Source organism: Chiroxiphia lanceolata, chromosome 2 (genome assembly GCF_009829145.1).
Source record: "Chiroxiphia lanceolata isolate bChiLan1 chromosome 2, bChiLan1.pri, whole genome shotgun sequence".
In the NCBI taxonomy this organism is placed as follows: Eukaryota; Metazoa; Chordata; class Aves; order Passeriformes; family Pipridae; genus Chiroxiphia; species Chiroxiphia lanceolata.
Genome location: NC_045638.1, coordinates 72,367,106 through 72,511,284, shown reverse-complemented (window position 1 = coordinate 72,511,284; position 144,179 = coordinate 72,367,106). Strand labels below are relative to the sequence as shown.

Genomic DNA, 144,179 nt, shown 5'->3' with positions numbered 1-144,179 from the left:
GACTCTCAGATTCTGGGTTTCATTCCCACAAGGTTGAGCATCATGTCCCCAGCAGTGGGCATTTTTGCCTGCTGGTTTTGCATGTAGCCATGGAGTCACATGACCCAGTCCACCCCTCTTCTGGGCAATGTTGTCATCTGGAGACACTGTTCTTGAGGCAGACTGTGAATAAACATGATCACTATAAGGAAATAAGAAGGAGCTGGTGTCTTTAAGGAAAAGGTTAAGAAAGAAATTTGCATAACTGATATGGTTAGTCTGCCTTTTTTTATTATGAATGGATTTTTTTTTAATTATGTTTGCTGATGTTTTTGCCTTATTAACAATGTTACTTAACTCAGAGCTCAAGTTATTATTAGCGATTTTATATTTTGCAGTTGGTAGCTTTCTTGACATTTTTATTTCAAAATTCTTTGAGATAATCTGAGATGCAGGGAAAGGCATCTGGCATTCCCTTATAGCCCTTGAGGAAGGCTCTGGATTGCTCATTTATGTTTTAATTGCTATTTTATAGCTGTATATTTCTAGGTGACTTCTTATGGACCTATTCCCATATCATGAAGTCATTCTTACAGACAATCCAGACACAGTGATCTGGCACAACCCAGGTCTGCTCAAATGTTTATAACTGTGATTAAGAGATGAAGAAATAGCACAGGCATTTATACATATGCAAAGCCTTAATAGTTAAGCAGGCTTTTCCAGGAGCAGGGACACTAAGAAAGGCTGATTTCTCTGGAGAAAGCTCTTTCACAGTCCCCTTAGATCTCCTCTCAAATCCCACATCATGCTGTCCACGTTTCAGCCCTTCTCTACATCCTGCCCACATGGCAGCAGCAGGTGCTGGAGATAATGGGTAGCAACTTCTCTGCAGATTGCCCAGCTGGTGGGGATGTTGCCTCGGCTGGTGGCCATTGCCTCTTAGAGGCATCGTGCTGAATTCTCTCTCTGCATATACCTACATGTCTTTCCAGTTCCTAGTCACTGACCATCATTGAGTCTGTGAGATTCAGACCTTTGAGATTTCTGCATCACCATCAAGTTTGACTTGAATAGTCTGAAGGTATTGAATAGCTGCATGGATGTAATAACCATTATCATTAAAGTCCATTGTCTGACCTCTGGGTTACCTCATCAGCCAAGGGAAAGAAATAGGCACTTCTAGATTCCCACCCCATTTCGGCAAACTTACTTGCCAAAAGTACCAGAACCACTTGATCCAATAACTGTCTTTCAGATATCAGTTCAGTGGAGTGACTCCTAGAGGAAATGCATGAATTCCATCAAGCTCTTCCTCCATGTACCTGATTGCGTGTCTGGGAACAAAAGGAATTTGTCTGCATGAAGAAATGTCTTACAGAATTAGTGCTTGGATTGTAAAAAGGGTTGGTTGATGAAATAAAGATCTGACATACCAGTTTGTTACTAATTATTTCTCCAGGTATCATTTTGAATCAACATCAAAAGTTTTTGGATGGTATTTGATGCATTTTAGATCCATCTATTCCCAATGCTCCAGGAATTGCTTCTGTAGATTGAGCCTCCATTTTTTCCTACAATGACAGAATTTTTCCCTCTGAGGTGTGGCCTCTGCCTTCCAAATTATCTTTCTGACAGGGAAAAAATATCAGAAGAAATGCTGACGTTCTGTCTTCAATGTCCAGAACATTGAAAATGGGCCAAACACTCTCCACTCACTTTCTTTCATTTCTCAGTTCCTTTAATTTTTACCCCTACTCTTTTAATGACCTATTTTGGTTCCACTGGCTCCAAAGAATCAGTGAGAAACGAAGCTGCTTGGCAGCCCCAATGCAACACAGCAAAAACTGTGAAATTGTTTCAGGACTAAAATAGCAACAGCTGTTTCAGATCAGGAGCTTTATTAGCTAAGGAAGAGGAGGGGTTATTTCGTGTCTTCACAGCAGCTCCAGAAAGTTTGATTTTCCAGTCTAAGACTGTTCACAGCTGATAGAACAACTAAACCCCATCTCTGCAGCAGCTTTATCCATCAATGAAAAGTCCAGACTGTGACCCCATAGAAACACTTTTTAGCCTCATAGAAATACTGTCAGGGAAAATATATACCTGAGAGATGTGTTTGGCATCGATGAACTGAACTTGATTGTGTTGATATATGAAGGCTAAGCATTTGTCCAGAAGGGGGATATTAGCTTTATTTGCTGGCTAGATATAAAATCACAAAGACATGCTATTTTGTATGCATGAGCAATTGTGATTGGTGGGGATGCTGTAAAAAATTATTACCTTTTAAATGTCAAAGTGGAAGGTTAAATGGTTGCTTTTTTAAAAATAACAAAGCAAAAGATTGGTTTATGATACAATGTATTTTTTGTAAAATTATAGCATATGCTAGAAAAAATTAAAGCTTAATATACAAATATAGAAATATACAACAGGCAGGGAATAGGACTTAAAAGGTATGATGGGAGTCTAAAAACCTCTTCCCTGAGTGATGTTCCTGTGTGTTCTGCCAGCTGCCTCCTGACAGGTACCTTCAAGCTGAGAGGTCTTCCCTGGACTGAGTACTGAGAAGGGTCCATCTCTTGGTCCTTGTGTAGCTGCCCCTGCAGGAGAATCAACATGAGAGGAGATACAGGTGTCTGCACGTGCATGGTGGCACCATCCCTTTGTCTCCAGGGGCTTCCAAGGCACTTGGGACTGTCAGACATGTGACAGGCTTACAGAGACCTGTGCTCTCAGTGAGTGGTGGCTGCAGGGCTGGTGGGCCTCCACATGTCAGCTGAGCCCCTGGAGATACCCTGAACTATCATGGAAGCTCAGAGAACGGGTCAGTTGGAAATACTTGTCTACACACTGGAGTTTTTGGCTGACTCCCTGTGCTGGGCCTGGCTGGGAACCAAATAATTTCCTCCATAGCAGCCCATACAGTGCTGAGTTTTGGTTTTGGCAGTAGAACAGTGCTGATAACACACCAGTGTTTTGCCTGTTGATGAGCAGCGCTTGCACAGCATTGCATTTTTCTCTTTTTTCTACTCTGCCTCACCAGCAAGTAGACTGGTGGTTGGCAAGAAGCTGGGAGAGGGCACAGCCAGAACAACAGAGCCAGGCTGGCCAAAGGGTTATTGCCTTACAATCATACATGCTGCTGTAACAGCTCAAGGAAAGGAAGAGGAATTGGGGACATTGGTGATTATGTATCTCCCCAAGTAACCTTTACGTGTGCTGAGGCCTGCTTTCCAGGAGGTGTCAAAACATCAGCTGCTGAAGGGATAAAGTGAACAAATTCCTCTTTTTGCTTTACTTGTCTGTGCAGTTTTTACTTCACCTTCTGAACTGCCTTTATCTTGTTCTGCGAGTCTTCTTACCTTCCTTGTACCTTCTCCCCATCATGCAGCAGAGGGGAGGCTGAGCAGATGTGCTTGGCTGCTGGCGAGGGTCAGCTCACCACAGCCCCACTCCCTGACTTTTGGGACAATTTCAGTGAGACTGATCAGGAACCGAGTTTCAAAAAAGTCATTTGTGTTCATGGGCTCCTGCTGAATCCCTGCTTAACAATGTCGTGTCAGAGGCCAAATTTGGGCAATAGGTAATTTCTGCTTTATTTCACCTGAACTAGCAACTTTTTTTTGGCAGTTCTCCTCAGGGGGGACACAGAAGACACTAAAGTTGAACTGGCGCATGGTTTTTTTGTTCTTTTTTTCTTCTTTGCGTTATAATTATGTTTTTAGAATAAAAGATATGTCATTGGTCACCAGAGCTCTTATCCTCTTCTAAGCTGGTCATTCCCAGCTGTTGTAGTACTGCAAGACACAGGGCACTGATGAAGGCAGGTGGACCCCTGAGGTCCACATGTTGCAGCATGGTCTGGTGACAAGATTTCCATACACCACACCCCAATACACCATTTCCCAGTCTTGCTACCAGCCATGCATGAACCTGTTTGGTACAAGCACTATCTGGATGTTGTGTTTGTGTCTAATGTTCACAGTTCAAGAAAGGTGCTGAATAAGCTGTGTATTCAAATAAAATGCCACAAGAATTAAGTGATCACATCAAGAAAACCAAAGCAATTAATACTTAATTCTCTGTGGAATAAGATAGAACACAAAAGAAGATAGTCTGACATCCAAACAGGTATCTAAAATCTGTCCTCAAAGTGGCTATTTCTTGCCTTTGGTTATAAAAGGTGTTAGACGAGTCCCTCAGAGACAGATGCCATATTGCGATCCCCTAAATTTGCGTGAGTTGTCTGACCACTGATATGAAGACTGTCACTCTAAGGGGCCCAGGCAGGTTATGAGCATCTGCAAGACTTTCTTCATAATCTGTGTTTACTTTATGTTTGGTCACATTTTACGGAGCATCTGGGTGTTCTCCTAAGCTCAGCGATCTGGCAAAGCTTGTTCTGGTCATTTTAACACATTCAATAATTACAAACTTTGTTGTCAGAGAAAATATGTAAACTTAGACATAAGAAAAAGAGGTCATCTAAAGCCACAGGAAAGAGACAATGAAAAGTGGAAGCCAAAATGAAAAAAAGTGGAAAATGAAAAAAAAAAAGTTTAAAATCAAATGGGAAGAAAAAAAGATGGCTTGAAAGTTTAATGAATTATGGTTAGAAAGTAAAGATGAAATGACAAATGAAACAAAGAGCAGTATTGGCACTTGAGAGAGAGAGAGAAGAAAGATGCTGGGGATAAAGAAGCTCAGTAAATTAACCAATAAATGCTGCTGACAAACCCTTTCAGCAGGCTCAGAGAATCTGTCTCCATTAAAGTTTCATGGTGAAGGCTCAGAGGGATTTTCAATATTTAAAAAGTGTTTTTGAAGGTAGCTAAGAGGAGATGCACTGGTAACTCTTGAAAGGCTAACTCATTAAATTTTATTATGTCTTCAAACAACATGGGACAGCATCTAACTCTAGGTTACTTTAAGAGAGCATTCATATCTTGCTGTGCTCCCTCCTCTCATTAGTGTCCCTATCTGAGGTGTTTTACATTCTCTGCTTCTCTCTCTGGTGATCACTGGGGAAGATGAGACAGATGCAGGAGGGTTGAAGGTAGAAGCTGGGAATTGTAGGGCTGCTGAAACACTGCTGGTCCACCACCCCACACTGCTAAGGTAAGACCCTCTAAGCCCTTCAAAGAGGCAAAAGTGGAAGGACAAGGTCAAGGCAAAGGATTTCACCATGTGGCCCCTGACACAAAGAAGGAACATCAGTTTAATTTGTGCAGACAGGAATGATGGATGCCATCCTGATGACTGGGAGGTGGCGGCTTCTACTGCCCTGGCAAGAGACATGAAGTCCTGGGGTAGGGGCTGTTTGTCCTTCTTTGAACTCCTGTCTAATGAAGGGGAGTGAAAGCCCAAAGGGAAAATAACTCATCAAAGCCCTTACAGTCAGGCTCATCCCACTTTGTCCACGTGCTTAGGTGTGGGTCTGAAAAAGAAGTGAATGCCCTGAAGCCAAGAAGAGGAGCAGCAGCATGGCACAGGGGCAGGTCTTTGCATGGAGGAGCATCTCTACTCCTGAAACAAAGCGTGGATCCTCGCCCCTAGTTTAGTAGCAACTGTCAATCTCTCTCTTTCTTACTGTACTCTAAGTACCAGACCAGCAAAACAACTGCTTGAAAGTTAAAAAATAAGATGGTTTAGTCTCATGGCACACTCTGCCTTCTAATCCTCAGTGCTCAGGGGCTCCTGAGATGCTGCCCGGCCTCTCCGCACTCATCCCCGTGGTACGTTTGAGGACACTGCACGCTCCCAGGGATTATAACACTATAAAGCCGAGCGAGTTTGGTGCCGGCTCGTTGCCCGGTCGGGAGCGATGCCCGGCCCGATGCCCGGCGCTCCCAGCGGGTGGCAGCACCGGCCCGCGGCCGAGCGGAGCTGCCGGCAGCGCTGACTGCTGGCTCTGCTGGTCCCTTCCCTGCCATGGGTTTCATTTGAAAACGCTTGCACTTCTTCTGTGCTACCCTGAATAGCAATGACTTTAAACCACTTTATAGAAATAACGTTATATGTGTCACGGTCCTTGTTTGGGCAGCACATACCTCTCCTGCTGCCTCACATCAGAGCCTGCGGCATTGCAAAGCATTTGGTACAAGGAGCAGGCCCCAGAAATTTTGATGTCGACTCGCAATTGCATGAGTTATCCCCTTTTCACAATAGAAGCATTGGGTTCAAGATTAAGACAGCTATGTTCAGACACCCACCTGCACACTGGGCACACCTACCGTCACCAGAGATCTTGTCAATGCAACCCACTGAGCTCAGCTAGAGATTTGGAGGACTAGCCTGATAGCCTTGGGGTTGGCAGCACTGCTCCCCTGACCACAGCACTGCCTGCAGTGGGAACTTAGAGGCAAATTTAGGGAATTTCATTGAAAATTGAACTGTAGCTACTTTTGGAAAGAGTTATCTGAATCACTCACATCCAGGCAGGGCAGGGATGTAACACAAGACAGTCCCACTGGATTGGCATCAAGCAAAAGGTGGGGGCTACACAGCCAGTTTCTCAATAAATTTAGGAAATGAATGGTTATTTGGATTCAGGCCCAAACTCCATCTGCCTCCTGCCTCTGGCAGATATTGTTAGTGGCAGATGCGGTGGGAAGACTAAGGACAGACAAGTGTCTGTAATACCTCCCTCATGCAGCATATCGTATTTTCAGCTCAGAGGCTTTACCTTGGCTTGTCTGTTTGGTACCCTCTTAGCAGATCCTCTTCCAAGTGTCTGTAATGAAGGAGACACAGGTTGGGCCATAAGATGGGAAGGAAGATGTAGCACTGGAGGCTTTCCCAGCATGACTTATCTGGCCTCAATATGAAAAAAATCCAAGCTGTCTCCTTCCGCTACACAAGGGAAATAAGGTGGTAGCTCAGATGTAGAGGTCTCCGTTTGGCACATGTGTAAAAGCAGGTGGGATGAAACTCATCCTCGCCGAGTTGTGGACTCAATAAAGGCACTTCTGCTGGTGAGCAGCCACTCTGTTTTGTGATGGATGGTTCTCTGTAACTGCTGCTCATTAATGATTTTTATATTACATATTTTTCAGTGAGAAAGTATGGAAGAGGTTAATTTGTTTAACGGATCACAGGGAGCCATGAATGCCAAGAAAATAATAAAAGTAGTAAGTGATTGTTCTTAGAAAATATGATCCAATGCTTGCCTGAAAAATTAAGTATCATAATGATTGAAATTCAAAAAAATACAGACAAAACTTGAACTGAGATAGCAAAATGCACTGAATGTGTTTCAAACTTTTTTCATCATAAGCTGCCTGCTGAATCACAGTGACCAAAACTGAAACCTGTTCTCTTTTGCATGACTCTTCTGATGTGCAGTTCTTTCCTTCTGATATATGTGAAAGAAATGTTGGGTATTTTGGATCCCTTCCCCTAACAAAGAAACAAGCAGCGGCATCCTTCCAAATCAAGTGGCGCATAGTAAGGTTCTGCTAAGGAAGGCTTTGTCTGTCTCCCAGTCAACTGTCCTCCTCCAGGTTTCCTATTCCTTGTCTGGATGCCAGGTATACAGAGACAGAACAAAATGACCCAAGAAACTGGTCATTATGAGGGAAGGACTGACTGCAGTTCTCTCCTCCAGCTCCTCTGCTCCTCCATGCTGAGCTCACTCTGTGTTGTCCCCATAAGGCAGTGGCATGTGGCTCATGGATGACACAAGCAAAGGGGCATCTGAGCTCTCTCCTGCTACAGAGCTCAGCACAGACATGACAAAACCTTGGGCAAAGTCTGAGAGCTTCAGTTCCCAAATGACTAATGCTGTTTCAAAGTAGAAGCCAGGAAAGGATAACATAAGATTATTTGTTGTCTGCCCCAACAGTAGGGCAGGGTCATCTTTTCTCTCTGATAAACTGAATGGTTTAGACTCACATTGTAACCTTTGGTTTGAATTTAGAGATAAGTATTGTCATATCAGCCTTGTGCCAAGGCTCAGAAGCAACTTGTGGCAGCAGTGAATCAGTGTTTCACAGGGCTGGATGGGCCAGATGAGGCTGCAGGATCCAAGCAGCATGGTCAGACAGATGCTCACCTGCATTCCATGTTTGGAGATACCTTAGAGCAGGGGACAGTATAAACTCTAATGAAGCTGCACTGCCAGTGGCAGGAATAGAGCTAATTCCAGGTACTCTAGAGTTTATAGCTTAAAGGGTGGATTTAATTATCACTTTACTGGCTTTAAGTGAGCTGTAAGACTAATCTAAATTTAACATGCATTACAGGGTCGGCAGTCCCTTTACAAGCTTCCTAAACAGGCAGTGTCAAATTAGGGCTATACCAATAGATAAAGGGAGAAAAATAAAGCCATTGATGGCCACAGATTTCCCAGCTGATATCTTTACACTTTGCTATAAAAGCCTATCACCCTTCATTTAAAGAAAGTGAAAACTGTTGACATCTCTTTCAAATGCTAGTCATTAGGAAGCAATGTGAACTGAATATAATTAGAATCAAATAAAGTGCACCTTTTATTTAGGAGTAACAGCACTCATTATCTTTTACTATTTCCGATTCCAGATAATGTGTGTCATTAGTTTGGGATCAGATGTTGGAGCCCCTCCAGCTGCTGCAAGGCTGCAACTCCGAGCATCGAGCATTGCTGGTGCCATTGGGACCCAGAGCTGCCTCTGGGAGCTTGGTTTATAGCAGGTTTTGAAAAATACAGTGCTTTGCTTTGACAAAAATGCTCCACCTGGAGACAGGGCTGCCAGGCTTCACACCTTGGTGCAGCAGAGCTGCCCAGATGTGGCAGCAGAACTTTGTGTGCCATAAAGGGGTGGACTTTGGCAAAACTCTGCCCTTGGACTTCTAAGCACCTGCACCCACTGACCTGGCTAAGAGGATTTTCCAGGTCATGGTGCCCATGAGACAAGCTGTGCTCTGCTGGAGGGTTTTTCTAGGCTTTGGGAGACAGCTCTGAGCAGTGAGAGCCCATAGCCAGCTTGGAAAAGTCCTTCTCTGGTCCTGCTAATCTGCCACACATAACATCCCTTCCCTCCCTACCAGGGCTTGTCTGCATGATCAAAATCCCTGCCAAGCAGCAGAAAGCAGGGATGACTCCTGCACAGTCATCCTTGTGTTTTGCTCACACAGGTTTCTCTTTCCTGGTTATTTCTTTGCTGGACACACCCCCTTCTATTGTCACACATCTAGTCCAAGCCAGGTGGCCACTTGAGTAGTCAATGGAGAGAGACAGGTACCTGGTCTCTTATGAACTGTCCTCAAGATGTGCCTATCTATCTCCCTTGCTTGTTCAGAGAGCTCAGATGACCAGCTTAAGGTTAAGCACCTACATTTTGCAAGACTGAAGTTAGCCTTCTAGTGAGATGGAGAGGAGAACACTACCCAGCAGGCATTAAATACACAGATCCTAGAAAAAAAATAGTGTTTAGCCTTCTTTATAGAATCATAGCATCACAGAATCATAGAATATGCTGAGTTGAAAGGCACCCATCAGGATCATCAAGTCCAACCCCTACCCTGCTCAGGACAGCCCCAAGAATCACAACATGTGCTTGAGAGTGTTGTCCAAACACTTCTGGAACTCAGGTAGGCTTGGTGCTGTGACCACTTCCCTGGGGAGTCTCCTCCAGTGCTTAACCACCCTCTGGGTGAAAAACCTTTTCTTGATACCTAAACTAAACCTCCACTGATTCAGCTTCATACGATTTCCCTGAGTCCTGTCACTGGTCACCAGAGAGAAGAGATTGGTACCTGCCCCTCCACTTTGCCTTGTGAGGATGTTGAAAACCTCAATGAGGTCTCCCTTCAGTCTCCTCCAGGCAGAACAAACCAAATTACCTCAACTGCTCCTCATAAGGCTTCCCCTCCAGACCCTTCACCATCCTTGTGGCCCTCTGTCCTGATTTTAGCCACGACACCTTCCTTTGGATGGTCTGTAATAGCTTAATGTCTTTTTTATATTGCAGTGCCCAAAGCTGCACACAGTACTCAAGGTAACGCTGCACCAGTGCTTTATACGTAGTCTTGTATAAGGATATAGCTAAGCCTAGCACACAGCATACCCAAACTAAACTATGTTTTTATTCCCACCATGCCTTTATCCAGACCATTTCTACCCATTGTACTCTCCTCATCACTTCCTCCCCTTTGCAGAGCTTAGGAACCCCCTCTGAACCACCCTGACTGTTTATCTACAGGGTCGGCATGGAAAAGAGAGATGCTGGTGCTGCCCTGGATCTTTGCAGAGGGACAGCTTTAGCTACCCAAGGATTTGAAAGAATTGAGGTGGTTTTTTCCCTCCCAGTTACCTGAGCTGAAAATGTAAGCACAGCCCAGGCTGCAGAAAAAGCCCTTGGGTGAACTCCATGCTCCATGTCTATTTGCATTACTGAGAACTGCTTCTTATCTTCTGGACTTTGAAACAAAAGAGTTTAAAGAAATACTGGAGTGAAATTATAGCTGCTGATGATTAAAACACTATATTTGGCCTTAACTGTAACTTAAATGTCAGATTATAAAATCTGAAATATTTTTTACATAAACTTTCCCCCATAAACAGTGAACTAAAATAGCCAATTTGTTCCATTGACTTCAGCCAAGTGCGGCACAATTCTGGTTATATGTTAGTCCTAGAGGACAGCCTCAAACCTTGAATTAACCAGAAAAATACAGACAGTCAGAGAAAACAGCCTGCTGAATCCCCTTGTTAGAAGTCACTTGGCTTCAATCATCATTCAGATTGTTGGGGGGTTGCTTTTTGCGTTTTTTCCAGGAGGACCTCACAAAATTTCAGTCATGTGAAACCCAGCACCTGAAGTGAAGTGTCCAAGTGGAAATCCAGCTTTGAAGGGATTTAATCCTGGGTCACAGATAAATATCTTAGGTAAAACAACACAGATAAAGTTCTGCTGAGCCAGGACTTGGGGAAGACAGACAAGACAGCGTGGTTATCTGAACTTCACTTATATAAAGTCTCCTGTTGTTTGAAGTGGGATTATGTTGTCCACCTCATACTGAGAGAGGGTATTCTGTGTGCCCTGATAGGCTTAAGGTGCATGATCCAGCATCCACAGTTACATCTTGGGAAGGCAAGTATCCTTTCCCTGGAGAGAAAAGTAATTTAGAATTTAAGAGACCATATGATTCAGGCTGTACAGTTCATATGCAGTTATAAAGAGGAGGTGCACACAAAGAAAGATATAATAATTTTGTGGAGATGATGAGGTACAGTGGTGAGGCAGTGTGACATCTCCCAGGCAGTTATGAGGATTACATGCCTTCAGAGCTTTCCCAAAGCCTCTGGTGACTGGTGTGATACACCAGGACAGGTATTTTGGTCACTTCTATGATGACTTTTTATCAGTCATCTCTTAAAATCCTGCTGGTTCTTCACTGCATCATAGGAATTTGTAGCATCCCATACCTCTCCATCTCAGCTGTCTGTAGCTGTGCCCAGCAGAACATCTTCCCCTTGATGAGTCTGAACCTGGGACATGCATTGGCTCCATCTAGAGAAGCACGCACATACAACCACAGTGAGTCCTCAGGCCCAGAGGGCAAGTAGTATAGTGGGATTGAGTCCCTACAGATAAAACCCCTGCCCCCACAACACTGCTGTCACATCTGTGCTTCCCAGCAGGAACTGCCCCAGGACAGTGCTCCCCTGTGAGCCTTGCCTGGGCTCCTGCCTGTTTAGGCAGGAGTAGGTTGGCAGTCACCCAGCATGGACAGAAAAGACACTGTGAGAAGCAGAGGTGTGTTAGGGCTCACACACGTGAAGAAGTTCATGCAGAGGAATCAGGGCGTGAGTTATGGCCCCAGCAGCCACTGCAGCAAGGAAGGATGTGCAAAGCCTTCTGCAGGCTGAATGGCTCCTATTACTACATTGGAATCTCTCACACAGTGTTGTTAGGCTACAGGTTTCCCATACAGACTGTTCACCTCCTCACCATGCCCAGCTCAATCCCAGTCCTCACTTGGAAACCAGAAGTGGAAAAAAGGCAACCATCCCTGTTTAATAAATTCAGGAAAAATAAAACCTGATGACTTGGGGATGGTCCTGTGCAGGGCCAGGAGTTGGACTTGATGATCCTTGTGGGTCCCTTCCAACTCGGCATATTCTGTAATTCTGTGATTCTGTGCCTTAAGCTGGAGTTCCCAGTGTTTCCAAAACAGCAGTGTACCTCCACTTATAGGCTTGATGGTCTTTTGTGTTGTAATAAAGAGTTGCATAAAAAAACCCCAAACCAAACCAAAACTCTGAAGAACGCTGAAGAATTATTCCTAATCCCTTTTCACGTCACAAAAAAACCCAACCCAAACCAAACCCAAAAAACCGAATAAAACCTTTTCACACAAACAGCAATGAAAGAAACAATATGGTGTATTTACAATTAATTTTCAACTTATGAAATCACCTCATGAATGAAATTTATGTCTAAGTTGTATGAGAGTCAAGAAGGGAGAAAAGATTATGCTAATGAAGAGAGAGAAAATTTTTATAAGTGTTTGCTGCTTGCCTTTCATTCTCTGAACAGCAGCAGGAGATTAATGATATTGTCACAACAGCATTAATGATGCTGTAAAATCATAAGGACAAAGAGAGCCAGGATTTGATAAAAGTGAGATTTACAGCTGCATCAGTCAGTTTAATGATCTTTTATTAGGCTTAAACTAAGCAGTAAGACTAATCTCCATTTAACATGTTTTACAGGGTCTGCAGGCGTTTTACAATCCTCTTCCATTCAGAAGTGTCAAATTATGGCAATATTGATAAAAGAGTGGTGTGAATGGTTGTCTAGTCAATCCCCAAAACAGTTAATATCTTTCTTTACTGCGTTGTAAAAGCCAATTACTCTCAAGTTTTGGAGTGAAATTTGTGAACAGTAATCTGAGTTGATAATGTTTAGAAAACAAATTCAAAGAAGATAAAGATCTGTGTCCACCTGCCTGAGCTTGCTATAAAAGGCGGTGCTGGTGCCTCTGTGCTGGCTCTGCTGCCTGCCTTCCTGCCCTACTGGCCCCCCAGCAGGGCTGCTTCCCCTGCAGCCTCTCCCTGGGAATGAGCTTTTACACTGCACAGAGGAGAAGCAGACCCAAGCAATGTCAGGGCTCAGCAGCTGTCTTAGCACAGGGTGCTCTGCAGTTTAGGATGTTGGAGTCTCATGGTCCATGGGGAGCAGCCGTTCTCCACAATGTTGCTTTCCAGCTGATCTCTGGGGCTGGTAGTGGACCCATCAGCTCTGCTCCGCTGGTGACTCTGTTAGTGGGGCCATGGCAACTGCACTGCCAAACCCCATGCAGACCCTTACCTTCCCCCATGGGGATTAAGTAAATATTTTGAAGCCAAATGATTACTGCATTTAAAATTTTATGATTAACATCATTTAAAGATGAGTTGTGAGCAATATGGAATGTTTCAAACAAGGTGTTTTGCTTCTTTTTAATTTTTTTCAGCCCCTTTCTTGGCTACCAGCAGCTGTTTCTCCACATTCTGTTTCTTGATGTTGTACTACTGGACCCATGGTATAACACAGTATTTGTTCTTATTAAGTCCAGCAAAACCATGATAGACTATATATGGAAATTTTCCATATTTTTAAAAGCCAAGTCCCTTCAGGTCCCTAGGTTTGATTTTGGGCTCTCCATAACTTTGTGGCATTAATTACGCTTTCACAAATAGAGGAGTAAAGCCCAACCATCTCCACTTGATTGGCTGTTTCATGGCCACTGAGCCCTGCCTTTCTACATTAGTATCTTTCTTTGAGCTCTACAGAAGCAAGCTTCTGACATCAGCATCAGAAGAAAAATGTTTAAACTTGCACTTTTTTTAGTCTTTGATTTTCAGTAAGACTAAAGAAAATGTAACTCCCAAACCAGATGGCAGCTCCCAGCAAACTGCACATTTCAAGCCTGGGAGAGTCCCTTGTTTAGCCAACTGTTGCTTGACACTTAGCAGAATAAGAAGATCTAAATCTTTCCTAACGAGTTTATATTGGTTTTCCCTGCTCTCCAAGCAGAGGAACACCAGTGTCTCTCAGGACAGGTGAGTCTGGCACTGAAGAATCCAACTTAGTGCAGGCTCTGGCTCTGCTTCACCTCTCTTTATTTTGTACTATTGCTGGATTGAAGTGCTGTGGGTAAATCTATTCTTTGATTTGTCTTTTCTGCTGGTCAAAGTGTCTCTGAAGGCAATTTCTGGGATACTTTAGTCTCACTAAGCCATATTATTGGGCATTTTTTGACTGAGGAGTCAGGCTTCCTGGGAAACAAACTTCATGGCACAGGCATGCCCGATGTCATTGAAAGACAGTTGTTCTGCTCATACATTGGTTCAAAAAAATCAACAAACACAGAATGCCGAGTCCAGTGTTTCTACAATATCTTATTTTTAGCTGTCTCAAAAAGTTTTTTGACTAATAATTGAATAATCCCCTGACAAGAAACTAAAAATATTTCTCTTTCCGGGCTTGGAAAAGAGACATACATTTTTTTTTACTATGAGTCAGAAAGTTTACAGCAAAAATTAGTAACAGAAGTCAACTCTTATGACTTGCAATTTATGTTTGAAACACACTGCAGCCCTGCCTCATCACCCGCTTTCTTTAGCTTGCTAACACATCTAATACCCTAAGTCATGTCAGATATAATGTACTTCTGACAGCACTGAGTGGCCCTCTCACCTTGCAGCCTTTAAGTCCTGGGATCAGAGTACCCAGTGGAGGAGACAGTGCCCCCAGTGCAGGAGGTCTTAGTGGACATGCCTAGGAGAGACGTCATCTTCTATAGGACAAACACTCCCTCAAACTCTGGCTTAGACCAACCCCAGGAGCTTCCTGTATGTTGGACTGTTAGAAAGATGTGCTAAAATCAGATGATTTCTGTGTGACAGGCTTGGTTGTCCTCTGTCATGAATCCCGTGTTCCCAGTTATCTCCCCTGGGCTCAGCTGGTGGGACAACACTGATCAGCAGATCCCAGCCTGGAGGATTGCAGATGGAAGCAAGACAGAGCTCAGCAACAGCTCTGCAACACAGGGAGGCCTTGTGCACCAGAGCTTTGAAAAAATTGGGAAGTTGGCAGTGCATGGTGGTTCCCATCAACATAAGCCTGTCAAGATCAATGATCCCCTCACTGTTCCTCTATCCAGGGACCCTTGGAAGAAGAGTTTTCGGTTGAAGCAGTGGCTCGCTCACCTTATGGTGAAACAAGGGTCTCAGACTTCACTGCTCATTTCAAGGAATTTCCACTAAGCCTAGGGAAAGAGGTGTGGAAATTGGTAGGAATTTTGTCCAAACAAGGTCTTCAGGATTGAGCCTCTGTCAATAAGTCCTGCAACGTGTTTATTCATGCAGGAAGCAGGGAAAAAGTCAGTTCAGGATTCTTATCCATCTGATCTTATCAGGGTGGTAAATCTGGTCTTTGATCTTTTGTCAATAACACACAAAGCTGGAGGCAGCCACCACCCTACTCAGCCATGCAGTCATCAGGGTCTCATAAAACATTTATGAAACCTGTCATAAACAGGCCTGATAAGGAACAGGACATTGGGTTTCAGGAGTCAGCAGCTTCTTGGGGAAGACCCTCCCTCTAACTCCAAAGCTCCTTTGTTTAAATAGCAAACATAAGCCACTGATTGCACCCTGCCATAAAAACTGGGAGCAGGGAATTTTCACCAGCCCTGCTGCCTGCCTAATTTGTGTGGTGGGTACTGGCCTTCACCATTTGCCTTTTCCACTTGCCAGTCCTAGGGTAGGAGGGAAAAGAGGGGAGGAGGAGAGGAACTGGATAAAATTAAAACTGAGGAAGGGAGAAATAGAATAAAATTTTAACTGAAATAATGAAACCCTTCTCCTGTTCCCACCTTCCCCCATTACTGCAACTATGACTCATGTCACGGTCTCTGCCTCTTCCTTACTTTCTTTATAAGAAGATCAAATTTAACTGCCTTATATCTTTTCTATGCATATGTTTTCTTTCACATTTTTTTCCAAAAACCTAAATCGCTAATAGAAAATGAGGTCTCCCCGGTGTCCGCCCTGGGACATCGAAGCCCGAAGAATAGGATCATCCTCCAGTGCTGCACAGGGATTTCTGCTCACTTCAGCAGCACAGAGCACCTCTCAGCAGCACAATGTCCACATTAGCACCATGATCTTCCTGAGCTAGAATTTAAGTACTGTGCTGCACACAAGACCATTTGATCACTCACTGGGATATTTCTTGTTCTTTGGAACAATTTTAGCCTGGGAGATGCAGTTGGAAGAGGAAACTGCTGCTAGGATCAGGTGTGTATGTGTCACAGTCTTGTTATTTACACAGACGATTCAAACCCTTGATTTTCTGAAAGCACAGGAAGGACAATGTCAAAATATAAAATATAGCGTATGTTTGCAGCTCAAAGCTCTGCTTCTGGTTGGCACCAAGATCAAATCCTTCTCCCTTTGGTGACATGAGGCTGCAATTCTCATGCATATTCTGCTATCTTTGATTCTGGTTGGTTTTGTTAGTAAAGACACAAAATAACACATGAAATATTACTTGGAACTTAGAATCACAAAATAATGTCTAGTAAATCACCTGGCTTTTGTTTTCCTTTTATTTGCTTTTGTTTTCTGTGACAACACATTCACAAAGTTGAGATGCAGACCATTGGTTTTTTTTCTAATGTCTGACTTAATAAAAAAGCTTAGTTATTTCTTAGAAGTATTTTAAATCATGGAAACTATACTATACCCTAACAAGATATATTTACAGCTACAAATTTATTTTATCATCTCCATGAGATAAGCAGCTGTTATGTTTAATTGGTATTATTGTATCATTTACTAATCAAACTACTTAAAAGTTTAGTGGTGCAATCACATCTGTCAATTTAGTCTTATTTCAGGCCACTGAAGTCACTAATAATAAAAATTGTTCAGTACTGACAAGAACTTCGTGTCAGAACAATTCCAAACAGAGATAGATACAAAAATACCTTAATTAGGTTTGTGTTATCAGCTGCTTATAGTAATAAAGCACTAATTCAACACTTGTGTATAACCACAAAACAACTGTAATAAATTTCAGATTCGGTAATAAAATACTACTATATTCCTTGATTAAGTGATGAAGTAACAGTTACTTTTTAGAAATATTTCAAAAATTCAAGATGCTTCTAATCTTGAGTCTTTCTTTGCATGCAGCCTCTTGGCTAAATGTTCCAGGGATACCAAGAGGCTGTCTGTATTTTCCCATCAGCAAAGGTGACTGAGTGAAGCAATTAATTGCGTTGTCTAGCCTGTGCCTCAGGACATTTAGGCAACCCAGTTCTCTTTCTTGCTTCATTGCAAGCAAACACAGGACAAAAGAATCTCTGTTTGCCCCAGTCAGATGCAATTAATCATTTGATTAATCAACTACCATCACTTTGTAGTGCATCTTAATTGTGTGAACTTGGTCTGCCCCTGTATCAGGTTATGTTATTCTACAGAAATAAAAAGGTGTTTTAAATGTTGGCATATCATCCAACACCACTTAGAGGAATACAGGCAATGCACTTACTCTGTCGTATGGTAGTTTACAGAAGATGTGACAACCATGCATTTTGTGCACACTGATGCAAAGTCAGTGTCCAACATCCTGTGTGGGTGGCCTTTTAGTGAGCCTCAGTGCTCTGAAGGTGACTGTAGTTCATGAAATTGCAGTTCCAGGGCTTGCTCTTAGATTTGAAAGAAAGATTTGAATCAACTAAAGTAACAAGGAAGATAGGATCCTCCTGCTCCCAACTACACAACTCCAACCAGGACCTCCGTGGGAGATCTAATTAGGATGTGGGACCACAATATCATATTGAAATATCTGCCCTAAAAATTCTGTGCTGTCTTAGTGATAAGATGTGCCCAAGGTGTTTGAAAAACTTAATTTAGATAGGTACAAACCCTTGACTGGACGTGCCTGCAGCATGTCTTCTGACCACGAGACAAAGGGTGGTACTGACAGTGTGGTGCAGGGTCTGCAGAAGAACTTGCCAGAGCACTGCACCCTGCACCAGGCACGGGAGGCATCCTGTATGAGCCTGCACAGCCATGGCATGAGTGCCTTCTGCACCATGACTGAGCACTTCTGGAAAATGAAAGTGCTGTGTGATTAAGGATTTATATGGGTCCTATAAATCAGAGGACTGGTGATTCTGCTGTCTGTTCTTCATTTCTCTGTTCTTTTCGGCTCTTCTCTCCCCTCCCTGTTCTAAGAAAACTGCTACCAAGGTTAACCCTTATGCTTTCCTCTGTTTCTTTTATGCTTTTCCAGACTTTTCTACTTCTATACTTCTCATTCATGCTCTTCTGCTCCTTTTTGCAATCCTTCATTATCCTGGCAGGTCTTTCTCTGCTATAATTTCTCTTGCTTTCTGCTTCTACGTGCTTCATGCTCTTACTTGCTTCTATCCTATCTTTCTACACTGTGGGCTGCATTAGGCTGCTTGCTGAAAGTGCCTTGAGGGAGGAAGGAGGTAACATCTGGCAACCCTGGAGAATAGTCTGGATTGTTTGTCACCTTCTTGCCCTTAGGCATCGTGGTGGTCACAGTAACTAAGCTGGGTACATGCAGTAGAAATGCGTGCACCTCTGCATGTTGCGTACTGGGATATGGACCTACAGTGCTCGCTTCCTGGGGGCAGAGAAAAGCATGCACATCTTTCTACACTCTACCCTCTGCTAATAAAAGTTACCAGTTGCATCGCCTCCTTACAGATCTGTATCAAGAGAAGAGCAAACCTGCTTTCCCCACACCCTCAGAAGTTCAGCACAGTGTAAATTATCTTCTAGCCTTCAGGAAGACCCCACAAAGACAAACACAGAGATGTGCATAGCTGTCAGCGCCTTTGGTGCACACCAATGCCCTCTCTCCGCTCGTCAGGAAGCTTGTTCTTCAAGATCTAAAGACAGCTCCAGGGACAGCTGGGGCAAGGTTTTGTATCCTTTACATCCCCACTGGACACATGCTGCCTTTTCTTAGGCACCAGAGAAGCTACAGAGCAGAGAGCTGCTGGAAGTGAGCTTTGTTCTTGCATTCATAAAACAACTCTTAGCTCCCCTAAGCTCTTCTTTCCTGGGCACACAGTACCTTTATATCTTATTGACTGCACAAAAACAACCCTTTACTGAACATATATATTTTATACCTTTAAGAATACTGCCTGTGATGTAGTTGGTAAAATGGAGCAGGACTACAAGTGAATTATATTCTTTTTCCCTAATGAGTAAAATTTGCTCGCTGCAAAATCCTGAGTATGGCTGAGGAAGATTACAGATAAATGCAACTAAAGTAATTCAGTCCCCAAAATTCAAAAGGTTTACAGGAATATGCACCCAGACTGCTGGCTGTTACTGATGAAAAGGCTTTTGTCAATAGTGTGTGGCTTTGTCCCATTAGTTCCAAGTTTCCTGCACAGAACTGTAATTTCTGCAAAGTGCAGGGATTTGTACTGGTGATACAGCAGGGGAAGCTCAAAATTGTACTAGTCTTTCAAACATGCAAAAAACCCAATAGAGCCCTTTCCTGGTCTCATGAAAAAGTCACACCTTTCCACATTTTGAAGAAGGATTACTGTAGATAGCACTCTGATTGCAGCACACTTTTCTGCAGAGTCTCAGCCTCCTGGAGCCAGACAAACTCCTTTGATCAGCTCTGGCCTCACCAAAATGTGACCCTCAGCAGCCAGGATCAGGTGCTATGCAACCCCCTGTGCTCTCTGGAAGCTCCTAAAGGCTTTGATCAGCTCAGGTAAAAAGCAAGGCTGCCTGCTCCAGCTGACAGGCCTGGCTGGTGCTGATGCTGGGATTGCCCTCTGTTACACTATGCTCGTGCTTGCCCATAATTCTGTGCTTTATGTAGATGGCACGTAAGGCAGTGGGCCATAAAATCTGGATGTATGGAGATGTGCCAAATCCAGCTGAAGCTTTACCAGGGTAATGATGGGAAATAAACATCCTTCTATTTCCTAATGCCTTTTTGGTAAATGCAAAAGAATAAATCTCTCAGCCTGAACAGCTTTATTACTAATCAGAATAGAGGAAACAAGTTCTTCAGAAGAGCAGACAGACTCTTGTGCTGGAAATAGATATCCATGTTCACTCCTTTCCACTCAGTGGAGGTGTCTCCTCTGTAACATGGCTGGTCCCCTTTCTTAGAATTGGTGCAGAGGATTTTATTAAGTTTCTGGTACTGAGAAAAAGGAACCATTTTCTTCACTTATGCCCTCTTGGGAACAAAGAGAAACTTCCCTGAGTGACTGCATGATCATGCACGTAGACTCACAAACCCATAGGGTGGTTTGGTTTGGAAGGGATCTTTAAAGATTATCTATTCTATTTTCAGAGCAAGGCTTCTGGGTTTGAACTCCTAATTCCACTTCTTTTTGGATTTTTTACTGTGTTACTTTTGTGGGAGTTGAAGCAGATGCCTACCCTGAGAGTCACCGACCAGAAATGACGCACAGGAGTCAACAAGATACTGGCCAATCAAAATGATTGACAAAATGGTTCTGATTCCTCTTTGGTTTAAATTATTTACAATTTAGGAGAGAAGGAATAGAACAACACCTAAATTCTTGAATTAATTCAAGCTTGAATGAACTTCTTGCTGAAGAAATAAATACTTCAGGAAAAGCTTACAGAGACCTGGGGGAAAAAAAAAGAGAGAAAGAAACAAAAGAGGAAAACAAAAACAAGAAGAAAAAAGTGGACTTAAACAAAGACCTCCACAAGAAGTCTTTTCTGTATGCATGAATCTTGTAAGGTTTGAGACTGAGATTTCATGTGTTTGGCACAGTTCATTGAAGATTGGGGCTCTCCTTGCACCATTCCTTTTTACCCAACTGCTCTTCAGTCCCAAATCCATGTTCTTGCAAATACCACATTCACATGACCTCATTATTATCCAAGGGAAATACACCTGGTTTCTTCCTCCTCACCGTGTGTCCTTTGGGCTGCCCACTCCCCCTTGGGTGATGGAAGCAGGAGTTGCTCCCTTTTCCCAAGAAGTCAAGTAGTACAAGTGGGCCGTCTTGCAATGCTCCGTATCGCTGAGCTCTGAACCACGGCCAGCTGGCTGCCTGTCAGCACACAATCCAAACACCGGCCAAGGCTGTGCTGGCTGCAATAAACCCTTCAGGGCTGCAAAACAGGTCAGAGATCTCAAAGAGTACAACTCTGCTTTGATAATGATTAACAGGATGGTGGCAAAAGTCCCTGAGGCTTTGGCTGACCGTGTGTGTGTGTGTGCAGACACCCATGTGCATGTGTCAATGGGAAAGTTTATCTGTCCTAAGCCCAGAAAAGCCTTTGCAGGGGCAAAGCTTCTCTCCCAGTGGGCTGTTTGCTGAACCCATACTATGGCCCAGTATTCCTGATTTTCTCTGCACTGGCATAGAATTCCCTACTGGTGCATTTTAAACCAAAAGCAGAAATAAGCATAAGGAATAAGTTTAGCGTTTCTCTAACTTCTGTAATGAACAAATATGCAAGACCAGATTCTAATCTCCGGTTCATGAGTGTAAATCTGAAATTGGAGACAACTGGAGTTTTTGTTTGGACCCCATGAGAGTAGAATCTGCAATACTAATCTGAATGGACAGAATATAATCTTGAGTGTTGTGTTCTGTGCCAGTGAATGTCCTTCAAGCCAGTGGTGTCGGTTAAATTGTTACTTTCCAAAGTAAAATAACTTTATGATTACCCGTGCAATTTTTTCCCTTGTTCCTAATTTCTACTGGTTATTTTTTAGAATCATAAATTATATGTTGGGATTTTTTCACATGTTTTATGAAGATGGACAATTGTCGTTACAAAGAATAATACTCATCATGAGATCTGAATCATCAGAAGTACCTATTGTCACTCTCTCTAGGCTTCATTATATTAAAAAAATTGTTCCAAAAGGTGAAACACTGGGGCTGGGTGATGGGACCATGGTAGAGATGGAATCCCCTTCTACCCTTCCTGGTTTCCCTTTGGCCGAAGGGAGCAAGGGGACCCAGCAAGGACACTGCTGTTATTCATGATGAGCTCTCTTCTGAGTGGTTAGGACCACTTTGACTGCTTTTTGCAGTTGAGATTTCCCAAGTATGGTCATAACAGACAGTCTGCAAGCTACACCAGACTCCTACTGCCAGCCCTGGGCTCCTCACTGCTGAGGCACCTAAAGCAGCCAGCAAAGTGGCAGCAAGCCTTGCAGAGGGGCAGGTAGCTCTGCGAGGAATGCCAAATCAGGTCCCTTGTAATCAAGGGCTGTTTCCTTCCTTTGTTAGTATCGACAGGCAATCTGATTTTTACAGGACTTTCCCCTCTCCCAATCCAGTGTTAATAGAAAAGCAAGTGGATAAACTGTAAATGGAGACCACAAAACTCCTGGGTAAAAGCAGATAACACTTCTTGACCTTCCCACTCATAAAGCTGCATTACTTCCTCCTCTACAATGAAGATTAGTTGTTATATAGTATTTACATTACTTTATAAGGCTACATCCTCAAAGCCTTTATTCAGCTACATAAGGCTCTGCCAGAGCCCAGGTGTGGATTTGCAGAGGCAGTGGGAGTTGTGGCTTCCAGTTAACACAGCCAGCTCTGGTTCATGCTCTCGCTCATGTGCTCCCTGGAAATAAATGCCCAGCTCTTGAACAATGATTGGTGGGCTGGGAGAATTCAGACCTGTGAAAGGCCACTTCATTTAGCTTAGGCAAGGTGCATGGGGTGAAGAGAACTGCAGCTGAACCCAGTTTCACCATCAGAATATTTTTATGTGCATTGTTGAAGTTCTTTTGTATGCACATGAAAGAGGAAGACCAGAGCTAAAGGAACAATCACTGGCATTAGGACTCCAACTCTCCAGGTGCTTACACCAGCTGACAAAAAACAACGCTTCTGAAAACAAGGGCTGATGGTGATGTAACATGGGAAGGAAAAACAAGTTTTCCAAATGAATGCAATGCAGCCCTTCCCTTTGTTCCATGCTCATCAGTTGCAGAAATATAAGGAAATTTCTTTATTCTGGAGAATTAAATTAAACACTGTAATAGTTTCCCCCTCTAAATAACCATTCTACTAGAGACCTGCTTTTTTTTTTTTTTAAACTCTACCTACTAGTTTATCTCTGAGGAGATAAACAGTTTAATTTGATTTATGATGTTACTTAGATTAATTAGCTGGTGATTACATGGCACACTAAATTTGTAGAGTACTATAAATGCTCATACCTTTTGTAGAAGTCATTGCATGCAGCTCAGAGCACTTTTGGGGTATTTGTTATGAAAGGTTACAATGTTCTGGACTCCATTCTTTCCTTTGCTGAGGCTCAAACAGATGTTTCACTGACCTCTTCGCATTATCCAAGAATAACACAGGAAAAAATGTAACAGTGCCTTAGAGAGACTGTGTCCCGTGTTCACCCATCTGACTTCTCTCCTCCAGGCTTCCAGGAAGGTCTGAGAAGAACCTGCAGGTCCTATTGAATTGTTTCTTTCAGTTACTTGCCAATTTCTGCTTCATTATTAAAATAGTCTTGATGATGACACCTGGCAGCTATGCGTTCAAATAAAAATGGCTCCAGGACCTTTCTGAAAGCCAGGTTTTAAACCCTGCAGTATCTGGTGCTAGGGAGCTATGAGTAACAGCTTCTTCCTTCCTTCCATAGCAGTGCTTGTGTTTTCCTTTGCTGCCTGTTTTTCAGCCTCTTCATTTGCTTCTTAGCAACACATTTTCAAGACAACAGTGCCTACACTTTTGTCTCTAAGCCTCAATATTCATTACATAAAGACACAACCACACAGTTTTTGGTTCAGCTGATCTTGCTATTGCAGTAAAGGAAGCAGCCAAGGAGGAAGTAACAGCACACCAAGGTGCCAGAAGGGAGAGAGGCATGTGGCCAAGGACCAGAAAGAGTGTCCCTAGCTTGTCTGATGACTACCAGCCACCTACAGTGGTGACCTTTTCCTCTGCCTTCCTTAAAGTCAGTCCACTGAGGCTCTGGGGAAGGGCTTGCCCTGCAAGACGAGGATCCTGCACTGCAAGAAGAGAAGCAATCCCACCTGGAGTACAGCTAGGCTCTGCCCAGAGCAAACATCTGCAGTAAGTCAGAAAAATCACTCCCAAAGAAAGCCCTTCTCCTCTTCAAATGCTCAGATGACCTAGAACTGTATTTTACAGTCTTTTTCCTTCTTATGTGCACTGGCTAGCTGCACAGCAGGCAATACAGACCTCTTCTGGCAAGATAGAGACTTGAAATGGATTGAAATGTGTTCAGACAGGGACTGTACTCACCATTCTTGAGGCCTGTGCTACCCACAGAGCTGGGCAGGCAACATTAGGGAAAGTGTTAGAGGAAGGTGCTGTGATGGCTTGGTCTGTAGTTCATTAATGCTGGTGTCACAGCACGTGGAGTCTGCAAAAGCACCCTGAGCAGCAGATGCCACTTCTAGCTCTAGGAGGGGAGAGAAGGGCTATGATTTGTGTCAATTTTTACAGTTATATGTTTCAATGATGACCATTAAAGAGGAAAGTCACTCCTCCAAAGACCATGCTAAGAATCTGCGAGAACTCCATGTTAGGATTCGGGCTGCCACATCGTATGAACAGTGAGACCAGACTATACTTCACACACCTGGAGACTTTTCCTTTTATAACCCAGACCCTGCTGTGAATTTAAGACAAGCACTAACCTGTACCTGCCAGCACAGGCTCTTTGCATTTCATTACACACACCTGGATACTGCAGTGGCTTAGTTCTTTCACTCAAGTAGATCTCCATTGCTTGGTTCAAGGGAGACCCCAAAGTGTGGTTTGTCAGTCTAAGGATATGCCCAACCCCTGCCATGTTTAAAACATCTCCCTCCAGGGATTTAGCAGGCATTCTGCTGTTTTCAGTATAGAGAATCTGGCATTCGTTATCAGCTATTTGAGGCTGTGGCAGGATGCCATGTCTCTGTAGGGATGAGAATTTCCTCACTCTCTGGTCACTTCCACACTCTGGTGTCCACTATATCCTGTCTGCTCCGAATCCCCTCTCCCATCTACAGGCCCATGCTATGTGCACCTCAGTGCCATGGGGCACATACGCCTCCAAAGATTTCCCTTGGGCTTAATCATTGGCATACCTTGGCTTACTTAGCATTTACACAGCGTTATTGACAGGTGACAGGGCATATTACTTTATGGCTCAAAAGATATGGAGAAAGCTGACAGAGGTGATCAAAGGTACAGCAAGTACCTTCTGTGTGTGGATAAAAACTAGTAGAGATAACTCCTTAGCCCCCCAAAAAGACAGGAGGTTATGCCAGCAGGTTATAAATTACAAACAACATGAAGAAGAAGGAACCATCCATCTAATACAGGAGCTAAGGTAACTCACACAAAATCAGCAGGCTCCAATTTCAAGAAAAACAAAATGAGATTTATTTTTATACGGTGCAAAATTTATGCAGTTGCACAATATTTAAATCTGTGATGCTCCCTGTGAGAGGACTTTATGGTAAGGTAAATGTGCATGGGTTCACATGTTTGGACATCCTCAAGGAGGTGAAAACCACTGAGATGTCTTAGGCCCCCTAGCCATGGATTACACGGATGTGGTAGAACAGATTTCTTGGAAACTTCTCAATATACTTGCTTTGTCCTTCTATTTTCCCTTGAGCCACTTCTGTTCATGTTCTCCATTGGAAATGGGTATCAATACAATTTCACCTAGACTAAATAGCCTCCTTCTCTCTTCAGCCATCTGCTGGGGAGAGGGTGCTGGGCTGGCTTGGTGCAGCTGCTCCTATGATCTCACCATCATCCTTGTGCCATCCTGGTTTAGTGACTAGCAGTGCTTTTCCAAGTACTTTGAGAACTGCTCAAGAACCGAATCAGGTAATTCCTGTCATACTCCAACTGCTGGATTTACACACAACTAATTGCAAATAATCACACAGTTTAACATGGAACTGAGTTGCTCTCTTGGAGCTGCTCTCCTGCCAAGGGTCTGGCAGTGCTTCTTGAACTGATGATGCTGAGGATCAGAAGGAGGAATGCAACCCCCTCAACCTTCCCTTCCACCTCCTCACTTCAGGAAAAGGAAGGGTGAGTTTCTGACTTTGCCATTTCATCTTTGCCACTCCATCACCTGTTTTTCTCATCCATGTTGCTTTTCAAAACAGCTAGGCAACAGTGACAGACATGGTAGAGGTGGTAGCCAGAGGTAGGCAGGTTTTAGGAGCAAATGATCAGTGATTGGTATTGGGAAAGATGAAACTGCTCTAACTCTTCCCAATTGACTCATCACCACAGAGCTGAGTGCTGTTTTCTTTCTTTCCCATTTCCCCTGAAAGCTAACATCTCATTACAGCACCAGCAACAGTCAGCAACCCTTTAGTATTTTACCCTCATAGCAACCCCTGAGCACAGAGTTTTCAGTCATTAAGGCCACTTGAGTCTGGCCTCTGGTCCTGGCTTTACAGTCCCACTGTTTAATACAAGTGGTCCAATGTAATCGCTGTGGTGCTGTGGTGCCCAAGCAATACCAGCACAACTCTCACTGCAGCTGCACAGCAAATGATTGCAAAGCCGTATAGCAAAAGCAAGGATGAATGCTCTGAATAAAAAGAGGAGTTGTGTGACAGCAGCTACGGCACAGCTGGGAGCATGGAGGCTTACTATATATCATGGAGAATTGGGCAGGAGGATGAGAAAAGGTATGAGAAGGCGGTGAGATGTGCTGTGTGCTGGGTGACCAAGAGGGATGAGGCTGGAGCACAGATTGCCATGGTAGTGCAGTTTAGGGAGGCCTTGGCTGCAGTCAGTCCCCTGACATGACAAGGTGCCTCAGCATGAATGCTGAATCCTTTGGTTCAACTGTGGTGGGCAAGGATGTGCTGAGCCAGACAGAGCCCAGACCTTCTCTCTGAAGGAGTGTAACAACCCATTAGCCATTGGTGGTGGTATGGGACACAGCCTGGGCTGTAAAACAGCTCTTACTCATTCACTTGGGCATTAAGTGGACACCTCAGCAGCAGAAATACACAGCTATGGAGCTGAGTTTTCTTCCCTTAGGATTTGGTTATGATTTGCAACACTGGCCACCCAGCAGCCCACATGCACTGGCCAACAAAGCCATCAGCATCACTGCCTTGTTGCAGGATGATGCTGCTTTCTGTTCCTCTGGATCAATAAGCTGCTTTTCACCCCAGCTGAGCTGTGCTCAGTCCTGTGTCTCCAGAAGCCTGCTTGCCTACAGACCTGCCTTGAGACTGACTTCAGCATCAATGGCAATAAAGCCTGACTCCAGCTCTGCTTTCATCTGGATGGTTCACAAGAGCTCTCGCTTGTGTGGGTTCCTTGGTGTCTGGCAAACCACAAGGTCAGCTACAGATGTTTGCTCAGAAAAGTTACTGAAAAGGGTCCTTGTCTCCATCTGGCTATATGCACTTTCATGACATTTACATGTCAGTTTAGAAACATTACAGACACAATTTTCTTTGAAAGCTCTGTCCTGCTGCCAGGTCAGACTGAACTCGAACAACATTTTACAGTCTATGTGGAGGGGACATTGCCAGCTCAACTGGCAACGTTGAGCTGTGTGCTCAAACCAAACAAGGCAACAAGCAGTTACCAACAATTAACTTCCCATCTTGGAAGACATGTGGAGAGAAGCCCAATATGGGTCTACCCTGATTAGATATCATTCCATGGGGTCATTAATAGGACAAGGGGTAACAGTTTTAAATTAAAAGAGGGTACATTATAAGAGGCTAGATATAAGCAAGAAATTCTTTATTGTGAGGGTGGTGAGGCACTGGAACAAGCTGCCTAAATAGCTGAGTGCACATCCCCTTCATTCCCCGAGGTATTAGTTTTGGAAGGATGGCCAGGTGCAAAGGACAGGGTTGGAGATGTCACATACTCCAACGGCTCCTGTGGAAAAGGCCCTGGCCTCACTAACTCCTACCCAGCCTGGTGCACAGTGAGGCTTTTCTGCAGAGCAAGTTGCTTTTGAAAATAAGACACTTTTTCCCAAAGTACTGATAACTACAGGGAAATTGTAGAATACCTACGTAGATCATAATAGGTCAGTTTGAAAATTTTCACCTTTGAAAACCAAGCAAGACAAGATTCTGTCAGCAGGCAGACAAGCCATTCTGTCCAGGCAGACAAATTACATTAATTAATCTCCTTCAGCATATTATATTTGATCTTTGATTGATAAAAAGCAGAAATCTTCACACTTTTTTTTCTCAGAAAGGGACATTTTATTTATCAACATATACAAAAAAATCCAACCCCACTTCTTTCAACTTGACTTCGACTTCAGGAAATCATGATCATGCTGGGAACTTCTCTGATAATTCTATCAGTGCCTGGAAACCAAATACCCTGGGGCCTTAAAAATGCCATCATCAGAGGGGCCAAACAGACATTCATGAACCAGAGAGCCGGCAGGATGCATTGGGTAGAAAAGTCTTTAAAAGAGATTCTCTTTAATAAAAGACAATTATAACAATATGTGACCATAGCAACAGTGAAGCTGGATGCAGAATGGAAGAGGTAAATATTCTCTTTAGCAGATGGATGTCTCTCCTGTCTTCCATTGAAATTATGTGCTGAAAGGCTAACATCAAAGACTTGTTCAGCAAATTGTTATCTCCAAACGCTCTGCATACACACAACTCCCCTGAGCCTTGGAAAACCCTTTTTTTTTTTCATTTTACAATGCAAATGCTGGTTCATGGGACGCACTTGAATTAGTTTTTAGAGACCAAGCCTGGAAAATCTACAGAACAGCAAGGTTCCCTCCCACTGAATCCCCTTTGGCAGTGATGCGGATCTCCCCGTCATCCCCGAGGAGATCCCTGCTGTTCACTCCTTCAAGTAGTTTGGCCCCTCTAAGATGTTGTTAAAGAGTAAGGTTATGAAAAGAGGGACAGAGAATTTTTTGAGAAATAAATAACATAGCTGCCTGTTTTTCTTTGTGCTGCATTTGTTCCTCTTGGAGTGACAGAGGGCACAAGAGTTTCTCTTCCTTGTGAGATCCAGAGCCACCAGCCAAGAGTCTGGGTCCACCATGGCCACACAAGCAGAGAAAAACTGTCCCACTGGCAAAATGAGGTCCTGATGGTCTTTTATTTCAGTATTTACTCTTCCCTTTCGATTCCCTGTGTGGAGTATTTCCAGGTGACCCTGTGTGAGTCAATAAATAATATATCATCCCTTGATGAAAAAAAAACTGGCTATGTCAAAGGCGCCTTTCAGTCTGAGGCTGGCTGTAGTTTATCTCTTACCTTCAACTGGCAGTTTAGAAACATTACGACAATCAGATAACCAGAAATGAATAAGCACTTCGATGGTTCAATATCTCACTCCATAAGTGACAATAAAAAGCTCATAACTTTTCCAATGGCATATTTGTATGTGCAGCAGGCAGGGCAGGCACAGTTTCAGGGTCTGCTGACGCCAGAGAGGTGGTATGCACTGCCCACCTGCGGGTCACACGTCTTCTGCTTAAAGAAGAAACCACAAACACAGTTCTCCACAACATGTTCAGGACTTACCTGTAGAGCTTCAGACCATGCCTCTATACAGCATAAGGTTATTTTTCCAGGGAGCTCATTAGGCTGCAGACGAAAAGCACTCCCTTTGTCTTAACATTTTGCAGGAAGAAAAAATGAACATGTTGTACAGATGTGGCAGGACAAGGTTAGAATCCACAATTTGTGAGCCCTTCCTGTTGTCCCAAGCTTGTCCCTCTATCTGATGAGCCTGAATTCCAATGGGACATACAGCAGAAGTTTTATAAAACCTCCAGGAAAATGCATGTCTGTTTCTAATGGAAAAGGGAGGTGGTGAGGTGCAATAGGCTGCATCCCTGATATAAACAAGGGAACAGATCTGCAACAGCTCTGCAGTGGTGATTTTAATTTGCCTCTGAGTGCAAATGTGATGCATACAGACAGCAAGACTGGAAGCAGAGGAAGCGGTCATCTCACTGCTCTCCAAGATGCCTTCCCCAGAATTGCACAGGATGTGACTTCAGCCAATTTTTCTGGTGGCAGAACTTCGTTGATGCCAGAGGAGCCTTTTGGCTGCATTATTGCTCACTCCATGCTAATCCTCCACTGAGCCACCTGTATGGAAGGAAACACTGTGCCTGTTCTGAAAGCAGAGACATTGTTTTCCAAGATTTTTTTCGAGGTTTTCAGCCCTTTTTAGTCTTGAGGGGTGGGAGAGGCTGGTAACTGCTTGAGAGGCAAAAGACCGCAGATCCAGGGAGGAATGAGCAAGCAGCAATGCAGGGCTTAATTGCCCACTGGGGGTTAAACCAGGACACCCCACAAAGCGTGCCAGGATGGGGGTCGTTCAGCAGTGTTTGCCGGAGCGGGGAGGGCGCGGCGGGCGGTGTCGGCAGCGCCGGGCGCCTCTCGGCTCCATCAGATGGCGCTGCGGCACCGCCGGGAGCCGCTCTCCTGGGACGGCGAGAGGGGGACACTGCGCACCCCCCGAACTGCGGCTCCTGCATCGCCTATATCCACAGCTAATGCGAACCCTCAGCTTTTGCCGAAAGGGAGAAGGGTGAAGGAGACAGAAGGAAAAAAAAAAAAAAAGGAATTAGGAAAATGTGACCAAAAGGAGAGGTCAGAAAGTGTTTCCCAAAGGTACGGGCTGTTGCCAAGGCTAGGTGGGCACGGGGAAGCTGAAGGAAGGGCAAGAGCTGGAATTTTTGAAGAGGGGTTTCCTAGGGATTGGGGAGGGAGGGAAGGAAGTGAGTGGCTACTGTTAGTAGATCTGCCCTCTGCCAAAACTGTGATGCTTCTTTGGCAGAATGAAGTGCCAGGGTGTGGTGGTCTATAAGGATTGTGATACTCTTCTGTCACCCTGGGCGGAGGTCCCCATGCACCCATCTAGGCTGCACTGGCACAAAATTAGACCAACACAACTGCAAGTGGGAGTGCTTGAGAACATCCATTTTTCATTCTCAGGAACTGGGAGTCTTTTCTTTGAAATGGTAAAATCTTGTTGGAGAGAAGGACCACAGATGTCTTCCTACCAGTGCTGAATTATTCTTAGTGAACATTCTTATAGCTTTATTTAGTTATATGGTATATGGCAAATAAAACAAATTCACTGTCTTATCCATCTTCCAGAAAACTCTGTGGATATACAGCTTAAACCCTCACAAACATTTCTTGTCCTCTTTGAGATGATTTGGGCTAAAGTTTAAGCAAAACAAGAACAAAAAATAGTAGGCTCATAGGTCGCAGTCAGTTTGGACTTTTAATATTGGCAGTAGACTGCTACTGTTTAAGTTCAGTCTTGTGCAATAACTCTAGCTAACATACAGTAATATCTCTAAAAACATTCAGTGTTACAAATACAACCAATAGAAGAACAAGCAATAAAGGAAATCAGTCATACTCTGACTGGCAGGTTGGTGCTTCTTTGAGGACTCACCTATTAGCATAGAGATTGCCCTTTACATAGCATGTGATGTACCCCAGACTTTGAAAAGCCTGAGAATAAGTGGACTTAAAATTGATAAATTGAAGCTAGCAATCAGAATTCGAAAAGTGATGTGAGAAGTGAGAGCATGGGACAGAGTCCTCCTGGACAAACAGTCTCAAGCTGATGACTTGAATGACTTATAGAAAGGATGAAGAGCTTGCCAGCTGTGACAGGAGGGGATGTTCTGTAAGACTTTGCTCCTGGAGCCTCTTGGGTTAACCAATTAAAGCATAGGGTTACTCAAGTGAGGAATAAAATATGAAAGGATTGTTCCTACTCTCTGAGAATGGAGAGGAGACTGCATGGGTGGTAGCATTTCCCAGGTGCTCTCAGCATTCTCGGCAGTATCTACTCTGTCATTGCCGAGGGTTTGTAGGACAGCAGTGTGTACACTCCCCTACCTCCTCTGTCCCTTCCTTCCCTCTCCAGAGCACAGACAAGCAGTAATTCTCTTCCACTGAAGCCCAGGTACCTCACACAAGCTTTCTTTGGGTATGTGGCAGCTGACTGCAAGGCTTTGTGGCCAAAAAGCTGCTGCAGAATCCACAGGGATGCCCATGTGGCAGTGCTCGTGCATCCAGACTGCTAACCCCACACCTTCTCCACCAGCTGATGGCAGAGATGTTGCTGGTTGCAGAGGAATGTGGAGACCTGCCAGTGCTGGATCCTGTTCCAGGTTCTAAGAAAGGAGTGTGCTGTACTGGTTACAGGATGTTCCTCATCTGCTTCTGAGCTAGTTTGACCTCTTCTGCCCCTGCTGTCTCCAGTCTGTCTTCTAAGGCCCTCCACCTCCTCCCCACATACCTTTTATCCTTGAATGAACTTAATTCTGTTTGGCATTCAAACAAAGACACTTCCTTTCCCTCCTTGCTTCTCTGTGCCAATGGGAGAAGTATCAAAAGCAGAGGGCTGAGAGGCTTTCTAGCCTCTGTTCTGTGGCAGACAGGAGCTGAAATAAACTATCACTGAGAAAGTTCTGCTGTGACATTGATCTGTGGAGGAAGCATAGGTCATTGTTCCCTAGAGATGGCCAGTATGCAGGATGGGCAGCACACCATGGATGTGCCAGGGCAAAGCAGGCTCAGTGCTGGCATAAAGCATCTGCAGAGATGCGGAATTTGGAGAAGTCTCTGGGGAACACATGAGATATGAGAAAGCAGAGGCTGATAAATTTCAAAAGCATTGATGACCTGTGGTGTTTTGAGACCAGAATATCTACTATTATGTCCTGCGATATATAAAACAGTGATCTGCAAAACATTTCCACCTAACTTAGTTCTTGGAAATAGCTGAAACACCACAATGCTGTTACTAACTACGAGCTCAAGGCAGACTACCTGCATGGGAAAACTCAGTTCAAATGGTGCCTACTTGGCAAAATTGTGAAGCCACCAAAATCACAGGGGTGCCATAAATGAAAGCCTAAGCTACGGGTGGCACCACGTGGAGCATGTTTTGAAGTGATAGCTACAAGTCTGCTAGGTAAGCTGGAATCAGTAACAGCAATTCTTTAAATTTAAAAATCCCAAAATTAAATCACGTTTTATTTATTAAGTCGTCAAAAAAGCACATTTTCCCAAGCTGAGTCACCTCAGCATGACTGTCCCTCTGACTAAAAAGGTTCTCACGCCACAGTCCCTGCTCCACTGATCTTTCTGCTGCCTTGCTCATTACTGCTTCATCCTTTGCCGGCTTTCATGTGCAAGGATGACTGAAGCAAGGCAATGATCTGCCTGCATTTAACGCTAAACGTGGTGTGCTTTGAAGAGGTTCTTGTCAGTCAGATGAGCTGTGCCCAGATTTTCTGGGTGTGACTGAGAAAGAAACAATAGAAAGAAAATAAACTTAGTGCCAGCCTATGTCTGGATGCTTCTCCAAGATGAAATGCATCATGGTTAATGACTTCAACCAAGGAGACAGGGCAGAGTGGCATTGCTCCATATGCATCAGTGTAGTTTACTTATCTTCCTCTTGCTCATTCATGGAGAGGTGCTCCCCAGCTCAGGACGGCTCCCCAGCTCCACTAACCCCATCTCCTAGGAAAAGGTGATTCACTTAGCGGATGCGGGAAAGGCTGTGGAGCAGGACCTGCCTTTCAAAAACCCATGCTGGCTGAGCCTGATCCCCTCATTTTCCTGCATATGCTGCGTGATGGCACTCAAGATGACCTGCTCCATGACTTTCCCCAGCACCGATGTCAGGTTGACAGGTCCCTTCTAACCCAAACCATTCTGAGACTATGATTCTGTGAAAGTGATTCAGTGAGCACTTCTTTCTGCTTTTTCAGAACCTGAGAAGGGCAGTGGCACTGGGTATATCTGTGGGATACTGAAAAGGATTGAGAGGCACAAGGAGGAATAGGAGCTGCCAGGAGCTATTAGTATAGACAGCCCTCAATGTGATGGCTGCTGACTTCTCAAGAACCTGAATGTCCTTTACCTTGAGTGGATTTAGTATATGTTGTTTTTGCATAACAAATTTTCCCAAATGACCTCTCAGGGTATTTGCTGTCAGGCCTGAGTGTGGTGGGTTGAGTGCTCTTTAATAGGACCAGCTTTTTAAGGGATAAGATGTACTTTCAACTAATTGCCTCTGTGTTCAGGTTCTCATTTACCAACTTCCTGAGCACTGGCCTTAGCAGGAGGGCAGAAGTACTTGTTGGAGCTTTCAAGAAAATGATACAGAGAACAGACTGAAAGTTCCCATCACAGAGAACAATCTGTTTAAAATAACATTACTAACTACACTTTATTAGTTGGTAGACATGAGTTTTCTGAATAAGTAGCATATGTAAAGCTGCTGCTTATACCAAATCCACAGCATGAAGTGTTTATACCAATGTTTTGTTTTGACATGAAATATATGACTGAAGGTTGTCAGTGGCTACTGGAAGTGTGTCCGTTTCTGAAGACAGATAAACCTTCTTGTTCTTTTTCACCATCTTTTCCCCCATGTAGTGGAAACATCAGTAGCAGTTAAGGATACAGACACTGAGGGCTGCCTGAAGTACTGGAAAACGCTGACTGGTGCAATGGCTGGTTATTGAGTGTGCTCTGTCCTTGTATGAATTAATAGCATTTTTCATACAAGAGAGAAGTGTGCATCTTGCCTGCTGTGCAATCCCAGGCACTCACGTTTGTTTTCTTAAGGTTGTGGAGGTACGGAAAGGCTGCATCTCACACCCTTCACGGGACCTGTGTCTGTTTGTCTGTGGGGGCTGCATTCCCTGGCTGCTTGTGCATCCCTTACCTTCTCCTTGTGGGTTCATCTTGTGGGGTGATGGGAGGAAGCAGCATGGCCATAAAGGTGGCTCTGGTTCCCAGGACCTGGGAGAGCCTCATGGGAGGTTTTCCTTTCCCTGATGGGATGAGGGAGAAGATGGTGTGGGATGAAGAGAGATGTGCCCTACCAACAGCCCCTGGAAATCCCAGCCCTTGCCCACTGAAGGCTATTCCCCATCCTCAACTCCCTCAAATATGTTCCCCAGCATCTCCCTCACACTCCTACCTCCTTACTGCCTGCCTGTTGCCTGCAATAGAAATGGGTTTGCCTGTGCAGCTTTGAGCAGCTCTTGCATTTCCAAAGCTGCTGAGAAATGATTTCTTACTGAATAGATGTGCTTATGAAAGCAAAACTATTACCTGGACCCTCGAGAGCTGAGAGACACACATACAGTTTAAAGTCCACTGGCTTGCACATGATATACTTGAATGTGACTTTAAGCTTATTTCTGAACTCAGGAAGCCCAAAGGAATATTTTCTCAAAGGAATATATTCTCAAAATATCCACATGCCCCTCCATCCTGGTCTTTGCTAATTCTCTTTCATTCTGCTGGTGAAAATCATTATTTAAAATGCAGTTCAAAAAAAACCTCTAAACAGATGAATGGAAGAAAAAAACTACCCATGATGTCAGCAAAATAGATACTAATACACAGATATCAAAGGGATGCTGCCTTCAGCTACACACTTGAAATACTGCTGACGTCAATCTGGGGCACATTTTAGCCTCCTATGCTTTGCCTTTAGGAGGCTGAAGTACATTACATATAATTGGTTCCACCTACATAGAATTTGTTGAGGAGAAAAGCAACAAGATTGCAGGTTCTCACCATGTCTGTAGGCACAAGACATATTCCTGACACCCCAGCAGCAATCCTGCGCCCACAGGGGAGTACTGGCAGGACCTGCCACAACTGCCAGCTGCCACCTCCTGGTCCTTCTCCACCTGATCTGCAGACAGGGACTGGTTATCGTATGTGCACAAGAGAGACCACAGTCCCATTACTGACATACCACATAGAGCAGATGATGAGGGGAACATAATGTTTTAGCAGTGCCTGTAGTGACAGAACAAGGAGGATTGGCTTTAAACTGAAAGAGAAGAGATTCAGGTTAGATATTAGGCATAAATTATTTACTGTTGAGGGTGGTGAAGCACTGGTTCAGGTTTCTCAGAGAAGATGTGGATGCCCCATCCCTGGAAGTGTTCAAGGCCAGGTTGGATGTGATTTTGAGCAACCTGGTCTAGTGGAAGGTATCCATGGCCTGTCAGGGACTAGGTGAGCTTCTGACCAACCCATTCTATGGCCCTATGTACTTTCACTTGCATTTTCAGCCCAGGAGCTAGCAGGTCCTGGACATTATAGGTTGCACCAGAAATAGTGATACTACTGAAAAAGGTTTTTCTTCACAGCTGTCCCAGTGCTGATGGCACTGACATGCTCACTCAGCTGGGTGGCAGAAAGCATCTGCAGTGGACACCAAACCAAGAAAGCAGCAAGCCCAGAGCACTTGAGCATGGATCTCAGGTTCCTGTGACTCAGCTGGCAGCGTTATCAATTGAAAAAATATGTTGAAGCCCATTTCTGTGAGATGTGTGACTGCTGCCTTGATTGCTTTAATCAGAAAACAAGTTAATTGAAATAAATGATATTGGTATTGTATTTATACCTGCACTAAAGACATCTAAACTGGCAGATCAGGATCCCACATGAGCTGATGGGAGGAAAGGGAGGCAGACAGGAGCATGTTGCTCTTTAGGTGGAGAGGAGTAGGCACTGCTCCTTGGAAAGAGCCTTGCAGCAAGAGGCTTCATCTTGTCAGGGAGCTCTGGCTGGCTTGCCAGAGCCTCCACTCTCCTAGAAGATCAGAACATAGATGTTTTTGCACCTCTCTGGCACCGTGCAAAATCTCCAACCCTGATCCTCCAGCAAACTTATGTCGCAAGAATTATTGGCTTGCTGTGCTGTGCTGTCCTCTACTCCCCCACCTGGAGATGATAACATCAGAGGGTTTCACAAAAATCTTCATGATTATCTCCAGATTTTAAAGAAGCAAACACTTGGTTCTCTGAGGCAGTCCCACCAAAGTCATTCCCCTAGGCAGGCAGGGGATGCTGAAGGGCACTGTACAGAGGTAGCACTAAGACTTTCTGTCTCCCCACTGCTGTGCTGCTCCTCTGAAGGAGATGTAGAGGATATTCCACCCATGTTGTCTCATTTTAAGGCACCCCTTCTCTCTTTCCTCTTCCCAGTTGCTGTTTTTTTCCCAAGAAGAAGAGCTCCCGGGGCCTCTCTGACCTCCCAACAGCAAGAGTCTTTCTTGGAGAAGACACAAGCAGAGAGACTAAGGGAACCTCCCAAAAGTAGCTGAACTGACAGACAGGCCCTGGTGTCTGCATGCTGTTTCTCCAAGTTATTCTGCAGTCTCCACCAGAAATAACCACAGAGGCCCATGATTGCCTCTCACGGCCCCCAGGGCAGCAGAGCCAGCTGCTCCTTCCCTTCTCACTCCCTTTCCAAGCAGCCACACCCAGGTGAACACTCCTCCACCCTTCATATACTTCAGTGTGGCACAGAAATAAGAGGAGGAGAACAAAGGACAGCACTGAACTGGATGAACCCTTTGCTCCATAAGGATTTCACATCACAAGTGATTTCAGGCTCTTACAGATCTGTGTGTGCGATGTGCCAGGGCTCTGATTTTTCATTCACACCAGGAGCTCCCGAACTTTGCTGGAGGCAGCAGGTGGTACAGAGAGGTTGGGCCTTTGGAAAACAGATCTTTCACCATTAGGCTGTATCTAAAAGGAACTTGGCCTATATCTGAGGACAGCAGGCAGAAGAGGGACAAATGAAATTATATTTAAGCTCAGCGTGACCTACTAAATCAAATAGACCAATATAAGTGTTGCAGTGTAACATCTTCGCTTCCTACAAACTTGGATTCAAAAAAAGAAAAAGCATTTTGAAAATCCTCCTGTAGGTCTTGCTGAATCTTTTACTTGTCTGTGCCTTAAAATAAACATGCTGCTTTAGCTAACCCATGCTGGATCTTGCTGTGTGTTTGGGGAAATTCTGGCTGACCCTTTGGAAGGATATGTTACTGCTGCCCTGTGTGCTGGGGACATGAACATTCTTGTCTTGGCTACTGAACTGTGGACAGCTGGGGCTCTCCAGAGCCACAGGGGAGATGCCAAATAGATTCACCCATGGCTGGCCCCAGCTGCCCAGCATCGAGCTCTTCAGGGCTTCTGTAGCTGTAGGCAACACCTCCTGCCCTCCCCACAGACATTGATTGCTGTACTGTCAGGTATCTCTCATTCTGTAATTATATCTCACATAATATACTTGAGATGAGGGTGTTCCATGTGAGGAGAGAATAACTCACTGAAAGGTCTGGTAAGTGGCTGAGACGGTTGCAATGCAGACTTCTAGCATCTGTCCCTTCTAGCATCTCATCCCCCACTGGAATAAAATACACTACATGGCAGCTGGATAGAGCAGGGAAAAAACCCTCAAACGGAGTCTTGCCCTCTGAGAGGGACCTGCAGAGAGCAAGCAAGCAGTAAATGCTGCAAAGAGCAAGTGACTTAAACCTGCCATCTCTTTTCAAGGGTCATGTCTCCAACCTGCATGGCACGTGTCTACATGTGGATTGGCACCCACAGTGAGGCATCAGTCAAGGGATGAGAGGCTGGCTGAGCATATGGCCAGCGCACTCCTCCTGCTGAACTGGGGCATGGTACAACAAATAACACAGCAGATAGGTAGATATTGAGAAAGAGGAAATCTTCTCATACCCAGCTAATGGTGTCCTCTAAGACAGAGAGACTGTAATCCTATTCCTAATCTCTTTATATAATTTATACATGATAGACTTCGGTAAAAACAAAGCTGAAAGAGAGGAAATGGTTTTCTTTAACACTGGTCCCTGCAAAAAAACTTGGCAAGGCTCTGGGCATGGGTTGGGAGCCCTTTGAGAGAGAGGCCCTCTTCATGTCCACCCCCAGGGACTTTTCATTCCAGATCAGACATATCTCTGCTCAAGTTGCAATATCTCTGTTAGGACTGCTTGCAAGCAGTTTTTAGCATTATCAGTACAAGCTGATTCTCACAGAGGCCCTAAGTACCATGGGAAAACACAGGGGTTGGCTGCTATGTGTTCCATACCACCCACTGCTCATCACAGCCACACATACCCCCACTGATCACCACAGCTACCATACATCCACTGCTCCCCACAGCCCAGAGGACTTTTCCTACTTTCTTTCTAGTATTCCTACCTTGAATAACAGAATCATCTTTATATTCCACCAATTTGATAAACATCTATCAATTATCTAAGAGACTGGTTAACTACGTGGACCTGGGCCATCATGATGCCAGTGTGCCTGTCTACTAGGGAGACTGTTACATTGCTGCCTGGAGAACTTCTCCTCCTCTCCCTGGGTATTTCCCTGCAGTCACTGATTTTCTAGAAGTATTTGCCAGAAGAACAGATTATTTTTCAGAGTTAAAGAAGGAGGGGACAGTCTGTTTTGCTAACAGCAAGTAGCACACAACCTTCAGCTGCCTCAGGAAAGGGGAAGGGCCCCAGTCTCCACTCTCTGATGCACCAAGTCCCCCTCCTCTCCACCAATGACAGAGAGCTGACAGACCACTTCCCTTTCCCTTGCCTTTTCAGATATACTTGAGGGGCTGACACAAGCACATCACAAAGATGGCTGGAATAAACCATGCTGGGAGGGATCCTCAGACGTGGAGAGTGAAGATTTATGCCTGGAACTCCAAGTCGCTGTCTACTCCAGACAAGGAAACTGTGGCAGAGTGGGTGAATAACTCTTATTAAGTGGAAAGATATTCACAAGGCAAATACAAAACCTTTTCCATGAGTTTATCGTCAGGACTAAAAATAAGTCACTGCCTACTCAAGTTCTTTCTGCCTCTGATGACAGCCAAAGTATTTGTGGGATTTCAACACATGTGTCTAGCCTCAGAGCTAGTGCGATTTAAAGGGTTAAAGGAACACCTGCAGAAATGTTACTAAGAACAGGAATGGCAACCATCATTTAGGGATTTTCAATCCAATGGGAATCAAGCATGAAACCCTTCCCTGTCATTCATGGTTAAGTCTCTCCCAGACTGGGAGACTCAATTAGCCAGGACAGGCTCAGGCCCTTGAGGAGCCACTGGCTGGCAGGTAGGGTCCAACACAGCAGCAGCCAAAGGCCAGAGCATCACCAGTGCCTCAAGGACAGACCTCATATGCTGAATGGCTTCAGTGCAACCCAGCACCTCTGTGCAGCCCTGCATTTGGCAGGTGTACCTTCCTTCTGGAAACACAGAAGATGGGAGTGTGATCTAGAAAAGTGAGGATTTCCTAAAGCAAAGCAGTCACTTTACCTCTTTCCGTGATCTCAGCAATAAATATAGTCTGCAACCTTTGCAACATGGCCTGCCAAAACCACAGGATTCCCCCTGAGATGGAAGGCAGGGATGGGGAGCAGAATGAAGCCATCATATTCCAAGGGGAAATGTTTAGTGACTTAGACCTGCTACACCATTTAGGCACGAGTTTATCGGGCTGGCCAGGATTCATCCAAGGGTGCTGAGTGGCCTGACTGAAATGTTCACTGAGCCACTTTCCAACAGAGCAACCAATTAGATATTAGGAAGAAATTCTTTGCTGTGAGGCTGATGGGGTGCTGGAGCAGGTTGTCCAGAGAGGTTGTGGATGCCCCATCCCCAGAAGAGTTCAAGGCCAGGTTGGATAGAGCTTGGAGCAAACTGGTATAGTGGAAGGTGTCCCTGCCCATGGCAAGGGGTTGAAATGAGGTAATCTTTAAAGTCCCTTCCTACCCAAACTATTCTACAATTCTGTGATTTACCAGCAGCCCTGGCTAACTGGGGAGGCCCCAGTTGACTGGAGGTCGGCAAGTGTGATGCTCATCTAAAAGAAGGGCCAGAAAAAGGATGCAGAGAACTACAGGCCTGTCAGCCCGAGCTTGGTGCTGGGGAAGGTCATGGAGCAGATCATTTTGAGTGCCATCACACAGCATGCACAGGACAACCAGGGGATCAGGCTCAATCAACATGGGTTTGTGAAAGGCAGGTCCTGCTCAATTAACCTGGTCTCTTTTTATGACAAGGTGACTTGCTTAGTGGATAAGGGAAAGGCTGTGGATGTTGTATACTCTAACTTCAGTAAGGCCTTTGTTTTCCTCAGCATTCTCCTGGAGAAACTGGCTATGCATTGTTTAGATGGGTCCACTGGGTAAAAACCCGTCTGGGTGGCCAGACCCAGAGAGTGGTGGAGAATGGAGATAAATCCAGCTGTGGCTGGTCACTAGAGGGGTTCCCCGAGGCTCAGTACAGGGGGCAGAGCCCTGTTTAATGTCCTCATCAAAAAGCAAACCAAAAGGCTGCTAAAGGTAGAACCAATATCCACTATCTTCATTCTCCCTACAAATTACAAAGTACGGTTTGCTTGTCTCTGCTTGAATTAATAGCAGGTAATTAGCACATCCCTACAGTGATGCTGCTCAGGCATCAGCTGGGGGAATAAATTACAGCTTGGGAGCTAATTTCCCAAACAAGCCATGGCAGGCACACAGCATAGGCCAGGGCTGGATTCTAGCCAAGTGAGGAAGTGACACTACTGCCATCAGCTGTGGGGAAATAACAAGTGCAATTTTCAGTAACTTAATAAAAAAGATAGCAATATATTTTCTTGTTTCAGTGTAACTGGAATGAGTCCTCTTGACTTTGCCAGAGACTGTTCTTAGATGTGTAACAGCTTGAAGAGAATGGGTTTTACCATAACTTTATGTGATTACAACCGAATGTCGCTTTATTTATTCATCAAGGGGGATTTGGAAGGGGAGAAATACGACATTTTAAATTATCACTGGGGACAGAGGTGCTGACAACTGTGCTCAGGTTTTTAGAGCCTAATTAGCAGCATGCTGGAACTGCACCTCCTCTCGTTACTCTTGATTATGTTTTGTAAAGAATTAGTGCGATGTTTATAAAACACTTCCCCCAGAGCTTGTTTCCACAGGTTTTTGTGTTGCTGCCAAGCTGTTCACCTCCCCTGGGGTGACAAGAGCTCATATATTGACAAGGAAAAGGAAGGAAGGTGCTGGGTAGCCATGCACCCCAAGGCGGCAGCTACCTGTCCTGGGGGAGCCACTGGAGAGGCAGCTGCCACCAAAGGAGGGGATCAGCATCATCCCATCAGCAACCCCTGCTCAGCAAGTGGCTGGGAAACTCCATATTTCTTCATCAAAAACCAATGTGTAAAACTGGCATGTTGTTTGGATGGATGGCTAACAACTTACTCTCTATCAGAAGCACAAAAGCACAACTTCTCAGGGGTCCATCCTGCAGCCGCTCATTACTTGTTAACAGAAAACCAGAAATTCTCAGGGCTGGTTGCACACTCTTTGAGAGGCAGAAAGCAGTCCTCCTGCAAGCTCGGTTTGTTATTGCAGTACTGAAGAGACAGACCTGCTGCTAAATCCAACAGCAGTAAGACAGCTGTAAACAGAAAGCTGTTGTAACACAGAGGTTGTTTTATTGTAGCTTTTCCTCCTTTCCTTACCCGGAAACTGCTGGGTTTCAAGGTGATGCAGTTTAGGCAAGCTGCCCTGTTGAGAGCCTGGGGGTCATGGCAGGGCAGCTGGAGCACTGCACCACACAGCTGCCTCCCTGGGACACTCCCAATGCCCTGCACCTCCACTACCACGGTTTAATCACAGCAGCAGGAACCCCTGATGTGCCCACTGTGCAGGACAGAAAATTAAAATGGCAATGCATTACATGCAGCTGAGAATAAGAAATCTCTTGGCAGATAGAAATCTCCACAATCAACAAAGAAGGGAAAAAAAAATTAGAAATAGTACTGAACTAAATTTATCACAAAAAAAAGTTGCTTCCATCACTATTGCAGGGAATACAAGTATAAATCTGAGTTCAAGAGTAATGAATGCCTCTTATTTGAGTGTCTAATACCCTTCATAAATAACAATTGCTATGATTGACCTTCCCCAGCATATAGGGCCCCAGCCCCCCTGGACTCATGCTGCATAAACGGGTAGCAATGGCCTAACCCGCCAACAATTTCAGGATAACACAGTAACTCACTGAGACCTATAAATGGATATGAACAGTGCAAAATTAAAATTAGAAAATGAGAGAAGATAGGATATTATTAGCAGCAGGCACAGTACATCAGATAGTTTTGCAGGTGTTTAAGGATAATTTTTCTTAAGAAGGAGATCATGAACTGAAATCACTGCTTTTAGTTTACAAATTACTAAACTTTAAGTAGAGCACTCATATTATGTGTCCATGGAAATGAAGGATAAGGTATTGTGACTCTGTCAGGAAAATTAAGCTGACATGGTTGTCCAAGTCAGAGTGCAGATAGAGATGAGGAGCAGACCACTGACAGGTAGGAGATCTTGGAACTAAAGCATGTAGCTTTGTATAGTACAACAAAAGCACTGCACAGGACAGAGTTTCCAAGCTGAAAACAGACTAAGTGGTAGTATCCCCTCTGGCAGGCAGTGTTGCTCAGGCTCTGGAGAAGGGTAACCCTATGTTTCATGGACTACCTTGAGCCAGTGAATCTGCAGGTCTCAAAGGTGGAACCCATGAGTCACAAGCTAAATGCTGAGGTCGGGGTTGGGAGTTAGACTTGAATCTGCAGCAGAAGCATCCTGCTGCTGAGCTTGAGCAGGGAGAGGCCAAGACCTTCTAGTCTGAATGCAGAGGAAGCAAGTCTCAGATCCACCCCAGAGGAGGAGGGAGAGAGGGCAAGAGGAGAGCAGGACTGGAGCTGGTGGGATGAATTAGGCTGGGAACTGAGGCTGAGGTGGGAAGAGGTAGAAACAGAGAGAGGAATCATGTGAGTGCAGACATCTGTCCTGAGGTGCAGGTAGAGTTCAGAAGTGGGAAGGTGGTCATATGGAAAAATGAGACTTACACAAAAAGAAAGAAATTTGGGTGGAGGGAGAGTGAGGTGAAGGCAAACATGGGTAAGGAGAGATTAGTCATATTGGAGGGAAGGAGATTGCTGGATCAGTCCTGAAGGTAGATGAATAGAAGGGTACTGAGTTTCAGTAGTTTCAGTTTCAGCCTCATAAGAAAGCCAGCAAGAGGCACTTTAAATGAGGAGGCATGCACCACTTACAGGTGTCCCACAGGAGCAGCAGGATGAAATTTATAACTTTGTGATACATAAGGGGTCACATTAAGTAATAATAAGTCTTTGGTTTTAAAACATGGAAAATGGAAGCCAGGCTACTGTCTGTGGTATACAGTGGGAGGATGATTGATCATTGTCATAAACTGAAGAGAGAAAAGTTCAGACTCGCAAGGAGAAACTCCCATGGCAAGTACAGTTAAGCAGTGGCACAGGTTGCCCAGAGAGGCTGTAGCATCTCTGCCTTGGGCACTTTCAAGACCCAAAAGGAGAAAGCCCTGAGCAACCCAGCCTGACCACAGATACTGTCTGAACATAGCTTTGGGAAGGGAATAGTCTTTGATCTTTCACTAACAAACTTTAATTCCCCAAAGTTAAAAGCAAACAAGAAGATGGCGTGGGAAAGCAATTCAAAAAACTTGCCATGGGCAGGCATGAGAAAAGAGGGTTAAGTGGGAAACAATCTTGTCCAGCCTGGGGAGCCAGAAGATCACTCCAAGGTCACCTATTTTCTTCAATAAGTCTCTGTGAAGCTCACATGCTATCTTATATGACTAATTTCTTTTTATACCAAACTCTTTAGAAGTTAACCGTCCAATCTCTTGCTCTGTTAGCTCAAATGCCAGGGTTTTTGGACAGAGCCAAAGTCCTTCTAGATACTGGTAAATTATCGGCACAGTAAACCACCTGTGCTTCTTCCTGTTGCCTCTCATTGAAATCCAGAAAGCTACAGAAAAAGTCAAGCATGCAAAGGGTCGAACTGGGAGGAAGGCAGTCTTAGTCCAGCCTCCTAGTGCATACACATATCACCCAAATGCTTAGGCTGAAGCCACTCTATCCTGGGGAGAACTTAAACAATCACAGCAGTCTCAAGATATTTATGTTGTCTGAAACCCTCATGACTACCCTGTAGTGCTCCTAAAACCTGGGCTTCCCATAAACTCACCCAATGAGCTGGCAGGCAAGCAAAACCGTATTGCTATCTTCACTCTGCAGCTGTTTCACAGCAAATCGGTGAATTACATTCCCACAAATCGTTCCAGTTTTCACAAATCATTGATCTGTAACAAAATTATCTTCGCTGGAAAATTCCTACCCTGTGTGTCTCTGAAGACACAAGTGCAAAATAGGAGCAGAACCTCTTCAGAAAGTGCTGTACCCCATTAGTGGATTTCACCCTGGTCCTTGGTGGATTGGTGATCTCAATTCCATCGACTCTCAGAGAGAGAAGGATGGACTTTGAGGAAGTTGAGACACATTCTGTTGGTGCTCCGAAGACCAGGAACAGCATCACAGATTTGAGCCAGTATCCTACTGGAAGCTAGTACAGGGTTCAGAGTGCCAGGATGTTATGTTTACTGTGACAAGTGCTGCTTGATAGGTGGCCCACTGCATGTTCAACTGCATGCAAGCTGGAACTCCTTCAAAGCTCCCTTCTGCAGTCCCATTGTTACCCAAGCAAATTGCTGGGTTTCGTTTTTGACATGGAAAGAGAAATATGTTTCAACAGAACTAGATTCTCTTTTCCACAAAGCTGCTCCTGCAGCCCTGCTTTTAAAAGTGTGTATCACTGACATGAATGCAATTTCTTTTCCTCACGACAGCACTCTAAACCAAAAAATCCCTAATATACCATCATTCATCAACAAAATTCCTGACGACAAGCAAATATTTAGCACATATCGTACACGGCACTGCCTTGGGAGGACTGGTTTAACAGGAGTGTTAGAATTCTGTAGCACAGTCCAATGTTTGTCCTTCCACAATACAGCCAGAGCCAGTCTTGGAGTCCAGGTCACAGGAAATCCTAATGGGACCACCTGCTTTTTTCAGTCATAACAGAAACTGACCTCGTGTATTATGCACAGTGGCCAGTATTCCTCTTTGCCTATCAGTTCTAATCCAGCAACAGGAACACCAGATTTAGATCTTATTCTCAGGGCACAACAGAGGCATAGGGATAGGTGCATATTTTTATCCACTAACCAAAGCACGACTTACAAAATAAAAAATCCAAACCCTTCAATTAGTTTACCATTCTGGAGCTCAGAATTAGTCAACATCATCATCAATATTTATTCCAGTAGTTTATGAAAAACATACACAGTTTTACAGAATTGCATGTATATGTCTATATAACTTTGTGATTTAGTTTATCACTGGTGGGGGGGCTATTCTTCTCAAATACTTGGATGCTTATCAAAATCAATGAACTTCAGGTCAACATTATAAGCAAATAAACGAAGCACAACTCTCCACGGCTCATTAGTTCAGTTTTGAAGACTTAAAATTCTATATGAAATAAATAGGCTATTACTGACCTGTGAATGAACTAATCATAATTATGTTTGGCTGCGTACTTCACTCAGTTTTAGTTTGAAACTCATTCATTTGAATTTATAAAGGCCTCCAAATTTATTGTGAATGTTTTCTCCAAGCCCCAAAGGGTATCTGAAGGAGACTAGATTAAATTCCAGAGAAAGAATTGTCCAATTAGCTGAGCACAGTAAAGTTATGAGCAAAGACTGCTTTCCAAAGACCCTTTAAAGTTGAACTTCTCTCCCACACTTAGTATGTCAAAGCTCCTGATGTTGATATTAGTCTTTTTGCATGAATAGCATTAGTCATCCATAAACACAAACCTCTGCTCACATAGGTTTGAATATGCTATGCTGTTATGCCACACTTAGAACACTCCTAATACTTTGACCATTGTTATTACTAGCTCCAGTGATTTAAAGAAAATAAGGATTTTATAATGCAAAAATTTATTTTCAGTGCTGTGGCCCTGTAGATTTTCACCACCTTCCACGAGATGGATTCTTTACCTTATGTGAATCTACCGAAAATTTATATTAATAAGTTAGGCCAAAATTGTCCACTCTGTATAAAAAGTTAAGCTTCCAAATGTCTACTAGGCACCCACATTGTAATGATCTTTCCAGAGACACTGAGATTATACAGCTCCTTTTCATTTCAGGAGACTTTTACTGTTAACACTGAAAAAATATTCAGAAGACAAGTAGGATTTTAAATCATATTGAGATGATTAGTTTCAGGCACTTTCATTTCAACAGTTTTTGGTTTTTAATATGTAGTCTGGTTTCCAGTATAAAAGGAGCAGTTTGAAAACATCCACATTTAGATACCACACTTTAAGCATTTGCATGTCTACATTCAGCTTACGTTTGCATGAATATGTCAAAATGTTTTTTAATTCCTCCTCACACTTTGGGAGGAACATTCAAGAACTGACAGATTTGTGGGAGACCCCCTCAAGCTGGCCAATAGCAAGAGTCAGTGTTTTACATTATTATTACCTTGACATCCACAACAGAGCAATCTGCCAAATAAATGGAACGCTAATGTGACAGCTGACTTCTAATCTCCACATCTTCCTTACTATAATTAAAAAAATAACAGCAACAATGGGACACCAGCCATGATACAAGGAGACTTAGAACTTTAATTTACCAAATTCAATCACCTGTAAGAAGGATTCCAGTAAATTAATCACAAAATATAAAAATAATTTTCAGTGAAAAACATCTTGAGTCTCAAAATTCCTGTAGATCTTGCCAGCAGAATGGGAAAAAACGTTTCATTGCTTTTCATTTCATGAGAAAAGATAAGTTATCTGCATTGAATCAGCAACTTCAAGACAATGCTCAGAGATGTTGTTTTCTGTGGGTCTGTATGCACTTGGAAGGTTTCTTCTCTCAGATATTCAAGACCAAAAACTTTCACGCACTCCTTGATTCCACATGAATTACTACTCCTTTACACTACATGATCTGTTCTCCTTATCAACAAAAAACCATAACTCCTATTAAATTTAATAACTGGATTTTTGTAACTTTTCTGCATGCTCACCCCTAGTCTTATGGAGACCTTGAGGGAACTAAAGAAAAAACGCAGTGTTGCTCTTAGTACTTATGTAAACAGCCATACAACATCAGGAAATGTTTTCTATCCATGCCCTGCCAGCAATGGAAATTGGAGTCAGATCCTGGTCTAATGAGATAATCTCCATGAGCAGATGCTAAATGCCCCTCGATTAAAAACCACCAAACAGAGCAAGTTAGAACAAGGATGTCTTGACTATGAAAACCACTGAGGATATGCTCAGTCCTTGAAGCTGCTATGCCTGTTGCACACTAGAGGAAGAGCAGGCAACTAGCTTATGCAGCTTTCTACACAAGCATACCACTAATTTTGCAAGGAATGTTTTATAAGATGGAATTTTTATCTACAACTTTGCGTAGGTGGCTGCAACACTAGAATACAGCAGAACAAGTGGCAGGCAAGCCATGGTCCTCCTGAGATTTGTGGCAGCTCTTTCAAACACATTTTCTTGATGGGAAACACTGAAGTGGGATGGGATTACTCAGGAGTCAGCATCTCCACATAAACCCAAGATTTATCTTTTTTGGGGTGAGACATGGCTGTGTTTTCACATTATTCCTTCTCAGTTTCCAAAATGGGAGTTGGTATTTGTGCAGTTAAAGAAAAATATTGACATGCTGTTATTATTATCCCAGGTATGTTCCTTATGGAAGTCTTCAGTTGAACAAACAGCTGTGTCTTCTCATGGATGTAGATGTATCTGATGTACAATGTAAACACTAGGAGATGCCGTTTTTTGGACACACAAGCTCACAGTGCAAGCCAATAGTCAGTATAATACACACTGCTTCACCAGCCAGTCTGGTGGGATGGTCACTGTTCTTAGAGATTTCAAGGCTCTGACGCTTTTTTTCATCTCACTCTAATCCTTATTAAACTTTCAGTATGCTGTTGTTTTTTAAAGTTATCAAACTTGCCCAGAAGCAACATTCCACTATTTCACATTCTTTAACAATTTCTATTACTCACTGAAGCACAAAATTATCATGCATTCTACTTTTTTTTTAAATGCCCAAGTTATTTTTTAATCTGTTTTTTTCCCCACAAATATATATTACCTTACACACAATCCCATAATGAATAAAGGCAAAAGACAGTTTAGCAACTATAGTAATTTTTGTCTATTTTCTCCTCTGGTGAGTTATGAATTTTATATGCAAAATATGGAAAAAAAGAGGGTAATTGGTGTTGTGATATACATATGGAACATACTTCTTGATCTAACCTGCAGTGCCTCCCCCTAATACTCTGCAGTTCAGTGAAAGCTACTGGAATTATTTTGCAAGATAAAAAAAAAAGAATGAATACACAGCCTATACACATTGAAATTGTATCTTCAAAGTGGTCTATCTCCCTTTTACCCCCAAAAAAAGGGAACGAAAAAGAGCAGTGGTCAGTCTCAGAGCCCTGCATATGCACAGCAAGTATGGTCCTGCTGAATGCGATTTTTCTCCTGATGTTCACTGAAGGTTCTTGATGGCTGCTCTGCAAAATTTGGGTCCTGCTAGAATACACTGGGATTGGCAATCGCAGTGAGATCTTCTTAGTATCTAGCTCCTAAGGCTCTTCTCATAACGTGCTTCTCATTCTGAGAGACCCCTGTGTGACATCACCATATCTTCACACTGAACCATAAACAAACTCAAAAATAGTCTAAGGTCATCTTCTGTAAAACTAACATTTAATTTTTAAAATATGTTTCTGATTATGTAACAATCTTAGGGAGAAACACTGCATGCCTTTTACAGTCTGCTTAAAAAGAAGAGGAAAAGGGTACACCCAGGTCATATTTGTTCAATCCTATGATTCCAATTTTTTTTTTTAATTTTTAATATAGAAGAGTATTTTCACCACAGAGGCATGAGGATTAGAAAACAAAAAGCTTCACGTATTTCTGATGCAAAAATCTTAAACTAAACTACTGAAATACAACTCAGTAGTTTAGCAAACATTGTCTGAGGGTGTGTATCAGTAATCTTCCTTGACATGGAAGATGCAGAGAGAAGACTGATGTGACATAACATTAGGATAATCAGCCTCTAGAAACACAAAGGAATGTGCATGCATGAAAGTAGGTAACTTGAGCTGAATGTCGTTAGCACATCGCGTCAGAGTTGATTAAAGCAGCCATTACAATGAAGAGCCAGTCAGAGAAACAGAGTTGAAGTAATGTAACAATCACACCTCAAAGCAGTTGATGTTTATCAACCTGCCTTACGATGTGATGACATACAAATTCATCTGATACTTGACAGCAGAGATTTTGAGTCATCCCTGGATATTGAATCACTTAATAACAGAGCATGCTAATAAAATATTTGGAGATCTTCAGTATTTGTTTTCTAAAATCAGTAATGGAAAATACAAAAATGAGTCCAAGTGAATAGTCAAAAATTCTTTGTAGATCAGACCATTAAAAGATTACATTCCCTGTGATTCACATATACACATAAACTGTTTCTGGAGGAGCACTCATCAATATAATCATATCCACTTAACAAATCTGTGTTCAGATGTAAATTTCAAATATAGACTACAGACTAAATAGCAAATTAAACACACTCACACAAAGGCATGAAAAAGCCTAAAATGGCAGGATGTTTTGAGCGCCTCCTAAGTTCTCCAGATACCATAAATCTGCATTAAATGTAGTATTTTGTCTTTTGGGAGGATGCTGCTTTCATATCTAGTGTGTTAATAAATTATTGTAAAGCTACTTCTTTCTATTTCCAGACAGATTCCTGCTGTGCACTCTCTCTCCTGGATAATGTAAGCTGCAGAATGCAGATCAAGGACACGAGTGACGACCCTTCTGTAATTAAAGCTCCCTAATGATGCCAACACAGGTTCTATAACAAAGAGCCAGGTACAAAGTACCTTGCTCTTTTCTGAGCCCTTACAATCTCTTATGCAAGCAGCAATCACAAGCCACTAGAGCAAAAGAATGTAATTTATTTGTACTTTCATGAAGAAACTAGAAGCTATTACTCAGTTCATTTCAAAACTAGTGATGTCTGCAAATAATCTTCCTTATATATACAACACATTCTTACTAAAGTTACCCCCCAAAAAAATTTTTAATATAGACCAAAGAAAAGTTCATTTCTGCCTCACCACGCTCTTATCACTAAAATTGGAAACAATGGATTCCAGAGATCTCTGTATTTAAAAGATGAAGCTTGTGTTTGTTTGCATGGTAGTTGACTTGCATAGTTCATTTATAGCAATCCATCAGTTGCAAAGCTGCTGAAAAGTGAACAACCCTTGAATAGAGATTATATAGAATATTAATTTTGATAATAATTGAGAAGTTGGGAGTCTGACATGTAAAGAGACTAATGTATTATACATCTCACATTGTGAGAGGTTAGAGGACGTTGAAGCCTTATAAGGCCAGAAACATAAAATGTGCATATTGCATTATCAAGAGAGGAAAAAACCCCTTGAATTTCTAGGACTTAAGATCAACGCAGACAAATATGGTGGGGAACGTGGACATTTTACACAGTAAAGCCACTCTTTGAAAGCAAACAAGCCATACCTGGACTGTTTAAACTTTCAGAAAAGTCACAAAAGTATCTCCAATGTAATACTGCAGCCCACAGATAATTAACATGCATGACAATTAACTGCATTGAAGTTTTCTTCTCTTACAGGTAAAGGTAACATGGACTGCTGGGTTCATCTATGGATACAATTTCAAATAAATGCTCTCAGACAACTTTAAAAAACCCAAACAAACCCAAAAATGAAAACAAAAAAACAAAAATCACAAACCCAACCACCACCCAACCCTTTTTGGCATCCTCAGTTGTTAACGCATTTTCAACACTTTTTCGAAGCCCCCACTCTCCATCTTTTCAGCCCAAACTGAATTCTGTCACTGAACAAAGTCTGCAGTTAAACAGAAAAAAAGATGTCACCTCTTCATGTGTATAAGTAGACAAAGCTTTGTGCATAAGAGAATTCATCCCTCTTCTTTTATAATCCACATTGTGAAGGTACAGTATGCTAAGGGACAACTATTAGTTTTGAATGAACAGTTAGAGAGCTAGAAAGAAGTAGTTACGGGGAGTTTATGACATAACTGTGCACAGTTAAGATCAAGGGCAAGTGGAAATTCCTGTAGGAAAAGGAAAGAAGAAACAAAGCTACATAAGTTCTGGTAAACGAAGACTGAAGAATTCATATATTAAAATTTCTTTTACTTACAAGGATGACCCCGATAATAAGACTATACATTATCACCTTAACCTACAGCTGAGAGACCAGATCAAATAGTGCAAGATAATGTTCCTTTAATTTTAATAAGGGAATTAGGAAAGTAACTAGAGGCCTCAGATATTTCAGGTTTTAAACTTTACAAACATCACCCCCCAAAAAAGTAGCTAAGCAATACAGACTTTCATCTGTATATGATCCAAAAACTGCACATGTAAGAGTGCTTGTCAAACACTGAGACAGAGACATGGGGAACAAGGCAGGATGTCAAGCTTCAAGCTGCTGCTCTAGAAGGATGCAGATCTTCTGTGGATCTTGTGTTATACCTGGCACTCCTATGCAGATGTCAAAGACTGGCAGAGTATCTGAGGTGGCACCAAATCCCTACGTGTCACCTAAGCAGATGCAATCTGATTTATGACTAACTTCTGAAAACACAATTAATTTTAACCCTTCATACAAGTAGCTGAACACCTAAAAGTCACCATTTCTATGCAAAGAAAGGCCATGGATGTGGTTGTCAAAACACAAATATGTCAGGGTCTGAACTGTGCACTCCAAGCGAGGAATGATACCAAATTATACATGGATACTGTAACCAGCTGCATCTTTTTCTTCTGATGCTGGACTCCTGTTCTTTGTCAGTGCTGGAAACACTCCTATTTTTCTTTTCTTCTGTTTTTCCTCCCACACGGTGGTGATCCAGGAAATCCCTTAGATAATTTGGAGGCATATTTTGTAGCAAGATACACCTTTTTTTTAAGGAAACAGAAGTCCAGAAAGAACAGTATTTTGAAACACACCCTTCTCCTCTATCTCAGAAACCAATGACTTACTAAAAAACTAACCCTAGAGAGTCACGTCACCCAAAATATGGCTGCCATTGAACAGTTTTCATAACAACATATTGAGTAAGATACATAATGCAGAGTATATAAACACACTTCACTTTCCATAGCTCAGGGCAGTCAGCTTAATACAGGAAGTTCCAGATACTTTTTGAGTTTGAAAACACTGCAAAGCACAAAAGGCAGCTGACTGACTGACCACTAGGGCTCCACAAAGGATACAGTACGTATCTTTAGAGAACATACTTTATTTAATAGAAGTTTTTTGCTCCAATATACAAAATAAAGGACTGTAGTCCCAATTAACATTTACATAGTTACACAGCAAATAATTTCCACCATTTACAACAACTGACAACCTTCCCACACTCCTCACTGTATTACAGTCAAGAAAAATTCCTATAATGTTTTACATACCAATCAGTTATATTTTATATTTCTCTGTCTCTTTTAACTTTTTTTTAACTTGCAGTTTCTGATATCTGTTAAATTAAGAACTTACAATTATTTCGGCTGCACTAAAAGAAAAATGAAATACATAATTTGGAATACTATCTCAAAATCCTATATAAAATAAAAGTCATTATCTTATAAAAATACATAGCAGGAGTAAAACCAGTGAAACAACAAAAAATGTTTTAAATTTTGTTAGAGTATAAAATATTTAACAACTAGCCTCAGTTTCTAACTACATTAAAACAAACAAAAAAAAGAAGGAAAAAGAAGATAAAACATTTTAAATTAGCAAAAAGTAATATGACAGTTCTTTTGCAATACTGTACCTTAAGTATGCAAAGGAATTCATCCTTCTAACGTGCACCGTTATCCAACTGATTTACCCCCTTAACCCTTTTTCTACTGAAAGCCGAAAAAAGGTTTTAACGTTATTTGAATCCTTCAAGAAAATTCAATCATATTTTTCTGCATCTCCCACAATATTTAGGCTTTACTTTACAATGCTGGTAGATTAATCATGGTACATTATCTTCTATAAAAGAATTCTAGCCAAACCAAGGGATTAGAAACTCTGCATCTTACAAAAGCAATTTGTTACAGTATGACAGTTGCTAAATAGCCCAATTTATTTAGTGACCCTGTTAAAGATTTGTCCAACTGAGTGAATAGGTGAAGTCATTTCCTGAGCTAAAAGATACAGGTAAGTAAATAGTCAGTTATAGCAGCAGACAGGAGACATTCTTTTTAAAAGTTGTAACAGTATCAATAAAATAATGTTAGAAAATTACAGTAATGTAAAAATCACTAGCTGAAGAGGGAGTGACAAGGACATCCAAGACCTGATTGCCATAATCTGGAATTCACATCCTATGACCTTCCAGAAATTACATTCAGCTACTGTCAGACAATGTACTCCTAAGTGAAGAATGTCAAATCACAACAGTTCACATTTCTTACAGATCAGGTGTTTCGTCAAGATTTAATTGTTAATGCTGTTTCACAAACCTAAAGTAAGGTAAACTGCCTAGTTTCAGGAATTTTCACTCTACAAGTCCTAAGTATAATTACTTTTAAAGGAATGTGGTATCTTCAGGCTCATGAAATTCCAAGCCTATTTCTTCTTATTACTCAGATGTAATTTAATGTTTAACAGAAGCTGATCCATTTTTTGGAGAGGAAATAATATTCTTAAAGTTGTTTACTTTGATCCAAATCACTGTAATTTACTTAGCATATGAACCATTTACAAATTATCAAAGAACTATAAGGACCAGTATACCACCACTGCACCACCATTTTCTTACAATATGCATTCTTAAAAGTCTTCTATGTCATAACTTGATCACTTTTTTTCACCCATTAGTGAAAAGAGGATATTCTAATTTTATTAAACAAAGTACCTCAGTTAGATACCAGTTCCTCCAGAAGGAAACCTCTCTCCTGTGTTATTAATTTTTTTCAGATATTGTAGGCATTGTCTTTACAATTTATATTGGCTCTTCTTAAACATAGTTATACTTAAACATAATTAGTTTTAATTCAAATTAATATATAAATTTCCAATACTCATTAGAAAAAAGGACAATACACAAGATCCTAAGTCACAATAATTTATAAATAAAAATAAACTATTACAAACTAAATCCTTCCCCATACGGAGATTAAAAGCCATAATCTTGACTGATTGTTCCCGATCATACATTATAAATAATGTAAGCTTCTTCAGAGAAGCAAAACATACTTGCCTCCCTGACACCAGTTTACACCTTCAGTTAAACTACTACCATCAAGAAGGCAATTGTGTTGGGCCCAGATATATCTTCTTGCTTACATGTTAACCCTCTGATCCTAACCTTTTCAAACTTAAGCACAGGAAACTAACTTCATAAAGAATCCTTTACCTTTTATACATAAACTGTGTATAAAATACAGATTTCTTGTGCTCCTACTGCACCAATCTGGCAGTGCAGTTAGAACCTGATTCAAACTCCAATGAAGTCCGTGAAAGGCTCTCCATGGCTTCAGTGGGCTTTGAACTAGGATCAGAGAGACAGTATTATCCAAATGAAAGCTCCTGCAAGAGTGGCTGGTATCTCTCTTTTTGCTTATGGGATGCAGTGGAGATGTGTAATCAGCATGATACCTGAGCAAATAAAATGAAAATGATACGAAAGTTTTAAGAACCCCAAACTCTTTGCTTAGTTGTGTGCAAACTGTGCTATTCCCCCTAGAGATCTCTGCTTTCTGTCTCTTCAGTGCTTGCTCCATGTCCAGGATAGAGAGGATGTGAGACACAAAAATCTCTTTTCACTACAGTTCCCCCTCAGTCTCGAGACTGATAGAAGAGGATATAACCAGACTCAGAGTTCTTTGAGATGTCTGATGTCAACCCGTAGAATTCTTCAATAGCTTGTGCATCAATTTTCTGTATGTAAAAAAAAAAAAAGGACAAAAATTTTAAAGTAGGAATATCTTGCATAATATACACATAAAATTAAGTTCCACCCTAAAATAATAAAATCCAAATAATTCTTAAACTTTTTATATCTTGGCTTCCCCTCTGCCACCAACTGCACAGAGAGCAGCAGCTATATATGTTTTCTATATAAATTTTTTAAGTATTAAGTGACCCTACTGTAAGTGCAATCTTTACGTGCATTGCTTGCACAAATTTCACACAGAGAAATTTTAGAGACAATCATATCCCACCAAGACTTTTTATCAGTATGAAGAATGCAAATACAAACTAACATTTCTAACTCTAAGCAGCATAATCCAAACAAGTGCAGAGGAGAATAAAAAGGCGGCAGAGAATGAAGGCTAACTTTTTCTATGTTTTTCATACAGACTGTTTGCTTGTGATACTGTTAGCTTAGAAAGCCTCCTATAACCAAGATTTAGAGTGAAAAATGGAAAACTTCTATTGAGAAGGTGAAGAGTGTTGTCTGGTTCTGTTATTTTCAGCTATAAAAGAAACTGAAAGCAAACTCTCTCTTGCCACATTTTAAATAAAAGGCAATTGGGCTACAAACTATAAAAAGGTGAAGAGATAAGTTTTCTTTCACTTAGCTAGATTTTACTTAATCTCATTCCCATCACTTGAAATAAAATCTCTCTCAGGAAGGACTGAACTATTTCAACTTGATGAACTATGGGCCTAAATGTTAATGAGATGGTTTAGACTTAAGAACAAAAGGATTCTTTCCTTTCTCTTCAGATCAGTTATGAGAAAAAAATATACATTACTGCCAGGTGTTACTGATTTGGAACTAGAGAGATTGTCCCTGATGTTTCTGTGCAGGGCTAAGGGTTGGACTTGATAATCTCGTGGGTCCCTTCCAACTCAGCAGTGACTCTATGAATGATGTGATATGCTACAGCCCTCTCTCTTTTCACTGGAGGAAAGTGAACTTTTGACCTTATCAAGACATTTCAATTTACTGTGTATCTTGATAGGACGCAGAGGCAATCCTTTTACTTTCCCAACAGCTCTGTGTATTTCATTGTTTGTCTTTTCCCATGTGAAAAACTGTCCATAATGTGGCATGAGAGAAGAACTCTTCCATACCTTTGACTCATCCTGACAATTAACAATGTAAGTCCAATACCTGTTTCTTTTTTTTTTTAATTATGTGGTTCTTGTGTATTGTAAGGAAAATGGAAACTATTACTTATATAGATTTAATTAATACAAATAAAGTCATGAAAAGCACTTGGACAGCACAATCATACTTCTGTTCATGCACAAGCACAGACAAGGGAAAAAAAAGGAAGATGACAGAATACTACTCTCAGTAAAGAATAAAAGATAACTGATGAAACAGAAAGTCAAAATGGGTGAAGGGAATTCTGCTATTCCAAATTAGGTTTTTCTCTTTTTTTTCCTATTAAGAATAATTCCTGAAAGCATGGCTAATATTAGCAAGTATACCACCAAAAGCAAAAGGCTCCTGCTTCAGGGATTAAATTTTAGGGTAAAATCTCAAAAATCTGCCTATTTTATATTTGTTGTACCTTTATTCTAAACAATCTGGGATACTTCATAAAACAGACTAACAGACTAATCTATTCTGTTAAATCATAAGCTCCTAGAAAGTATGAACAAAGGACTTGCTACAACAAATTGTCCTCAGAAAAAACTGTAGTAAAACTAATTAATCTGTATCTTCATTTGACATGCCTTCTGGCCACAGAATAGCTTATTAAACAAAGGTGGAAGATCCTGGTCATAAACAAAGGAGCTTCTTTTAAGTATAAAACCCTAAATGCAATTCAAAGAATTATACAGTCAAATTGTAAAGCACAGCTCTGCACTCACAGTTATTGCTCATTTAGATTGGGTTGAAACCTCTTCTCATTAGCATTCCCAGTCATTTTACTTTAAGTAAGCATATACACGAGGGGGTTACACGCACTGTGGTTGGGCTTACCTCAACAATATCATCATCAAAAAGCAACCAAAAATCATGACTCTTCACTATTGCAATATAATGTCCTCTGTTAGGGCCACTGTAAAACAAAATTAGAAAAGAACACAGACAATAACACATATGTATGTAGAAATGTATTTCATTTAATCATTTTTTTTTCTTGTAGAAAAGCAATACTTAACAGTAATTAAAATGGCTACCACTACAATTTCTGTTTGGATTTTCTCCCCCCCTCCTTTTTTTTTTTTACTGTCCACTTACATTATCTTCATAAGGTCTTACTTACCTTTATATTTAATACTGTGCTAAAAAAAGGATTATAATTTCAAATGAAGAATAAGCAGCATAGGCATTGAAAATACAAATGAAATTTTAAATAAGAGACAGAGAAGTGAAATCAAGAAAACATTCAAGTATTTCATAGAGAACAGATCCCAAACTATTTCTGATCTTCAGAAAGAAAAAGCCATAGAACTGCTGCTCATCTACACGAATCTCTTTATCTGGTCCACTGAATTAAAGTGGCAGTTTAGAAGTCTCAAGAAGCATAGCAATGAGAAGGGCTCCCAGTTAAAACTATTATAATGCTCAGCTCTTCAGTTATGGCAGACAAGGAATTTCTCCACAGCTGTGACAGAAAAAAATCCACCAAAACTTTAGTGTCTTATTTCTCATCAGGTTTCAAGTAAGGAAATAATACACTTTCTGAAACAGCTGAACCTTATAACTGATAGTAGACAACTAGTTAAAGCAGTTCTGGAACTGCCCCAACCGGCTAACAGTGCTCATACAATTTTTATGTCCAGATCAGGGAGGGAAGGTTGCCATCTCTGAGGGACATGCCCGTGTACCAAATCACTAACACAACAAAACCATGGTTCATCTCCTGCCATGGCTCTGAGAATGGAGAAGTTCCCAAGACTGCAGCTCGAGTGAGGGAGACAGATAATGGTCAGAACAGTCAGAAAGAATTTTCCTTAAAATCCAGAACAAGAGTGTCCCAGGAAACTAGGACACAAAGGCTTGTTTTCCAAAACTGTCCACAATTGGCCGATTTGAGGTCTAATTATCTTTACTCTCTGCTCACTGTGAGAAAACTGATGAACTGGAGCAAATCACCCAAAGATGTAGCCAAATCAGCATTCCTAGTCATGAAACTGAGCCCAGTGCAACCTAATCTAATGACAGTTAGCCCTGCTTTGAGCTTTAAGTGGTTGACCTCACAATATAAATTATTCTGTGATTCTACATGTCAAATCGTAATTTTCAACTTTGGGGCTTTCATCTACTCAATAAGCAGCTTGTAGAGCAGCCTGATTTTAAGCCTTGAAGCCACAAGAACATTTGTTGAATATAACAAAATCAAATACAAACCTAGCAGTCATATTTTGAAAGCCATAAAACAAATTAATCAATAAAACTCATAATATATGGATATATTTCAGAAAATGTTGCTTTAGCCTTAAGAAAAATACCCACCCTAAAGGAAATGCTTGATAAAATAACAATGCTTTCCTTCCTAAGGAACATTTTCTTTTAGAACTGTTTTTTTTAAACATAATTAAGTCATACAAAGATCTGTGATGTGAAATACAGTTATCACTTTTCATAATGAACTGTCACAGCAACAAAGACATGTTCTCTAAGGACTGGCAGCTTCTCCCCACAACACTTTTCTCCTAAGAAACTTTTCTTTTAAGAGTTTTTTAAATGCTATTGATTTATAGGATACTGGGTGATTGGTGTTGTTTCTTTAAACATAGTTAGGCTTATACAAAAACCCCTTGCTTAAACAGAGTATTACCTTCCACAATGAACTACCACAGCAACAAGGTCATACATTCTGTCAGGATTGGTGGCATCTCCTGAGGTGTTAAATAAACGAAGCTCTAAAGGAAAAACTACTCTATAAGAGAGTTTTGTATATCGATGGAGCTGATCCATGTATTTAAATCTCTTCAAATGGAGAGCTAGAATCATAGGCAGCTTTTTTACTTTCATCCTGAAAAAAAAGAACCAAACAAAAAACCAACTGTATTTTTAATATTCATCCAAAACATTCAGTCAGTATCAACAAACAGGAAACCTATTTTACTGAAGTCTTTAAAAATTCTGCAAGCATTAAAAGAAACTCAAATAATCATCTGTTTAAAAATAGTCCTGTGTTGCTAAACTAAAGGGGGATTTTAACAACTGAGAGAACTGAAAATATATTTATAAACAATGAACTACAATATATAAGAACAGCCATGATGAACTCACATAATAATTTAGATCACATAGACAGAATTCAGTTTTTAAGCACAGAATTCAGTTTTTAAATACATCTACCCATAGCCTTCCGAGTTCCCAAAAGCAAACCTAGATCCCACTTGCTATACAGTGGAGGTATTGCAACAGAGTTGTTTCAGCTGTTCCAGCTGAATTTCTCAGTAAACCAGCCAAGTCAAACAAGCTTTTTAAAACTAAGCTTTGTTACACACTTTGTCCACTAAGTATTACCCCAAAATCTTCCTATCAAGCCATTCATTTTAAAATTGCAAGGGATACAATAGCCCAGTGTTATACAACTACCTCCTACTACCCAAAACAAGATAAGGCTGTGCTCTAGTACAATAATTTTGTACAAATGTTGCAGCAATGTTTTACAGCAGTCAAAGCCAGAAAAGTGATAATCTAGTTTACTGAGGGCTCACTGGCCCCTTTCCCTAGTTTGAGGTATTGAGATCTCACATCCTCCTACAAATCCTCCTCAGCCAACCATAGCTGGCCTGGCAGCAAACACAGACTTCCTTCCACCCTTTGGGCAATAAATCTGCCCATACTAAGAGAACCTCCAAGCTGAGTGCTCTGCTCTTGGCACAGCCAACTGCCTTAGATCAGCACAGCAATGAATTTTTCCAAGTGCTTTCTGCCGTGACACATAGCTCAAAAGTCTCAACAATAAAGCCCCAGTCTGAGACATGTCTACTAAGATCACATTTTCAGAATGTCAAGAAGTATGTCTGTACAAGACAATCCTTTTTCAAAAGACAGTGGACTGTGAACAAATCCTTGAAACTCACCTTTCTTCCCTTTTTCTCATTAAACTTAGACTGACAACAACCTGTAGGAAACTCTTTTAGACTCAAATTTTCCTCCATGCCCACAAGAGAACTACGAAATAAAAATGGACTGGGGAGGGGTAGAAAGATGACAGAAGCAACTATTATTTTTAGGAAGAGTTACTTTTTATTATATTATGGCTATAATTTCTGCTCTAGTCCCTTTTTTTTCCAAATTAAATCCTCTCCTTATAATGCAACTGTGTTTGATAATAGGAGCTTTTTCAATGGCGAAGAAATTTGGTACATCATCTTTGCTAGCTGAGTAGACACCAACACAGATAAACTGTGTTATAGAGATAGAAGAAAAATATGACTGTAGTGAAACTGAACTTAAGCTTCACATGAAAACCAAAATACAAACAATCAAAGCTGTGTTTTGCCAAGGAAGTGCCTACAGTACAGGTTTATGTCAACCCAACTTATATTGGTCAGGGATCACATTATCCACCACACAGAAAAGAGCTAAAGCAACAGAAAACAAACAGGCCAGACCTGGATTCCCAACCTAGCAGACACTAATTTGTAAGCTTAAGCAGCATGTTAAGGTAGACTTGGGAGACGAGATATACAAAAGCTGTGTGTTGAATCTATGGTAAACCAAATAACCAGTATCAGTGGTATAACCAGCAGAGCATGTCAGTGTTCCCACTCCTTCAACCAAATACTTTTTCAGATAATAAATACCACACGGTGCACAAAATGAGAGATTTTTTCACACGTGTGAACAAGACTAGAAGAATTATTAGGCAAACAAGAATTGTTTTTAAACATAATGAATTTCAGGCTTCCATGGAGCTTCTGATGATTTTCAGGAGCACTGTCAAGCAGAAGTTTAGCGCAACTAACTAAACACTTTTAAGAAAACAGAAACTCAGCTAACAAAAATAGTTACAAAAAGCGCCATCAAAATGATTCTTTCAGCAACTGGCAAAATATATTTTATTTCAAGACAAAATCAGGTTTTAAAAAGTCACATACAATCCATGACTTTTCATCATTGCCACTAGTCTGTGTTTAGTCACTAGCAGGTTGAACTGGCTTTTTAACTCATTTTTGGTCTTAAGATCATTCTTTCTCTCATTTGTAAATAAATAATGATCAAAGGAGTCCCAAAATACTTTACATGGATTCTCATTACTCATGGAAATAGACATATTGAATTCTAGCAAGAGGAATGCAACCAAGTTATTCTTAAGTGGAAGAAGAGTGAGGAAATTAAGGGAAAAGATGTTCTCTCCCTGAGACATACACATACAAAAGGAAATACAAGAGTATTTTCATTAAATGCATGGGTTATTTTTTTCCTTCCCTAAGTGTGAGGTACCTTTTATGCGCTTCTTGCTTACTGCGACATCTTCACAGTAGTACTTGTATTCACTGCACAGAGTTTCTGTATTGCTGAAACCCCTGAAAAAAAAAAGCTATAAATACTAGTTTCTTATATGAGTTATTCAAATAAAGGTACCATATAAACATAATTTTATACACTTAAATCTATGTAAGATAGAACTGTGAGCTTCTGTTTATGTCCTGCTTTCTAGGGAACAGATAAATACAAATTACGAAATTCAGATTTTGTCTACCTTAACAGTGAGTGATTGAAGTATTCTGCTCCACATCAACTGAAAGGTCTAAGAAGCTTTCATCTTTGCTGCTTACCTGAATGAAAAGAAGAACCAGTTAGAACACAGTTAAAACAAGTTATACTGATTTACCGGTTTTTCAGTGTACTATTTTCTATTATGGAATGAATCTTCTACCTTTAACATCCTTTTAAAATTTTGCAAGTAGGCTTTTCTATTTCAGAGATTTGCTAGATCTCTGCTTCTGATTTTGTTCTGGACATGATCTTGCACTCACAGAGCTCAGCTGTACTCCGATGGCCAAAGCTGCACAGAACAGAAAGCTCAGAAGGATGAACACTCACAGAATCTGCTATTTCTTACAGTTTGGAATTTACTAGGAATGTAAATCAGCTCACTTGCAATAGAGCTTTTGCAGCTGTAGACTCCATGTGTGCTAAGTCACAAAGTAGTTTTAAAAGAAGCTGAAACAAAGCACATTATTATCTTAGTTTCAAGGAAAAAAGAGAGCTAAAGAAAACAGGGGCATAGTTAAGGTTCTATAGTAAGAAAGAGCACTGAGATTTTCCTTATTGCCTCCTCTCAGTCCCAAATGGAATTGAGCCAAAGATTTTTATGCATTGAAGAGTTGTTTGGACACAAGAGCAAGACCATCACCTGGAGGAAAAACATTACTGATACGTATGGTGCTTTTGACCCAAGACAATTCCCTGTTTTTGTCTGTAGAAGTACTGGCCACATTTAGCTGTTTCAAGTTTAATCTTAATGAAGTCTATACATTATTTTCTGGCTTACTGTTATTATTCCTTAAACTGTGAGAGAAATCTGTAAAACCAATTAACTTCTAAATAATTTTTTAGCAATTAGCCACAAATTTCCATTCACTTCAACATACTGCCTCTATCAAGGAAGGGTGAAAGCATTATAACAAGAAATCACATTAAAAGCATGTAAGACAACTTACAATCCCTTTTGTAACATATTCATTTAATAGGCATGCCTTGTTCCACAAGACAAACTTTGTTAAAGCATTGCATCTATGTTCCTTATATTCCACTGTCCATACTTAAACAGAAGATAATCTTCAGCCAGTTATTTTTTATCTTTAAGATGGGCTAATGAACAATGCTCCTGGAAAGATGCTCTTTTCTATAATCAGGACAATTAAAATTAGAATAAATTTTGCCATGCTCATTTAAGGAACATTGAGTAGGTCTGGTCAGTCGGAATATAATCACTGTCACTTTGAGCAAAGATATCTTAAGCTTTACATATTTAAGTATGCACTAAATTCCAAATTTAAATTTAAAATATGCTAAGGTTATTGTCTTATCATTAATAAGCACTAATTCATCCACTTTGCTACATAATCTACAAGAGCTGTATCCAAGTACTCCTGACATTTTAAGTTATATTTCTAAACACAGAAGAATCTAAGTGCAACAGCTCTTAATAAACATTAAGAAAACCATATATATTCACTGTATTTGACAATAAGGCACCAGTCACAATAATATTACTTATTTAGTGTGTCCAAAAGTGCTCATGTTCAGGTAGCTGTGTTTTAATTAGACACAAGCTGATATACTAAATAGACAGAAGCTGATAAAACAGCTTCCAGATTATTAGGGCTTGGAAAGGCCCTAATAATCTAAGACCCAATGTATATTAAAACACTGAATTTTAAGTTCAACTGTCCAAGGAGGCACAGTGGCAAACCTGTATGGTGCATCTTGTTCAGCAATACATAACAGAAAAACAGAACTGAGCAATGTTAGTAAAATTCTCAAAATTGTGACAGGCCTGATAACAAATAAAATATACTGGCAAAGACCATTTTAAAATTGCATTAAAGACTGTGCCTAGATCAAAATTCTGACAGCAGTAATTCATTACGCCACAGTGAAGAAAGGTAGTGATGTCAGTCATGTGAAAAGACTAAACTAAACTCACGTTTCGAGAAGAAGAAAAAAAAACAGTTCAAGAACTAAAAGAGAAGCAATTGACAGTTGCCAAGAAATACGCATTAAGGAGGGAAAATCTACCATAAAGAAAATATGGCAGCTAGAAATCAGTACCTAAATTACTCAAAGTCTGCGGTTATATTACATATAACATTAAGAAGCTATTTTCTTTGAAATAAAAGAGGGGGGTATTTCTAGAAGACAGAAAAGATTACATGTGAAATATACAGATTCGATGAATTCCTCCTTTCCAATGTCATGCCAAAATATGTGCATTACTAATTTAGTTAAAGAAAATAGGTATGAAGAGTCATACAGAAACCACAGTCATTTAGCTTTTTACAATCTTTAAGGTATAGACCATGACAGAATTACTGTAATTTTCAAATTGTGCTGCTTCTGCTTTTTCCCAATGGTAAAATTCAATTATAAGTTTTTATGAAATACATTCTTTCTCTTATTGTAGAACTTCTCAAAGAAAATTTTAGTATAGCATACTCGAAGAGTTTATTTCTCAGGGTGTAATATTAGAATAATTCCTGTGGACAGACATTTAGGAAAGAATTACTTTTCTTGCACATTAAATTGTGTTTTTTGAGAATCCCAAGCTACTGTCTCGGTGCCAAAAGCCAACCATAGTACTTTGATTTCAATGGTTTTAAATTTAAAAATTAGAAATCGATGGAAACTGATTCAGAATACTTATTTATGGAATATATCACTAAGCATGATGTTAAGTCATTAAATTTGAGATGAATTTCACACCTTCAAATAGTAGGCTTTATTTCTCTAAATAGTGCATCAATTTAGAATATTCTTATCTGAATTTTGAAGTTATGATCACACTGACAAAAATCCAATTGGGCATTTCCCTAATATTGCCCAAATGTCTTTTCCCACAATTCATGCATCAGCTGCTGAAATGTGCTCACTAACAAAGAAAAAAATGAATGTATTTATACAAATGTAAGATTACTAAGGAAAAAACTAATCTACTCTGTTAGTCCGTTGGGTTAAATGAATCATGAAACATGAACTAGTGAAATATGGCAGAATTCATTTTATAACAGACTTACAGTTTCACATGTAAGACATCTGGTTTCATTAGTTAATGTTCCCTGAAAGATTTCATGAACCCAGGTTGGGTCTGGTGGGCTGTTATTTTCATTGTCGATGTTGCCATTGGGCAGGCGACCATTTTGTTTCTCTTGTTTTCTTTCTTCTTGCAGGATATCCGCAATTGTATTTAATAGATAGTTTAAGAACTCATGTGCATCCTGCTGCATGTAGTTATCAAAAAGCTCTACAAGATAAAACAAAAGATTTTTTAAATTAATCAGTCAGTGCTATACTACAAAAAAGGATTTTATTACAGTCAAATTTCAAAACCATTCCTTTATTTCATACCTTGAATCATTCATGACAATACAACTCCAACTCAAAATGCATACTTGACAAACCAAGTCAAAAATATAGGGGGTGTAAAGAGGGAACAGAAATAACTCAGCTGATGAGAATTAACAGAAGACTGAATCATTCTGCAAGAAAACTAGGGCACAATTCAACTACCTAAACACAGGTGTACATGTAGTGCCACCTGAAATGTCACAGTTCATCCTATCCAGCTTCCAGATGCCACTGGATCTCCTACAGGCAGGCACTATGCTATCTCTGCCAAGCTTAGGTCAATGTCTTGGATAACACCAGGCATCTCAAATAGCATTAGATATTGATATTTCCCAGAAATTACCTGAGAACTTACAATAAGAAGTGTTTCATTATCTGTATGATGCTTCATTGTCCACATAAGAGGGATGAGGCCCTCTACAAACAGATAGGAGTGGTCTCATGTTCACAAGCCCTGGTTCTCATGGGGAACTTCAGCCACCCCAACATCTGTTGGAGGAACAACACAGCAGGGCACAGGCAATCCAGTAGGTTCCTGGAATGCATTGATGACAAATTCCTTCTCCAAGAGATAGAGGTGCCAATGAGGAACGGTGCTATGCTGGACCTTGTTCCCAGCAGCAAAGAGGGGCTGGTGGGAAACGTGAAGCTCAAGCGCAGTCTTGGCTGCATGACCATGAAATGGTGAAGTTCAAGATCCTCAGGGCAGCAAGGAGGGCACACAGCAAGTTCTGGGCTTCAGGAGAGCAGACTTTGGCCTTTTCAGGGATTTGGGGGTAACTGTGGGATAACCTCCTGGAGTGAAGAGGGGCCAAAAAGCTGGTTAATATTCAAGGATCACCTCCTCCACGCTCCGGAATGTTGCACCCCAACAACACGAATTCCAGCAAAAACGCCAGGAGGCCTGCATGGATGAACAAGGAGCTCCTGGACAAACACCAAAAAAACAAAATCTACAGGTGGTTGGAGCAAGGACAGGTAGTCTGGGAGGAATACAGAGAAATTGTCTGAGCAGCCCGGGATCATCTTAGGAAAGCTAAAGCATGATAGAATTAAATCTGGCCAGGGACATCAAGGGCAAAAAGAAAAGCTTCTACAGATACATAGGTGATATAAGAAAGACCAGGAAAATGTAGGCCCTCTCTGGAAGGAAACAGGAGAGCTAGTTACTGAGGATATGGAAAAGAAGGCTGAAGTACTCAATGACTTTTTTTGCCTTCTATGACAGAGTGACTGCAACAGTCAACAAGGTAAGACTGACTGTTGTCATCTACATAGACTTCTGCAAGGTCTTTGACATGGTCCCACGCAACATCCTTATCTCCAAACTGGAGATGTGGATTTGAAGGGTGGACTATTTGGTGGATAAGGAATTGGCTGGCTGGATGCAGCCAGAGGTATGGTCAATGGCTCTATATCCATATAGAGACCAGGGACAAGTGGTGTCCCTCAAGGCTCTGTCTTGGGACTGGTGCTCTTCAATATCTTCACCAGTGACACAGGCAGTGGGATCAAGTGCACCTTCAGCAAGTTTGCAGAGGACATGAAGCTGAGCAGTACAGCTGACACAACAGCAGGAAGGGATGCCATCCAGAGGGACCTGGGCAAGACTGAGAAGTGAGTCCATGAGAACCTCATGAAGTTCAACAAGTCCAAGTGCAAGGTGCTGCAGCTTGGTCAGGGCAATCCCAGACTGGAATACAGACTGGGAGAAGGACTTGAAGGTTCTTGTGGATGAAAAGCTGGGCATGAGCCAACACTGTGTGCTTGCAGCCCAGAAGGCAAACCACATCCTGGGCAGCATCAAAAGCAGCACAGCCAGAATGTTGAGGGCAGTGATTCTCCCCCTCTACTCTGCCCTCATGAGACCTCACCTGGAGTGCTGTGTCCAGTTTTGGGGTCCTCAGCACAAGGAAGATATGCACCTGTTAGAACAGGTCTAGAGGAGGACCACAAAGATGATCAGAGGGCTGGAACACCTCTCCTGGGAAAACAGGCTGAGAGTTGGGGTTCTTCAGGGAGACCTCGTGGCTCTTAAGTAAGGTAGTATTTGCAGAAGTCATGTTAAATTGGCCTAAATTTCCAGCCACAGCTAGAGGAAACAGGTTTAAAATTAGGACTTACAGCAGTAAGTAGATCTGTCATTTCAAAATCTGAAATACTACTTCTGGAGACTGGTATGTGTGGCAACTTTATTACTGCTGAACTTGTTGGATAGATAATATGGATTCACTATGCTTTCCGCTTCATGTCCTCAGTTCGTCAACATTCTAAGCACAATATTTTTCAAATTAATTCAGTGGAAAGGGACGGTTTCACTGCCACATACTTGCAATGTATAGCAATGACACAGATTAAAGCATAAATCTGATCTTTCTTACAAATCTACTCTCTTGATCATGTTCAAACTGAAAACATAGTTAATTGCAGTCCCCTGGGATACCAACCTGAGAAATCTTCTGCTGGTAGAAGTTTTCACATGAGGAATGAGACTAAGAAAACCATAAAGGTATTGTATCAGCTTGAGTAATAATTATTTATTTTCTCTCTGACTAGGAATTGTTACAAGGAAAGTTACCTGCCAATTTAAAAAGCATTCTATATCACTGGCTAATATCATACAAGTCTGTTACTGTGCAATTACTTCAACTTGCTTGCAGTCTAAGAATGTACTAAGAGACAAGCCTTCAGGACTGGAAAAATGAATGAAAAAGATACTCAGTGAAGCTTAAGTTTTGAAATGCATACAGGCACTCCATGGAAGTTCTACTGTCATTCACTTGATGACATCCAGGAGTAAACTTTAAATAGAAAAAAAAATCCTGAATTATTTTTGGAGTAGGGAAAACTTGATGCTAATCTAGATCATTTGGAGAGGTTAAGTAGCACGATAGGTCAGTCAAGAGTATGAACCATGTTGCTTACTTAATGAACTTAGTTTCACTAAGTTCAATCTAGCCAACTGTAAGGTCTTTATTTAATTGAGTAAATCAAGGTAGAACAAGAGCTACAGGTCTCTTGAGGTAAAATACTTCAGAAGTTCTTCATAGCGTTATATCACAGGCCTCTCAGGGCTATGTGCCCAGTCAGTAACCAATTAGCCTTGCAGACAGGAAACAAGAAATGCTAAAAATCTCTAGAAATCTCTTGAAATTTAGGATATCAATTACATTTCAAAAAAATTTTGCAAAAATTACTTAGTGATTTTAAAATTCATTAATCCTTTAAAGAGCAGTTCAAGCTATGTATTGCAAAAATTCTAAATTAATTTTAAAATGTGGGGGGTTTTAAGCCAGATTCTTGCAGGGAAGTCTTAACATCCTTGCCACACACTCGGTTTGGGAGACTGATTCCTGCATTCAAAAGAATTTTTTTTTTAAACAAAGAGCAAGGGTTTTACAGTGAATTTTGATTATAAATCTAAAGTTCACAGAGCAGCAAAACTAGCAAGCAATTTCATAAGCAGCCAGTGACAATACACTTTAGTTTTACATGAACAGAGAAAGACAAGGTTTCTCTCTCAAAATGGCTCCAGGGTTATTCTAGGGTCACCTCTTGTTTATACTGCAGCACCAAGAACACTTTCTCTGTGGAACAAATATGTAGGTTCTTCACTATGCCAGCTTTAGAATTAAATCATAATTGCTATGATTATTACACAAGAAAAAGATAAAAGTTACCATTTTCTTTTCGCAATCTTGTTATAAATTTCTTGGGAGGTATTACTCCAACTTTTTTCTTCTGGGTGGCTATACTGTGGAAAAGATCAGCTAAGCAGGTAAGGAGATTCTCTTTTTTTCTTGGTTGACTCTTGTATGCTAAGACTTTGTCTCGAAATGGTCGACAAAAATAAAGTGCCTGAAGAACTGAATTGCAGTAGCATGTATTCCCGAACTATAAAATAAGAGAGAGATCTATTAGTTTGCATTGTATTACTGTAGAGAGATAAAATTAAATCCAAAGTATAATAGAGTGCATAAGCAGGGGCCAACTTTCTGCAAGTCATTTCTTCCTGACTAAGGCAGTAAAGCATAATATTGTTTCACAAAGGATTACCTAGTACACTGTATGTAAATACAAGAAAAACCTAGATAAACTTGAACAACACTGTTTGTCTCACTTGTAAATTTAATTTATTGGTAATATTTTGCATCTACTTGGATCAAAATGTTCTACAAATATCCCCAGTTCCACAATTCCCAAAATATGCTCAGGTAAAAATATCTGTCTGTGACACATCTGCCACAACAGTAAAGAACAGGCACAGCATGACCTTGTACTGTGAAGAAATTCAGCTGTAAATGGAGAGCTTCTCATACACTTCAGAAAATGGATTCTTCAATCTTAATAGCTGTCATCAAAGTAAGAAATAACTGCTTTAACCTGTTCCTACATTTTCAGTTCTCATTTTAGGGTGACAGGATTGGTATTCGAGAGTTTTCTTAAACCAATGTGACAAGGCTTGTTTAGGATTTAAACCTATGACAGTTGGTAGTTTCAAATCAAAGTTGCAAAGAAAAGAATGTCTGATTTGGATGCGTGCATTTTGAAGGAGGCAAGCTACTGAATTGAAAAGGAGCAAGAGGAGTCAGCAAGAAAAGCACCCAGAACCCCCTCTGTACCAGGACACTCCAGATGGGACACTCCAGGTGTTCCTCTTCCCCAGACTCCTTGGAGTTTTTAAGCATTTGAGTCTTGTGCTCACTGACACTGTCTCCAGCTCACCCCAACACTGTAAACCTCCCCATCATGTCTGTGAAGGCATCATGAGCTGTTGATGGATAAAGTCATTCTCATTTTATGCTGCCCTTCTCTAGTGAAACCTATTATTTAACACTGAAAGTGTGGTAAAAATCTTTATAAAGGCCCTCAGCAAGTAATCCAGCCTTTCAGCTGCAGTCGTGCAACCTGCAAATTGAAGTACAAACCTACTACACACATTCTGTAAAACGTGAAAATAATGTTCATATTTACATTATATATAAAGATAGTAGCACACAGGAGTAGCAAATTCTGAGACTATATTGTGATGGGGAGACTTTTATAGCAAAAAGTGCATTTAGAGATATTTTAAGAGCAGGTTCTTTCAATAGGGAAAAAGAACTAAAAGCTTTTATATCTTAGGAATAACAGGGAAGCAACTATTTTTTGCTCTCTCTCAACCAGGACAATGATAAACAAGAACACCATGCAATTTAATCACAAAACTTACAAGTTAATTGCTTTCCTTTATTTTAAATTAATGAATATAAGGAGCTACTTTCTAAATAACCAAGACACACTCAAAGAGTAAGTAAGAAGTGTATTTTAAAAAATATATTAAGATGTCATACGATATCCATATTAAAAAGTGAAGAAATTAACACTTATTATTTTTATTTATTTAAGCTAGGGGAACGCTTATATTAGCTTCCTTGTGGTCCAAATTTGCAATCAAGCAAGTCAATGAACTTAAGAGGAAAACCAGGGCTTTTTTCTTTAAAGACAGCAGATGAAATCACACTATGTCAAAATATTTAATATTGTAAGCTATTTATAAGTTTATAATTAGAAATAGCCATCAAAAGAGAACTACATTAAAGTGTTCAGAAAGTTTTTAAAATTTAATCAAATTGGAAAAGTGCTAAAATTTCTACAGCAAGTGTCAAAAGATGAAAAGGAAGCAAATTAGAAATTTCATAAGATTCCAATTTTAAAAAGGAAGAGTCTGATGATAAATTAATTAGAATGGTAACCATGCAGTGAGAGATGACCAAAATATGAAGAACTCAGAATATGAACAAAATTCACATTAATTTAATATGAATGTATGTAAACCTACATGCCTGTGAGTATGAAATAAAAGCAATCAGATTAAGTTCATAAAAGGTTTTCTTCAACCAAATTCAGAAAGATAGTAGGCAATAGAAGACTGAAAACAAACTCCTGAAGAAAATGTAATTAGTTCACATTTATCTCTAAGGCATCAGTCTTTATTGCATCAACCTTCCAAATCTTTTTAAAATAAATGCTTCCAATCATTAAAAAGTTATAATGACACCTATACTGAACAACAAGGGGGAAAAGGTAGGGAGGTTTCTAGACTAAGCAAATAGGGAATTTAATAAATTAATTAATGCTGGTCTTACCACCACTATTACCTTAGTTCGCATCTTTGACTCCATTACAGAAAAACACCCAACACCTTGATCCAGTCTCCCCACCACCCGCTAAACACCTATACTCTGTTTTCTGATTCTGGGTCTTCAATACTTGGCTCTGCTGCAAACCTGGCAAGGGACACTTCCCTTCTCCCCACTCCACAGCCAGCACTGCCTCCGTGGCACAACACTGGTGAGTGCAAGTGCTGAACTGTGTAACTTCGTGCCTCAAGTTTGCCTCACAATAGCAGCAGAAAACTGTAAGAAAGACCATCATCATAATTTTGTATCTTAAACTGTCAGCCTGTATGGGATACAGAAACTCCTCTATCTCATCTGGAGGAGAGGAGAGACCATGTACAGCAGAGTTATTTTAACCAGTGTTTTCAACTAGTTTATTGCTTGCCTTCTTGTTTCTGTGAAGACCATCTTACGTTGTGCATGTCTAAGGAAAGTAAAAAAAAAAAAGACCTTTTCTCCTTTCATCAGTTCATGTTGTTCTTCTGTTCTGAATTCTGAGAAATCAGATTATTTCCTTTAACAAAAATACTGCATTCTCCCTGTTTTCCACAGAACTTTTTTTTTCTTTTAAATTCTGAAATCAAGATTACAACACCCAAACCTTCGTGGAAATAACAGAAATGACACAATGGGGAAATTTGCAACAAACACACTGCACATCCACAAATGCTTACAGTCTTATAGTTTACTCTTCTGATGCACATACAACTGGGAAGAAACTTGGTTGTTGAACCCCACAAATCTACAAAAACAAACAAGAAGTTTACAAGAACTCAGATCTGGTTGGAACACTGTCTTTGTGCAGCTCTAGGGTTCCTCACAGCTCTGATGCACTGGCAGCTCTGGCAACTTCTAGCTGTTGCAATGGGTCACTCCAGTAAATAGGATTTCTCCAAAACACACAGATCCATTGCAAGAGACAGAATAACCAACCTTTCTGCTCTAGAGGTCTAGTAAACTGCTAAAGAGCTACCAGAGTAGCTCTTCAAGATTAAAAATCTTATTTCATGCTCATTGGATAAAATGATTTAATTTGTGAAGGACATAGATTTGAATAGTTTACATTACTGCACTGTAGAGGAAAACAACAACGATAGGCAGACTTGATGTTCCTCACTGTCCCTTATGCATGGGACATAACACTATTAACACTTTCATCTTACCATATATCTTAAATAATTCTTGCTGATTTAGTGGATGGTATTGTCCTTTCAAGTCTAAACTGAATTTTCCATTCCTATCAACCATCTGGTCTTCCATATGTTTCCCATAATTGCCCTTTCTTAAGTCTTCTTTTACCTCCTTAAGTTGTTCTTTCGGCACATCCTCACAATAATCCCTAGATTCTGCCACAAGCTGGAAAAGAGATAAGATAGTGCTCCTACCTCCTCTTCTTTTACGCTACCTCTGGACAAATTGGCAGCCCTCTATTTCAGAATTGTCATCTTTACCTAAAATCCTTTTCTGTCTTCCAGACATCTCAAATGTCTAGCTGTCACACAGTTAGAAGAGAGCTACTGACTTTCACATTATCTCCCTTTTTTCCATTACTGTGGACAAACTTACGACAAACAAAATCGATAAACAAATTAGAAAAATTTAGCAGTAAATGTTAATGAACCTCTAAGGGGTTCACTTCTTGCAGTTCCTACAAAACAATCAGAGAAATCAATGAAGGCAAAAGTTGTGATTTCTATCACTTCTCAATCTAACAGTACTCAATTTATTATGTAATTATCTAGTATTCATTCTCATTCTGTCATTCTTTCTAAATGGCCATTGGCCATAGTTTGTTATTTTTCCTTTTCCTGATAGATTTACATTCTGCAGGCTTATTACACATTATATTGTGTATTTTGTGTATACATACTGTGCTAGTAAACACAACCCATAGAACAGATCTGAAAACCATTCAAGGAACAATATGACTGAACTTATTTAGCTAACTACTGTACCTGAAAAACAGCATCAGTGTACCATAAATGTAATGGGATCTCATTTTACTCTTTGTTCCAATTCAAAGAATTTTGGTCCATAAAACTTTATTGCTTGAAGCTAAAATAAGCAACATTCCTGTCGTACACAGAAAGTTGAAAGCACTCTGAGATATCTTAGCTGCCTGTCTCTCACATGTATGGTTGAGGGCAATGACTTAAAGGCAGATATCCTTTCGAATTTCCTACTCCCTCTTGGGTACAGAAAGCCATTTGTTGATGGTCATTATATATTAGGAAGATTATCCTCTATAGAAACTTTTCTTAAGGGTACAAACTATGTAAAAGTTCAAGATTTGGTATACAACACCATTTTACTGTTTTAAGTCTTAAATCCTCTCAGGACTTGGACAAGAAATTAGGAAAACAGTTTATCTGTCAATAAGAGTAACAGATTTGAGAAATCTGTTTGTGGAAAAATGGAAAGCCTAAGCTCTGCTGCAGAACTATCAAGTATTAACAGTTAAACTGATGTATTTCCTTTTTTGAGAGAAACAACATGCCATTCTGAGGGCATTTCAATTGTCATGAGAAAGGAAAAGAAATCATTAATTTAAGTCATGGTGTCTGAGAGGCATCTAAGTCAGCTTATCAGGAAGTATTTACTAACTTCACAGTTAGGACTGCAGACTCTTGAACAATGTCACTGCTACGAGCCTGGAGGTAGAGACATATGTTACGGTAGCAGGACAACATCTAAATAATTATTTTCATTAAGAAAAGCAGGACAATGGCTCTTGTTAAATCAATTTTGTTTAAATATGTACTTTCTGAAGCCCCAATAAATAATTTAATAATTAAATAATAAAACTAACTGTTGAATCAAAGAATTTATTACATTTTTTCTACCATTGCATTTCAGATTATCAATAGTCTTTCACAATTTCTTTTTCTTGTAATGTATTTATTTCACTTAGATTGGCATATTATAAACTACAAGCTACATATTTTAAATAGCTTTTTTTAAGACTTATACATTTTAACAGCCTACAACAGACTTGGTTTTAATATCCTACAATTCGTAAAATGGAATAAAATATTCAATATTGAGTTCATTTCAACAATTACTTCAGCAGCATATTTCAACAAATACACTGAATACTGAAAATGTATTTCAATAGTATGTACATTCAATGACTGTATCTTTCAGTGTTTCACTTATTCACTCAGTCGCAATCTTGCAATTTAACAAACCCAATCCTGGCATTTTGAAGCAAGGGAAGTTATGGTCTGAAACTTACATTAACCAAACCAAAATAGTGCTCATTGACTGGAAATTGTTCCGGACCAATCTCTTTCTCCAAAGCTGAGGCATTGGCGCCCTAGAAAAAAATCAAAAGCAGTAAAATATTAGTATTGTAACTATATACACAGTGAATTTAACTAGATGAGGAAAAAAAACAAAACCAGAAGTTTTCTGGCAAGGATAAACGACCAAAATAAACTAAACAACCAAAAAAAACCAAAAAAACCCCCCAAAAACCCCAAACCTGCAAAACACCTGGCCACAACTAAAAAAATACCTTAGAGATGTTTCCAAAAACGTTTTGTTCAAAAACATCTGAAAATAAGTTACGGGTATTTCCAAATATGATGTTTTCAAAAACATCTCAAAGTTATATAATTTCCAAGTATTTTCATGCAATCACTGCTTTGATATTCCATATTTATTATTTTCAGAGTTGAGCTTCTTTAATAATAATTGCATTAATACAGTATTGCAAAGCAGGTGATACAAGGTCAAATGGTGAGGTCCTCTTAATAAGTGTAATTTTCATACTGTATAGCACATTTCAGAAAAAGTTAAGAGATGCAGATTGTTTCTCAGAAACCAAAAGACTGGTCTGTTCCACTTACAGTGAAAATACAAAATGTTCAAAGTGATTTGCTAAACACCTTGAACGCTGTAAAATTAAAAGACAATGTAGTACAGCTAGTGATGGTGTGCATTACAAATGCTGCAGCCTTTGCCCAACAGATCTCTCAGGTTTGATCTTCAAAACGAAGTCAGAAAAGGAAACTGTGGTTCCTACCAATGGCTGTTGACTGAACTTGTGCAGTAAACACTGGGTTTCAAAGGAAAGGTTTGGGTTTTTTTTATTTAGAGACAGAAAAACCTCTACTCTGGAAAATTCAGAGAACAAAAAAACCTAGCTTTCTGTGAGCTCTTACAGTGACTGCTTTTAGAGAAAAGCAAACGTATCCAACTCTAAATCCCTTTTGTTGCAAAAAACAAAACTGATATATATCTCCTCTATCAAACTAATACATGATCATGAGTATTCCAGCAGGCCTAAGTGCAGCTAATGTAACACATAATATACGACAAAGAACCTTAAAAACAGGTGTGACTCCTTCCCAACAAGTTCTTTCTTTACACCAAGGCTATAGCAAATAGCCGTTACACAGGACATTACAACAAAAGAATTAAATCAAAATCACAGACTGCATTAAAAGCAGCACACAGGATTTTACAGATTAATTACAGAGAGGGAGAAGGGGAACATAATTAAAATTAGAACTGTATCAAAATGTATAAAATTAAAATGAAACTATGATGTGGCATCTGCCATGATGTGATCATAGTACTGCAGGACTTATGCAATCTCAGTGCTTCTGAAACTGGAAACGCATGGTCAAAGGCCCATTAGGAGATAATAGAGCAAAAGATAGTGTAACTTCACACTTGAGACAGTACAGCTCTGCTCCATTCACAGCACAGCCCTAGCTGTTTTCATCAGTCACATCTCCTCCAATTATCCAGTAAGATAAAGCCTCTCCTTTACTGGGGATGTAGCTGCAGAGCTTATTACTTCAGAAGCAGTTCTCAAATAGAGATGTTGGTGGCAAGGAAAAGGGTTACCCTCATTTAACATTAAAATCACTCAATGACTTCTGAATATTTACTTTTGCAGCTTTATTGAAATGCACCTACGAGCTCTGGCAAGGGGGGTGTTATTTACAAATAAACTAGGAAAAAGAAGAAACTGTGAAGGCCTTTACCCTACTGTTAAATTCTCTACTTCTTTAAAAATAAATAAATTCAAGAGCAGGCTCTTAGGAGACACTTCCTCTTTTTGAAGCTAGGGTGGAGTAGCTGCTTTATCTTTGGAAGGAAAATATTATGATATAAACATTGATGTTTTTGTTTTGTACAGACCTGAACACTGTATTTAGTTTTCTAGCACAATAAAGATCCTGACTTGGCAATAAGAAAGACAGGCTAAGATATCCCAAAATTGTTATGGTTTGGCAATAACTCAAAGATGCTTCATTCAAGGCTTAGACTTTCACATGATTTCAAAGCATGGCATTACCTATGTTTGAATGCAGTTGTTTAGGAATGTTAGTACAAACCAGCATGGATGTTTTACATCGATATAAAAACCCTCAGGCTACTCAGACTTCCCTTCACAGCTCTCTTTTTGTCTGTGATTAAGGATGTTATTCCTCCCTCTAAAGTAATAATTTATACTCATTTACACTACGCACAATGTGTTGGTTGCAGAGAGCAAAAGCACTGAAATAGTTCAGTAAAATGCATGTTCACATCTGACCCATAAAAGCTATTTTAAAACCTAACTACACCTTGTTGTGAAATGCTTCCCAATCATGATTACAGTATACATTATCAGTCCCAGTCTCTTATTGACTCTTATGCAAATACAGATGCAGGGGGGAGCACTGAGACACCACCATTATGGTACTATATCACCTTTTGGACAAGAGGACAGAAGAGGTTTAAGGCAGAAGTGCAATGTATTTCTTTCCGTCAGTCAAGATGGGTTTATTGGACTTGGGAATTGGACTTAGGAAATTTCAGGCTGTGCTGTATGCTGCAGAGTACAGAATTTATTCCTCTGCCACTTAGCTGGGATGTGGGAAGACCACAAAATAAACATCTCTTTTTTGAGGGAGTCACTGAATAACACATACATGTTCAGTCCCCACACTGCAACCTGGTTTTGATATTATACATGGGATAGAAAGGAACATCATCAAATTTGGTTAGTACATCCACTTCCGATTTCCCACATTGTCCTGAGTGGAAGTACACAAGGTCATTACCCAGAAATGGGAAGGAACAGAGGCACAAGATAAGTCCAAAAAGCTAATATTGGAATAGTAGTGGGATTTACCAGTTTTTGCATCATATTAGTATAAAAGCTATACATCACCAAGCACTGCCTTACATTACCCCCCTTCTAGCACAGAGATAACTGTACAGGCAGAGAGAACACTCATTCGTCATAGTTAATGCAATATGGCTTTACAAGGTAGAAAGTTCAGCAACTAAGGTGTATTTACAACGCCACAATATGAAATCAAGATTTGCTTAACTTTTATTTTTTACTGAAAATTATCTTGGAAACAATGTTAAACTATCAGTGATTATAAAAGAATCTCCACAAACCCAGCAAAAGTTAGGTGTAAAGGTGAACTACTGTACACTTCATCCTGTGTTTAACTTCAAACTGATATGAGATAAATCATGAGTAACCTTAACTTAATCATCTTCAAATCAGTTGAACACTTACTGTTTATCCCCCCCAACAAGTTTAAAAAATATCCCCTTAAATGCAAATTTCTTAATGAAGGGATAAGAATCTGTGTTTGCCACAGAAGTCTCTTAATTAAGTTTCTCAATTTTTATTTTCAAAAGAGCTTGAGGTTTCTACAAATCAACACATTTAACATTAACCAAATGAGTGTTTGATTTTAGTTTAGTGGAATCAAAGCCCAGAAAACACACTGGGATAGGAAAGTGTACTACCTTTGTATTGAGTATAGTTGGATTTTCCTGATTTTCAAGTTTCACAGATAAAAACCCCCTCACTTATATTGTACATTTCACTGGAAAACAGGGAAAAAAAGATGGCTCAGACATATGATGCTGGTTTTTGATTGTTTAGTTTTTCACTTGCTAAAACAATAATATCATTTAAATGCCGTTTCCACTTTTATTATTGCCTTTTCTCACTGCCTCAGAGGCCACACTGTTGTGTTGTTACATGTCAAACGAGTACTCCTGAGACACACTCACAGCTAACATATGGATAAGCTAACTGGAGGCAATCTGTAAAGCAAATCATTTGGTGCTTAGGATGTGTCATACACCCTTTGGGTTTCAGAGGGGTTTTGACAGATTAGTTCTAGGCTGGCTTTGTGACTGAGCACCAGTTGCAGCTGAACTATGTTGTTTGATTTAGTTCTCTCCAAAAGCTATCTAATTTGTGCTCTCTAAAACCACTCTTGAGACACAAACCAAAGTATAGTAACTTGGGATGCCTCCCTATATTAAAAATACTGTCTAAAACCATTAACAAGCAGGGAAACAATTGCAGTTTTAAAGTGTCCTACCTTGTAATTATCATTCAACCTAGCAGGCAGAATTTCTCTTACAAAGGCTTGATTCATAACCAGCCTAATGTGCTTGGAAGCTTACACTGATGTTAATCTTATTGGTGTGGGATAGGGGGATTTGATCTATCCCTTTCTAGAATAAATATCAGTTGATAATTTGGTGGGTCATCTTTTCAGCAGTTTACTTAACAGCTTTATCCTCTAGTTCAATTGCGTTGTAAATTTCCCAAGTGAAACCAAAATTTCACGTTTAAAACAAATTAACATAATTCTTTATAATTTGCAAAATAAATCTCGGTAAAGAAGCACTCACTTACTAGTGATTTCACTTTTTTTTTTTTTATTATGGATTAGAACTGTACTACTTGCCCATGCAACTAGTGAAGGTATATAGAATTTCATAGACTAATGCATTAATGAAGGCACTGTGATTGATGGAATCTTCTGTTAAAGAAGAAATGTGTAACTCTACTCTTCCAGTTATGTTTTATCAGAATATGTGAATTCATACATTTATGTGTATTTATGTGAATCAGGATTAAGAGCAAAGAGAACAGTTATATTAAATCAGTTTATATCTGTTGTTTCAACTGCAACTAAAATGGAAACAAAATTCATTTGATAGTGTTTCTAGCCAGGAAGCAGAAGTGAAATATGAGTGGGATTCAATAATCCTTGTTCTTTATTTCTTTGCAGAAGAACATGCGTTAGTAACATACAACCTGATAATTTAACTATGAAATACCTGGATAGTTTCGGTTAATATTTTTAAAATACTTTAAAAATACTGTTATATTATTAACTAATTAGTTAAAGGCATAGTCCTGTATATTATTATAATGTGCAGCTAAGACAAAAGGTTTTTCATTGAGTACAAAGTGAAAACAACTGTGCCTGAGTAAGGAAAATTATAGCATAGCACAAAATTAATTTCTCTTCACATTTGGTTATGTCTACTACACCAATTTTTTGAGCCTCACTGAGCATGCACAACCTACTTGCCTTCACACCAGCTAGATGCAGTCATACTTCTTTGTGTTTTCAATACTGAAGTTAAAGATAAGCTAATATTTCAGAAAAATTAAACTTATCTAACTACCCAAAATGCAGGGTGGATGGGCAGAACAGCTTACTCAACTGCTGTTGTTGATAAACTGCATGCTGTGGTGTGTTTCAGATGCTCTTTTAACCCATATAATTCCAGTTTCAGAAAACAAATATATTTCTAACTTCCCATTTTCATGGAATCATAAAAAGAATTTGAGTTTATGAAAAATGGTAAAAATGTTTTCCAGTTCTGGTCTACGCTACAAAAAAGACCTAGATTTTTTTTGCTAAACCAAAAGATCAGATAGACCTTACTGAAATAAATCATTTGTCAAAAGCATTTAACTTTGGCAATCTTCCTAAGCTGCGAAAACAAAAGTTACCCCTTACACAGGGCTTTTATACACCTCTTCCCCTCAACAAATTTGAAAGAGAAAAGCAGACAATATCATTAATGAACAGACAGCCTTTTACCACATTTTTACAGAATCATTCCTAAAAATTTTAATGCAAATTAATTGCTTTGGAAATGTAAAAAGGAAATAAAAAGGACTACATAAATGACCAACCTAAAAATTCAAGCCCCATCTAGTAATCGGATTAGCTGTTCCCACTGACACAGCTAAAAATTCTGCTGGCAAGACTAGAGTCCAACTTTGCATTTCATTGTTTCTTTGTGCTTAGGACTTGCAAGATGCATATAAGCATACACACAGGTAAAGAGAAAAAGGAACATTTATATAAATAAAATTATCCAACTAAGTAATATCTCAACTAAATAATTCCCTGTGCTGGTATAAAGACTGCTTTACAGCTACACAACCTCAGGAATTTTTTCCTTTGGGTCTCATATTTGACATTTGTTTTATATTAGAGTCAAATTCCTATTTTGGTGAAGATGTAAAACAAATTTGTCTAAATTAATTAGTATACTAGCCCGTGTCACAAACTCTGTATTTTAAAGAGCAAATACACAGACTCATCCTTTTATTACCATATTGCAGCATGTTGCATCTACAGAAATGATGATGACAAATGTCTCAATCATGCTTGAATCTTAGTGTCATGTTTATCATGAAATATTCTCCTGATAAGAACTCTCACCAGATGAGTGAACCTCCCTAATGTGGTTTAAGCTCTTACCCCAACTGCCTAACAAATACTTCTCCAAAATTTCACATGCTTGCAATAGAACCACCACAAGGGAACACGTGCTGGAACACTCCAGTCCACTTGTCACGGCAGATTCAGGTCATCATGCCAAAGTGAAATGCAGTGGCTGAGACACAGCACATGTTCCTTCTTGCCACTCGTGCTACATGAGCAAGTCAGACAGCTGGATAAAGGAATACCACAACACTGCTACTTATTCTGTGTTACTTTAGTCCTCTCCTCCTCTGCTTTCTTTTCTGTCACCTCCTCATTTTGAAGCTATGTTTTCCCACAACTTTTCTTTCCTTCATGTAACTCTCAATCCTCATTTCTTCCAGCATGAGTCCTCTGTATACTTTCCAGTGGAATCTGTTAACTTGATCATCAATTAATGTTTAAGTATTATAATTTGTGCTTCAGAGGAGACGGTGCAATTAGAAAGAACAGGACTGATTACATCATAGCCATTTCTGGCTGGCTGCAGACTCTGGCAAACATCAATTTACATTAAGTGCAGATTTCACAATCAGGACTGAAAACCCCATTGTAAACTAATGATTCCTTAAGCAGTAATAAAGCCCATATATGCATACTTATGTCACAGTTAGCTATAAAATTTTTGTGTAATTTAGAGTTTTAATAAAGCCTCTCTGCTATGACACCATAGGTAAGTGCACTGCAACCTTCCCTCAGCTGGGTTCTTCCAGCGTCTCTTTCTGCTAAGCTGCCTTTTTCCACACAAGCGTGTTTGAACTTTAGCACCTCTGAAACCTTTTTACCCTTAAGTGTGACTGAAATGGGCAAAAAGGTACTACTGGTGACAGTACCCTTAGAGGAGACAGACAAGGAAAGGACAATAGCCAGCCATTCAGCATAACTCCATATGTCTTAATTCTTTCAAAACAGAACAAAAATTTGGATTCTAAGACACAGACAGACTTCTTAGGCAGAACACACAGTTACATCCTGCAATCAACATCTAGGCACAAACTATGTACTTGATGTCAGTGTTGGGGGGCCGAGTTGGTCACTGAAGACAATCAGTGACACTGACCCTGTATATAAGATGCTGCTCTGGCAGATAGAGAAGGGAATACACTGACAAATACCTGAAACACAAAGAAGATTTTCACATCTAATGCTACAGCTTCTAGATTAGCCTTGCTTTGAAATATCATCACACTTTTTCAGGTTGTGCTAACACAGTCAACCACCTTCTAGTAGAAACACTGATAAAACAAGTACTACTACCATTAGAACTTCCTTCAGTATGTCTGAGACTGACATCTTTGAATCTTTTTGTAGCTTTTAAGCTACAAACATAATTTATGTCTTCTCCTTGTTTCAGCTACTCTAAGACTTGATACCTTTCAACTGCTAACAAGTGTTTCCTGTTTTCCTGAAGCAAAAGTCAGAAGTACTAGAAACAATCTGTATTTATGGTAAACATAAACTGGGACACATCTCTGTTGCAGTTAGCATAGGTTACTTTATGACTCCTCAGCCATGCATAAAAGCCCCGCATAATTCAGTTAGGTAAGACTTTGACTGCAGTTTCATGCATCGGTAAGGGTAAAAGATCAAATTCTACTTTTACTGTAAAGAGATTAAAAATAATTTAAAAGATCACACAATTTTAACCCCATCCATTTTGCAAAAAGAACAGTGGCTAAACCACTCAAGGGCAAAGGTTCTTTCAGTGCTTTTCCACAGTCTCCAGCCTTGTAATTACTACAGCACAAAAGACCATGGGAGTGGTGATGTAGAGCAAAGAATTTTAAGGAAGCTTAAAGGGATACACTACTTGGACACAATCCTACAGAAAGAGCTCTGCCATCACTGGTATGAACACTAGAGTATAGATCAATAAACTAATGAAGCATACTAAGTAACCAATCCTGTAGACAGAATGTCCTTTTGGAAGATCATCCCTAAAAGACACCATAGATAACAAACTAAAAATACTGGTTATTGACCTACACTGTACCCACACAACCTGCCAGTACTGTAAAACATAGTACATTGCTTTCTAATAGTCAGAGCTTGAACGACAAGGGTAAGATGCACAAAATATAACTGAGGCAGCAGAAGAAAAACTCGAATTCGGATTAAAAAAAGAAAACAAGTTATGAAACACAGAACCACAGTGGAAGAACTTCTTCGATACAGTTCTGGATTGCTCTGTTACACATTATAAGTCTACATGCATACTAGGTTTGTGTAGGCACAAACTGTCTTGACAAAAATTGCCTCTTACTGGTTTTGTACTAAGCAATCCTAAGAAGAGAAGCAACAGCCTGAGAGTTCGTGTAAGGGGCATGTGAAAAGGCAAGAAAAACTTGAAAGAATTTTTAGGTAGTTGTCTGGCACTTTATCAAAGAGTGTGTTGACACAAAAAAGCATCAACAGAAAAAAATAGTATTACTCAGCACTTAAGATTTCTTTACAGTTTTGCAAAATGTATGCCTAAACATGAGTATTTGACTCTTCTTAAAATTAAGAAGATTTGCCTTACCACAACCATACTATTCAAACTACTCCACGGTAAACACCAAGTGGTCCTTCACACTATCTTTACTGATATATTTTTAAGCACAAACTTACATTAACTGTTGAAAAGCTTTTACAGCAGGTATCCTATACTAGGTGTCCCATATCACAGTACCATTAAAACTCATGGATCAGAAATGCCCAGGGACAATCTTATGCCTGGAGTTTATCCATCTCAGTGCACATAATAACGATTGGACAGATAATATCTAATTGCCATCAGAATCTTCAGTTTTATGGATATAGACACTTTAGTTAGACATAAGAATATTTTTAATTGAAAAATTTGTTTCAGGATTGACCTAAATCCCAGAGACACAACATCATTTCCAATAAACATAATCTTAAACTGTCTGCTTGGCCAGTCCAGATCTACAGTTTTTAATGCAGTCCAGAAGCAGAGCAGTGAGGTCTCATACTCGACCTAAATCAAGAGGTCAGCACTGAATTTATATTGATGCAAAGGCTAGCGGTCAACTCTGGGTGAAAAGATGTCAGCTAGACCTGCAATAAAATGAGATTCACCCTAGCTAAGGGATCAATCACACTGATTCCTCAACAACCTAAAGTAAAACCTGACTACTTCAGATAATGAAAACTCCTGAAGTACATGGTACATTCCTACAACATTTGGCCATATAAGGTGTTGGTATACAGTGATTAATTCAAGAAGTCATACTTTTCAAGTCCAAACTAAAAGATGTGATCTCCCACGTCACAAAAATACACTACTCCAGTGACCAGCAACCACCTGAGCAATCCCATCCTATGGGCTTACAGACATTCATTTAAAATTCTCATGGGCCACCACTGAAACGTCTGTTTGAGAGGCTAAGGCCTCTTCACAACAAGATTTAGGAAAACCATAAAGCAGTTCCCAATAGTATAAAATGTAAGCATTTCCCAGTACTTGACGTTATGAGGCATTAAAATGGCAATTCAGCTTTTTCCCCCCTAACCATCTCTTCTCTTCCCCCGTGGCAATAGATTTGGGAACAAGAACTTTCATATGGTCATGGAACAGGTAGAGGAGAGCACAAATGCAAGACCTTCTGCTATGAGCCATCAACACATCTCCTCCATGACAACTAGTAACTTCTACTAAGGGATATTTCCTTCCTTAAGTTCATCATTCCTCCATCAGCGAATCTACTGAGCTCCCCATCCCTCTTTAAAATAACCCAAGAGAGCCTTATCACATCTGTACATCTGCTTATGGCTCTAATTTATCACAAGAGGGTAAATCACAAAGTAATCACTGGGAGAAGCCTCCTAGCAGGACCTGAATCGATGCAAACAAGCCGGATCACACGCCAACGCGAGGAGCCGACCCGGCGGGACGGGATGCTCGCACTTGTCCGGATAACTGGGGGAGCACTCGCCCGCCGATGGGCGATTCCTGCCCCCGCACAGGAGCATAGCGCTCGGAGAGCCGGGGACGCTGTGGAGTGTGCGGCGGGAGGAGGAGGGCGCTTCCAGAAACCCGACTGTGACCACCACACACCTACAAAACGCAGACCCGCACTGGAGGCGATGCCCTGGAGCTCTCGTCCCCTGCTCTGGGCGCACTTCGGCGAAGGCTGTGCTTGTTATCCCACACTCCTACCCCGTCCAAAGCCGGGACCCCGCCTTCCCCTCCCTCCCCCAGCCCAGCCCCCTCAGCGCCCGCATCCAGGCTGAGTCTCCCAAAGCCGATTAACCCCGCTCCGCTCCCGATCACCACCCACGGCAGCGCTCCCGCTCCGCGGACACCGCCCCTCGCCCCCGCACCGCCCGCCCCCGTAGCCCGCCCCCCCGCACGCCCCCCGCACGCCTCCCGCCGCCACCGCCCGCGTCCCCACCCCCGGGACCCGGCAGGGCAGCGCAGCCCCGGTCCCGCACTCACTCACTCCCTCACCATGGTACAGATGGAGGCGATTTTGGAGACTGTCATTAGGATTTCCATCCGCCCAGCGCCATCTTCCGCCCAATCACAGTGCCGAGCCGAGCCGAGCCGGGCCGGGCCGTGCGGGATCAGGAGGGGAAGGGAAAGGAAGGGAAAGGAAAGAAGGAAGGTAGGCAGGCGGGGGGGGCAGCCCCCCCCCAGCCCCCGCCGGCGCGGGGCCCCCACGGCCGGGCGCGCAGCTCCCACCGCGCCGCGCAGCCCCGCTCCCTCCGCCCGCGACCCGCCGGCTCCCGGGATCCCGCCCCGCCCGGCCCCGCCTCCCGCCGGGTCAGCGCCCGGCTCCCCGCCCGCCCCTCCGCCCCCGCCTCCGCCCCGCCCGACCGTGCCGCGCATGCTCGATCGGCGGCGCCGGGGGAGGAGAGCTGATGGGTGTTCCTTGGTGGCGTGGGAGTTCCAAAGTCACAGGCTCATGGAATTGTCACGGTTGTAAGATTATCCAGTCCAAGCGTCAGCCCAGCACTGCCACTGTAACCCGCAGTAACCCCTAAACCACTAAACACTATCACCCAGAGCCAGATTCAAACGCTTCTTAAACATCCCCAGGGGTGACTGCACACCTCCCTGGTGGTATTCCAATGTCTGACCACAGAATCCCAGAATGGGTAAGGCTGGAAGGGACCACAACAGGGTCCATATCTGGTATGGACCTCCCTGCTCAAGCAGAGTTGTCCTAGAGCACATTGCATAGGCTTGCATCCAGATGATTCTTGAATAGCTCTAGTGAGAGAGGCTCCACAGCCTCTCTGGGCAAACCATTCCAGTGTTCGCTCACTCACACAGTAAAGAAGTTCTTCCTGGTATTCAGGTGGAACTTCCTCTGCATCAGTTTCTGCCTGTTGCCTCTCGTCCTATTGCTTGGCACCACCGAGGAGAGCCTGGCTCCATCTTCTTGGCACCCCCCCATTTAGATACTTATAGACATTGATGAGGTCCCCTGTCAGTTTTCTCGACGCTGAACAGGCCCAACTCCCTCAGCCTTTCCTCATAAAAGAGATGCTCCAGTCCCTTGAAAAATTTTGTAGCCCTTCTGCTGGACCTGCTCCAGGAGCATCATGTCTCTCTTGCACTGGGGAGCCCGAAACTGGACACAGTACTCCAGATATGGCCTACCAGGCCAGAGCAGAGGGGCAGGATCACCTCCCTCAACCTGCGGGCAATACCTGCTGGCAAATACTGACCACCCTAACAGTGAAAAATTTTTCGTAATATCTAATCTGAACCTTGTCTCAGCTTTAGGCCATTTCCTCTCATTCTCTCGCTGTAGGCGTGGCAGAAGAGACCTTTACCTTTCAGGTAGCGGTAGGGAATGGTGAGGTCCCCCCTGAGCCTCCTCTTCTCTAGACTAAAAAGAGACTTGAAATCTAACGGGTGAGTGCTGGGCAAGCACTGACAGTGAGAGAGTTGGGGGATGAGAGGGAAGTTGGTGCATGATGGCTTAGCACAAGTGGTGATCTGTGTCCAGGGAAAGAGTTCCTGTGTGGCCTGGAGAGGTGAGGAGTGTGAATAGGCATAACTCACAGCTAAACAACAAAAGCAAGTTAGGGAATGGCATTAAGGAAATTTTTGCTTCCTATCAACTCAGTCACTCATGCCAAGCTAACTTCCAAGTGACTTCTTGCATCCCAACAGCAGCTGGAAAAGCTGCCCCTCCAGGGTCACTCCCAGGAAGATGGGGATGTGGAGGGGCATGTGCCTGTTAATTTCTCTTTTTCTTGCTTTATTTCTAGATGACTGCTCCACTGGTTTCTGAGAGTCTGTGATTTGCATGCTCCAGTCTTGGAAAATAAAGCTGATGTGTAGACTAGTCATATCAACTACTTGAGGGATCTGCTTGAGGAAGAGCTGAATCACGTGTTTGCCTGCAGGCTGTAACAGAAATCTGGATAACTTGTTCAAGATGTTGATACCTGCATTAAAGAAACATAAAGCTAGCCAAGATATGCACCACTCTGTCTTTTTTCATATAGAGGAAATGTCTAGCAGATTAAGACGCATTATTATTAAAAATATGTCAGTGCATATTCTGTGATCTTCAGAAGTAAAAGTTCTTTAGCAACTAAGTTAATGGAATAGGAACTTTTCCTTCAGCTGAAACATAAAGACTATGACTTTAGAAAGTATTACAACTAAACTCTATTGTAACCTGAAATATTCTGAGATATCATATAAAATTTTTTTATATGATGTCTGAGGCCTAGAGTTGCATGTTTCAGAAATATAGTATCTGAGAAAATGAACACCTCTTGGATGACTACATTCTGAATTTGTTGCCACAGAAACCATGGGGGAGGACAGCATCAGGGGAATGGGAAAGAATAAAGTATTTGATTGGCCATTTATGAGCAATAAAAAGCAAGAATGGGTATTTAGCTGGCTAGAAGAGTCAAACATTCATATATCCAGCAGTTCATTTACTGAAATACAGTGCTGACCATACATCTCCAAAACAATAATTCCTTACATTATTAATCAGACACACCACAGCAGATACTCCTCTATCATCCAGAGTAGACAAAATCTTTAAAACATGACACCAGAAAAATGAGACGGCGTGCTGTCTCCCTGAAGCAAAAAACCAGGAAAAGCAATTGCACTACTGCAGAAGCTGATATGGTTATCTGGGAGATAATTCAGTTTGGAACCAATTATGTGGCATCAAGTGGAACCATACAGGCCATAGAATACTGCAGGAAATCTTGAAAGGCACTTGAACGGAAAGTCAGAGATTGCCTAGAAGTTTCTTCCTGCCTGTAAATTAGAGAAAGAAGATGATGTCGTGATGTGCTCTTTCTGTTTGTAGTTCCAAGGGAAAATTTAGATATTGTGGAGTATTGGACCGCATTTCAAAAAGAATGGGGGATAAGTGGCTATGCTGCCTTGTATCTGTCAGATGTGGGCTAATTGTGGCTGGAGACTAAGCAAAGCAGCTGAGAAGATGCTAAATTAGTAACCTACAGAGAGACTCATTTTGTTCTAAAATGCCATGCAAACTGAGGTGCTGTGTTCTAAACAAACTAAACTCATGTCACATAGAACAAGAGGAAATGTAGAAACACTTTCTATACTCTCAACCATTGAACTAAAGTAAAATATGAGGAAATGAGGAAGAGAATCAGAAATTATCTGTCATCATTAAGCCCCTTGGGGCATTGGAATTAATTAAGTATGCCAGATGTTTGATAAGCTAAAGGAAAAAAAGGGGTGGGTAGACCAGGATTGTGCATGTGTTTGGGTATGCTTGAAGAAACAGAGCTTTGAAAACAGAGTGAGTGTAATGCATATAGATCAGTATGGTAACCAACCTTGCCTGAGAAAAGATATCAGTCATATCTTCTGTCACTGAGGAGAGACAAGATCCACTTGACAAAAGGAATAGGACCACCTTTGCCAACTGACCAGCCAACCTTCCGAGGAGAACTTTAATTAGGAACAAGGAGATCTGTTGATCACAGACCCTGGGTTTTGGGGGAATTTCAATCTGCCTGACATCTGCTGCAAGTACATTACATTAGAATGCAAGCAAACGAGGAGATTTCTGGAAGGCATCAAGGATAACTTATTGAGCCTGGCTGAACCAACCAGGAGCGATTCCCAGCTGGATCTGCTCTTCAGGAACTAGGGGTGTAGTAATCAATAGCTTGGTTATCAAAGCCTGGGCTGTAGTGACTGAAGAGTGGAGTACACGATCCTATGCGGGCTGAGGAAGGAGAGCAGGAGACCACAGACCCTGGCTTTAGGGAAACAGAGAAGTTTATTCAGGAAACTGGTAGATGGGATGCCCTGAACAGCAAAATGGAAGGGCGAAGTTGCTCAGGAGAGCTGGCAGGAGAGGGCAGGGATCCCAAGAGAAAAACAAACTGCTGAAAATGCTAACACATCTATGAGAAAGCAAAACTGATGTGCTGTGAAGAGGCAGTGAGTAGCTAAATGGGAAATTAAATTCAGGCTGGGGTGATCATAAGATTTGTATTGCTTGGTAAATTCATCCCATTCAGATACAGTGTATTTTAATATAGACATAAGCAGAGTTACTTAAAAATACAGTAAGCGGGTCACATCTGCTGAGATGAGAGGATGTGTTGTGGAGAGCGGCAACTGAAAATTTCCAGTCCAATGCTATGGTATAAGCAAATAATGGAATCTTTGCCTAAAAAACCAGAGATGTAGGAAGTAGAAAGAGAAATTATTTTCCTTTTACATATGGCATTGAACAGATTTTTGTGGTAATACTGTGCTAGTCTCTGGTGTCAAAAGAAAGCTGAGAAATTATTTGAGGCTGGAGAAAATTCTTTTCATGGAGAGACTTAAAGAGCACAATCTGCTTGGCTTATCAAAAAGAAGACTGGAAGGTGGCTACAGGGATCTTTAAGCTTGAACAGTGAGAGGCATATCAAGAAAAATACGTATAAACTGAAATAAAACAAATTTTAATTATAAATTACAGACATTTTTTAACAGTGGAAGACATTAATGGTTGGAATAGGCTGTCAAGAGAAATGGCACATCTAGTATCTTCTAAGGGCTTCAGTTAAAGAATTCTTCTTACAGAGGTACATTACTTGAGCAGATAGGAATGATTTCTTGCCCTTGAAATCTCTCAGAGCACGTAGTTGTTATTACACAGTATTTGTACTATCATAACACCTAGAAACACAAGTCAGAGGCTAGGGTGCTTCGCCTCCTGAGTCACTGTGTAAGACACTGAGAGAAAACCCCATTATATCTTCTAAAGAACTTACATTCCAAATATACAGAGGCACCAATAGATACAGAGGAGCAAAGAGAAAATATAACAAGTGTAAACTGCTGTTGCTCGTCCTGTGCCTCTCCTTGTTTCATAATCTTGTGGTTTGGCAAGCACCCAGCTTACACTAGGGTGCGTGGGTAGGCTGGCTTTAGAAGCTGAAGAGTAGGCATGGTACAGGTATGTTTGTGCCTCTATCATATATCTGTGACTGTAGATGGTTTTGCTGACTCTGGGTTTTCATTAATGTTTCTTGACAACACTGTAAGTCCCATGAGTCTATATACTCCTCTGCTAACCAATCAAACCACTAGCTGACTGGACTATTGCTGCATTGTCTGAACGCAGACACACCACACCTGATGTTGGACTAATAAAATATGACTGCAATATCATAGTACAATAAGATCACAGGATAATTCAGTTGGGATGGGATCTCTGGAGGTCTCCAGTCCAACATTCTCCTCCTAGCAGAGTCAGATCTGAGGTCAGAGCAGGTTGCTTTGTGTATATAGCAGTTATGGACATGTTTTAGTGGTGGACTCGGGAATGCTGGGTAAATGATTGGACTTGATTTTAAGAGTCTTTTCCAACCTACAAGGTTCTATGATACTATATACCTCTACTTGTTCTGGAAGCTCTTCAATTTGGATCCAGACATAATAGTGGGGGTGGAGGAAAGGCGGCTTGGTCCTTGCAAGAAAGCCATTTGAATTCACCACTGGTATTTTTATTGACACATATCCCAGTGAAGGTTATCCACCATTCTCATGACAGATTAACCAGCCTTGCTATGGAAATACACTTTACTTTGTGGGCAACAGGTGTTCCAGGATTTATGCTATGAGGTAATAGAGAGTAAGACATAAAAGACATTTTCTCCAACTTGTACTTCATAATTCCAAGAAAACCTGATGCTGCATCAAATTATACAGAATGAGAGCCTTAACACATTATGTGAGTAAAATTGGATCCTTCAGGGGAACAGAAGAGACAAACAGGAAATATATTTGGAAAATCATGTTATCAACTCATCTTGTGCTGACCGACAGATAGTGAAACATCTGTATTAATAAATTATATTTGTAATTACTTTGAGGGTACATTTTCAGAAAATACAACTATTTTCATAACAGTTGTACATGCTCTCTGGGAGCCATAACAGGGATGATGGTAGACTAACTGGATATACGAGGATCTGAGCAAGTAGTTATGCATTTTATTCATAGGTTCAAAAGCAGAAATTCAGTCTTAGTTGTAATCATAAGCAAGACGTTAATAAATTATTATCACAGGAAACTACACAAATTATAATATATAGTGGTACAAAAGATAAATATTGTTCTATTCCTTAGCACCCACTTTAGGAGAAACCCTCAAGGCCATACAGCAGGTAAAAATCGGCAAGGCAGCTGGGGTTGATGGAATTCCACCTGAAGTCTGGAAACATGGGGGCCTTGCCCTCCACACCAAATTTCACGAGTTTGTGGTGCGCTGCTGGGAGCTCGGTGAACTACCATCAGACCTTCGTGATGCTGTCATCATCACTTTGTATAAGAAGAAAGGTATTAAATCTGACTGCTCAAACTACCGTGGTATTACTCTGCTCTCCATTGCTGGCAAAATCCTGGCAAGAATACTCTTGAACAGACTAATACCCACTATAGCAGAAGGGATCCTACCTGAAAGTCAGTGTGGTTTCAGAGCCAACAGAAGCACCACAGACATGGTATTTGTTCTCAGACAACTGCAAGAGAAATGTAGGGAACAGAACAAAGGTCTTTATGTAACCTTTGTTGACCTCACCAAGGCTTTTGATACTGTGAGTAGAAAAGGTCTGTGGCAGATTTTGGAACGTTTAGGTTGTCCCCCCAAGTTCCTTAAAATGATCATCTCACTTCATGAGGATCAGCACGGCCAAGTCAGGTATGGCAACACACTTTCTGAGCCCTTTTTAATTAAGAATGGTGTGAAACAAGGCTGCGTTCTCGCTCCTACCTTATTCACAATCTTTTTTAGCATGATGCTCCAAAGGGCCACAGCAGACCTCGACGATCAGGACGGTATCTACATTCGATATCGTACTGATGGAAGCCTGTTCAATCTAAGGCGTCTGAAGGCCCACACCAAGACCCTAAACCATCTTGTCCGGGAGCTGCTCTATGCTGATGACGCCGCCCTTGTTGCCCACACAGAAGCAGCTCTGCAACGTTTAACATCCTGCTTTGCAGATGCTGCTGAGCTCTTTGGGCTGGAAGTCAGCCTAAAGAAGACAGAAGTTCTCCATCAACCTGCACCTCAGGAAGTCTTCCATCCTCCCCATATCACCATTGGCGAATCAGAGCTCAAATCAGTCCAGCAGTTTAATTACCTAGGTAGCCTCATCTCCTTGGATGGTAAGATTGACGGGGAGATAGACAACAGGTTGGCAAAGGCATACAGTGCTTTCGGAAAACTCCACAAAAGAGTATGGCGTAATAAACACTTGAAGAAAAGCACAAAGATCAGTGTTTACAAAGCCATAGTCTTGTCTACTCTCTTGTGTGGTTCCGAATCATGGGTCATCTACCGCCACCACCTGCGTCTCCTAGAACGCTTCCATCAGCGCTGCCTCCGTACAATCTTAAACATCCACTGGTCAGATTTTGTGACCAATACATCTGTTCTTGAGCAAGCAGCAGTCACAAGTGTAGAGGCCATGCTGATGAGAACACAGCTGCGATGGGCAGGGCACGTCTCCAGGATGAAGGACCACCGCCTCCCTAAGATCTTGCTCTATGGTGAACTTGCCACTGGCTGCCGCAAGAGAGGAGCCCCGAAGAAAAGATTCAAGGACTCCCTGAAACAACATCTCAGCCTTGGCCTTATTGATCACCATAATTGGTCCACCTCTGGCCTCAAATCGGGAGGCCTGGAGACACAGCATCTATAACGCTGCGGAAGCCTTTGAGAACACACGCAGGATCACTCTCGAGGAGAAAAGGCAACGCAGGAAGAAACGTGTCTTGCGGAATACACCATCTAAGGAGTCTTTCTGTTGTGCCTTTTGCAACCGGATATGTCTGTCACGTATTGGCCTCATAAGTCACCAACGTGCCTGTAACAAATGTGGATAAAGCCTTCCCAAATCTCGTTCGCGAAGCTCAGCATGATTAGCACTTTTCATCAGTAAATTTCATAATATTTTACAAAGAGGTGTGAGAAATAGACACTATTAGACTAAATCCGTAAACAAAATAAATTAGGTGAGAGTTCTCTGACAGGGTAAAATTTGCTCATGATGATTTTCCCCTTACATTCATATTGGAAAACCAAAGCTTTCCTCAGTAGGGTGTGTGGGTTTTTGTGTGGTTGGTGTTTTGTGGTTTTAGTTTGGTTGGTTTTTGGTTTTTTTAAGCAGAGGGTAGTATTTGTTTCTTGCAGAGTTCACACATGGAGATATTTTGATACTTTCATTTTCACAGCTCAGCTGATACTGGGCATCTGGCCATATATGTGTAGCTGGCATGCAATTAACATGTTATTATACAGGTTGTATAATATTATATAATATTATAATATGTATAATATTATACAGATTGTATAACAGTCTCGGCATCCGAGAAGTTAAAAGACAAAATATGCAACTAAACTAAATAAAAATTTCTATAAATGTAAAAACATAAATCAGTTAAGAGACATGTCCAATAGACTGTAAAATATAAAAATTTAGCTGTGGTGAACATAACAGTAAATTTCTAAACTTTATCACTGTTTGAGTCTTTAGACGCCTCGTAGAATGTGGAATTCTAACTGAAAATAAAGTTACAATTCGTAGAAAAATAGTCCATATACAAAATGGTAACTCTTTTGAAAGAGGTCCATTGTATTCTGCAAGAGAAGTGTATATAGCACATCTCAGTGATCTTGTTATAAAAGGACACGGGCTAGGCTGAAAAACAGTAACTGTGTGCTTTTTGACATTGTTCTGAACAGAATCTTTTGGATAAATAGTGCCACAAGTTATGTCCAAAGAGGGCTTTTTAATACTGTAATGAAATGCTTTCAATAATAGAAACTGTTCTTTAAAAATTAATGGCTTTGATTCTTGACACAGGCGCTAGAGAATCCATTGTTTCGGTAACTCTAGTTTCTCCTCATCGTGAAAACTTCAGAAGTCAGTGACAGTGCTCTAACACTAACTCAGAAATCCATTATTAGAAGTGAGAAGTGCAAGACACTTCCTCAGTCTCTGTGTTCTCTGCTAGAATACCAGCAAAGCTTCCCACTGCAGTCATCAAGATCATATTTTGTGATCTGCGCAGCAGTTTTCCAAAAGCCAGATTAGCTGTCATGTAATAACAACACTGACGCACAATCTGATAACAGGCAGCCTCCAGGTGAAGAGTTGTATCGTTACAGTCTCCCCCACTAATCAGCTCTCTACAGTACCAAGATATAAAGAAAGCTGAGAGGAATATGTAAACCAGCATGCAGATAGTTATGCAGTAGAAAAAATTATCAATAAGAGGTAGAAAAAAATACCAGAAACAGCTTTGTGGAGATAATAAAATTGCTAAAGAGCATCTACTATTAGTCTGTGTTTTTCATGACACTAATGGGTTGGATATTACTTTCGTTTTAGATTGAAACAGCAATATTTCTATGCTTCCACGATCTAAAGCTATTGTTCAGAGTCCACATTGCAATCAGTTCTCAAACAATGCTCTCTTTGTCAGCAATACATAAGTAGAATGATTTTGATTTCTTCTCTTGCAAGATTTAGACCCTGGAGAACCCACATTCCCCTACATACTTGCAGATGGTCAGTTAAATACTCCCAGCTGGTTATACTTGTTTTTCTCCTGGTTACACTTTTTTTTTTTCCAAAAACAAAACAGAACAAACAAAACAAAAAAACACACCGAACCCCCCCCCCCCCAAAAAAGACCCCAAACCAACCAACCGAAACAAAAAAAAAAACCAACCCACAAACCAAAGGGAAAAAAACCCACCATTAAAACCCAATCCAACAAACAAACCACAGGTTATAGTATGAGCAGCAGAACTAATAAAGCTCAATTTCATATGGGTTTGTGCCCTGTGTCTTTACACTGCAGTAATCCAGGCATCACCTCCTTATCCTCTATGGCCTCATTTCCTCCTTCCACTTCCCCTGCAATTTCATTTCCTTCTCTGTCCCTGCAGCACTTCTTGCCATTTGCCTGTGGGATTTTTTCCCTGTTTTATCCCTTCACCTGCGTCTCTCCCTTAGATAAGCTATGGCTGCCTTGGAGCAGCACATACTCGGATTAGCAGACATTGCTATTTTGCATATTCCGGGTAGTACTCCACAGCATTTCACAAATATTAATTTATTGATCCTTAACAACAACCCTGCTCCGTATATATATGCTATTATTCCTATTACATAGGCAGGAAAGTTGGTCTAGTTTATCCTTGTTTGGTCATAGCTTGGTCGAGTTTTTCCTTTGCCAATTCTCTGTTTCACTTCTCCTTGACCGACTGTTAATTTGTTCTTTTCTGGATGTAGTGTTTGTTCAGAGCAGCTCTTGTTGTCTCACTGACAGGGGTTGTCAGAGCATAGCCAACTCTCGTTATTTTATTGCAAGCCTTGTGATATTTGATAGTTCCCTTGCAACCACAGTTCCTGGGTTCAGGTGATGAGGATTATGGGAGAAATTCACCTTTTGCTTATTATAACAAGTCTGTGGCTCAATAAGGTAGAAAGCTGAAAAATGTGATGGCAGGACTGAAAATGTTCAAAACTGGGTGAAAATAAATGCACATATACTTTTAAAAAAATACAACTATTTTAAGGCATCTGTGATGTCAAGGGGTCTGTCTCAGGTTCATCATTTAAAGTAGTGGTATGTGTAAGACTGCAGGAGCTACAGACCATTTCCCACTTTGGAAAGGTGGCTGGCCTGCAGAAAGTAAATCACTCAGTGACGGCTGACATTTTCTGATCACAGATTCAAACACTGCTAAAGCAACAAGGAAAAAATATATAATTGGAGTTATAACCACATATAAAGTTCTTTAATGCAGATAACAGTGTGTGTTTTTAACTCCTATAGTTTCTGTATGTGATCCTTCCTTTCCTTTCAAAAAGATGCTATGAAGGCAGGCTGGGATTTTCTTTTAGCATCCAGAAGATATGTAGAACTAGAGTCAAGACAATAATGTTTGCAATAACTTTGGTTACTTCATGCATTATTAAAAAGAGCATTTTGTAGCACTCCTAAAATTGTAAACATTCTACTTCGTCTTTATGTATTCATACAGAAAAACAAATTTAATCTGGCATAGTTGGGAGATAAATTTAAATTTGTGCTTACTGGAATTCAGCTAATGCTAAGTAGAAAACATTCCTTTACCTGAAATAAAACTAGCAATATTTTATATAGCCCTTCCAGCAAGGCTCTTTACCCCTTTATAAGCAATTAAAAACAATTATGTTAATGGTTGTGATCAGAACAATCAATGAGAAACACAAATGGCTACCTCAGATGCCAATATACTAATACAATGCCAAAGAGTATTTATAGAATAGAGAATAATTCCACCCACCCATTTTTGCTTTATGCTATTGAATCCATCAGACATGCTGCCTTTTTAAATTACAGCACCTGATGTTGAGAAGTTGGAAGCATCATAGACTTGAAAAAATCTCTGCCATCTATGGAGGTCTTTAGTCCAACAAAGCAGATCCAGCTAAATCACATTGTTCTGGACCATGATGAGTTATAAACAGCTCCAAGGATGTAAATTCCATCTTCTGTCTCAGCAACCTGTTTCAGTTTTTTGACTACCTTTATATTATGTTTTATTATCTGAGTCAGAAATTTCCCATGTTATAACTTCTGTGCATTGGCTCTTGTCTTTCTACTGTGCACCCTGAGAGGTGTCTGTCTCCATCTTCTCTGTATGAGACAGCAGCAGAAAGATACAAGATTTCCTTCTCCTCTGCCACATGAGCAAACCCAGCTCTTTCAGCTTCTTCTCATGTGTCCCTGTCCTTTCATCCCAACACAAATCTTATCTTGGTGGCTCCTCCACCAGGCTTGCTCCAGAATGTCCATGTCTTTTGTGCCCTGAGGAGCCCAGAACAGGATGCATGTTCCATATGTGGTCTCACAAGTGCTAAATAAAGAGGAAGAATCCCTTTTCCCTGCTGATTGACCTCTTGTTAACACAGTCCTGGCTGTAGCTGTAGCTGCCTTTGCAGAAGGTCATACTGCTGTCGGTCCACCATGATCCTCAGGCCCTTTTCAGCAAAGCCCCTTTCCATACAGCCAGCCCTCAGCCTGTCCTGTTGCATGGACTTATTCCAACCTAAGTGCAGGACTTTGTGTTTGCCCGTCCTGAACTTCAAAACTCCTGTCATCCCAATTCTCTAGACTGTCTCAGTCCCTCTCAATAGCAGCCCTGCTCTCCATTGATTTGACGCCTCCCAACAGTTGCAGTTATCACCTGCAAAATCACCAAAGAGATAGCACCAAAAATTTGTTTTGTAATATAGTTTCAATGAGATTTCACCAGTTCAAACCCAGTGTGCCATTTTGATAACCTGTTCTTATCTATGATGCTTTACATCAGGCATTACATTTCAGCAGTAAAGCTCATATTCAGATCTACTTAAAGCTAAACCTCTTTGCCCTCCAAAGTTAAGCTTGTCTTGAAAAATCCATTGGCATAGGTTAAGCTTCTGTCAAAATCATACTTTATAGAGAAAAAAATACACTAGAAATCAGATAAGGAAAAGGTCAACTAAGTCTGGCACTCGCCAGTTTGCATTTTTTCCTGGAGTGTATTTGTTTTGCTTTAGCCTATCTATTTTAAAGTGATTAAAGGCCAATTCTGTCCTGTTTATTACTTATAGACAAAAACTCTTTGAAGACACTGAAAGTTTTGCCTGACAAAAATCATCAGTATATAATAACTGACTTTGTGTCACTGAAATCACTGAGGGGCCTGACTTTGCACAGGTGTTGGTCTAAAAAATTGTCTCCTAGTTCCAGGCCAGCAGGTTAAGGAAAGCACTGAAACATTTACAGCCAGAAAAAAAAAAATCAACCCCAGAAGCTTCATGTTTCATGGATTGTGATCATCTTCAGTAACAACAGAAAGTATCTCAGAAGTAATCAGTGCACAGTAAGAAAGTTAACTGGGACTGTTGTGTACAAATTGGATCACTGAAAATCAAGAGAGGTGTGTGGGAATGGGAGCAAATGCACAAAGCCTGCTATGTGTGTGGAGGCTTCAAGAGCGTGGGTTACTTAGTAAAATGAGGGTGTAAAGGAGGTATTATTCTGTGTAAATCATTACAGAAAAAGGGCAAGCATTGCTGTTCTTCCAGCTAGAAGTACACATAAGGTCAGACATAAACAAATGAAGAGAAAATAGCATCCTAATCATTAAGCCAGTTATTTCTTAAACTGTAGTTAACAGCTCCCCAGAGGTCTAGCAAAGGGCTCAAGGCTGGATTGCGGAAGATCAGATTTTAAAAAATATATTTTAATTCTACACTTATATTCAATACATTATCAAAAGAAAATCCCCGCAAAAATCCCCACATTACTGCAAAATCCCCAGATTTACTGCTGGCAGCAGCTCAGTTCCTCCATGACAAAGGAGCAGAATTACCTGTAATTACCAGTTGCCTAACAGTGGCTGATCACCTTTAGTCAAAACAAGTAAATGTACAGTGAAGCTGACAGTGACAATATGAGGAGTTGATTGTTCCTGGCTAGATGGTTTGGACTCAGGAGAGGTTACTCAGAGACAAAAAGGCAGTAATGCAAGAAGTTTTAGAAAACACTGCATTAATGAAACCAGTTGACTGAGAAGGCACTCTGTTAGCATGGGAGGAAAGGGATTTTAACTCCCATGAAACTAGGCTCAGGCTTGTATTTACAAAATGGGTTTTGTGGATGAAGAGATGAACTGACTACAGAACTAAAAATGTTGTTAGGATGAAGAGATGAACTGACTACAGAACTAAAAATGTTGTTAGAGTTAGAATCATTGGGGAGCTGAAGAGACCACGAAAGGGACAGGACCGTGACTCTGAGATGCCATATAATATGATCATTCTGGAAAGAGTGAACAATGGAATAACAGGGTCAACTGAAGAGGTGACACAGATTACTTTGGTCAGTAGCTTTTTGATCAAAAGCGCAGTGTAGACACTGTGTTTCTGTGCATAGGGTAACTTCACACTCTTGATTTTTAATTTAGATTCCTGATTTTGCAGCATTATCGCAAGAGGAGCTGGAGATTTCAGTCTTCTTTATTTAATACCTATTCTCAGTTATTTCTGTTAAAATTTTGCTCCAGTCCTAATCAGCTATCTTTTTTCCTTTTCATGTACTAAATGCATTATGTGAGACACAGGAGACCTACACCCTACTGAAAGGGAATATTTTTCATTTTTCACCTCAAAGCCCTTTACAAACTCTCATTAATTTAAATTCCTCCCATACCTCTGCTGAATAACCCAACATAAATTGAATGTCACACTTGAGATCTCTGTGTGTATCATTCGGTCCTCTGAGCGTAGGAGCGAGCCAGATCCCACTGTGCATTAAAATTTCACTGAAGGATTCCTGACAACCCCACGTGCAGAATCATCATAGCACATTTATTCTTTAGAGAGAGCTGTTATCCAGGCAGAAACAAAATAGGGCTCCTAGAGAAAATACCAGAATCCTGACTTGGAGACTGAAAATGGTTGTTTTTTGGCATGATATTTTCCATTCTGAAAAACAAAATTATGTTAATCTAGTCCCCACTCCTCTGACTTCTAATGAGCTGTCCCTTTCAAGCTCCTTTCCCCAGCAACTGGCTCCCCTTGAAGCTGTTTTCCCTGTCTTGCTCTACCTCCAAGTCAGGGAGAGTGGGAGGGAAACAAGTCTACCACGGTGCAGTAAGATTTTCAGAGTACAATAATGGGTGGAGCACCAGGCTGGGACATTCATGGTGTTTTGGATCTTTGCGTTAATCTGGGCGTTGCTACTCGTGTTTACCCCAGTCTTGAGTACCTGGTGTTTCTGAAGCGCAGCCTGACGTGGTGCTTGCTCTATAGCTTAGAAGAAATTGGAATCTGGATCCTACAACTGCAGTTTGATCAGGGAAGAGTAGTTTAGACTGGGTTTTTGAGAGGATGAGGCAGGGCAGTAAAAGGGGCACTTGCAGTCTGAAATGTAGAGGTGCAGGTCTCCCCCATATCTGCCTGGCTGCTAGCTCTGGTTTGCAGACCAGAACTCACCCCACAACTTGTGCAGCTTTATCTGCTGGAGACAGCCATTATTAAGAAATCCTTTTGTGAGCAACATACGAAAGCTCTGCGGTCTTTAACTGCTCATCAGGTCACAGTTTTGGGAAACCATGTATCAAATGTTGGTGGATAGGATGGACTGCTGGACTTTTGCGTCAGACCCAGACAGCGTGCCTAGGCAGTGATTCAGTGGAGACAAACTGTGAAACATGATGGTTTCTTTAAAACGTAGGATCCTGAGAATGTGCCAATCAAGGTAAATTTATGAATAAAATGAATAAAAACATTACTGAAATTTTGAATCAACCTGTCATGCAATTTATTCAGGAAAAAAATAAATTGCACATCCTGAATGTCTTACTTGGCCTCAAATAAAGCAGAGTTCAATAAAGTTCACAGTTACTGCTCCTTATGAACTACACTTTCTCTATGTGTTTCCATACATCTTCCGTATGTGGACATGAGTTTCAAGATGTGGCATTGCTTCCCCATTCCTTCCAGGCTGATGTGGAGATTTGCCCACTATGTAAATCACTGGTAAGAGTAAGGCATTCAGCTCATTGCAATCGCCTAGCTTCCTTTATCCAATAGTGCCTTTTACAATTGGGCTTCCTGTCTTTACTTCGCTTGATATCCTCCCTGAAACCTATCTGTTGCCAATACACTTCCTTATCTAAGAGCCCTTCAGGTTTATAACCATCATCATGCTTGGAAAAGTTTCATAGTACCTAGGCTGAATGCATAGTAAATTATATAGTTTTGCTCTGCATAGATATCAGGTGCTTTAAATTCTAGACTTTTCATGGTGCAGAGCTGGAGTACAGACATGTTTTTCTAAATATAACACTCTGCTTCAAAAGATTTCGTGTGGAGACAGGGCCTGTCTGTCAGAACATGCCCTGCCAGGTAGCTCTGCAAGCAGAACCTGATAGTGTATCTAATCCTCCATATCCACTCCTTCGGTCCATAAATATTAAACTAGCTTTAAAGTGATGATGGAAAGGGCTTGAGTTTTGCAAGACATCATTAGTACAACTGTGAAGTTAGTCAGAGGATCAAGTATGTTTTTATATGCTGCTTTAGTAATCATCCTCCCCTAGATTAAATATGTGCTTTGTTCATTCAAAACAAAAATTTCTGCAGTAGGGCAACTCCTTGCTGAGACAAGTTTTGAACCATCCCTGCTTGTTTAGCTCGGGGGAAGGAGGCCCTCTCTTGTCTCACAGCAATCAGCTTCCCATGGTGATTCCTGTCTGCTCAGATACTGAGGGTGCACAAACACAATGAGTCACTCTGCCAGCTCTGGAAACTGCTCACCATCCGCTTCTTTTTCAGGCACCTGTGGCCCTATAAAGGCTCTTTATGGAGAATTCACGTGTTATTTATCTGGTGGGAACATCTGCCACACAAATTGGAGATTATGGCATCATAATAAGGAGCAAACCCATTACAATAATAAGAAGCCCCAGATCTGCACTGCCTCTTCACCTCTGCTGTTGGCTTGTTTCTCCCAGCCCATTTCCCTGCCCGGGAATCCGGGATCTTCGGTCAGGCAGCCGTGACTGGCACACAACCGCGGCAGCAGGCTCACACTACCACGTATTTAAATGTCGGTGTGCTACTTTAATGTCGTGAAACAACTTGCTGGCTGCTTATGTTTTACATTTCCAAACTTAATTCCTTATGAAAGGCGGTCCGGCTGCTCACCGCAGGACTCACTCTTCGAGATCCCTGATACACACCTGGCTCGTTTTCCCACTTCCCTGCCACTCCCACTAACCAGCCCCGTGTCACAGAATCGCAAGATCACACGACGGGTCAGGTTGGAAGGGACCACAGTGGGTCATCTGGTCCAATTTTCCTGCTCTAGCAGGGTCATCCTAGAGCACATGGCACAGGATTGCATCTAGACGGTTCTTGGATACCTCCAGTGAGGGAGACTCCGCAACCTCTCTGGGCAATCTGTTCTAGGGCACAGTCACAAGCACAGCTAAGAAGTTCTTCCTCACGTTCAGGCGGAACTTCCTGGGCATCAGTGTCTGCCCGTGGCCATGAAAACACACGCACAGCCATGAAACGTCCAGCGGCTGTCCCCGCTTTCGCCCAAGAGTCACACTCCTACTGGGGCGGCCCCGCGACTGTTTTGGGGATCACCATCCCGGGGACCGCCGCACCTCCCCAGGACATTCCGCCCCGGCGGGCGGGCGGGCACCTCCCCGGCGCTTCCCGTCAGGCGCGGCGAGGGCAGCCCCGTGAGGGCCCCGCTGTTAAGCGCGGGCGCGGCGCCCCGCCCCTTTCTTTTGGAGCCGGGCGCCATTTTGTGCGCACGCAAGGTGAGCGTTGGGGCCGCTTCGCCGCTCCTGGGGGACACGGCGGGGACAAGGGGACGGGGATCCGGGGGGGGTGAATGTAGCCAGGAGGATCGCGGCCAGGGGGATCGCGCTGTCGGCAGGGGCGGCGGGGGCCGCTGGCTCCGCTGGGGGTGGCACGGCCTTGTTTAGGGCGTGGGGAGGGAGCGAGCAGGCCGCGAGCTGCGGTGCGGGCGGGTGGCCGGCCGGGCAGGCGGCTGCTGAGGGATGCAGGGAGGAAGGCAGGGAGGAAGGGGCCGCCGAGACCGGCCGTGGATGCAGGAGCGGAGTAGCGGGGCCCCGCCGGAGCGGCAGCACGTGGCGGCGGGGCCCGGACATGGCGCGGCCGCCGGCGGGAGATCGGGACAAGGAAGGCGGCAGGAACGGCGTGTGCGCTTGGTGTCAGACTTAATGCTGGCCGGTAAATGTGGTAGTGGAGATCGTGCCTTTTGAGTACCTCGTAAAGAGAGGTTGAGGGAGCGGGGAGTAGCCGACCGGGGGCAGAGGTTTCACGGATTTCATGGAATAATCTGAGTAGGAAGGTGTCATTGGCAGGGGCACGTGGCAGGAGTATGAGATAACCGGCTGAAGTCAGAATGAGAAGGTCGGACTGGATATAAGGGGAAAAATGTTCATCGTGAGAACATCCAGGCCTCCGGACAGGCTGCCCAGGGAGGCTGTGCAGTAGAGTCTAGAGGGAAAGCCATTGGAGGAGCGGCTGAGGTCACTTGGGAAGCTTCATTGAAGTTTACAACTTTCTCATGAGTGGAAGTGGAGGGGCAGATACTGATCTCTGTGGTGACCAGTGACAGGACGCAAGGAAATGGCATGAAGCTGTGCTAGGGGACGTTTAGGTTGGATATCAGGAAAAGGTTCTTCACCTGGAGAGTGGCTGAGCAGTGGAACAGACTCTCCCGCGAAGTGCTCACAGCACCAAGCCTGACAGAGTTCAAGAAGTGTTTGGACAATACTCTCAAGCACATGATGTGACTCTTGGGTCATCCAGTACAGGGCCAGGATTTGGACTGGTTGGTTCCTTCCAACCCAGAATATTCTATGATCCTTTTAAGGGTTTCAAGACCTGATGGACAAGGCCCCGAGTAGCCTGGTCTGATCTCATAGTATACCTTGCTTTAAGCAGGAGCTTGAGCTGGGTGACTTGCTAGCATCAATTCTAACCTGAGTTACCCTGTGGTAACTGATTGCTGGTGATGTCTTAAATGAATAACATTACTTGGCTTGACACAGCCATTTGGAAGCAGTGTCATTCTGAGTAGGCTTAAAGACTCTATTTTTCTGAAATACTTGAAAGTGCTGTCAAATTTTAGGGAGCGAACTAGTAGTTCTGAATAATTTTCCTTAACTTTTACAGTAATCAGCCAAAATGACGAACACAAAGGGAAAGAGGAGGGGGACGCGTTACATGTTCTCAAGGCCGTTTCGCAAGCATGGTGAGTATACTTTGCAGTAAGAACACTGCATCGGGTTACTCTGGGGAGCATTTGTGAAGCAGTGTCTTGTGCTAAAGGATTTCTGACAACTTGGGCTAAAAACTGTAGAAGAGTATGCAGATAAACCCTCAGTTCTTACTGCAAATATGTTGGTACTCTGACTGCTTGTCAGTAGTAACAATGCTGATTCTATCAGTGCCTGAAAATTAATTTGAAGGTGAAGAAAATACTTCAGCAGTTATTTAGACATACAGCTTTTTGCGTCTGAGCAATAAGCAGTGATAACATTTGCATTTATAATGAAGTAGTAAATAGTTTAATGCCTTTTCAACTTTGACACTAGGAACAAAATTAAAACTTATTTTTCTTGAGTTGGGTTTTTTTAAAAATTGGAAATTTGTAAAAAGGTAACTACTGCTTTAAAAAGTTTGATCTTTAGGGTATTTAGGAAAATCAAATGCATGATTTGTGTTCCCCATCCTTTTATATTTGTGAATGTGAAACTCTTGGCTTTATAAGTATCCAAATTTGTGTCTCTTAACAGGAGTTGTTCCTCTGGCCACCTATATGCGGATCTACAAGAAGGGTGATATAGTTGATATCAAGGTACTTTCTGCAGTGCTTTGTAGTTAAAAGCTAAAATAGTGTAATACTACTCAGTCTCCAGTTTCTTAAGGTGTGTTTTTTTGTTACTTGAGTCATGTGTGTCAACACAAGTACCCCCTGCTCACTTTTGGAGCAATACTGGAATGACAGTGCTACTGATCCGGTAGTAATGCTTCAGTATCACATGCTGGTTTACATGGGGCTTTTATGTATAATTTGGCTGATGCTGTGTTCAGCTGAAAAACGTGAGCCAGAGATGCCATATCTAATGCTCGAGTTGCTGTGCGGTGCCTTTTGGCACTACTTTTGTAGGAACCTCAGCTTCAGTAGATACTGTGTTTTGCCCAACTTGAGCCTGCTCTTCCGAAGAGGTGTGATTTATGGTGGGGAAGCTCATACTTACATCTCTTAAAATAAATATGTACAGGGGTGGTAATTGCAAAGCCATATTAAAAGTAGAAACGAAGAAATAATTGTAAGGATACATCATATATATTAATACAGGGGGAAAAGTGAAGCAGTGTTTCCATCACTTGATATTTTTTAGAATTTGTTTTTTAAAGTCAACTGTATTTTCAAAATTAGGTTGTAGTGAATCTGAAAATGTTTCACCAAGGACTCCTACTTTGGTTGAATCCTTTGGTTTTGTTTGAAATGCTTTGTTCTTGTATCAGTCACACGGAAGATGGTGTATAATTTGCTTGTTTGTTGTTTGGCTGTTGGAGAATGCGCTCTTCAGAATTGACATTTCTTGATGCACTGGAGCTTGATGATGAATGTCTCTTGTGATTGCTTGCCTTTGCTGAAAGCAGAGTGATCAGTCATTTCACCGACACTAAAAGCAACCAGAATTGACACAGCAAAATTTGGTTGTCTTCAGATAGAAAATGCATGGTTATAAATTCTAACATATGGATAAAATAGGAGTATTTTTAAATGAATCTCAAATAATTTGAAACATATACTTTAAATTACTTTTGAAAGAAAAATCTTTAATACTACTTTTTTTCCTTTTTTTTTTTTTCTGTTTTCTTTTTTCCTTTCTTATTTTACTTCTTAACAGGGTATGGGTACTGTTCAAAAAGGCATGCCCCACAAGTGTTACCATGGGAAGACTGGAAGGGTATATAATGTTACTCAGCACGCTGTGGGCATTATTGTTAACAAACAGGTTAAGTAAGTAATCAAATTCTGTGTATTGAAACTTCGCATTTGAGAAGTTTGTTCTGTAATTGCACCCTCCTTTCACTTTACCAGTTAGACAGTTATTGTCTTGATTGGTCATTCAAGGTGGGTAAAGTGTATTTCCTTTTAAAACCCAAGCAAATGATGCTCATTTGACTTGGATCCTGTCAGAGGAAACAGTTTTTATTTTTCTGAGTGGCATTTTAAGTGACATTACCTAATGGTTTTTTTTCAGCCAAACCTTCATGTTGGTACTGAAGCCTGTTTCAAGTATTAGTTTGTAGCTGTATCCAGCCAGATTCAGCTGGATTTTGTACAGTTTAGTCAGAAAAAGAAAAGTTGGTATTGCGTTGCAGGAACTGGACTGGAGTATATTGGTGATAAAATTGTTTGTTTGTATGCTACAAGGCTAAAATTATGTATTCTCCACTATTTTAATTTGAAATGGTCAACGCATTGTTATATACTAATAGGCTTTTCATTATATCTGATGTACATCTGCAGCTGTGTGTTTTGAGGTATTGCCCTTTAAAGAAAAATTATCTGTAATTGAGCTTATGAAGTTACTAGTGTAAGGGCTGTAATTCTAGGTTTAAAGGGACCTGTTTTTCAAGTGCAGTAAATTGAAAACTGATTCCCTTTTTTAGGGGCAAGATTCTTGCCAAGAGAATTAATGTGCGTATTGAGCACATTAAACATTCCAAGAGCAGGGACAGCTTTCTGCAGCGTGTGAAGGAAAATGAAAGGAAGAAAAAGGAAGCAAAAGAAAAAGGCATTTGGGTTCAACTGAAACGTCAGGTAATGTGTCTGTTGGGTTCGCAGTCTTTCTGAGGGAGGTTAAGTGTTTGAGTAGAGTGGCAGCACACGGTGCATCTGGATGGGAGCTGTGTGATGCGTTTGGTGCCAGAACAGAACCGCACTTGCCAGGATGAAAATTGTAGTCTTGGCTGTGAACAAAGGGGCTGATGCTTCCTGTTCTGTTGCTGATCTGCAGCAGCAGCTCTGGATGATTTCTAGGATCAGTAGTAGTGTCTTTGGTTTAGTTGAATTTTTAGTTGCAACAGGTTCTGTTGTAACCCTTTAAGAAAAGAATTAATAACCAGACTTCAGAGAAGAGGTAACAGCTGTTGCTTCTGGAACCACAGGGTACATCACTCCATGGTCATTGGGTTGGTGACTTGGTGAGAGTAAAGTGTAGGTTTTTTAATTCAGCAATGAGAGTCAAGCACACTTTCTAGCAGATAATTTTCTTACTGCTACTCTTTGAATCAAATTTTAGAGACTGGGAATGGTAAAATTTCTGTAATGTTTATATAATAAGGTGTTAAATGGTTGTCATAATTTTTTTTCTGTAAGTTTGCTTTTGAGCTTTAGTACCATGAGTTTTCTTTTTTATTTTTCTGTTTACAGCCTGCTCCACCAAGAGAAGCACACTTTGTGAGAACTAATGGCAAGGATCCAGAACTGCTGGAGCCAATTCCCTATGAATTCATGGCATGATGCATGTATAAAAAAATAAATTAAAGATCTGGTTTTGGACAAGTGTATGTGATTGTGGCTGATTCACTTAGGGGTTTTTTGTGTTTGAACAGATGCTTTAGAAACCTTCTCTTTTATTGAAGTTTATTTATTTAACTTGCATTACCATGATGCTTAGTCATTTAAATCATTTGCAGCTTTTGGTGACGAGTTTAGTCATTTATATAGACTATACATTGTGGGAACACTGAAATCTGCTAGTGCTTAGTAATGATCATGAGGTAATAGGAGAGGACATGGAATATTTCACCAGCAGACTTCAGAACATGTACCGAGAATTGTGCAGAGTCACTTGAAAGTTAAACTTTTGGCTAAGGGGCCTCACAAATACCAAGGAATTGTGGAAGCCATTTTTGAAAACAATCTTTGGAGAAATGCCTGTGGGCAGATTTTGGTGGATTTGGTTTTTTCATCATTGTAACTTGTAAAAGAAGGATATTTAGAACATCCCCGTGCCAAGAAGCATATTCTTATAAAATTAGTGGTCATTTAGAAACAAGGCTTTAATTCCAAACCTGCCAGCCTTTATATTTTGATATTTAACATTTTAATTGACTAGCATAGCTGAACACTTGAATTTTGTGTATTTATTGCGTGCCTGTTGGATGCCCTAATGCATTCCTCTCATCCCAGATTTATTGATACGTCACAAAAGCCCAGTGCTACCTGAACATTTCTTGAATGGAAGTCATCTTCAGCTGACTTATTTACTGGTTTTGTGAGCTTTGTTTGAAACAGGGAGTGAAGCTTGCTAGGGACTGCTGAAGGTAACCTGCTTTGTTAGCCTTGAAAATGCATAAATTCAAGCCTAATTGTGTTGTAAATACAGCTAAATAATATTTCACCTTTGACTGTGATGTTGGGCAGTGCTTAGCTACTTTGAGTAAGTGATGTAAAAATAATGTCTGTAAAGAGTAAAATACTAGAGAAGCAAGTGACCTCATTCCATTTGTAGGTATTGACTGTTGAAAGTTATTGAACAGTGAATTGCAGGGCAGCTGGTGAGTTTGGGCATAAGAAGTGGAGAAATGCTGAGGTTTGTTTTTTACCTAACACACTCAATTGTGGGTGTTGCCATTCTTGTGAAATGTAGGTTTCAGACCTTGAATTCATAGTCAGGCTTGGCCTGGTGCTTGAGGGTGACAGGCTTTAGGTGCTGGAGCTTCCAGGTTCCAGTGAGCAGGTGCTGTTTGAAGTTTCTCCAAGTTCCTTTGTTGGAAGATGGAGCAGGCTCTGTAGGTGGAATGACTTTGGAAGTGAGTTAAAGAAGGTGGAGCAAAGCTTACCCATTAGCAGACCGATACATGACACTAGTGCTGTATTTTGATGCCATATGTGTTGGACGTGGAGTGCATCACCATCTCCAGAAGCCCTCTGTTGCAGCTTATGCACTTAGCTTTTATGGGCTTTTCTTGGAGTAGCTAAATATGTATTAAAACCTTCATCAGCTTCTTTGGCTTGTCGGTTTCCACAGCCATTTAAAATTGGTATTTGCCTCTCAAGCAAGATAAGCATCGTTTTCCACTAGGCTTCGTGTCTGTAGGAATTAAGTGGGAGGCTTTATTGGGTACAAACTTTAGTGATGGTATTTTAAATTTGCTTCTCATTCATGCATGCCTAAGCTATTTTGGTTCTGTGTTTGGTTTGTACTCGTTTTTCAAAATCGCAGTGGATTAGCTGTAGCAGTATGATGAAATGATTAACATCATAAGTGGTGCCTAGTTCTAAACTTTTGAATTTATTTTCAGCTATTTGGAATAATGAGACCATTACAGTGGTCTCATTTAAAAGCCCTGCTCCCAGAGGCGCTGTGCATTGCAACAGTTCTCTATTTAGTGTCTGTGTTTTTAAGGTCACTATGCCAACAGTAGTTGGTCATAAACACGTGTTTGGCATCTGCATGTGGGCAGGGAAGAGAAGGAGGGAATGCTTTCCATGGTCAGGATTCCCAGAAGTGACCGAAAATGAAGCTGGTTTTGTACAGGAAGACAGTAGGTTTTTCGGGGTTTTTTAGTGTTTGGAAATGGGACAAATTAACCAAGGTGTAACCTGTCTCGGGTTTACAGACATTACCTGTTAGTGGCACTCAGTGCAGCAGTGGTGGTGGTTTTCGTGGTCATCTGAGGTTTGCAGAAGCACAGCCCAGACATTTACAGGTATCAGTACCTGCTGGTACCATGTGTTCAGCTGCCCTGTTTTTTGCACAGTCCTGATGAAAGAGGGAGATCTGTGAACTGGGAAAAGTTATTGAAGAACTGCCTGTCAGGACATCTTTAGTCATGAGCTGAAGCACGAAGCATGTTTATTTACAGGGTTTGGAGTCACAAGTTCCTGCTTGCTCTGGAGGGGGTTTTGCACACTAGAACCATAAGCTGTAACTGGTTCTCTGTGGTCGTGTTCTAAGGCTGTGCCTAGTAAGCAAAAGCTTGCAGCGAGTGTGCCAGCTACAGGCTAGGTGTTTCCGTGCTGTGACAGCTGCATTCTCATTCCACGGTACTTGGCACATTTCACAACAGTTCTCCACAATTCTAAGCTGTAGGCTTTTCATATAACTGGGGATGCCTTGAACTAGCAGAATTATGGAATCCTTTTTATCAGGTTCACAGTGTCTTCCAGTTCCCTTCTAACACAGAGACTTCATTATCCCAGAGCTGGTGGACAGGCTGTCCCTATGCAATATATGGAGAGAGTATTGCTTTGGAAGTTCAGCAAGCCGTTACACTTCAGTGTAGTGCTTTGTATCTGTTCCAGGGAGCCTAATTGGGAGATGGGGGCTGAACTGTCTGCCCTATGCCTCCTCCTTAACTGCCTCAAACCTTTGCAGCTGGTTTCCTGCCAAGAGCCTTGCCAAAATCTCCTGTTGTCTCCTAGAGAAGCAGCAAGGAAGCTGCTTTCTGAGCTGCCAGCTTTGTCTTTTTTAGCAGTATGGGAACACCAGGATCTGAGGTTTGCTGAGGAATGTGTAGGCAGTGTTGGGCTGGGAAGGTCAGTGAAAGAGCAGAAAGAACTGGGGAGGAGGAGGAACTGTGTCTGTGCAATGGGGCTGTGGGCTGAGGACCCCAGGAGGGAGCAGGTGAAGGGTGCAGACCTGAGCGGGGCAAGGGATTTATAGGTACCTCTAGCCCTATTCCTGGGGAGAGGCAGGTGAGCAGCAGCTGCCAGGAGGACACGTAAGCAATTCATGCTTTTATAATCTTCCCGTTGTACGTATTGGATGGGGTAAACAGTCTTTGTCCTTCTCAGTGCAATCCTGGGCTCAGCGTGTTATATTCATGGTCCTCGTGATCAAAAAGATGGCTGGCATCCTACACCAGTTGCTGTGCTGGGGTGTCAACAGGGGATAATATCTAGGAGATGCCAAGAGCTGTCCACACACCTGCCAGAGAAAGTGGCTTTCCCTATCTCAGCATAGGCAGGTAGGGTTCATCCTGTCCTTGCAGAGGCTGCAAGGCACCATGGGTTCCTGTAGTTCAGGCTGTGTGGTGAAAAAGACGTGGTTAAACTGGGCCCATCATTGGGCAGGACCTCGTGACTCAGGTGCAGGTAGTGTCTTCCACAGGGCAGTGGCTCCCTGTTGTCCTCGCATGGGAAGAAGGTACCAGCTGTTCCTGCAATGCTGAGGGTGGTGGTATGGTAGTCACGGATAATGAGCTTTTTGTGTCCATGCATCTGCCTCAGTGGATGTACTACCATGGTCTATGTAAGAATCAAGTTATAGCTGCTGGGATTTACACAGTCATAACCATCCTTGCTCAAGCACTCGATAGGAACATTGCTCCCACCAGCACCACCCATACAGCTCAGGAACTCAGAAATATAAAAAACTGGCTGAGGTTGCTGATTCCATTTTCTACTGTTTGGAAGAAGAGGCTTTGGGTGATAGCTCCTGGGCCCTCAGTCACCTTTTTGCCCACGTCCACTCCAAACTGGTTAGCCATTGATCAGCAGGAATTGGGGAATGTAAGGAATAGCTGCAGTCTTGAACATGGCCTTGGGCTCCTCTTGATTCAGAGAATTGTGTTGAAGCCATGGCAGCTCACAGCAAAAGTTCTCACCAGTGCTTCTGCATGTGGAAAAGTGTCGTGCCTTTTGCTAGTGATCTTACATGGTCTTGCTAATACTAAGCCCAGAGTTTCTAGTTGACTCCACAACATTAGCAAAGACTCCCAGGAAAACTGTACATTTGGTTTCTTAGGAGAAAAAGGAGCTCCAGAGGCTCTCAAATGTCCTCTCTGCTGCAGTCACAGGAGTAAGCCACCTACTCCCTCCCCCAAAAGTTGAATGTTACCAGAACTTGGAACAGGGAGGTGGGTCAGGCAGCAGTATGGCATACCTGGCACTGCACAGTGTTGCTGTGGGAAAGGGGATAAGTGATAGACCATTAGGATAGTGGCATGGGCCATCTGCTTAGGATGGCTGAAAGTACAGCCTGGCACTTCCAAGTGGGACTTGCAGAGCTGAGAAAGGAAAGGCTCCTTGGAATAGCTTTGAGGCTCATGCATCCCAGGGATGCTTAGTCTGCAGAATGGAGACGGCTAATCTGAGCCTCAACTGCTTCGATTTACTGAGCTGCTCCTGTTGCACCAGGGTAGTTGTTGATGGAAGGATAATCTGTCACACCCTGGACATTTAATTCCTTCACAGAGTGTCCTCCCTTGTACACAGTTCTCTCTCTGCTTGACCATCACCATTTGCCCTTTGGGGATGCTCTCAGGAGCAGGTGAGTCAGCATGAGTTCTGCAGCTGCCCAGAAAGGGGCAGCTCCTCAAGTTTCGGGAATGGTGGTTGCTTAATACTACTGCTTTACAGCTCAATGCCTGGGAACTATCTGCCTGGAATGGACTTGTTTCAGTAGCATTCTTTCAGAGGCATACTGAATGTACTCTGAGAGCTCTTTCCTAAAGAAATGTATAGAAATAGCTGGTGGAGGCACTGTGAGTGAGGCCAAAGACAAAGGAGCCTATGACAATAGGAGCAGAAGACAGTAGCAGGAACATCTGGAAATCAGAAGCTTTTACTGATACATAAAAAATGTTTTTTAGAAAGAAAAGAGGTCTCTGGCATGAAGGGGGGTGAAGTAGAAACTTTAGAGGCAATGGGTTTTTGAGGTTAAAAGGGCCCTTGATGTTATCATAGGGGTTCTTAGGCTCTAGAGTAACACAGATAATCAATAGCCCTTCTTCCGCCCTACTTTTCTCCAGATCCTACTTTAACTGATGTTAATTAGCATGGGTTTAGCTACTGTGGAGTGTGTGTAACCCTTCAACAAAGAGCAGTGTGGAACTGTCACTGGTACAACATTTCTGGGGCACCAGGGGCGAATCTTTAAACAAGGCAGAGCACTGGCAGGAGGGTATTTGGTCCTCTGGCTGCTGCAGGGCACAGAGCTGGAGCTATGCCTTAGCTTCCTGCATGAACTCTGCGCCCATGAGAAGCAGGTAGCAATTCCTCATCATCCTTGTCCCCACAGTGCCAAGGGTTCACTTTCTCAGGAACACTTTCTCTCTGGTAGGCCAGAGCTGGCAGCGTTATTTGGTGCCCTTGTTCTGAGTTTTCTTGTCACTGGAGGCACTGGGACTGAGGATGTCCAAAGAAGTGCATAGGAGGTCAGGTACTGGGGCTCTTGCAAGGACGTGGGGAGAAAGATGGAGGGGGGAGGACAAGAGGAAAGTGTGGAAAAACATGACTTGTCATTGCATGCATCTTCTGAGAACTGTATTGAAAGTGGGAGGAAGGTGACCTAGTGCAGCACCAGTGCACAGCCCCACCTCTGCCAAGATTCAGTGCAGTTGCCTGTGTGTGGGCATCCAGGGCCACCTGGGCTGCCCTTGGGCATCAACTCCACAGCCAGGGCCCAGCAGGTCCCACAGTAACTCCATCCTTCAATATTGTGAGATCACTCCTTTTGAGTACGAACCACTGGCCTCTTCTGTGTTGTATCCTGCTGGCATGTGCTATCTCCTTGATAAAAATGAAAGCAGCCTTTGAATGGGTTATTTATCTTGTAAGCACTTATGTGCTTACAAAGCAGTGCACAGCAGAAGCAGCTTTGCTGAAGCCTGGGAAACGGTTTGCAGAGACTGAAACATCCCCACAGCTGCTTGCAGGTTTGAGGCTCGTGTAAGGGCAGCCTGCGGTGGAGAACCTTTCTTCTCTGAAATTCTTCCACTTCAAAAATCCAAAGAGCCCAGTCAAGACCACTTAGGTTTCAAGGCTGGCAGTTGCTTGATCCACAAGCTGGGATTTCAAGACGGAATGGAGGAATGTGTCTGGATGCAGAAAACAAAATAGTCTGAGGTAAAAGAATAAATAATTTCCTTTCTTTTGAGACTCGAGTCCTTTGCTGCAGCAAAGGTGGTACATAAAGCTGGAGCCTGTTGCAGTCGTTGGGGCTGGTTTGGGGTGTGGAAGTGCACATCCCAGACCTAGTGAGGCTTCTGCTGGCATCTGCCTGCCTGCCTCGGGCGGGGGCGATGCACAGCAGGGTGCTGCAGTGCCTGCCCCAAACTTGGGCCACAGGTTGTATGGGCTGCCTGGGCTCTCCCCCAGCCCACTGGTGCCTGCGCCAACCGCGGCCACCCCACGCCCTGGGAACAGGGAGGGTGGTGGGGAGGAAGGGGCAAGGGTACAGCCAGGGTGGGCAGCGGGGGGGTGCCACTGAGGGGCACGTGGGGAGAGCGGTGCGGGGGGCCAGCCGGAGGCCGGCGGTTCCCGGGGAGGCGGTGCCGCGGGAGCGGGGCGGTGCTGCCGCCGGAACCTTTAAAAGCCGCCGTGGGCCACCCGCGCCGGGCGCTGCCGGCTGAGCCGAAGGGAGACTCTCCGAGCCCTCCGGAGCCGCCTCTCCCATGCGCCTGCCGAGCATGTCCCAGCCCTTCCTGCTGGCGCCCATCGCCGAGTGCCCCCCGGGGCCGCCCGGCGCCCAAGTCCGGCTGGCCGTGCTGGGCGCTCGCGGTGTCGGCAAGAGCGGTGAGTGCGGGGGGCGCGGGGCTGCTCGTCCCCTTCCCCTGTCCTTCCGTCCGTCCGTCCGTCCGTCCGTCCGTCCCGCCTAACGCGGCCGCTCTGTGTTTCAGCCATGATCGTGCGGTTCCTGACGAAGCGGTTCATCGGGGACTACGAGCCCAACACAGGTGAGGCGGGGGGCGGCGGGGCGGGCGCGACGGGGGCCCCGCGGCCGCGGCTCACGGCTCTCTGCTCCCCAGGCAACCTCTACTCCCGGCTGGTCCATCTGGAGGGGGACCCCGTTGCCGTACAAATCCAAGACACGCCGGGGTGCATCCAGGTACGGAGATGCTTTGGATCGATCGGTTCTTTGCCACTCAAAGGCTCAGCTTTTGAGCCCAAATTTGAGGCAGAGCTCAGGCTTCCCTTTGGACCTGCTTGACGATGCTGTCTATGATATAGGCTTTATACTTCACCACCCAATGCCGAATCTGTGTTCTCTGTTATATTGCAGGTGCAGGAGGACTGTGTGCAAGTGCTGGACTCCCTGTCCAGGTGTGTGAAGTGGGCAGAGGGCTTCCTCCTGGTCTACTCCATCACAGACTACAGCAGCTACCAGTCAGTCCAGCCGCTCTACCAGCACATACGCAAGGTCCACCCAGATGCCAGGACTCCCATCATTATTGTGGGGAACAAAGCAGACCTCCTCCATGCCAGGCAAGTACAGGCGAAAGAGGGACTACAGCTGGCAAATGAACTGGGCAGCCTGTTCTTGGAAATCTCCACGAGTGATGACTCCCAAGGCGTCTCTGATGTCTTCCAGTATCTTTGCAAGGAGGTCAGCAAACTACAGCATACCGGCAGCATGGACAGGAGGCGGTCGTCTATCATCCCTCGGCCCAAATCTCCCAACATGCAAGATCTAAAGAGACGTTTCAAACAGGCTTTATCTTCCAAAGTCAAATAAACCTCCCAGTGAGATCCTGTGTGACTCAATAGACTTTATTTTTGTAAACTGGTTAATAAAAATCTTTATTTTTGTACTAATGCCAGCAGTATAGAAGTAAGTATGTTGAGGCTTGCAATTTCCTTGCCATTTTCTCATTTGACTGGTTGGGTTAATTTTACCAAAAAAAAAAAAAAAGGCTACATAGCAATTAAATAGAAGTAGTTGGAGAAGGGGAGTTTTTGCCTGGAGGTTTTGATTCCATTTCTGTTTTGGGCTGGGATTTGCTGTATTATGCTACTCAAATGATTTTTATTTTTTTTTTTGAGGCCTTGGTTTCCTGTTTGTAAAATGGGAGTGATAATGTTGTAAGTCACCTGCCTTTTTAAAGTGCTTGGAAAGCTTTGGTGGAAAACTTTTTAGGAGAAGAAAAAAAAGCTCTATTCAACATGAAGATATGAAACTGTCTGTAAGAATGCTGATTGTAACAGGACCGCTTTCCTCTCTCAAAACTGCTGTTTTGCTTGTACCTGTGATAGCCTCAATGCTGATAAGCTGTTAGGAATGAGTTCCAATTTCTGATGTGCTTTAGCAATCCGTTCCACAGAATTAATCTTTTAAGCCTCAAGCACTTAACAGGAGGGTTGAGTTTCTCCTACAGATTACCGTGGAACAAAGTGCTGAGCAATCCACAGCAGAGGAGTGTGTGGGATGGTTGTTGCTTTCTCTGGAGACGTGTGATAGGAAGGACTGATGCGTAGGTTCCCTGAACAGAAAATAGCTACATTTAAAAGGAATCACATCTTTATCTTCCCCAGGGTAATTTTGTAGCTATTGGAAACAGGTCAGACTTTTTACTCTTATTTCACATAAGCTCTAAACCATACTAGAATGGGGTTTATTAACTGTTTGTTGAATGTCTGAACATGGAATGTGGGTTTTGCTTTTCAAGTATGCCTTTGAAATATGTATGTAAAAAATAAAACTGTTCCATGCTGAGTAGAAAGTGTGGAAGTGGATTAATCTCTACAGGGCAAACTGCTGTCCCCACTTGAGCGCAACACAAGTAAGACTTTATTTTTTAAAATCTCATAGATTAGATCCAAAGACCATTTCCTTTCTTATCATAAGGCAAGTAGCTGCTTGCCTTGCAGTGAGGGGGCATTCTCTGTTGTTTCTTCCCCCTGAGACTTGAAGCTTTCTGGGCCACCTCCACTCTTCATCTGCAAATGAAAGCCTTCCTGATGGTGGAAATTGAGGGATGGGTGACTGAGCAAGGTAAAGATTATGCTCTTAGTGGAAGCATCAGAGGCCTGTGTTAGCACTGGGTAGGGGTATGGAATGCCAGCAGCATTATTTCTCACCCAGAGATATGTGCCTATGTCAGTCCAGGCATGTTATCTATATATCTCTTCCCTGAAGGCCCTGTGCTGTTCTACCAAAGGGAACAGGAGAGCTGAAAGGGAGGCAGCTCCAGACCTGCAGGAACAGACTGAAACTGGGACTTACAACTGGGTCAAACAGTTGGAGTTAATTCATGTCAAAAGCATGGTGACAGCCTGGACAAATCAAAGTATTGTTTAAACGTGTTAATACATGTGTTAACATGTAAACGTGTTAACACATATTAAATATTTCTTTGCTGGGAGAGTTGCTCTGCCAGGCCCAGGATGCTGAGCTGAGGTGTCAAAGGGGGCAAGGGGATAAGGTTGGTGAGAATGAGCACATCCCTGGCAGACTCGCACTCATCATACAGGCCACACGTTCATGGGGAAATTAGACTTTAGGTGCCCCTGGCTACCCCTGGCAAAGCAGAAGCTCAGGGCCTCACTGTGGTACATGGGGAGAGTTTGTACAGGAGTCAGTGGGCACATGATGGGCAGGGATAGGCAAGAGCAGGAGGGTAAAGAGTCGTTTGCCCAGTCTCTTTCTCTTATGGGGAGAGGCTGAAGAGATGGCCCTTGCTGCATAGGCACCCACGTTCAGATCAAGGTGCAAACCCTTCCGTCCACTCCTCACGCGTCTCATGCTCTTGGGCTGTTCTGGCCACATATCACGGGCAGGTTGAGCCTCTTGGGGATGTAATGCGGAACCTGGCTGACTAAAGCATGCCCATGGCAGGGAGGGAGGGCTGTTCTATCTTACCTTTAGCCTAAGGCAGCAGCTGACTTGGCCCATTCTGAATAACTTTTGGATACAGGTACATAAATTAGACATTTATGCTGTTTGTCTGAATTTGCCCTGGCTGGTGCAGATCTGCCTTCACCCAGTTTTCCTCCATGAGCTGACAGCAAAAGCAGAGAAGGAGTCTGCTGGGTCCCAGCTCATTTTGTGCCAGAACCTTCTTCAGTCCAGAGTGAGCAGGCAAAGAGGGGCACACCAGGGCAGGGAGGAGCTCCAAAGCCTTTTCTCTCCTGAGTCACTTATGCCCTCCCTACTGAGTACTTGCCCTCAACAGTCTCTAAGCCCTTCACACAGAGGTCAGGGTGGCTTCAGGAGGGTTAGCGGAGCATAGCTTGGCCTTTCTCCTTTATCAGAGGAAAATATGCAACTGCGTCCTTCCTCCCACCACCTCCGCTATGAAACAGAATCACAGCAATTTTCCCTGACAAGATGGATGAGTGGGTTTTCAGAAGCAGGAATGTGTGCGGCATCATGCATTATTATGGCTGCTACTACATCAGCATCTCCCCCCTCTTGGACTATTTTGTCTGGTTAGCTCCAAGCTCTGAAATCATCCAGTAACGCTTTAAGACTTCATGAATTTTAAAATAGCAGCTGCCATCAGCCTGTTCTGTATGCTTCAGTTTAGGAGCTGCAGATCCCTAGATAGGGATAGGAATGTTTTCTTCAAAAAGCTTTATGGGTGTCCCTTCACTTTCTGTCCTACTCAAGCAACCGGACCCAGGCTACTTCCTCAGTGTCTCTTGACAGGCACTTGGCTCTCAGCACATGCGATTGTCAGTGCTGAAGGATCATGCTTTATTCTGTGGTTTGTTCATATGAAGGCCTGTGGATAGACAAGACAGACTGTGAACAAGGACTGTGTGCACACTAAGGGCAAGAGTGGGTTCAAGCTTCAGATAGGGAACAAAAGTGTTCAAGGTTTGGATGGATGAACGGATGGATGGATGGATGACTAGGAGCAAATCTGCATCCCATGCTGGGACCTCCTGTAAAATGATTTTATTCCTGGGGGACTTAATTAGCTTTTGGTGAATCTGCTGTTTATCTTGGAAGGTATGAAGAGATTCAGAATAAAGTCCTTTATGCAAAGGTGACCTTTCGTGGCAGTTGTTGCACTTGGCATTTGACTGCTAGTGATTCACACCAGTATAGCAGCAAGATCTCTTCAATTTCTTCTGAAGTGAGCATCACAAGTCAGTTGTCCTTCTAGAAGCAAGATCTCTGGGGGTGATACTGTTGTTGGGTCACTGCACTGAAGTACATATAATGCTCCAAAGAGCTGTCTTCCTGAGGTATCTTCAGAGTGATGTTCCTGAAAAGCTTATTATGAGTTAGAGCATGGCTCTAAAAACAGCAGGTCAGCTTGGATCTGGGGTAATTAGTGACAATTCAGATTTCCAGAAAACCCTACTGATTCTCAGACTTGTTGTTCCACCACTCTCCTCATTTCACCTATCTAAAAAGAAGGAGAAAGCAAAGCCTTTTTATTGAAAATGGTTTTGAGAAAACTGGCTTAAGAATTTTTCTTCCTGCATTCAATGCTTGATGCTGTTGACCAAAAGAAGTACAAATACATATTGTGACTTGTTATGCCAGTGTATATTGTGGACCATAACCGATTATATACTATCTTCCCACACTACCAAAAGAAAAATTAGGATATGGAGATTGAGCATTCATTCCACTGCCCTATGATACTGGATTTACAACTGAAAAGATATGTAGTGAATTTTTCATAATGATTACAGAACTTCATGGATATCATAGCTGCTGTTTTGAAAAGTGTACTTGGTAGTTTGGTATCCATGTTTTTCTTTTGTGACTGAAAACAGCCATCCCTAGAAGCAACTCAGAGGCCCTCACGGTGTGAGCTGCTGTGTGTAGGTGGCTGCTTTAGCTCCATGCTTCCTCTTCTGGGCTTTGCTGGACAAATGTTTGGGCAAAGGCATCTGCCCGAGCTTGCAGGGTCATGGTTCAGCAACTGTATTTTGCTCTTGATCTGTGCACAATATTGCCATTAAAATGTATCTGTCCAGGAAATTGTGCAAGGTTATTTGTCAGCCTGCATTACTTGGAAGTGGTAATTAATTCTTAAAGCTGGAATATTTCTCTTCTGAGGTATTTGGCTCTTTCCCCATTACTAAAAACATCCTCTTCTCAGGTTTCAAATGGTCCTTGCAAACATTTAATAGTAATTTTATCCCTTGGGATGGTAAGCCAATATCAACAAATACTGTTACTGGCAGCACCTCTGAGAAGAGAGGACTACATTCTCCACCTACTGGGGCAGTGAGGTGAACTACAGACCTGCAGCTGATACTTCCTTCCCCTTCCACAAACAAACCCCAGTGCAGGCAAAGCAATATGGCTGTTGTCTGGGGCTCAGAGCCTGACCCCCTCCATGAGCCTTTAAGAGCAAGGTTTTATCTGAAGCACACTCAGCAAGCAGACCTCCCACTGATACCATTTCTTTTTTTGGTATTAAGAAGTTCAAAGGTCTCTTTAACCCTAGATCTGGGAGAATCCAGACCAGTGCATGAATCATGGAGAAACCACAGCGACAGCAGCATGTTAACAACAGCCCCTTAGGATCTGAGGCAGCCAAGGTGGTGTTGCCTACCTGTAACACAATCGCAGGCAATAAACATGGATGTGATTAGGTGTTTGGGTGAAAATGTATTGGTTGCACTCAAATGCTGGGAAAGAAAAGGCCTGGCTGTTATCCCACTATGTCCAGCACCAGTAACCACTCCATCAGCACAGGCAGGAGGACCATTTTAGGATTTTATATCAGAACCATGCCTTTTTTTACCCTTTGTCTTACCCCTTCATGTCTCAGACAACACATAGAGGCTAAACCAGAGAGCATTGTTTGGGTTTATTGCATTCTTTAAGGTGCCCTGTATCCTGTTCAAGTGGCAATGTCCCTGCATATTAGCGGTACTTAAAACACGTTTTTCAAGAGGGAGTTTTTACATCTGCCCAAGTACTGCTCACATATGGGCTATTAAAAAAACCCTCCTAATGGGCTGGTTTGTAGCTGCTGCACAACAAGGCTTTGGCTGTAATTAAAATGTGCAGATGAGATACAGCACCTGCTCTATTCCCGAGGCTCCCCATCCCTTGGCCACCTAGCAGAGGGAAAGGTGTCTCATCATTTTAAGGAGGGCCTCAAGAAAGCACTGGTGCTTCTGCAGTGAGCACAATCAGGTGCAATTCTGCAGGTGGGTTTGACCCCATTTTCCTTCAAACAGGTACCAGGAAATGACTTACTATTAAAAAGGTTTATAAAATGTCATATCTGGATGTTTATGTTTTTTCAGCACAAAGCAAATGGATGCAGATGGAGCATGACTTCTGGAGACCCTTTAGCATTTAAACAGTTAGTCTGAATCTCACATGCCTTTCTCATGCCAATGATCTTGGTGTAGAAGAGCCTATCTAGAATTAAGGGCTACTGATAGGAGGCTGAGGTCTATGCTAATTTAGGCTCATACCTTGAAGATAAAATATGCATCTGATTGTTGAGGTGACTGCTAATTTTAGCTCTGGTGTTGAATAATGGAGTAGCATTAACAGACTGATATAAACCTGTCCATATCTCTTACTCAAAATTGCCATCTCAGTAGTGAAACAGCCATCTTTGATTTTACCTAGATGCTAAAGAACACTGCACAATAAATATGCATGCAATTAGGTTAATGTGAGTGAACAAAGAGGTATTGCCTAATATAGATACAATTCCAAGAACTGATGCATCAAATGCAATGAATTGTTTTCTCTGGCTTTTGATTGTTTCAGGGGTTTCTGAACAAGCTTGCTTAGAAGACATTATAGTCTATTTACCTGTGTTAATGAGATGTTCAGATATGAAACTGATAAAATATAAGCAAGATATGGATACTGAGTTTTATTTTAATCTGGGCACTGAGCTCTCTTGCTACCTTCATTGTCCTCTTGCACAGTAAGGAGAAAACACAGGGGGAAATTGGGATTTTCAGGGGTCCACCTTCGTGGGGGCACATCAGAGGAGAGGTAAGAAGATGTCACTTCTGCTCCCAGCCACGCCACACAGGCACGTGCCTGCAAGCTGTACAATGGGAACTGACAATTATAAAACCTTCTTGCTTATGTGGAGGCAACACAATGGGCTCCACCTCTGCTTGTGCCCTTCCTGGTCTTCAGCATCCTCCCAGTAGAGAACTGAGCTGGCAGACATGACTTAGCCACAAGAGAGGTTTCTCCTGACAATCGACTGAAAGTCTCCATGATTGTGCCTATGCTGCCAGCTGAAAGAGAGCTGGAGACTGAATTCTGGTCCCTGTGAACTGTGGACTGGTCCATACCCACTCTCCGTAAATCTAATTGTCCCTAGATTTGGCTGGGCTACATGAAATAGCATTCAATCTTGGGACTCTTCTGGGCCCTCTGGGATCTCAGGTCCTTAATGACAATTTTTTGCCTTTTTTTCTTACCCCTTGCAGTACAAAATATCCAAAATTATTTGAAAGCTGTGTTTGAGCCCATGAGAGTGGTATTTTTAGCATGCAAAACAGGCTTTGTGTTGTCTTGTGTGAGGTTTATGGAGGCCTTTTAGAGTGGAATGCCCAATAGAGTCCCATTAAAGGTTGTGTGGGAAGAACCTAGCACCACCTCATCCATGCTGTCTTTTGGGAGACAACTTGTGGGAATGAGCAGTTCCTAGGGCAGTGATGGGCACTGGCTTGGAGGGAGCTGGCTGGGCAACCCACAGAAGAGCTAGACAGTGAGCTGTCAGCTGGAGTAGGTGGTCAAAATTCCATCACTAGGGTCCGCTCTGTGACCCTCCTTCAGGCCCCTTAAGAGACAAACCTGTTCATTCCATTGAAGCCCAGGATTTTTCTATATAGCTGCCACTAATGTGGAGAGTTTGACTTCGTTGTCCTTGTCATTCCCCTTCATGTAGGTGCAGGCTGGTTTTAGACCTCTCCTAAACCACCTCTTTGCCAGACTACCTAAACCCATGTCCCTCAGCATCTCTTTGTGGCCGTTGACCATCCAGTGGACTTTCTTCAGCTTCTCAGTGACCTACTGAAGTGTGGGTCCTAACATGGGACAATGTTTTGATGGCAGCTTTGGCAACACTGAGTAGGAAGGGATTAATAACTATGCTCTGGTCGCCAGTCACATTGCTCTTAACGCATCTCCAGTGCATCATTTGCTTTACTCGCATTGAATTCTTACTGAAGTCTCATAGCAAAACCCAGATCCTTTCCTGCACGGCTGTTATGTAGGCAGAAGTATGCCATCCTACACCAAAACATAGGGTTTGCACTGCCCTTGTTAAACTCTGAGAGATTTCTGTTGTCATAGGTCCTGAGTTTCTCAAGGTCTCTCTGGACTGACTCTGTACCAGCTCTGCCAAATGTTAACAGTTGTCATTGCTTCTAATCTACTGTCATCTGCAAATGTGCTGAAAGTGCCCTCTATGTCATCGGCCTGGTGACTGATGGAAATATTGAACAATATCAGCTCCTGTCTCATTCTATGGGGTCTTCTGTTCATTACTAGCTGCCAGATGGCCCATCACAACTTTGATTATTATTCTTTGACCTAATGGTCCAGCTAATTTTCAGTCCATCCAACAATTAGTTCATCCAATTCATGTTTGCTCGGGTTTTGTATGAAAATGCTGCAGGAGAGTTTCCAGTTGTCAGAACTGTCCCTGGTGATGGACAGCAGCCATGAAGTCACATCAGCACCCTCAGATGAATCCCATCTGCTCACCTGGATCTGAATACTTACAGCTTCTCTAGGTAGACCTTCATTTGTTACTCCTCCTATTGATTGTTCCCCTTCTTCTCAAATCATGCTGGACATGTGAAGGTGTGGGAGTAAGCATTGCTAATGAAAATTTATGCAAAAAAAAGGCATTCAATGCTTTGGTCTTTTTGCTTGTCCTCTGTCAGTGGGTTGTCTCATGCATTTGTTGGCAGACTCACAATTTCTCCACATTTGCTTTTGCTGCTAAGGTATGTGTAGCAACCCTCATGTATTTCTTTGTCCCTAGGCAGCCTAAGCTCCAGCTGGGCTTTGTACTTTCTGATTTTGTCTCAGAGTGAATTAACAATGCTTGCAAGCTCTTTCTGGTTGCCTGCCCATATTTTCAATTGTTGTTATCTCTTGTTTTGCATGTCAGTTGATTGAGAAGATACTTGCTTAGACAAACTCCTGCACAGGGGCATGGTTTGCTCCTAAACTGTCATTTTCATATTCCCTGGCCTAAGGTTACTATTCTCTGATCTCCCAGGCTTTCAGATGGGCTTAGAGTGTCAAGTCATAAGAATTCCTCCTTGGGATCCCACCTCCAGACTGCAATCCCCCATCTGTTTGCACTTTGGGCTCATGGCACCAGCTCAGATATCACTTCATTTTTGCAAACTACAGTCTTACTGTTAAGGAGACTTCCTTCCCTCAGGCATTTCCATAGCTCAGCTCCTTCTTTATGGGGCTTGTCTTCTCTCCTCCATGTCAACTGTAGAGAAGACAGCAAGTAATTGATATAAACTCCAGCATGGGGATTTAGGCCAAAAATTTGGACATAATTTCTAAGGGTCTGGACAGTTAGATCTGGAAAAGGAGCACAGAAATCCCATAAAATCTCACCCTTCAGAATTTTTAAGAACAATATATATATATATACATAAAAAAGGAAAGAAGAAGGCAGTGTGGTTATATGTTCCTTCTCTGACTTTGGAAAAGCTGGATGAATTCCTGAGCCCTACTCAGCCTCAGATTTCTGTCATCTCTTCAGTGTACTATCTGCTTTGTTCACCTGTGAGTCTCTACCCATTTCAGCTCCTTTCTCCACATGACCAGGTCCTCAAAGGCCCTCTCTGACACTCACATTTTCTGGGCTAGAGAAATACATTTCATTCCTTCACTATCAGGAGCTCTGTCTCTTCATGGTCAGGAGATCCACCTCTTCATGGTTTGAATCACAATGGAGACACAACTGGTGGATGCCTGTGAGCACACAAGCTCCTTGGAGAAATGGACTGTTATCCTCCCTTGGGGAGGGCTGAAGGCTGCCCACCAACCCATCAACTCCTTCCTGGAGCTGCAGAGAGCTCCCAGAGAAATGCAGGGAGTTTGCACTGCTGAGCATGAAGGGGAATTAGAAAAATAAAACAGAACAAATCTCCCCCCAGCATGGCTGCCCACCACCACCACTGGGACTATCAGGGGTGGGGATGGAACTGGCACCCTTTCTCTGGATGCTGGAGCAGCTCCTATCCAGGGGGCCTACCCATGCCCTCAAACATGAGCATCTGATGTGGCTTGGACAGTGCCAAGGGGCATTTTTGATGTCTTAATTTAGAGAATTACTCAACAAATACCAGCAGAAAGCTGGTATAATTATCATAATTTCCACTCTCAGTAGTAACACCTTTTTGTCCTCCCCATGTCAAAAGGCAACACAGCTGTGCCCTGTGGTCCTGTGGTCAGGACACTTTCTCCATCTCCCGCTCAGCAGCATATCATGTAAATGTTGAACCACCTCATTAATCATTATCAAGTGTGGGATGTGGGACTCTGTACTCGCTGGAGAGGAAAGCCATGGAGCTCAGGGTGCAGCTTGACTCCCCAGGGGAGCCTTTAAGGGCTGCCACTCTCACAAGAGCAGAAGCTGCTCCCACCTGTGCTGCCCACCCTCTTCTTCCCTCAAAGCTTCAGTCAAGCCTGGACTGAAAGTTCCTCACTTCAGCATGTGCATTTCCAGAAAAAACAACGGTATCTATTAATCACATCCACTCTTCCCCAGCCCTCCTGCAGGTCAGGTTTACTCCATGGGAACCACAGTTAAGGACACTCACTGTCATCCCAAGCCACAAGTTAGTATTTCTGCCCCAGTTAGCTAAAATCAGATGTGATAAAAGCAAAACCAACACCAAACCTCCACATTTCCTAATGAAATCAGCCTATGCCTTGGTGAGCTTGTGCAATCTGTAGTTTCACAGCTCTTCAGAAGTGGTTTACAAAAGTTTTAACCCATGGGTGTTCACTGCTTTGTTTTAGTTCTTAGTGAACACTCAGAATTTGCTGCAAAACTGTAAGCAAGGTGGGATCTAGTCCTGGGATGTTATTTTGCACACTGCAAAGGGTGGGGGGGAGGTTGATGATGTTTCTTTTGGGTGACGAGTATTGTACGTACAACAGCATGTGCTCAAGCAAGGAAGTTACGGACTCTACAACACAACTGCTGTAATAGTGTATAGCATTTAAACAGTATTTAAAATGTGGAGGCCTCAGGAGCCCTCCTGCACTTTGACAATACCAATTTTTGTCCTAAGGACACTTTACAGCAGCAAATTCCTTAATTCAAGATTTTCGAAAGCAAATGGAATCTCAGAAGACTTTGATATCTTGTATTTCTTCTATTTCTTATGTTTCTGCTTCTGACCATAAACTGTATAATCTATCCACAAGCAGGTAGTCTGAGAGAAGATTTTATTACTGATGACTATTAACAGCATTTTTCCTTTCTGAATAAAGACAGATTCATATAGTTCATTGCTGCTGTTCCCAAGAAAATGCCACTTTTCTCACCAGAAATCAAAGACAAGCCAGACTTCTTTTCTTACCAATTTCTCTAAATTATTTCCAATGTTACACATTTTTGTTTTCACAGCACAAGTCCCACGGTATGACTTTTGCTTTAAACCCCTTGGCACCTGGAGGCAAATCTCTCCTATCATTAAAGGCTAATTTCTAGCCTTCACACATGAAAAGAAAAGTGGTGGGCCATGATCTAATGTGACCCAAAGGCTCAGAAAATGAGAGAGCATCCTGAGATCCAAAGCTTATCTTTTAAATTGTATGATTTTTAAATCAATCTACTTATTTGGAGATAGTAGAAGGAAGGAGGGAGGATGGCTTGCAGTGATTTTTCTCTCTTCTCCAGCTTTTCTATACTTTGAGAGAATGGCCATGCAACTCATGGGAGTGAGCTGGGGAAAGTGGTGTCAGCCAAAGTCATTGGCTCATGGAAACCTGGGAGCTGCAGCTCTTAAAAAGACCCTCCTGGGAGTTCCAGACAGGGGCTGGTGTGCTCTGGGAAAGGAAGCGCTGGTTACTGTACCTACTCTGCTTGTTCTCCTGTTGCCCTCTTCCTCCGGGATTGTTGAGCCCGTTGATTCATCCCTTATGCTTGTCGGAAATGTTGCTCACTGGAGACTCTGACAGCTTTGTTTAATCTTTTTGGGGCTGTGCTCAAAGGCTTGAGCGAGTAATTACTTTCAACAGCCCTAATCCGAACCAGGCCCTTGTTGCTATCAATCAACATGGGACAGAGGGTCGCGCTCAGCTGGGACAGCCAAAGCAGACAGCTGAGGGAGGAAAACTGCAGCAAGCAGAAAGCTTGTGTGCATGAGACATAGCTGGGGGCTGCTGCATGGAGCAGATTGCGCTGAGAACAGGAGCTACTGACACTGCTTAACCCTGACTCAGCAAAATAAGCCTCTGAAGAGGGTGGGTTATGGGCATTTGTCCCATCTCCTAAAATGAGCTCAGTAAGCACTATGGGGATCAATGAGATGTGAACAACCATGGGAAGCTCTTACGTCAAGACTCTCTGAGTCTTACTTGCCTCTGTGCACAGGCTAACCCTGAGCCCAGGAATCTCAGTGCACCTGAGCAAAAGGTATTGCTGCAGCAAGGAGTACCTTTGGCTGTGTGGTGGCCCAACATGGGGATTTTGCTGGCTGTCCCCAGCCTCATAGAGACTGGCATGGGGCAGCTCAAGCTGAGCACAAAAGAGGGAGTACAAGAGAAAGTTACAGGGTCTTTTGTAAAGACTGGGTTTTCCTATTTTCAAGCATATGATAAATATATAGTCTCATCTTGTTAACATGTATATTGATGTGTATAATATTGTTATGTTAGACCTCTGCTGAGTTCTGTGTGTGCAATGTTTTCTGCTGAGCTCCTCACCAAGCAGAGGCAGTGGCTCCAGACCTGCTGAGGACAACTCCTGGTCCTCTATGGTGGGGGGCAGTACTGCACAGCCTGCACTCTCTGCCCATCCCTGTCCCCATCACTGGTCCTGAGCCCCTTGCTGGGGTGCTGGCTCCCCTTCCTGCCCCTGTTTGTGCTAGGAGGCTGGGCAGCAGCCATCCAGCCCAGGCAGGGCAGGGTACCATGTCCTCCCATCATTCCCAAATGTGAGATATTGCGGTGGTGGTGGTATTTGCTGCATAGGTTGATGTGGAATTATTTTTTTATCCTGGAGAAAGAGATGAATGGAGGAGCTGGTGGGATGGCAGGTAATTGGATTTGTCTCTGCTGCAGTGGCCTGAACAGGTGATGGATGGTCCAGCCAGGCAGAAAGGAAGTGCTGTCATCCCTTGCTAACAGACCTTCTATGCTCTTTCAGATGGAAGGAATCTCATGAGGACAGCCTCCAGGAGCCTTCTGGAAGAGAGAAGCATTTGTACACATCCACAGGGACATCCTGCACACCTGCTCAGCTGGGACATCAAGGTTTGGAAAGCACCAGGTTTATTCAAACCTTTGTGCTCTGCCCCCGCACACCTCCCAGTACAGTCTTCAAGTGCTGGCTGACATTTCTTTCTTCAGAAGCCTCACTTGTGTTAAGCAACCTCAAACACCATGTTTCTAACTCCTGTGTGCTTGATGCCTCTTTAGAGCCACCTCTGATATGTAGTTGCTGCCTGTTTTTGACAGGGCTGGACTCAGTACCCATGGAGCCCAGACTTGCCTCCTGTCAGTAGGATATGATGGCCCATGTACCTGGGTTGCTTCAGTTCACATTCCAGAAATTTCTGCTGGTCAGGTAAGGAAAGAATGTAATTTGCTGGTTTAACTTCCCTCAGATCACTCTGAAGACATCAGTCAAGTTGAAGCTGGCTTGTGGATTTTAAGAAAAGTGCAAGGAGATTCCTACAGCATGGTTACTGATGCTTGGCTGAGCCAGAGAAGCTCAGAGAGAGAGCGAGATAAACCAGGACATGATGCCTTGGGCTATTTTGGCATCGCTTCCTTACAGAGGCAAACACTGTGCACCCTCCAGTCTGATTTCCTAGCTTAGCTGCTCACCACCAACGGCCTGCAAGGACTCCAGGTTTGATGAATGGCGTTACAAGAAACCTCTTCAGTTCTCAAGCTCCCCTCTGTTACCTTCTGCTGACAAAGCTGCTGACAAGAGTAACAACGACGGCACCAGTGACCACAGATGTAGGTGTGTGTTGGTTCCCAGCACTTTCCACCCTGTGCAGTCTTTTCTTACATACGAATCAGGGAAGATGCTTGACACAAACATTTTCCACTTAAAGCAATGAAACAGTCTTGATGACATCATTTGTCAAGCAGCTGCAAATAAAGAGCTTTTTTTTTCTTTTTTCCAAAAATGGGGCTACATATCTCTCCTATCAGACCTAAGTGAACTGCACGCCAACACTGCACTCCGTGCTGGGGGAGCTGAGGGTGCTTGGGGCACAGAAGGTGTGATCAGCACCAAAATGGCTGCGCTGTACATCTTGCCTGGCTGGTAGTTTCGGCAATAACTCAGCTGCTGTGCCAATACACCCCCATGCTGCAGGAGAATTTGGCTTCTTTCCTTCCTCGTTAGAAGTGCAAGCAACTGGTCAAACTGAGCTGTCAATCCTAATTCAGTCTGCTTCTGTTTGTAAAGAAAAACCTCCCAAACCTCCACACAATGCATGGCAGGAATATACAAATGAGAGGAATGGGCCAAGCAGTGCCAGGAAGGTACTTTTCACAGCTTTGACCTGCTGAAACTCTGATGCTCCTAAGCAGATGCTATGACTTTCCAATATCCAGGTAACTTTCGTATTTGAGCTGCTAAAATCAGAACCAAGCACTTTCCAAAATGGTAGTGAATTGCTTTGGTTGCCCCTGAGTTGCCCCGTGTTACCCCTGCTTCATTAAGCAATCAGCCCATGAGCTGTGATGTCAAACCTTTCTGGATGCCATGCCTTTAAAACCCAAGGCCCCTGCTACACTTTGCAGAGAGATGTTCTGACTGTGTTGCAGCATTCCTGAAAATTGTAGAAGACTTTTCTGTAATATGAGCAGAGAGTATGAAATCTTACTGCTTCTTAAGGGGACTTGGGAGGTAAAGCATTATTTTACTGGTTGTGGTATCTGACCTTTAGAAAGCAGAGAAGATTTTACTGGGGGCAAGGGTCACTGTGAAGACCTAAGTGCCAAAATGAAAGTTTTATTGCATTTGTATTCCTACAACTTCTGTAAAGATTTATTTTTATATACACATAGATAAATTTTGGGTTGCACTTAATGTGCTATCTCATTTTCTTATTATTTTCAGAATACTCCCACATACAGTCTGATAGCTATGCTCTGTCTTCTTGCAGTCATTGGCTGACTGCATCATAGGCATCTCTACTGTGTAAAAGCTAACTGAAAAGTCAGGGTTTGACACAAAGAGAATGTCAGAGAGTGGATATAGAAGGTCAACTGTTTTTCACTTTATTTTTTGGGGGGTTAAATCAGCCTTTATTTTTCAGGAACAGGAAAATAGTACTATTTCTTTTGTAAGAGTACAAGTGAAAACAGCTTCACTGATTATGGTTAAGAATGTGATCAAAAGAAAAAAGCCATCTAAGTATAAACCTGGTTTTATGCTACTGCTTATTTCACAAAAGCTTGCTGAGTCAGATACTCTGAAGATTACCCAAAGGGGAGAGGTATTACATATTCCACACCAAGATGACAGAAAATTTTTAGCTTTAAATTTTTAGTTTGGGTTTTTTTGAGAACAACTAAATCTTCATTGATTTTTCCAGAGATCAAAGCTGAACATACGTAACTGGAAAGAATAGCCCCAAGGAGAGCAGAAAACAGAAATGCATGACACTTTACATTGATTTAGCCATTATGCTCTACTGGACAAATGGGATAGAGCAAGAAGAGCCATTACACATAGTTGTTTCCAAAGGTGGCCTTGATATTTGCAAGTACTTACACACAATTACAGCTTTAAGTACAGTAATAAGTTATAGAGCTTTGCTCTTCCCTCTTTATCTTTTAAGTCATAGAATTACACACAGTGCTTCTGAGTCATCCAAAGGAGTGCACAGAGGTGGGCAGAGCATCACTATGTTCTTTTTTGTAAGGGAGGCACTAAAAGGGTGGAGAGAAAAAAAACCTAAGCAGCTATGAAGAAGAAGGAGGAAGACTTTTACAGGCAGAAGGGGTGCTCCACTGGGTTTTACTGCCTGTCAGCAGCTGAACTTTCCAAAATCCTCTAACTCCCAGTTTCTCAGGAATACATTCAAGGTACTGCCTGATCATCAAAGACGAAGTGTTCAAATTGGGGTTTACCACTTTCAGCTTCACATTTTGGGCAATGAAGCATGACCAAATCAACCAACTGCTGAAAATCTCTCCTGAACAGAAGGAATTGTTATATGACTATTACTTAAGATCCATTCAGTAATTTTAGAGGAGTTGCCACCAAGAGATTCTCATCTCACTTTTTGTTCCCAAGGGAGAAGGGATGAACTCAGGTTGCCTTTGACTTGATAAAAATCTACTTAGGGGTCAGGGATGGGAAACACTGACCCTGAGATTAACTCAGATGGTCAGAGCGTGTAACACCACAGTGGGTTTGATCCTCATATGGGCCATTCACTTGAGAGCTGGACTCAATGTTCCTTGTGATCCCTTCCAGCTCAGAATATTCAATGACTTTCTATTTTATGAACATCTCCTTAAAGAGCAATACATTTGCTTTCAGCCCATAAAACCTGGTAAGTCCTATTTAGGACTGAATCTCTGCTTCTCAAACTTTTACGCACGTAGCCTCACCTCTTGTTTTTTTCCTGATTCCTTTATAGGCTTTCAACCCTATTCTATTTCCAGGATCATGAGCAACTTCAGATCTTACTTCCTTAATTCTCACTCCCTTTTTGGATCTGGAAGTCTAAGGATATGCTTTTGGCTGGAGGATAGATCTGCTGTCCATGTACTGAATACCTAAATTCTGCAAGACTTTGTCCATACTGCCAAACACAGTGAAGACTAGATGAATATTTCTGGAGACTAAATACTGCTGGAGACATAGCCCCAGCCTAATTGCCATGCTGCTCTGGGTGTTCACACTGCTCAGGGCTAGGCCTTCTTTTGGAGATTTCTCTTGAAAAGAGATAGTTGAAGAGATCCAAATTGGAGCCAGTGAGTGAGTTCAAATCATGGACAACTTCATGGGGGATTCAGTACTTGAGGGCTCTCCCTGAGTCTCTTCTGTTCAGTAGAGTAGGTACGTACATCCTTTAAGACTGCTTGTTTTTACACCTGTAGTCCACTTATGTGTTTTTCACATAAACAAGTGTGGGCCTTGGCCAGCACAGACATCTGTTTCTTAGACAAACGTAGAGAGTTCTTAGTCTAGCTCCCTTGTACAAGGTCATGGACATGAGTAGCCTGTGCTAAGTGTAGAGTCAAGTAAGAGTCACTTGAGCTTGAGTGAAAGTACCATGAGGTTCAATTTCTGCCTGTGTGGAAGTAGTCAGAGGACAAGGGAAGTCCCAGATGACCACCTGTCTGATCTCCTGATTGACCCAACTCAACCATGCCCTTCTCTGTAGAGTATACCTGAGAAGGAAGGGATGGATAGATAGACACAGAGACAGACAAAATGTCTTTGATGTGCTAATTACCTGAATTGCTGTGTTCCCTGGGTTGATTTCTGTCCTTCTTATCTCCTTCTGAGCTAAAGCTGTCAGAAATGGGAAAGAAAATGGAGAGGGCTAAGATAATGTAAAGTCATGGTCACATTGGCCACAGTTGCCTTTTGGCTACCAGTGGTTCCCTATAATACACCGGCATTGCGCACTTGCCTCTGCCTCTTTTCCAGATAAATGAGGACAATACCTCTGCTTCATTCTGGGGACATTCTTGTGGGGTGAGCATCAGGACTCTGGATATCAACTAACCTTTGCCCAAGGACTGTATTTAAGGTCAAGCCCTTGCCCATGGTCCCTACCTGAGCTGCCAGACAGCGAGTGCACACACACACTCAGGACACAAAAACAAGAAGAGTTCAGGATATTTTGACTGTTTGCTGATGTGAAGTATTTGCAAATCTGTGGAACAAAGGGTTATCCTACACTTTGTCTCCATAGTGGTGTTCTTCAGTTATCCACACTGGATTCTGTGACATCTTAGCTTATGTAATTGCCTGAAGGTGTACCTGTAGGGCTGAATGCTGCTGAGCTGCTACTCTTCTGCCACAGCTGTGGAATCCTGTTTTTCTTGAACCTCTGTGCAACAAAAATTCTTTCACTCTGTAGTGCTGTTGTTCCTTTCCAAGTGGCCCTTATATTTCCTCTCTCTCATTGCACTGCTGCAAGATCTTTATGACAGGGACATAAAAGAGAACTAATTCATTATTTGCTAAAAACTCCAGTGTTTGTGAGACGGCTGCACACATGCTCTCCATAAAATAAAGAATTCTGATCACTGTGGGCCTGTTTTGGCCCTCTCTGGAGCCAGCAAGACTTTATTTTGATACAAATTAAGCCTTGGATACCGTGGATCATATCAGTAAGTATAAAAAAACCAAGCCAAGCATTCAGAAGTATTGTATAGAATAGACAGAAGCACACTTGCTTCAAAGCTGGTATTAAGAATTCTGTTCAGTGGGGCTGATCTTGATGTTCACAGCCATGGGCTGCCCTCCCAGAAATGATGCTGTGAATCAGCACATGCTTGCCCTGCTGGAAGACAGCCTCTGCTGCAGAAGAGCCACAATGTGGTTCATAAGCAAGCAGTTATATGTAATATTTTATGAAATGGTAGTAAATTTATCATCATGAGTCTGCTGAAAAGAGTATTGGGCAGGTAATGACAAATCCTGAGGAACTGGCTGATCTGATTCTGCAACTTGAACTGCTTGGTATAACTGTAACTGCAACTGATGGTTTTGGTGTCGGTTTCCTCTCCTGACAGTGTCACTAGCTGTAAGGTTCCTATGTCAAGCTATCAATCCTGGTTTATTCAAATGGCTGGCTGCTCCTTTGGGCAGTGATCTAGTTTCCCAGGCTTCCTAATGTCCATGAGTTCCAGATGAATGGCCTTTGTGCATATACAGTGAATCTGCTGCTTCCCTGACACTGGAGAGCAACTGTGCTGGTGTTGGTACATGGAATGGTTTGAGACAGGACTCTGGCAGTCTTGTGTGCAATTGTTTTGAATAATCTAGTAAAGCTGACCAAGTTTCGGGAAGGACATCTAGATGATTTTTGAGGTCACTTCCAACCAAAGCTTTTCTATGATTCTGTGATTTCCATGCAGTTTTCAATTATTTCATCAGACTGAAGTCTACTTTATTGATTGCAAAGCAAGCATGTCCACTGATTTGACTGAACTGACCTGTTTCACCAACAGCCTGTGGTTTTGGAAGGGCCTCTAGCTTTTAAGGAATGCTCCGTGTTTTATATCTTCTCCTCCTGTGCTGTGTCCTCTAGTCACTATTACTAGACCTGCAGCAGTTAGTACACAGCACCTGAGGAGATGACCAAATGACTCTTGGACAAGGAAATCTGGTAAGGCTTTTCTTCTCTAGTGTACCTCTGCCTACACAATTTTTAATTTTTTGCTGTAATTAAGTGTAATCATAATAAACATCTGCTCAGGTATAAAACAATAGCCTACCTCATAAAAGGTATGCAATTAAACTGCCCATGTTTGTGTGGGAGTGTTTTCTTTTTCACTGGCAAAGAGTCCTTATAAGGAGTAATAACACTGAAGATTCTGTTAAAGAAAAATGTGTATTGAAGGTTTACTATTTCACAGGTTTTATTGTAGAATCTTTTACGCAAAGCTGTGAGTCACAAGCTGAAGTTCAGTGTCTGAAATTGCTGGCAGAATGAATTAATTTTGTGCATGACAGAGATCAGTAATCTGCATGCATTACAGTCAATTCATAATTGCTTTAAAATCACATGGCAAATGATTATAATTAGGACAGGAGCTTCTCAAATCAAGAATAAAAGAAGGCCAGAACCTGAAGCTATTTACTGCTATATTTCTTCTCTTTGAAAGTTTATGAAAGACATCCTAACTGGAAAGCACAATAGAAATCATCAGTGCCCCTTTCAGCTGCTGCTGTGGTGTCAGTGAGTTTGGCAAAAATGCCTGTGAAGTGCAACATTTACTCATGGTACATGTCACAGGGACCTAGGTATAAAGACCTAAAATAGTCAGGTCTTGACAGCAATAACTTCATTGTCCTGCCTGTGTGGTTGAGCCTACTTGGCAAATTGAAATGACCTCTGTATATGGCTGTTCTGTCTCCTCTGCATCCGGGCTCTGAAATATCTATTAATACAGACCTTCCTCTAGGGGGTTTCTCTTTAGAAGCAAGGAGGAGAGTCATCTATGTGTAAAGGGAATATCTCCAAGGTGAAAGATGCTTCAGGAAAGCACATGTCACTCTTGAAAGAGGTCACTATTCATCAACCCCACAGACCGCAGGAGGACTGAGACCATGACTAAGTGACTAGAAAAAAACGGATCACAAAGAAATCTTGAAAAGAGATATTTTGGTGATAGAGGCTAAAACCAAGACACACACTACCCACTTGCACACACCACTGCCCCCCTCCCCCCAGTAGTGCAGACAGAGGTCGATTACTAGTCAGTGGGTTAATACAGTGGTGGTATATGAACGAGCTCAACCTACACAAGTTCCAACAGCCTGACTGGGAGCTCTTGCCACGAGCCCCTTCTCGCTAGTTGTGCAGAGGCACAGTCCCCTCCTGCTCAATGCCCCAGAACATTGTGGGAGATAGATCTCTTGGCAAAGTGTGGAACTGAGTGAGACAAGGGAACAACCTCGAACATGTGCGAGGGGGTGATGCAACACATCAGCACCTGAAATATTGCCCAATATTTTGAAACCATCAGAGCAAAGGCAAGGTTTTAAGAAGGACTTCATTGCAAGCTATAGCTGCTGCCTCTGGGTATCTGTGCTTCATTCACGCAAAATGGGCTGGGTGGGCCCATGTGAATGGTGGGCTGTGGGACAGGATGGCCCCATTGCTGCCAGCAGACAAGCTCCCTCAGCCCCATGAAGTGAAAAACTTTCTGAAGATGGCTGTGTGCAGGAGAAGGATGCTGACTCCAAAGTGCGTAGGCATAACTGAATCAAAGAAGTGAACTCACCCAGTTTATAGCAGCTGCTGCAGATCATTATTTAACTGAATCAGAACAGAGCAAATGCTTCCTACCCCATAAATCCTGATGAACCTGACTAATTCCTGTGAAAATTTATTATCTAGAGATTATATATGCTCTTCATTTGAGGATTTCTGTGAAAGTCTTTTTTGGCAAGGTAAGCTATTTTGCCGAGCCTGCTTTCTCAGCTGTCTAGCTATCTCCAGCATTATGTGCACATTGACACAGAGCTGCTGTTTTCATGATGTCAGTCCAGGCAGTGAGGTCATGGGCCAACCCTGCCTGAGAAGGGGATCATTGCCCACCCCAATTCTAGTGTTTGCAGTTGTGGAACACCCATTGCTCTGCATCTGAGAGATGCCAAGACTCTGGCATCTCTGCTTTATTTCTGCTCTTATGACAACTTCCATCACAAACATATGCCCAGGAGAGAGCTAATATTCTCTCTTCACAGATGAGAGAGAAATCATATCAGTAGGCAACTGCTGCTGCCAGGAAAACATGAGTCTTCAAGTTGTGAGGCTGCTGAAGTCCCTCAAACAAGAAAGTTTTCTCTCTTCTAACAATTCCTGGATGACACAGCAACCTTTCTTACCTGATAGCCTGCAGTTTACATAAGAATTCCTTCAGGGCTCCTCTAATGTGTGCTAAAATTAATCTAAGAAAGGGCCCTTGCTTCTCTTTCTCAGGCCCTGACCAAGAGGACCTTCTCCAAGTGACATATCCCAAATCATGCTGTCTTTTTGCTCCCAGCAAGCCAAGGCAGACAATGCTCCTGCCAGGTTTTTCCCTCCTTCTTCCATTCTCTCTCTAGTAAGGGAACAGGAATGGCCAATTCTTGCCTGCATGAAGCTGACCCCCTTCTTTTTCTAAAACTTGAATACTGCTCTGATGTCTTTGTGGAGAGTTTAATAACTTTACTGTATAGCACAAGAAGCTCCAAGGTGTGGAGACATCATATGTAATACTAACAATCAATCATGCTGCCATGCCCAGATTTACCCTCCCCATCATCCACACAAGAATTAGAGGAAAGAAGCTTCAGTATGATCAGTGCATTTTTACTGATGACAAATCCAGACAAAGCAAGATACAGACTGGTGCTCTTTGGAGAGACATGTGTGAGTCACTACAGCTGTTCCCAGGATATGAAGTGTTTGGAGTGATGACCAGAGGACAAGGTGCCTATGCTCTGACACAGTTCTGCAGCAGTGAGGCCATGCAATGTGCACCATCTTGGCAGATACAGCTGACAGAATGGCTGTAGACACATTGATAGTTAGGAATAAATATATGTGCTGTCAATCAGTAGAGTAAAAACAGATGTTGTGAGCTTACATTTGTGGCTAGCTGGCTGATCAAGTGACAAATCCTTCATCTGCAGGAATAAGAGAGTTTGGCATAAAGCTGTTTCCTTTCACAAGGCAAGGAAGAAGTCTGATGTGTGTCAATTAATTGGTTAAGGGCAGGTTAAAGCCACGGGAGCAATGGACTCGAGATCAAAATCACTAAGTACAGAGAGACAGTTTAGGTTCCAAGTGCTTTGAATTTGTGCATTTGTAAATAATTTAGATGATCCTTAAGGGGTTGTGATAGTGTTTTTATATTTCCCCAGATAAATATAAAAAAATCTGGCAATCAATTTAGCATTTGTACACATATCATGTTCTACAAAACTTTAAGAGCAAGGCTGGAAGAGTCCTATACAAAGGCTTCAGAAAGTAAGTCCTCTGAACAACTCACGAGCCAAGTGGTGGTAACAGATGTGAGTGGCTGGGTACCAGCTCACCCTTCTGCCACAAAGGTGATCTGTGGCCTCTGAAGACAGTTTTGAATTGTTGTTGGGCTGATTGTTCATTGCTAGGATCACATGGTTAATATTTAAGACAAGAAAGGATTTTTCCATCGTGGTCTTACCAAAGTTCTTCCATGTGTTTCTCAAGCCTCCCTTGCAAGCCAGGTGGTGCATCACATTATGTTACAGCTTGTATGCTTCTTTTTTGTCTCTTTTTTTCCCCAGGTCTAGAGAAAGATTAGTTTCCAGTGAAGTGTAGTAGTTCTGTAAGAGGGAAATAGTAGTCTAGGTAGCTTTAATCCGAAACTCACAGGCTTATATGATCCCCGTTCATCTATTGGAGAGACCAACATTCAGCAAAACAGACACAGGCAGTGAGTTTCACCATGGTGTCTATAACAGGCACGTACTTGTGAAGTCTAGCCATGTTTCCAGCATGCACTGGAAACTGGACTTTAGTTTCCTTCTAGAAAAGAACAGTAATTTTCACTATAAATGAATGTGATGGGATATTTTCATCCCATGTGACACGAGCTTAACAAAGGTTCAGAGGGGCCTCTTACAATCTCAGCTGCATCCTTCAAGTCAGTTTAGTGTGGCTTAAACAAACTTGGACAGGTTATGCCATTAATCAGAGGGACATCAAGGCTGATGGGCTGAGGGATAGGGAAATAGGAAGCAGCAAGGAATGCTGTGGAGCAATCTTCAGGGGCTCTCTTCAGCAGATGAACTTTGAAAGCTGAATCTGACTTTGTTTCCTGACTTCCTTTCAAGTGGTGAGACGATTGCTATGAAAAGGAAAGCCAAAAGCAGCCAGACTGGAGAAGGTCTAACATTGTCTATAGGACCACTGTAAGTCAGAGTGCGGTTGGACTCTTACTGACAGAGAGAGGGTGAGACATTAAACATCATGGAGATACTTGACAAGGATCACATATCATGGAAAACTAATCTTGCAGATGTTCCTAGTGCCTTTTCACATCTGGCATATAGAAGAAGATTCCCCAAGGATATAAATTATTAACCATTTAATGACACATATATTAAAAAGGAAATTCCCATCCAGAGCATCATCAGTTATGGAAGAAAATGTGAGTCCAAATGTTTATTAAATAGGCACACCATTAGAAAAAGCACAGTGCTCGAATAGCTGGATTTCTTTATGCAACATCATGAATTATTAGTCTGAGTTATACAGACTTACAGTCAACTTCCCTGTCTCCTGCCAGGAAGCTTTCCAGCCTCACATACCAAGGCAGTTCATGTGCAGGGTAGATTTATTGAATTTCTCTGTTAGCAACTACCCAGACTCATTTGTTTTAGTCTTAGGTTTTCTTGGGTGTTAAAGGCACAGATTTCTACATTTTTGAAGAGTTCTTAAGCAATTTCCAGAAAATAGATATGTATCTGTACATGTTCTAGTGTTACCTAAATGGTCCTTAAGAAATAGGCAGCAGACGTTTTAAAGCAGAAAACCCCAGCATTTCACAAGCAGTCTCAAGTTCTATTTGTTTAAAAATGTACTTAATAAGTCCATTGTGAGAATAATCATAAATAAAGTAAAATTAATAATGCATTTGCTATGACATTGTCAGCTGGAACTCTTCTGGATTTTGTTTTCTTTGGAGTTTTGCAAGAGCTGAAGATCCAATAGGTGACTTTCATAACTCATTAATCATCACAAAACACTTCCTTGAGGGAAAGAGATATGAAAGGTATGTGCAGTGCTGAAAGAGGGTAGCTTGTTTCACAGCAGATTTGAGAGCCTGGGCTCTGAGCCAGAGGATGATTTTTCTTAAATCCAGCCCCTATGTGCATTGTGGGTTCATCCAGACTGGTGTGCATGGTCGTTCCCCCTCTGGCCTGCCTGCTCCTTCCACCCTGATGTGTCCTGCTACTTCTGCAAGGATTGGGGCTAGTGTCTCTTGGCAGCTCAGCTGTGTGGGATGCTGTTTTGGCTTGTAACTCCAGCTATGGCTTAGCTCTCATGCTGTCACCTCTGCCAGAAATTGTCCTTGCCCTGCATTTCATCTGCACAGACTGTCTTCTCCTGGGCTTTCTTTTGGTTTCTGGCTGCACCTATGCAAGTAAGCTAAGAAGGGACAGGACATGGGATTCTACCACTTGTCTGCAGCTGTCCTGGTTGTATACTTAGCAGTACACTCCCTGGTATGGTTTTGAGCCCTGGTAGCCACCCCTCTATGCAGCAAATACCTGGGCACATTTCAGCTCCCAGTAGTCTCAGTGCACATGTAGATGCAATGGACTACATGGATCTACACCACAGCTGAAGGTGTGGGCAGGTTATCCAGGCAAATGCAAGCCATGCTGTGCCACTTGTTCTCAAAAGCTGGAGGAGAGACAGTGGACATATTCACACATATAGTTGCAGCGAATGGGGTCCATCCTTCTGCACTCACAGGAGCTATGCTTGTGGCCATTTCACCATCTGACTGGTGCAGATGAAGCCTCTGGTGAGTGTTGCAATTGCTCCTGTGGCTGCCTTCACAGCTTCTGGGAGTGTACATTGGGGACCAAGACCACCGTCTTGGTGGGACGACAGAAATCAGAGGAAAGTCACAGTTTCAGGAGAAAACCAAAGTGATCAGCTCATAAGGGAAAATCATAAATCTAAACAGGGTTTTTCTGACATATGTGTGTATGTGGCAGATGCGAAAATAGTCTGTAGATATCTGAGGAGAGTAAACACTGTTGATAGAGAAAAATTACTTGGGCAAACACACTGACTGCATAATTAGGGTAGATGAGAGCAAATTAAGAAAAGGAAAATTCAAATTAAATACTAGGGACATATTGGTGAGAGAGTTTAGATTATGAAACTGCTGTCTACAGTGTTTGCTAACTTCTGTGGTTCTGCTTCTCACAAAGACATCAGGTTGGAATTGAACAAATTAACAGTAATATTGTGGATTTTTTGTCTGTTTTAATTTTAATTGGATTGTCTTTGCATGGTTCAATGTATCTCTATTACAATCAGATCACAACGCCACCTCTACAAGAAGGAAGATAACGAGCCAAATTATTCCGGGAATGGTACTAATATTATTCTTCTTCACTGGTTTTGGGCAAATGATGCTAGAGTAATGGAGATCAGGTGCTGTTCCGGGCTGTTCAGGTTTAGGTGATGTATTTTGGGTGTCCACATATTTTTTTCCTAATATTTCAGTGTCAAAGTTCCTGTCATATATTCACATAATTACTTCTATCATCTAAAAATAGTTGACATTTTACGTAATAATTCACACAGCTCTTTTGTTTGGTGAAGCAAACACACACTGGGATTTTAATATGAGCAGTCTACCTGAATCTTGTGTGTCATCAAAGGAGAATCAAAGACTGATGCCGATGCCCCAGCCTGCAGTGAAGGCAGGCCTGCTGTTCCCTGTGGCTTTGTGTTTCAGATAGATCATGGCTTTGCTTTCACAGAGGTTGTGCTGCTGGTTGGTAACTGCCTGGATCCAGATCCATGGGACAATTTGGTCCTGGTGGGAGGAGTAAACTAGACAGTGGCATCTAGTTTGTGGTGAAGCCACATCACCCCTTGGCAGAGTTGCATCCCGGCTTTAGGTGGGACATATCCTGCTACTGCTCCAGTTCTTGTCTTTTCATTCTGCTTCTGTTTCTGCACAGAAGTACTCCATGCAGTAGGATCAAGAGTAGCCCAAATAAACATAATCCAGGGTCCAGTCCCATTGGCACAGGTGGCTGGCAGAGCAGGCTTCCACAGCACCTGCAGAAGAATTGTTCCCACTGGCAACATCATCTCCTGGCAACATCATCTACAAACTGGCCCTGGATCTCTTGAAAATGTTGCACCAGAACTGGGCGAGAGGAACTGATGCAAGGACACAGTGCCCAGTCCAGTCACAGACCATGCTTTCCCTGCCTGGGAGCTGGTCTGTGAGGGCAAGGGCAGAGCGCGGCCAGCCCACGTGTGCAGTCCCCTACAGCATCCTCAGCCAGCTGCAATGGCAGAAGGACAGAGGGTCTCCACTCCACCAACGAGGGGGCAAAGCTCAGCAGATACTCCTCCTTGCCCAATGGGAGTTATAACATTAAAACACCAAGTGCATTTTATGGCTTGTTCCTTTGCTGCAAACAACTTTCACTGCTATTCAGGTTGCCAGAAGAAACTTCCATGAGAGGTTTGAGCCTCTGTTTTATTTCCATGATGATCCTTCTCTTGGCAAAAGTGCCTCCATCTACATGAGCAGCTGGTGACTAAGCAAATAATATCAGGGAAGCTCAGTTTCTGTGGAAGCCTTGCACGTGCCCCTTACTGTAAGTCTCCATAAACACTGGTGTCACTGTGAGATCGGACCGCAGTTATGGCTGTGTTTCTTGATAAACACAGATAGTGTTTATGCTTAAATATACCAAATGTGGTAATGACAGCAAACTTTCAGAGGATTTATTTTTATGTTGTTTCCATTCTGGCCCTCTGATAATTAAGGCTGATGTGACCTGCCTTTTGAAGGATGAAAATAAATTTTTGCAGTGCTATTCAAGTTTCTAAAATAACTCAGGAAGGTTTTGTTTGTTGGTTTTTTTGCTGAGGGACACTGGGCTCCTGTTTCCCAGGTTTTATTGCCTTGTACTGAAAATTGCAGACCAAGGTTTACAGGGATAACCTGGCCATTGGTTTATGTACATATTAATTGCTTCTAAAGCATTCTTTATAAAATTACTATTCTTTTTTTTCTCCTCCAGAAAATTACATTAATGTAAGTGTTGGAGAAGTTTTACTCTATTCTGTGTAGGTTTTTATGCCATGTTCATGCAGTAGCATTGACCACCAGCGAGGAGTGTGTTCAGTTATGTATCTGTCTTCTGGGATGTCTCTTCTCCCATTGCCTCTGGAGGTGAGTGTGCTGGGAAGCCCTGTTTCAGATAAACACTGACACATGCAAGCAGGCAAACCAATGTTTATGCTAGAGGCAAGATCTAAGAAAGAAATCCTGCACTCCATGAAGAAGGTGACGGTATTTCCCAGAGCTCCCTACACAGCTACAAGCATCCCTGCTCTCCTTGTCCCTGAGAAAAGGAGCTTCTTTTCCTCAGGAGAAATTTCTTCCCTGAAGAGGTGGTCAGGCATTGGAACAGGCTCCCCAGGGATGGGGTAAAGTTACCATTTCTGGAGGTATTTAAAAGACATGTGGATGTGGCTCTTAGGGACGTGGTTTAGTGGCGAACTTGGCAGTCCTGGGTTGATGGTTGGACTCAGTGATCTTAGAGGTCTTTTCTAACCTAAATGATTCTATGATTTTATTATTGCTTGTGTAGGAACTAGTTGAGGTTGCTGCCCACGTACATTGCTGCCATCCCTCTTGGAGGAGAGCCTGCTTCTCTGCAACAAAGGCACAAAACTTCCCTCAGATTACAGTGCTAAAAACCTGGAATAAGTCCATGTGAGGCTGCTCTGAAAGGTCAATCTGACTGACCAAACTGGAGCACAGAGCACCCCTATTTGCTTTCTGTCTTCAGGCCAATGCACGGGAAATATTTCAGAGTTATTGCGACCTTGTGCCACTAGCATTTGCACTGGATGCTTGGACTGAAATAAATGGGCTGTGACATTTCAGTGGGGTCAGCCTGGAAAAGATGCTAATGTGACATATCAAGCAAGCTATGACAGACAGCTCCAGAGATGCCTTCCTCCAAGGGCCCAGCAACACTCACGCTGGCTGTGTGTCCTCAGGATTTAAATTTTGATCCTTGTTATCGCACTGTTTTATTGCACTAAAGGTCACAGACTCACTGGCACCTTTTCTGTTGTCAAATGCAACCTGTAGCAGAGTCTTTTACTCCGAG

At 42.2% G+C, this 144,179-nt stretch overlaps 3 protein-coding genes, 1 long non-coding RNA gene and 1 other non-coding gene across 5 annotated transcripts; 4 read left to right on the top strand and 1 right to left on the bottom strand.

The window, feature by feature from the left end:
* Positions 1-53,171: 53,171 nt before the first annotated feature.
* Positions 53,172-86,257, bottom strand: USP12 (ubiquitin specific peptidase 12). The gene is given in 10 exon segments (XM_032680048.1): positions 53,172-55,824; positions 57,830-57,908; positions 59,634-59,831; positions 62,261-62,291; positions 62,294-62,349; positions 62,525-62,595; positions 65,560-65,786; positions 69,571-69,784; positions 75,287-75,367; positions 86,056-86,257. Coding segments are annotated over 10 exon segments (1,107 nt in total). The 5' UTR covers positions 86,104-86,257; the 3' UTR covers positions 53,172-55,722.
* Positions 86,016-88,872, top strand: LOC116782938. Its single transcript, XR_004355407.1, has 2 exons — positions 86,016-86,212; positions 87,831-88,872. It is a non-coding gene; the product is annotated as an uncharacterized LOC116782938 (long non-coding RNA).
* Positions 88,873-103,362: 14,490 nt separating this feature from the next.
* RPL21 (ribosomal protein L21) lies at positions 103,363-108,266 on the top strand. Its single transcript, XM_032679793.1, has 6 exons — positions 103,363-103,462; positions 104,850-104,928; positions 105,473-105,534; positions 106,598-106,710; positions 107,367-107,517; positions 108,130-108,266. The coding sequence occupies exons 2-6, from the start codon at positions 104,862-104,864 to the stop codon at positions 108,217-108,219; spliced, it is 483 nt and encodes a 160-aa protein (XP_032535684.1). The 5' UTR covers positions 103,363-103,462; positions 104,850-104,861; the 3' UTR covers positions 108,220-108,266.
* On the top strand, positions 106,770-106,901 carry LOC116783546. Its single transcript, XR_004355742.1, has one exon. It is a non-coding gene; the product is annotated as a small nucleolar RNA SNORA27 (small nucleolar RNA).
* Positions 108,267-115,045: 6,779 nt separating the features above from the next.
* RASL11A (RAS like family 11 member A) lies at positions 115,046-117,145 on the top strand. Its single transcript, XM_032679310.1, has 4 exons — positions 115,046-115,224; positions 115,329-115,385; positions 115,458-115,537; positions 115,712-117,145. The coding sequence occupies exons 1-4, from the start codon at positions 115,104-115,106 to the stop codon at positions 116,162-116,164; spliced, it is 711 nt and encodes a 236-aa protein (XP_032535201.1). The 5' UTR covers positions 115,046-115,103; the 3' UTR covers positions 116,165-117,145.
* The last annotated feature ends 27,034 nt before the right edge of the window (positions 117,146-144,179 follow it).

Coding starts and splice junctions, on each gene's coding strand:
- RASL11A (XM_032679310.1), top strand. CDS start 115,104: ATGCGCCTGCCGAGCATGTCCCAGCCCTTCCTGCTGGCGCCCATCGCC. Junction 115,225..115,328: donor TCGCGGTGTCGGCAAGAGCG/GTGAGTGCGGGG, acceptor TCTGTGTTTCAG/CCATGATCGTGCGGTTCCTG. Junction 115,538..115,711: donor ACACGCCGGGGTGCATCCAG/GTACGGAGATGC, acceptor GTTATATTGCAG/GTGCAGGAGGACTGTGTGCA.
- RPL21 (XM_032679793.1), top strand. CDS start 104,862: ATGACGAACACAAAGGGAAAGAGGAGGGGGACGCGTTACATGTTCTCA. Junction 105,535..106,597: donor GTGATATAGTTGATATCAAG/GTACTTTCTGCA, acceptor ACTTCTTAACAG/GGTATGGGTACTGTTCAAAA. Junction 106,711..107,366: donor ATTGTTAACAAACAGGTTAA/GTAAGTAATCAA, acceptor TCCCTTTTTTAG/GGGCAAGATTCTTGCCAAGA.